Source organism: Patella vulgata, chromosome 4, assembly GCF_932274485.2.
Source record: "Patella vulgata chromosome 4, xgPatVulg1.2, whole genome shotgun sequence".
Taxonomy (NCBI): Eukaryota; Metazoa; Mollusca; class Gastropoda; family Patellidae; genus Patella; species Patella vulgata.
This window is the reverse complement of record NC_065882.2, coordinates 57554660-57698838: the sequence shown is the minus strand read 5'-3', so window position 1 is coordinate 57698838 and position 144179 is coordinate 57554660. Positions and strand designations below refer to the sequence as shown.

Here is a 144179-nt window from a genome sequence, read left to right as displayed (position 1 = left end):
AAACCGTCTACACTTCCTTCTGCTGCGATGGATAATCTAAGGAAGAATCCTGCTGTTGGAACTATACAAAATCTTGCTGTGAGAACTAAACTAAAAACAAATTCTGCTGTGATGACTATTGTGACGAAAAAATTCTGCTGTGGTTGCTATTCTGACAAACAATTCTGCTGTGATGGCTATTCCGACGAAATATTCTGCTGAGATGGATAATCTAACTAAATTCCTGCTGTGATGTATAATCCAAAGAAAAATCATGCTGTTAGGACCAATCTATAATACATTCTGCTGTGATGGCTATACAGACGAAAAATTCTGCTTTAAACGATAGTCTAACGAAAATTCCTGCTCTGATGAATAATCTAAATAAAAATCCTGCTCTGATGAATAATCTAAAGAAAAACCCTGCTGTTGAGACCAGTCTATAGAAAATCCTGCTGTGAAAACCAATCTGAAAACAAATTCTGCTGTGATGGCTATCTGACGAAATATTCTGCTGTGATGGATAATCGAACGAAATCCCTGATGTGCTGTTGGGACTAATCTATAGAAAATTCTACTGTGATGTCTATTCTGACGAAAAATTCGGCTGTAATGGCCATTCTGACGAAATATTCTCTTGTGATGGATAATCTAATGAAAATTCCTGCTGTTATGGATAATTTAAAGAAATATCCTGCTGTTGGGACTAAACTTTAGAAAATCCTGCTGTGAGAACCAATCTGAATTTCTTTTTGCTGTGATGGTTAATCTGATGAAAAATCCTGCTGTGATGGATGGATAATTTAAAGAAAATTGTGCTGTGATGAATAATCTAACGAAAAATCCTGCTGTTGGTACCAATCTTGCCGAACATGCATCCATCAGCTAAACTACTTTTAAAGGCCAAACCTGTTCAACTTGTCTCTACTGGTCGGGACTCTTTTAGATTTCAAGCGCTGGTTTTATGGAATAATCTTCCATTTAGTATATGATCGTGTACATCTCTATTTAAAAAACAAAAAAAAAAAAAAAAACAACTTCAGGCGTTCATTGAAACAGACTTTGACTGACTCTTGTATACTGTTAATATGTCCATAATTTGCTGGTTGTTTTTTTGTTATTTTTATTTTATATGATTACATTGTCACTCACTTTGCAAAGTGCCCATGAACACGTTATATGAAAGGACGCATTATAATTATGTTGTAATAATAATAATTACACTGTAATAATAATAAATATGCTGTAATAATAATAATTATGCTGTAATAATAATAAAATGTGTTGTAATAATAGTCTATAGAAAATCTTGCTGTTTGGACCAATCTAAAGACATTCCTGTTGTGAAGTTAAGATATTTTCTTGTCGCACTAGTTATAATTGTTTCAGTAGAAATATAGTCTACCTATTAAGCAAACGTGCCTTTTCAAAAAGAACAAGATGACTAGTCATCAACATCCCGCGCCCTTGCACTTGTTTGGAAGAAATAAGGAAAAATAACTTCTTTATGCTATTGGTAATGTATACATGTAGCTGTTTGAGCCAATCAATGAAAGAATAGTACATTTGCCAATACCCAAATAACCTAGAACAGGAATCATATATCCTATAATTTGTGCAATGTATCATTACGATTGTACTGCAGACATTTACGCTGGCATGTAAATGATTTAGTACAATCCTCACATTTATTCATCTTTCTTCCTCTCTGTAACAGTAATAAATGTACATGTATACAAGAAAGGTTTTTAAAATTAATGATGAATAGTTGAATGTGTATTTAAATGAGTTTTATGAGTAAATGATTTACTACAAACATCTCTTCTCCTTTAGGAATGTCCAGAAACTGATGAGAAAATGGTTTATGAAAGCATAACAATGAAGCGGCAAAATATAGATATTCAAGTAACAATTATACAAAAAAGTGAACTTAACAAAATACAATATGTTGATCATGTTAGACTTTCGTAAAGTAAATAATGAGTGAAGCATATACTATAACTGAAAAAAAATGGTATTACAGGTGCACATAATGTAAGTTCTACATCCTCTTATTTTGAATTTCTCAGATTTGATAATTTTATGTGTTTCGAGAAATTCCTAAATAGCAAAAGGCACAACTAATGTAATAGGTTGATGTGTGTACAAAGTTTCAGAAAAATATCTTGAATGGTTTATGAGATATGCTCCGGAAACAAAATTGTACACCAAAAACTAAGTCAAATTTGTTTCCATGGAAACACACAAAATATCAATCCCATAAATTCCTAAATAGCAAAAGGCACAACTACTGTAATCGGTAGATGTCTATACAAAGTTTCAAAAAGATATCTTGAATGGTTTATTAGATATGCTCCGGAAACAAAATTATACACCAAAAACTAAGTCAAATTTGTTTCCATGGAAACACAAAAAATATAAATCCCCAAAATTCCTAAATAGCAAAAGGCACAACTACTGTAATAGGTTGATGTGTGTGCAAAGTTTCAGAAAGATATCTTGAACAGTTTATAAGATATGCTCTGGAAAAAAAATTGTACACCAAAAACTAAGTCATTTTTGTTTCCATGGAAATGGAAACACAAAAAATATAAATCTCAGAAATTCCTAAATAGCAAAAGGCACAACTACTGTAATGGGTAGATGTCTGTACAAAGTTTCATAAAGATATCTTGAACGGTTTATGATATATGCTCCGGAAACAAAATTATACACCAAAAAAGAAGTCAAATTTGTTTCCATGGAAACACAAAAAAATATAAATCCCAGAAATTCCTAAATAGCAAAAGGCACAACTACTGTAATAGGTTGATATGTGTGCAAAGTTTCAGAAATATATCTTGAACGGTTTATGAGATATGCTCCGGAAACGAAATCAGACCGGACGGACGGACGGACGGACGGACGGACGGACGAACCCCGTTTCAATATCCCTCCCTAACTTCGTTCGGCGCGGGATAATAAAGGAACACTATGCAGACATTAGACACAACAAGCCATACATTTCAATTTAAAAGGACATAAAAGTGATCTCTTACTTTGAGCTTGTACAGTTTTGTTTCAGTTGACTGATCTCGTCGGTGATTAAAGTCAACCAACGATCTATGGGTAAGACACCACTTGGCCAGAGGGCACGTCATTGTATTCCTTTATTGTATTTTCTAAGTGTGATTCGTATAGTCTGGATTTCTATTATTAATACGGGATGTGAAGCTGCTGTTGAAGTTCTTGAACAGGTTAATATATTTTCACTCTCTTATAAATACCGTCCAAAAACTCAACATGCCTGTGGGTAAAATTTGGTCGTCTTCTGTTAATGTATTGACGATCTTGTTAGCCTTTTTGTCAGATTTGCTTTCCTTCCCAAAATTGGTTATTTTAAGCCATAACTGCGTGTATATTAAGGAAACCGAATGTTTGGCTAACCAAAACATATTTATCGAAGGCCTGTCAGCAGGAAACATGCAAGTTTTCGTTGCACTAATAGATCATTCAGGGAAGTCGAGGGTATGTAAGAATGGTGTAATTAAAATAATAAATGATTCAAAATTATTATGTACAGAGTAAATAGTAAGCGTTTTTGAAGGCAAAGAAATGACGTGAAACGAAATAGAGCGTAACGACTAGGGCCAAAACTAAATGTATGTTAAAAGTGTTATTATACATCATAGAAAATATCTAATACCTAAGATGCAAAATACAAATGCCGTTATAAAATACAGAATGCCGTTAATGTAAAATTCAAATGTCAAATTACAAATGTTTTTTTTAAAAAATCCACTAACGTTACAAACAACATAACCTATTCACATATATATACACTTCAACAAAACAACTTTGCCAATTGACATGTGTCTTTTGTCTTTTAACAGTGTGAGATCTTGGGGTCAACGGTCAAAGCTAGTTAAATTTTCAAAATTTTCTCCGGGAGAGCGAGGCCCACATTGAGGCCAGCCACCAAAGGTAGGCTATATTGGACCATTGACGTTTCTGTATTCCTTGAGTGAAATAGCAGGAAATGGCGTTTGCAGCAGTTAAATTTTCAAACTTTTCTCCCGACGGTCCTGTCTCCGTGGATTGTAATCGATTGATTTGTTGATTGAAATTCGAGTCAGCCATCTTAATTATAGGCTATATTAGACCGCCGCCGTCTGTTAACCCGACATTTTTTCAGGCACTTCGCATTCTGCCCCCCCCCCCCACTAACTGTTATCGATCCCGTGTACTTTGATTGACTATAATTGTGTACGAGGCCCCGCCTTTATGTGTTAAAGACGTCACATTTAAAACAACCTGATTAAAATACAGATCTATATTTCGTTTCCTTTTTTAAATTTTCGATGGCCTACATTACATGAAGATCTGCCCATTTGTTGGGGGGGGGGGGGGCGTGTCAGAGGTCATACGAGCGGCTTTTGACCTATGACGTCAGATATTTGATTATCCAATCAGCATTGATGTTTCTAGTGGATTACCCACAGTTCCGTGCAGCTCACGCCAAAAGCTCGCCGTAACAGGCCGTTTCCTTGGCTAATCCCTCACATCACCCAGAACACGTCAATGATAACAATTCTTCCAGATCCTATGTGACACTACGTTGTCGTTAAATAGGTGAATTATGAATTACTTCTACGTTGTATATACAGCCCGTGACACTAGGGTGACACTTATCTAGTCAGGACGTTTACGTTGTGCATATTATGATCAATTAACTTTGGAACACTTTTAAGTTAACTATGTTTTTATATTTTTATAATATCCATAATAAAACGGTTATATACCGGAAACTAAACACACAGTTATGACATTAAATATAAGCTAAACATAAGTTCTCTCTCCCCAGTTTGTGTTTACAAACAGATTACCACTAACATCATTCCCTCTACCTCTCGACCCCACCATTTCGTAGGACAAGTTTACTGACGGAACCCCATAACATCATATGGCTCTCCTACGACTTAACGGGGCGGTCTATTCCAAGTGTCTAAATGATAACCGACTGATGTCTATTTCCCAGCCTCTCAGCCGAGGAGGCTGTGGGTATAATATTCCCCTGGGAACTCTGAATGATATCTTCTCTAGGATCACTCAATGATGTTTGAAGGGAAAGTTAACCCCGCTCTTGAGTCATGTATTGAGCCCCGGGAAATTGACCAGGTACTTCTTTTATAGAATTGGTCAGCTGTACAGACGCTACCCTGGATTTAAGCCCATTGTACTAACATGGACACAAGGAGGACAGTTGCCCGCGTGTCTAAAGCATAGGATTACCATAGCTGGATTATCAGACTATGATGTCATTGCCCGATTTTAAACTACCAGACTTATCCTTGTTAACCTAGTTCTCGCTGTCATTGATACAAGCTAACGACTTCAATACATTAACCGGAGCATCTTTTACAGACCCTATAGTTTTATACCTAGTGTAGTAAAGACAAGTAAAACAAAATTTTGGACTGTAAAAAACGAAACGAAATAGGATCTGTGTTTTAATCAGATCGAATTTAAAATATCGGAGAAAGCAATCTATTATCGCTTCGATTTAAAAGGATGGGATTTTTACCCGTGGGGCAGGGTAAGCTTACTCTTCCGGACACCTGTTACCACTGTTTGTCGTGTATTTTGTACACGAGGAGCAGTCCATTTGCTGATTACACTATTTTGCTTGAATACACTATTTTGCCTATAACGTTTTTTTAGGACTTCGAATTCTGTCTTATGGTTTGGATTGTTCGTACTTGGTTTTATTTTATTTATGCTTAGTTGTAGTTGGATGTCGCAGAAATGTTATAAATAACAATAATCAATCGTTGTTTTGAAGAAAAATTGTCAATTTTGCTTACTTCAAGCCCGATGTGATTCGCGTTGGTTTTTTCAAGAAGAAACTATATAGCACCACCTCTTATCTAGAAACACGGAGGGTTGAGAGATGAGGTTTCTTATCTACCTATGCACATTGCACCCCATCATGTACTTACTGACAAGGATAAACCGAAAACAATACCTGACTCTATACACAACCTATTGGGAATACATATTGGAAAAACGTATTTTAATTGGTTCTCCCATCATTTTTTTTTTTAGAATGTATGCCACGTTTCAGTTGGCAACCCATCTTTTGTTTTGTTCATACAAATACCGCTCTCGGGACTTTTCAGTGTGGCTTCACCGATCCAGTGTACACGTTGGCGTGTACATAATGGGGGCCCCTTGACAATTGGAAGTTGAAATAAGAGTAGATTTGGGTAGATTTATGTGGATTTGGGGTAAATTGTGCTGTTCGTAGTCAAGACAGTTGTTGGCTTGTAGACCATTGAATCACATTTCACATGCTACTTATTATTTTGTTTTGTTTTGTTTAGTTTCTTGTTTTAATTACAATTGTCATATAGTGTGTTAATTAATACATTAAATTAAATATATCATACCTTAAGCCATGAGCTTGCTTTCAGATTAATATCCCACTGGTCTATATGGACTAAGATTGTGAGCATGTCCTTGCCTGGGTTATAATCAGTATGCACGCTCATTTAATCTATGGTAACGCTGAATTGGGACATAAAACCAGAAACCCAGAGGCACAATCATCATTACCTCTTGAGGAGATAGTAGACAGCGTGTGTTAAAAACGTATTTTTGTTATTTATGTAAGTCATTTTATGTTCAGTATATTTCATTTCTAAAATGTTGTTCGGCTAGATATAGTACGCTGATGTAATCTTCATGTAATTCATATGTAAGTTTTGTTCAGCTAAATATTACGCTGATTTAATATTTTACGAATTTCTATAAAAGATCGTTCACATTCGATACCATAACCTTTCGGTGTTCATATTTTAATTATTATTATTACCATATTTTTTGAGTCATTTTAAATATTATTAAAATATATTTTTACTCATTTAGTCAATTTATTAATTGTTAACATTTAGTTACATAAGAAAATTAGCCAATGTTTATGAACCAGGGTTACCGGAAACATATTTAACCATGGCTTCTACTAAAACCGCTTCGATTATTAAATAAACAGGATTTTCATGAAAATCACATCCCCACATTAGTTTTAATACAAAAATTGTAGCACTAATCTTAATACATGCCAAGTTTAGTTGTAATTCATTAAATAAATCGTACACATACCCATTTGATTGGAAATAAGCATACAGCAATCAGATTTCTGCACCATTATTGCATAATGAAAACAAAAAATACAATACCATTAACTAATGAAATCCCTTATTTCGTATGTAGGTAAGCGTATACATCTATTAAATAGCTTTTTCTTTTTACTTTCAGTTTTAAAAAGACAGGATGGCATTCTACTCCTTAGTAGATAAGATGTCATTACTAAGATCCATCGTCATTAATAAAGGTATCCTGACCCTTTACATTCATTAATAAATTAAAGGCACGTCATTAACATATATTTCCAAAATAAATAAACATGTGCTATTATAATGTTATTAATTAAGGATGTATTATGGGAGATTAGATAAAGAGCTAGCAGTTCTCACTACAATAGTTAAAAACTAGATAATGTAATGGGAATTTGCTGAAAATTTCAGTCAAATTGAGCCTCAATCATCATTGCTAAAAACGATAGTCTCGATTTTCCATTCATTATTAAATCATGAATGGAAGTCGAACTGCAAATAAGAACCTAATCCAATAAACATCGCAGACTAGCGATGGCATCGAGAGTTGATTATGGTCTGGATAAGTTAAGTAATGTCTAATTAATAAGTTAGATAACATTTCAGGCCTAAAGAAAAACATGCAATAGGCAGATTTAACTCTTGCATAATGTATGTTTAATAAAGCACAATTTCTGAGAAATTAGAATTATTAAATAATAAGACGCAATGAAAACACAGAGACACACATCAATTCTGAATTTAAAGAGATCAATAAGGTTCCCTTCCATTTCGACTACGTACCATTTCGACTACACCCCAACTCATCGGCAATGAACTATTCCGATTATTAAGAGATGTAATTAAGGTAATGATTATTGTTAGAATAGCCTATTCGTTATATTTTATAGCTTGTTTTCTTTAACATCAAAGCAAAAATATCATCTCGGAGTACATTTTTGTTAGTGACAAGTATTTGTAATATTTGGAGATTTCAAATTTTGTAATTGTCGGCGACGTCACCCTTGGTCGAAGTGGACGTAAAACTCCAGGAACGAACGAACCAAATTTTGTACATAATATCATTTATTGTATTGGACGTTAAATCTGTAATAAACAACAAGTTTTGTACAATTAATCTTTAAGTTCACTATCATTCAGTCAAAATTGTTGTTATCTGATTAGAATTCCTTTATTTATTTTCAAATTCGGGAATTTGTAAGTAGAAATATGTGTTTATTTATTAACAATAACACAGTTTTGTGTGTATATGGAGGGACTTCGTGAAGTGGAATTCGTAGTTTCTCAGGGGGATAAATCGCAAGTCTTGCTGGATGGATATGTGTATAGAAACTAATGAGCGCGGTGAATGTATTCATTGGAAGTGTGAAACGGCAACCTGTAGTGGAAAATTTACCACAATGGATATATATGTTCGAAATGTTTCAAACCACAACCACCACCTAGAAAATGAAGACCAGATCAAAATTAATAGTAGCCCCAGAAAACGTCCACTAGAAGAAACGAAACCTGTGCAATTAATTTACACCGAAGAACTTGCTCAAATACCTATGAATTGGGATGAACTACTATATTATATTTGGACTACTGGTGCTACACGTATGCTAATGGGATAGATGAGTGGAAGCATCTACTTACGAATGTCTACTAGCAGTATTTGGACTACCAGTGCTTTGTAAATATTTGGTCATCCGCTGTAGCCTAAATGGGATGCTTTATGGAAGAATCTATATTAGCTATAGAGAGGGTATATAATTAGGGATAATAAAACCACCAGACCATAATATGTTGTTATAAGTTGTAGTCGATATGGGACGTAGGCGAAAATAATAATGTCTACGGTCTAGTGGTTTTATTATTTCTACTTATATATCCTCTCTATAGCTAAATTAGATTCTTCCATAAAACACCCCATTTAGACTACAGTGTATAACAGATTATAAGGTCTAGATTCTTTCATACAAACAATATTAAAACAAACAAAAAAAGAATGAAAAAGTAAGTAATATAGAAATCGTATAAAATAAGTAAAAATACAAGATGGAAAACATTCTCTTTTTTTTAAAAGTAATATAGATCAGACAAAGTAATTTACATGAAGATAGAAACACACACACAGTAGTCCAAAATGTACATAACACCGATAGTCCAAATACAGTAGTTCATCCAAATTTTAACAAATGTCCTATAGCATTCAAATATTGAATTGGTATCTTTTCTTTATTTGTAAGTTCGGTCTGCAGTCTTTGTAGTCTATTGTCTATTTCCTTATACACCTGTTTTCGTTTGGTGGTGCCGATCCTAAGGTCAGTGGGGCATATTTAGATCGTTCGCACTTCTCAATATTTCGAATTATGTTAATAAATCTATAGAGTTAGGATGAATGTGTGGTATGGTTTTATTCAATCTTGAGTAGATAAGTTCTAGCTTGGGATTAGTTCTATGTCAGCCATGTAACCATAAAACAGTGTTAAGGAATAAATAAAGCAATATTTCTACTTCCGAGGTCCCGAATTTGAAAATAAACACAAAATTTATTATAAAGGAATTCTAATAAGATAAAAATTTCTTTTGACTGAATGATTTCGAAGAGTGAATGTACAAAATTTGGTTCGTCCGTTCCTGGGGTTTTACGTCCGCTTGCACATAGGGTGATATCGCACATTCCATTTATTTCCGAAGTGAAATTTTGTATACTACGTCAGGCGAAACGTGGAATCTATACATAGTGCTTCCATGTTAAGGAATAACCCATTAACCTTAGGATTCAGTAGAGTGGCAGTTGGGAAAGTGGCAAATATTTAATTTTCTTGTTGAAACCAAAACATTGAGGTTTTGAACGCTGGTAGAGACCCTGAAGAAAAGGAGGTAATTTTGTATCAGGTTATATCTGATTTAGCATGACGATCATACTCCGACAAAACATACTATTGACAATTTTCAATATGTTGTAAAGCCCATTAGCGTTTAAAAATAGCAAAAAATAATTTCCAGCTAATTTGGTAATAAATGTGTATTCTTTTGTAGGAAGGAGGACAAGGGTAGTTTTAATCTTAGCGATGTTTTTTACCACGATGACCATGTTCTTTTGGTATACCGGCGAATCCTACAAGAACAAAATTATGTATTTACCAAATAATTTCACATCATCACTGAGTGTTCAAGTATCCGATGAAAAGAAGTTGATGTATAATGAAGCGAAACCCAGTCACAGTATGACTTTAACAATAAGAACTACTAGCAAGCCGAGTTTTTTGAAGTTTCTATATTGTACCCTTTTGAGAACAGTTTCTATCTATTGGTCGAAACATCTAGGAAATGTTGCAATTATTCTGGACGAGGAATCGGTTTATAATAAACAACTAGAGAACAGTCTTAAAGCATATCAAGAAAAAATGGGAATTAATTTTGATTTTTACTATGAATCCCTTCCAAAGGATGCGAGGGTTTTGGGAGCGTTTCAAAAAGCTCCTGCTGGATATAATCGTCAGTTATATTCTAGTTTTTTAATGGATACTTTTATCAAAACATCGGTTATTGCATGGACAGACACCGATAGTAAATTTATCACCCCCGTCACAGTGGAAAATATTTTCAATGGCAACAAATTACGAGTGAAAGGCATGGATTCCAGCGTGTATCACGATTGGTTTCAGTCCTGGGACACAACAACCCGAAGAATGATTGGAAAACCCATGATGTCGGATTTCATGACGTATTTTCCAGTATATATTTGGAGGGACACGATAACTAATTGTAGGAATCATATTTTAAAATATATGAACGTTAAAGACATAGAACAGGCATATATTGTAGCTTCATCTGGACAGTTTTTGAGTTCAGTCAATGTTATTGTGAGTTATGCGTATTACTTTGAGCGAGAAAAATACGATTGGCATCTTGATATATTTAGGACCAGTTTACCCGAGTATAATAAATTACATTTAGCCGCTGGTCACGAACTTAATTCATCCCATTTGACCCCTGATCTCCACGTAACATTACATGATAAATATTACAAAGACCCTAAACAAAATATAAACATACGGGCATATTGTTCGGCAATTCACAACACCACCGTCAGCACTGACAGCAATATTAACTCAAAATGTCGGGAGTACAAAGATACAGTGATGTGGCCACTCTATGAATTCGAAAAAGGGAGAAATCATTTAAATTCTTGGTGTAAGGGAAATAACCCCGAATGTGTATCTTTAATTAATAAACATTATGATCGTGTGAGAAAACTAATTAAAGATGGTATTTACCTACTTGATCTGAGTAATGTCAAGGCTGTAGAGACATCGGCCATTACCCAAAACATAACATGTAAACCCTTCCTATAGGGATGGGTCAGAATTACATATGAAGACAATCAATGACCCCTATTTGAGGGCATTGTTGGTATATTTAAGCATTCTGATTTAAGTCTACTTTTTGAAAATACTATGCCCGCATGTCTTTTTAAAAATCACACGCAACAAATATGAGTCAAATTATACGAAGGAGAAGCCATTTTCCTAATCAGAAACGTGTTGTCGCCTACTTAAATTATTCAATTTACACAATTTGACGCTCAGGAAAAAAATGTTTTGTTTTTATACAGATATTATCTAAAGGTTTTTAAAATGTGTAACTGATTCATTTTATGGCTGAAAATATATTGGATTTTAAAATATGTATTAATATGGTGATATCTCCATATATTCTTGTTTTAAACTCAGGTGAAAATTAACGAATTTTAATATTGAAATAGTTATTGTTACAGTTGTTTTCATTATTGTTATTGTCATTGTTGGAATATATTTTCTGATTTTAACTCATTAATATACATTGATGAGTTCAACTGATTATAAAATCTATTTTATATAACAATGTTCTTGCATAAATAAAAGAAAAGATGTGCCTATGTAGTGATAGATTATAATGAATATAGATTCCCCTTGACCCCACTAAAAATGGATGCCGGTCGGGATAGTGAATGTGTTTACCAAAACAACACAAAACAAAAACAACAACCCTGCCCCCAAAACAAACCCACACAACTATTTACATTACAGTATAGGTAATCTGGCTAAATCAGACTTTATTCCAATTCATGTGAAGCACGTAAATTTATTCCCGATGTGACAGTTTGAGTTCCTGTTGTTTATAGTCCATTTGTTTCTTTTCCCTTTTAATTTTCTCGAATCGAAGAAACTGCTTTGAATTTGATGCCGGGGCCTGGTTTTAGTGATGTTATGGAGGATAGTTAAAGGGACTATCCCGATTTGAACAGAGTCGCAAAAATATAAGTCTTAGTACGTATGAAATTTAAGCGCCAAAATATAGAGGAATTGTGTATTTACCTCGTCTCAATATATCAGCTCAAAATATTGAGTTTGAACGTGAACGTCAAAATTCCTTATCTGGACACGTAACCTTTTTAAGATTTTGGGTCAATTTTTTCGTTGGGTGACCTGATAATCGACCCCCGTTCTTTTAGAGGTCTCTACAATGAATGACCCATGTGCCGTATAAAAAAAAGTATGGTTTTATCCAGACACCGCATAATACAAGCTTGGGACATCGGTCTCCATTTCCAGATAAAGACTGGCGGGTTTAAGTTGTTTGAAAACGTATTACATATATCGAGTTAGTTGATAGGCCCTAAGGTAGAGAATTTTAAAGGATTTTATCACAAAATTCAGCAGTTTAATTCTCCAAAATATTATCGGGATTGGCCCTTTAACGGTCATTATGGAATGAAAATTCAAGTTTATCTCCAAATTGCTATGGTGAATCTCAAAAACCTTTCGTGAAAACATTATCATATATTGTCTCCTCCGTGTAATAGAAAGCATCCAGTGGAACAAAAGAGATGTAATTGGAACTAACTTAAAGTCAATGGAAATTCACAGGCAGTTGGAAAATTAAATTAAACGTCTTACATTATCTAGACTAGTATACTACAGTAGGGACGAGGTATATCATGTCACAATGCTCACTAAAACTTTAGTTAATCTTTATGCAGCTTTCTATGCAACTAAAATGGTCATTTTACAGAATTATTAATTACACTTAAAGCGTTGTCGTTTTGAAAATACCAACTTCGTGGGTCCGAAAGTGACACCAACAGTGGTCAAAGGCAATCCCATGTGTTTGATTACACAGAATCTGACTAAATCACGAACAGCGGATAGGTAAAACAAGGAACTGTGTGACCTAGATTGCTACTAATGAAAACAAAATTACCAGAAATAAATGGTTGCCCATAACAAATGTCTTCCGGTGCATTCAAGTTAGTATTCATAAATTCATATCGCTTCAAGTTGGATTTATAAATGATAGCGCTATAGAATGTACAATTTAGTGATTTTAGGGTGGATATAAGCATCTAATAAAGCAAAATTATGTTCTATAATTTCACTAATGGTCCATTTCAACCCATATTGATGCTGTTATGTTGTCGTGAAAATGTGGGATCCTAATATCCAATATATAAGACATACAAATATGCAAAACCAATGAAGAAAGAAAAACATATCCTAAGTTACAATGCGGCAGTAAATAGTAATGGCTGATTCATAAAATAATAAAACATAAACGTGAAGAATGGGCTAATTAGGCGTAAACGATCGTCGTTCAGTTTGGGCTGTTCGCGTATTTCACCGAACATAATTGATTAGAAATTGAATATAATTCACTTTATATACACTTATTTCACATTAATATGTGCTTAAAGACCCGTTTATGGTCCCAAAAAATAGATGATAATATTAAAGATACAGACCCACCATTCCTAATATTCGTGCCACTCGATTGAGAACCAACTCAAAACTATTTATTCCCTCACCACAACCCTGGCTCTGATATCAGTCTAGGTGAAGCGATCGTTTACGCCCAGTAGTTGTAGTAGTAATACTATTCATTAATAATTTTCTAAAATCAATTGCAATGATTTCAAAAATATTTCGTGGAAACTCTTAATGATTTACTTTATAATAAACACAGATTTAGTATAAAAAATATTTTGTTCATTTCAAAAGTATGAAAAACAGTAAAACGCCTACATACGGTCTATCCTAAGGATACATAAGAACAAAAACACATATCAATAATAAATTTCTAAACATATCTATATCAGGAATAAAGAACTAGTAGAAAATACAATTTTTAATTAACCTTTAAGCTATATAGAACACATTTACAGTGTACGTGGGAATATTAAATACAAACAAAAATCAACATTGTAAATATTATGTTATTACTCTAGAATGAAAAAGTGGTAGAAAAATGAAAAAGTGGTAGAAAATTGAAACCACCTGGAATCTTTTGCATCTATTTGAACAGCATCGAATAAAAAGCTATTAGAAATATTAGAGAAATTTAAATTAAATATTTTAATTGAAATGGCCAGTAACTACTGTCAATCAATTTAGTAACCATATTCAGACATCTGATGGCTAAAATTGATAAATTTTAAAATAAAGGTAAATATATATCAGATTAAAATATATTTATTTCATTTAGAAAGGAATATGAATGGTGCTGACTATTCTATCTGATGATGAACATGATTGACGCATGATTACCACTTTCCAGTAATTACATAAAGTGATTGAACTTATAAAACACAGGAGTATAATATATACAAACTGACTATAACAATATAATATACATTTAAAATATGTTTAAGTAATTTATTATCAGAATAATCATGACTATCAATTTCAAATTGCATTTTAACATCCAACATATTTTATTTGAATAACCCCATTTAATTTTGTTGCAGTCATCATTACAAGTCTTGTCATTATTATTACAGTATGGGTCGTGTATTTAAAATTAGTGGCTAATTCATCAAAATATGACGGTAATGAAACTGAAAATCTGTTAATTTCTAAAGCCTGTCGACTTGAAATTATTTTTAAACGATAATTTAATTCATGATTATGAAAAAAGATCATCTATATACAAACATGTTAATGACGCAAGATTATTACCTTTTTGAGATAAATGTAAAAATAAGTTTGTTACTGAACAATTAAATCTATATCAAAGAAAATGACATGTGTATAACTATCCTCTTTAGCTAAATGTGGAACCATCATTTCTACCATCACTCTAACACGAGTTGGCGTACGTAGAAAAATGATCTAAATATTCTCCAACAGCATCAAAGCAAAATTTTAGCTGCTCCTGAAAAAATAATCAGATTTTATTCTAGAATATAGTTGAATTTGAACGTTGGAAACTAAAATAGGAATATTTACAAATATATGTTTAAAACTAAATTTATATTATATATTATAAATTATGACTTAGGAATCAGTACTAAGTAAACATGTGTTAAATATATCCAAATATTGTTATCAGTGTCAAGAAAGAGGGAAGCTACCCTGATTCGTATATCATGCCAGCATTAATTATAACAATATGAGACTCCATGTTAAATGAAAATAGCCACTAGGTATAAATAACATGACCATCATCCTAGGGGGGTTAAAAACGAAATGACAAACAGTGCAATTGGCACGAGTATTAATTATCCGGGAACTCAAGATGGTTTATTACGTGATGGTAGTTTGTATCCGTACACATTACAAATAAAAAATCATTAGTTCATTCCCTGTATCCAAATCAAAGTGTCATGGACACTTGACATGCTTTGAGAGTATGTTCACGGATGAAGAACTTATCGCCCCAACAGAACCACTGAGCTGCATGTGCGACACGCAATAGTGCCATACACGTGGGAGGGGTTCATTGTCAAATTTGACACTTCAAGGAAGGGTTGATGAAAACTGCCGCGTGCTGGTTTATCCTATCCATGTTTGCTTTTATATCCGTTCGTGCACAAGATTTACTGTGTATCTCTTTGCGAGTGAAATGGGGCCGTTAGATAAGCCGTCCTTATGAACTATTTATGTTCATGTGTAGGCAATCGGCCTGTTATTAACATACACTGGTTACCTCTAATAAAAACAGCAGTGTATTTCCGCAGTTTTGTATAGTTTCTGAATATCCCTACTTTTTTGAAGAGTATATATCTCGCCCAAAAATGCTTGTGTTTGATTGTTAACTGCATACCTTTTGGGGTAAAGGTAATAGTGGGCGTACAAAAATGTCAAAAATGACTAAAACTAAAGAATAACCATATCTATCCCTGTACTTACATAAGATGTAATAATCTGTGGTCTGGAAGCTCTAAGCTGTAGTATTGTCTGTAATACACTCACATCTTGTTCTATTGTTAATCTCTCTAATATAGCAGTCAATACACAAAATAAACCACTCTTATCTGCACCATTCCTACATGTAATATAATAAAAAAAAATACTCCTTGGTGTTTTATCCCGTCTATAACGTCAGATTGTCAAAATATGTTCTATATGAAAAAAATGGAAACGAAGACTGGTTAACAGCCTGCTACAAGCCAAGACGCCATTATAATAATGGACCTGGAAAGGTTTATGTCGTCATACTTGTCATTCTTAGAGGACACAACTGTAGAAAGTGACAGCGATTGTAAATTTTCGGGTAATTCTTTTGAATTTTTAAGAATACCCACAGGATGGGTGGAACAGGTTACAAGATGGGTCTAGACATAATGTACCCATCTTTATATTAACGAAAGCTACGTTCACTATTATGTCACCTGATGTGCATAAATTTGTTTTAATTTTATGTTGGTAATTTTTTTTTTACATCGTGGCTAGTACTTACATAACTGAAACAAGTCACCGGTCATATCTTCACGAAGAACCCACATACTCATTCTAACGAATGCAGGACGGAGGGACTGACAAGGACAGCTGTCTAGTCGTTCGGATGGCACGAAAAACCGAGGTCCAGTGTACACATTGGCGTGCACGTAAAAGATCCCTTGGCAGTTGGAATTCGATATAAGAGTAGGCCGTAGCGCCGCTGCCCGGGCAAAATTTCCCTCATAGCACACTGTATGGCGTATGCCCGTCTTCATTAGCCCAGGTTAGGAGCAGAACAGTAGGACGTTAAACCCCATTTCATTTCATTTCATTTCATTCTAACGAGGTAAGCAGTGTACAATTATATCTAACACATCTAAACTACTGTCAATATAAATACATTCTTACAGACAATGAACTGTGACTATAACCTCTCCGTCCGAAGATGACTTGATATTTTCTAGTAGATTGAAGATAAGACTTGCGGATTTTGGTGTTACACTGCCTGTGTTCCAGAATTTACAGCGGTAAATCTGAACGACTTTTCTTTGAAACTGAATAGTACAATAAATCGTTTTTAAAATACATTCAGAATTGGTTTTCTAAGCCTGTGTTTATATAAATATAAACTATATATAAAACATATAATTAAAGTGATATAGAAATCAATGTATGTTCTTGATTTAATCCAGGTTCCCATTTCTTGTCAATGTACATGTAGTTGTACATGAATATAGATCTAAAATAATGTATCTTAACAAACCGGAATTAGAACAATGCAAAAATAAAACAGGGACACTAGTGTCCCAAAAACCTGTTGCCTAAAATAAAAAAAACCAAATCCGGATAGAATGCACATGCAGTCTGCATTATCCCAAAAGATACGAACAGCAGGTATAAGTACAAATGGGATAACAAGCTAGTACTTATTCAAACCCAAACGACAATGTAGTACAAGAAACGCATGGGCGGATCCCAATTTCAAACAATCACCTAAGTGAAATTTAACGAATCAAAATATGGCTAGTCTTTGAATTAAATTTCTTACATTATTTTTATATCTGATGCTACATGTTACAGTAGTATACAACCCACTTTCGTTTCCTTTTTCTTCTTCACGAACAACAGTAAATGGCCCACAATCCAAAGGGGTTCCTTCTGGTAGATACTCACCTGTATCCTGACAATATGAAAGTACATTAGAATGAGTCAAAGCTAGCCTCTCAGCACAGCCTTGTACCTAAATAGCCTAATCTCTTCTAGAAACAAGCTAAAATGCTTGTATTAACAAGCCCGTATGTCATCACCTTACCCACCCCTGGTTCACAATTGGTGTACTGATTTTCTAATTTCCCAACATTTTTTTTATGTTGTTCAGCTTTTAAGAAATGAAATGAAATGGGGTTTAACATCCTACTGTTCTGCTCCCATGCTGGGCTAATGAAGACGGGCCAGACCATTGGCTTTCCGAGAATCTCTGATATTTTCGTGCCCAATGCCTACTTGTGAAGGACAGTGCCCGTTGACTTTTCAGGTAAAATGTGTGGATGGGACATAAACCAAGGTCAAATCGTTTACACGACTACATCACTTGTTTAAGAGCCATGCTCGTTTATTACAAAACATTGGTAACATTTAACAGTTTGATTACACCCTAGAGACAACATCATCCATTTTGTTCTTATGGAGAAACCTATTTGATTAACACTGCAATCATTCCACATTTCACATCAATGTGTGGGTTTCATTGCTCATATTTAAACAAAAGAAATGGAAGAACTGACATCAGCATCTGCTGTTTCTTTAGAATCTATATCAATTATAATACTTGACTCCCACTCTACGACCATTCTCCAGAAATCTATAACAGTATTTGGTAATGGTGTCTGTGTTAATATATACGCTTGTTTCTTTCTGTAACTCTGTAAAACAAAATAAATAATATGACTTACGCCTGATGTTATTTTAGAATCTAGATTAATAATTGTATTTGACCGTTATTCTATCACCATTTTCCAGAAAACTACACCACAGTATCTGATAATGATGTTTTTGTGTCTTCCTGTAAGTTTATAATTATCAGACGGGAAACAATCAAACGTAGTTTGGGGTGGGGGGAGCTTGTAATTACAACTTTTAATATTCCTTTAAGTAACTTTCAAATGGTTCACCTAGTTGCAGAATAGTTGGTTATACCATCTGCCTCACGTGAATCTTCTGTATTTGACATAAATTTAAAAAGTGTGTTCATCTGTAAACTTCACACGCCCGTCTCCATTTCTAAACAAAACGTTTTGCACTGGATATGGATATACTGAACGAACAAGATTAAATCCATTTGAAGGAGGAAAAAGGAAAGTGCTTTAATAATATATTTTTGTTCAATTTAATCTATATTCAGTTTGATAATCTTAATTTAATTAACTGGCCAAAGAAACAAATTATGCTAATACGACCCTAAAACATAAGCTGATAACAACGTTATGTAAATTAAAAAAACACTTGCAGTGTTATTCTTCTTACCGGCAATAATACAGCGTTTATGTAATCTGTAGAATCAGGACCATGGTTATTTAAATATATGCGAACACTGTCGACTGTAATGAAAACAAATCACAATTGTTGCTTATTCAAATTATTATCAAAAGATATCATATCGGTATTTTGAATTTACACAGTTGACTTCTGTGCCGACTGACGGAAACTGGCCAACGACATATCAGGGAACTCAAACATGGCAAACAACGATTTTATCATTTGATAATTTTCCAGAAAGAAGGCTTACTAATAGTGTCTTGCCTTTCGTTTTATGGGGTTGTTGACAACAAATGCCTCCTGGTTTTATTACATACCCATTCGTATATAAATAAAGGTTAAAGAAGATTTACTGACCGGCTAGAACTGTCATGTCCCGATTCTTATTCCCATTTTCCTTTTCAAGAGCTGCATAAAAGCTATCTTTCTTTGTCTTAGGAATTAATTTCCCAAGCAACTGCAAAACAAAACGATAGGGAAATGATCATAAAATTCTCGATTTGGGCCATTGCATTTTGAGCCTTTCAAAATTCAATTTTACTTGTGATAACACAAAATATACACGACATTTCATCGGACTTAGAACTATACTATTTATCAGTGTTGATGTGCATCCTGTAATAAGCTAGCACTGTAGGAACTTACCTCAAACCTTTCTTGTAGCTCTGTTTTACCAGACGAACTTACGACCTGTAATAGTTTTTGATAGTCTCGCTGGTAAGACGGAACAGGAAAAGGATCCCCCGCCACGTGCCATTCAGTTAGAGCTTCATGTATAAATGTATACTGATCCTGAAATAAATCAAAATAACTATATTAAACGATTGTGGATACAAGCAGTTATGCAAAAACGTATGTATCCATTTACTGCAACACGGAATACGGTAGAAAATATAACTTAAATTATTACCAAATTTTGAACCATATTGACCCGTTCAGATCTCATCCTTGATACACACTGAACGACATCTACTGAACCTTCAGCTTTACCTTCTTCAATAAGATAATCTAAAGCTAAAAATGTTCCCGTTCTTCCTATACCAGCACTGGAATATAACATGTTAATACATATATAATAACATTTCTTCTATCAGATAACCTAAACCTATACTAGCACAGCAGTGTAATAATATATTAAAACAGCTCCATAATACCATTTCTTCTATAAGATAATCCAATGCTAGATATGTCCCTGTTCTGTCTGTAACACTACTGTAGTATAATATGTTAATGCAGGTTATAATATATAATAACATTTTTTTCTATTAGATAATCTAATGCCAGATAGTCCCCGTTCTGTCTATTTAAATCCAGTGAAGTGAGTTCCTAAATATCAAACTGTTGAACCTGTCATACACGCTATACTAAACTTATGCAGTCTGCCTACAATTAGTACAATTAACTCCAGTTGCGAACAGACACTAAACTGTTATAATATATATATATATATATATATATATATATATATATATATATATATATATATATATCATTTATTCTTTTAGATAACTTAAACGTAAACCAGCACTGTAGTATAACATCATAACGTCATATCATTATCTCATTTTTGGGTAATATCGGTCTATTATTCGTTAGTATTGGGTCATCAAGGGAGGTAATTAGACATCAAGACATTGACCATCACTTTGCCGTACATGTTTTCAAGTTTTCCACGAAATAACTCAATTTTTTATATATAATTTAAGTATTCTGTTAGTTTTTCATAATATCGAGTTAGTAAATGGTGGTATTTGGTAATATTTAGTGCTATTGGGTAGTATTGGGTAAATCGTCTTAACGCCATAGCATAAGTAATATACGCGTAAAATAACCCATGAACGTAGAAACCTTCTTGTCCACCTATAACAACACGGTTATGTAAGACAGTCACAAAAAACTGTTCGTTTAAAAGATGACATACATTGAACGCTCTTCTGAAAGATACTCTGACGCTGCCCCCTCTCCACCCTTCCTCAGATCAAGCATACCGATAGTCAAAGTCTAGTAATAACATCCCAAAGTAAAGTGGACCTATTTAAAAATTATTTTGATTTTTATATCACTATTAACGAACAATCGCTATATATATAGCAAATCAAGAACGATAAATGAATACGGCTTAACTGAAGACAATAGACATAAATAAATATATGAACCTGCAGTGTACGATCATTGGTCCAGGATGTGATGTTGGAGATTTGTTCACCTTGTTTCTGAATTCTACCAATGATGATGCATTAGCAGGAACACCTTTATCAGGCCAGGATGTATAATGGTATTGTTTAATGGTTCTAGTTTCACAATCATCCTACAGAATAATTTGAATTAGCCTTCGTTTAGGATAAAAGAATTATCGGCCACACCCATGTAACAATTCGAACTCTTTCCCAAAGTTATGAAGTCATGCTCTACAAACAGAATGTTCACGTCTGTAGATTAACTTACGTGTTCACGTACGTATAACTGATAATTAATGTCATTTTTGGACCAGGAGCTGGGCTCCAAGTGCTACCCATCTTGTTGGCCCTGTGCCCTTGTTATTTTTAATCTTATTCTTCAACATTCTTCGAAAGAAAACCTCAAGACCCCGTGAAGTCAAGTACGATCAACATGGGACATCAATCTTTAATATGACGTGAAAATCTGTTCATGATTCACGTACCATATAGTTAACAATGATTGTTTCCCGGTTTTTCAAAGCTGCATAATCGATTCTTTATTCTAAATAACAATTAAATCAAAATCTAAAATATTATACTAATGCATATTTAATTAATTTGACACAGGACTTACCTTGGTAACCTTTAATGTTCTTATGGTAAAATTTGCATTACAAACTTCATGTGACATTGTGATTGAAATTTTTCCAAATTTCTTAATCTCACCGGAATCGGGCCAATATTGTACACACTTTTTCTAAAATATACAAATTGCCGTAACCATAACCCAAACCGTTATGAATTATTATGTCTACTATAAAATAGTTTATTTATTTCGTGGTTTGCCATTTATTTGAATTTACTTTAAAATCCGGAGATGTTGGGGATTGTGGAGAAAGGTTGAATAATTCATTCTATAAAAAGTATTATACTATCTATTAAAAGAGGATGCTGTCAGGCTTACCACTCCTGATTCTGATAGATTGGTCAACATAAGTATTTTTCCTGATTTAACATCCCATATCATTCTCCAGAAATCATTAACAAAAACAGCTACAGGGCCTGGATAAATAAGTAAATAAATATTATGTTTTAACTGTTTATTACAAAACATACTTTCTATGCAAGTTTCAATCGACTATTCGCTGTTCGACCAATCATTTTTGCATAATAATATGCTTATAAATAGAGATATAAATTATCATGTTTTGTCTGTTTATTACACAACATACTTGATATGCATGTTTGAATCCAGAATCCACTGTTCGACAAATCATTTTTACAGATATGCTTATGAATAGAGATATAGAAAAATCTAGAAATCGGTATTTCACTGTCGGACAATAAGGTCACAAAGACTATATGCTATGGGACACATTGTCTGTCGGATATCTGCCCTATATCAAGACCGGTGACTGACAAATTCCCGACAGTAAAATACAGGCTTTATTTGTTACCGACCTTGAGAAGCTATATATCTTTTCTCAACACCCCCATACCCCTGCAACATAAAAATAAAAAAAAATCATATGACATACATACTTAAGCTATGACCAATTAAAGTTTATATTAGTTTCTATTGATTTCTTACCACCATTTTTTATTTTTTTCTTGGAAGTTCTTATATGTGAGTGGCTAAGTGGGTAAAACGCTGGCTCGTTAGCCTGGAGGTCGGGTGTTCGATCCCTGCATTAGCCGAGAAAGTTCATCGAGATTTTCCGGCGTGGTTTCCCCTTGTCAGTGATGCAGGACAGGGGGCCTGACAAAGACAGCCGTCTAGTCCTTCGGATGAGACAAAAACCGAGGTCCCGTGTATACATTGGAATGCATGTAAAAAATCCCTTGGAAGTTGGAATTCGATATAGGAGTAGGCGATAGTGCCGTTGCCCGGGCAATATTTCCCTCATAGAACACTGTATGGCGTATGCCCGTCTTCATTAGCCCAGTATAGGAGCAGAACAGTAGGACGTTAAACCCCATTTCATTTCATTTCATTTTCTTATATGTGACCTGTGAGGCTAAATGAATCGGAATGCGCAAAATCTGATATTGAGCTACAGACAAAACAAGTGAAAATATTGATTTTGGTCGAGATTTTCACAAAAATGGATCTATTAATACATGTATACTGTCTATCAAGCTAAAATATCAAAATAGCAATAAAACATTTTGAAACACCTTTATTTGGACGTTTTATGAGAGTACCGTATTCATAAATCTTTTTATTTCCTCAAAATTTTCAGCTAATTAGTTATTTGTTTTTGATTGCTGTCGGACGATGATATAATCCCCTTGCGTAATACCTGGCACCGTTGTGAAGCGTTACATCTCGAGTTTATAGATATGACCGAAATATTACCGATGGTAAAATTTTCATCGAGCTCAAACGAGTTTAAAAACGTCAAGAATCTTAGCCTGTTTCAAGTCAGCGCAGCGCAGCTTGTTCGCTGATTAGTCCAGACATCCCACCTGGCATATCATACATAAATTAATCAACTAGATTAATCCCGAAACTTGTCATTGAAAAATACTAATCAATTTTTCAGATGTAATCAATTACATAGTAACTACAGAGTTTACATAAAATAGCACACATTTTCTACTTTTGAAATGTTGTATCTTTAATTCATGAATTATTTCAATGGCGCTTTATCTATTTTTTTTCAACAGATCATTTACACTAACTCCTCTGTGATCCAGACATTTAAAAAAGCCCAATCATAATAACAATTCATAACAACAACCACAAAATTATATTAGAATAACATACGGTTATATAACAAGCATTTATGTAGTCTGAATTCGGATCATCGTTTTCAATATCTAGTTTAACCCTTGAATGGTCAACTGCAAATAAAAAGTAAATAAATCAAAGTGCCTTTATTAATTAATTTGTGTAGTCCTACAATATCTAGTTTAACCCTTGAATGGTCAACTGCAAATAAAAAGTAAATAAAAAGTAATAAAAAGATAATCAATGTAACATTCTTAATCTTGCCAACCCCACCAAATACTAAATTGACTAGGTTACGTATATTAAAAGAATAAGAATAAAAATGTCAAGGACGCGATTAATAAATCATTAGTAAATCGTAATACATGTACATAAATCAAAGTGCCTTTATTAATTAATTTGTGTAGTCCTACAATATAAAGTTTCTCAAAACGATATCTAAAGTTCCATACATGCACAAATTTTCTTGTATCTGTTCTTCGTTTTGTTCATAGCATTCAATGCAACTTCACAAGACATAATTAGACCACCTGGTAGATCCTGAAACAAAACCTATGCCATTGTAAAATTCTGTAAAGATATTGCACGTAATAAACCATAAACAATAGTCAAAATCGACAAAAACAGTAATTGGACTTCCGAAACTGGGAATTACAAATTAATAATAGTGAAATACACGTAGTATAAGGCGTGACCTATGTAAAGAGTTAACTCTCCGTGGCTCAAGGGATAACATTCTATATTGTAAAATTCCCCTTGCAAGGTCTCCATCGGATGAACCAACGCATACATTCATCCCCAAGCACTCTCAAATAAAGAATATATCTTACCACCTCAAATTCGGTTTGAAATGTTTCATCTTTCTTTTTTCGCTTTGTGTAAATCAACAAATCCTTCAAATCAATACGTGTAGATATACTTTGATCGTCATCAGTATCTGGTACTGCTATATTGACATAAGCGTTTTCTCCATTCGTATCATTTAAAACTGAAACATAGAATCATATATATTTCTACATGTACTGTATATTGAATATAGTTATATAAAAGTGTGACGTCCATGGCCCCTGTGCAATAAGAACATAATAAGTATTAAGAACGGACTAAGCATTACGCACAGTTGGTTCACAGTTTCAAAGTTCGGTCTGTGTCGCTTATTTTTCAGTTGTTCATGTTTTAGGAGTGCGGGTGTGTGTGTGTGTGTGTGTGGGGGGGGGGGGGTCGCCACACCACAAGTAAGTTAGCAGACTTTTGTACAGAATGTTCCAGGTGGTAGTGTTATTGTAACGGATGCCCAGTCTATTCATATATGGGTGTTGTTACGAGAAGTGACATTTGATGTTTAAGAGAGAAATAGGATACCTGCATGTGCACAATATCCGTCATAACTTATAGTAAAGTAGAGAGGTGGTTTGCATCTGAATTTCTAAAGCCAAAGGCGGAACGGTTTAGAACAACTCAGGGGCCAGAGGCTATCAGCGGTGTTACCAGATGATTTTTTTACAATGGAATAGACCAACAAGAACTTATTAGTAATTTATAAATATAAATTACTTTATTCTGAGCCAAGTTATCACTATTTGAAGTTTTGACAAGACGTGACAAATATATTGTTTATTACCGTAGCACCGTTACTTGTTAATCGAGACCCACACTGTTAAAATTATATGTATATTTACAGTTTTAAGTATAGTAAAAATACAGTGCAGGATTTGTCAAATCACATGGTTTGTTAACTTACATTTAAAAAGATGTCGATGCATATGAATACAAGGCTTATGTAAAATGACATCAAATTTAATGCAGTAATACAACCATATGTTAGTTTACATTATATGAGCTGTATATTAACAGAAATGCCGTTTGAAGTATTATTTTTACAGAAAATTGTAAATTTACTGTCAAATATCGGTTATTCCCCCTTGGACCACATATCGAATTTTTTGAAAAATATTGACTGTTCTGTCAGTCACTTTAGTCCATTTTAGAGAAATATGTTATTCAAAATCTGAATGCACCGAACTGGCTAATAAATACATACATACGCCATACATTGAGTTGTGTGGGACATTTTGTTTGGACGGTGTCATGCCACCTACTCTTCCATTGTAAGGAGCAAAACAGTAGCACATTAAACCCCATTTCATTTAATTTCTTTATTGTCTGCAATATCATCTCACGCAATTTCTTTACATTATCGAACGTTGTGTTACGTGCTCGGCTGAAAGTTCCGCAAAACTTTCTGTGTTCGCCAGGATAGAACCTAGGACTAATTAGCCAAGCGGGGACAAACACATTCCTTTTGGTAATGTTACCTTGGCAAATTACATAATATATAATTCTACAATAGTTATGAGATATTAATACATAAACTCTGTCAAAATACACAATATTCTTTTGTATTAAATGTTATTGTACAAATTTATGTAAATTAACATCATGATAATTTTACATGTACTCCATTTACAGATATGTAATTTTACCTTGGATGTATAATAGCTAGAGGTAAAGATACATTACAGACTGAAATAACATGCAATCTCAAAATACAGTTATAACGATGGCAATATTTCTGCCAGTTAAAAAAGGGTAAAAATACATAATAATGTATAATAATTTTAACAGTGCAGCCTCGCTTCTCCATTTCTAAATTAAATCATTAAATGGCGGTATAAATCTCTGCCATCCGGTGGGCTAGAGAGTTGATTACGGGCTTGTCATGTGAACAAATGTCTAAATAAAAACTATTTGAAGCCAAAATAAAATTAGGAAGATTTAGCACTCTTGATATAATGCATCATTACAGTATTTGTAGTTTTAATATCGCATAAATTGAAATATGTTATTAACATTACGATATTTTAAGTACGATATGTGAAAATAAATGACACATCAATTGAATTCCTCTAAATAAAACAACAATTCGTTACCATGTTCATGTAATCTAATATTGTTATCATCTATACCATCTGGATTCTTCTGTTTCCTTCTGCAATTAGAAATAAACACAAAAAGTGTAAGGCAAACAGCGTATATTTTTTTTCTAAAATTGATTAGTACTGCTTTATTAACACTGTTTCATTGGAGTGCTACCTTTCTTGTGAACCCAACTATCAGCTGCAATATTCCCCCGAGTTGCAGCCAGCAGACGTTAAACCTCAGTAGCACTAGTTATAGTAGTAACTGATATAATGTACCACAATAAACGAGCCTGGTTTAAAGGAGGCAAGTCTTTAACTCAATGTCATCCACAGTCTTCGACATTGCACACACGGTTTGGTATTGTTATCTTACCGTGAAAGGATGGGCTTACGATTTCCAATATTTAAGACAAAATGAAACTTTTAAAATTGGCACATGAATGCTTTCGGGTGCCATTTTTAATGAAGCGACTCGATAAACGAGGCTAAACATATCTCACAGGCGAATACTACCGGTGTAAACTGGCATAACCAGACGCCAAAGACTGCCATTCAATTTGGACTTATCGCGTATTTCGCTGAACATAACTGATTAGAAATTACAGTAAAATCAGAAACGATTTATTGAATGTAGATCAGTTTATATACATTCATATTATATTATTATATGCTTTGCGACCCATTTGTGTACATTTCTAGGTGCCAAAGAATAGAGTTTTAGCTCCTTTGATGAAGCTTTTCGGCTGAACGATTTACCAGGACTTTTACATTCTGCACTCTCTTCTATTATTTTAATTGGAGAAATTTCATAGCCCTAATTTATTAAAATCTAATAACTCACCTTTTGTGTTTAAAAACTAAAAAGACGACCAAACAACAAATTAATATTAGAAGTAACACAGATACAACTGTTGCTATAATAGCTGTATTATCATTAGCTGTAGGTATATTATCTGATACCACTGTAATAGAAAAATAGTAAAATCAAAATAGTAAATCAGTTGTTAAAATAAACCAAATCTATTTGACTTCGATGTTACTCAAAGCAAAAGGAACAGTATGTAGTTGGAAGAAACAGGTCAAAATCAAAGATGACACCCCAGCAAGTGAAACCGCTGAACGCACAAGGAAGCTTCTTTTTAAGTGGCGCAGAAAATATGATCATTATGAAGACTAACCATAATGTATTGACAAATCTGCATTTCACGAAAATGGTTATTTATAAAAAAAAGTTTTCCATCTGCTAACATTGAGATTTCTTGTAGCACATAGAAAAGCCTACAAACTTAATACATGTTTCACATTTTGCATTTCCAAAAAAAAAAAAAAAAAGCATTGGCTATAGCTCTAGAATGAAAGATCTGATGTGTACCAAAGTCGAACTCATCCATGAACTTTTGATCCTTGACACATATTTTAAGTTTCGTCTTATGAATCGGACAAAAATCATCACCACAAACTTTATTCATAGACATTTTGCGTAAAAGTCAGGGGGTGATGCGCATCAAAATTGAACTCATCCAAGAACTAGTGACACTCTTTTTAAGTTTCATCCAAATCGAATGAAAACTGTTGGCTCTAGACGGTCCACAACCTTAGTATTACATGCTATTACACAATTTCCATAAAGGGGATCGGCCATTTGACGTGAAGTTCCGGTCCGAGTTTTAGGAAATTCGCACTCACCCATGTAACGGTGATATATTTGAACAGTTTTAAAAAAAAGTGACATCTACAGAGTACAATCAGGGGGCATAATCCAGAAAGGTATGGTCCAATACGCGCCAATATCGAAAGGAATCCAGATCTTTAGGATTTAAATATATTTTTAAAGTTTCATCAAAATCGGATGATATTTCTGACCTCTAGATGGGGGCCAGTGAGAGCAATTCATAAGGCAACTATTTTAGTGTTATGTTGTGCACAGACGACCTTGACATCAACGGAAAGCAAGAATACGTCTCGCCGAAAGTCCTTGACATTGATAACGTTCGTGATGTCACAGTACACCCCAAAATGAAATTCACAGACTTGGAGAACAATCGGAATAAAGTATTTAGTAACGGTTGTGACCTCCTCTAGCGTCTCGTACTGCCACACAACGTCTTCTCATGGATCTCAGAACATTAGTAAACACTACCCGAGTAAGACGTCGCCACTGCTCAGCAAGAGCATGTTGAAGGTCCTGCAACGTCAGTGGTGAATTCACTTGCTGACGAACAAGTGACTTTACAATTTTATGAAATTAAAGGCTTCTTACTACTTACTATCGTTAGAAACACTTTAAAATTTATTTGACTTACAAGAAAAAAAATTTGTTGAAATTCATCAGTGTCAAGTTTTTAATTGGCTGAGTAATATATAACCGTTGTATTATGGATATTATAAAGATATAAAAACATAGTTAACCAACAAATTGTTCTAGAGTTAACTGATCATATACACAACGTGAAGTCAAAGTGAGTTCCTAATTGACTGTAGTGTCACATCTTGTGTACTTATTTATGTGGGGTGCGTCCCCCGCATTTACTAATGCCATTTAAAAGTTATACTTACGAGGCTTCGAACAGCTATGACCCTTTTTACCACCTATACATCCATAGGAACAATTCAATGACTTATGGTTACAAATTTCATCTACACAGATTTCAGTACAGTTTTTACTACAATCTTGGTCTACATCACATTCGTTTAGCTCCTTTGCTCCGTTCATTATTGGTTGACATATAGCGCCACATTCGATACCACAAAACAAACCAACATATCCCTGCTTACATTCATTACAAATACCATTAGATTTATTGCATCCATCATTACAATTACCAGAACACACAGAGTCACAGTTTGTACCATACCACCCTGGTTTACAGACAGAACAAGATCCATCAGATTTAGAACAGGTGATATTTAGACATCCTTCACTACATCTCTCCTGACAGTTTGTAGCATACCATCCGGATTTACAGATAGAACAAGATCCATTAGACTTAGTACATGTAGTGTTCAGACATCCTTCATTGCATCTCTGTTGACAGTTTGTACCATACCATCCTGGTTTACATACAGAACATGAACTGTCATTACATCTAACACAGTTGGTTGGACATGCTGTGGTGCATCTAGAGTCTTTATAACCATCCTTACATCCATCATTACATATTCCACTCTCTGGATTACATTCATTGCCAACACATGTATTACATGCTTTACATCTGGAGTTAGACACATTGTAATAACCATCACTGCATATACCTTTATAATAAATATATTTGCAATATAATTAATTGAATATTAGTATCTGGTAGGCATTAAATGAGAATTACAGTCTACAGCACAACTCCATTTGGCAGTACACCCATTATAAACAACATTGGTGTTAGAATAGCCACCTGTAGATAAAACTACAAAGGTGTCTTTTATAACACACTTTATTTTAAAGAGGTCCAGATTAAACGTGGTAGGATGGTTGTGGCTGACCGGATTGCAGCCAAGGACCCCAATATTAAAGGAGTCCCAAATTTGTCCCGTAAAAAGATATGTCATTTATTATGTTGTATATATTAGTGCCAAATAAATCTCTCTATCTACCATAGTGATATACAGATTGCAGTTGTGTGAGTGTGACGGGTAATAACGAATACTATGGCGCCTTTTCACTGTTGTAAGGGCCCTATAGTGACATTTTCAGCCACTGGCTCCATTACTCCAGCACTTCAGTCTTCACTCTATCATAAAAATATTCATATACCTGTATATATTTGAACTTCACATAAGGTAAGCACATCAGTAACATTAATAAAAAATGTTTTAGCTGATAATGATGTTGAAGAAGGTTGGTTACATTCTGTTATGTTATACACTGGGAGGATTTCTTGTGAGGTATCTTTATAACATGGTGTAGCTGACATAAACCCTGCTCCATTACACTGATCACTAGAACTTATCTTCAGTTCAAATCCTTTAAGTCTATGCTGCTCTGTAAAATACAATTATCTATAACAGTAAAATAATTTATGGCCACACTGCAGCTATGACTCGATGAAAAGCAACTCATCCGAAAGGAAAACTTGGATGTTGGCCAATTTGGTAAAGATCCCTTATGCCTTCATGAAATCTGATCTCTATCGTTCTCACAATGTTCTCCGGACACGTAATATATCTTTGGACCAGACAGTCCTAGAAAATAAACAGAGTTCATCCTCTCCGGTCAGAATGCTCAACGCCAAATTGGAAAATCATACCACACAAACATGCATCAGATTACATATATGTGTTCTTAGGAAAGAATATTGTATAAAATTCAAATGATAGTGATTTTACTTACCTGTAGCTCTGTTATATATTGTTATGTTGATGATATTGTAGATTTGTTGAAGATTGATACACCACCAACCTGCACTGCTTTCACTTGTATGCGTACAAGAAAGGCCTTGGAAATAATTAGTTTTAGTTTTACCATCTACTGCTTTAGATGACATTCCATTATAAGCTGTAGAACTTTGATTAGTCTGTTTACCAACTGCCACATTTTCACCACCTGTATATGAATGTTAACAAATTAGATCGATATTAACCAAAATTATCCAAAATGTCATGTCGATATATAGGTTTATTATTTCCTTAGAATGTGTTCGATTTAGAAACTTATTTTCTGATTGTAGACAACATGTCCACATTGGAACGATATGGGTTGCTCGGAATAAAAGGGAAAGGTACCCATAGGACAAAACACAATCATCGTTACTCCAAATTTCATCATGGGCCTATAAATCCGTCTTCATTAGCCCAGTATATGAGCAGAACAGTAGGACGTTAAACCCCATTTCATTTCCATCCCGTCATAACATTTAGTCAGTCTCAGAGTGTTTGGTGTATAGCTCGGTTGATGCTCTGACGAGTCATCTAAATATTGTTTATTTCTTCATTTTCTGACACTTGTACCTTACAGCGCCTCGACTTTTCACGAATATATACATTATACCTGGATTTATATTTTTTTTTCTACACAACAAGTTGTAATTTAGGGTTACAAGGATTTGGTTTCATTATTTTCTAAACTTTTAACATCTTTGTGTCTTGGGACATGGTGCAGTGCATCATGTATCATTCAAGGCATTATATTTGATTTTTTGGGGGTTTTTTTGTTGGTGATGTTGGTGATTTTTGTCCTTATCGACATTGGTGTTATTGTCGCTACTTTCAATTTTTATAGACATCAATTAAAGTTAATGACAGATTTGAATGAAACCAGCACTGTTTGAATATTACGTCATAAGTATATGAATTCCGGTTATTATTCATGAAGTTATTACGCTTTTTTTAGAATATAAAATTAATTGCAAGTTATTGGTTGATTTGGATGAAGCATATAAACAGTATATATATAAACAGTATTTTTGAGGAGGATATTAAACACGTTACAGCTTATTGTCGCAATCACGAAACTTTATATTATCGACAAGCAAGTCATAAAACGAGTTAGGTGAAACTTGTAAGATTGTTATTACATATTATGCTCTAAATATTTCTTAATAATTTCAATGAGACTTGTCAGGTGTTATTATTAATGGCCTATTTTGGTATTTATATATGTGCAGTTTGTTAATTGTGTGCAAATACTAGATATCATCATTCCACTATCCTTTTCCACTCGCCAGAGACGATCGGGTAGCTGGCTGTATTGGTGTATATTTCCTTTCTATTCGGGCTAAATGGTCACGGTTACTACACTAGTGTGAACTGCACGGAAATAACAGATCTACTCGCCTTTCAAAAATTACAAGTATAAAGCATGCAGCAGAAATATAGATCGATGTCCGACTAGCTTAACAAAATGGGGGTAGGGTGGTGGAGGAGTCAAGTTACTTCCGTCTAATTTACTCTACACAAATAATTTATTTAGTATCCTGGTGTTTAAAGGAGCTAAATCGCTAACATTTGGGACCTAGAAATTGACAAAAGTGGGTCGCAACGCATATAATACTGTAATATGAATGTATATAAACTGATTCACATTCAATGGTTTCCGTTTTTACTCCAATTTCAAATCAGTTATGTTCGGCGAAATAAGCCAGCAATCTCAAGCGAGTGCAAATTTCTAGCGTCTGGTTATTCCAGTCTACATACGCCGTTTGATTTGGTGCAATGTGTCTAGCCTCGTCCCTCGAGTCTTTTGATACAACGGGGGCTGAAGCGCATTATGGTACACGATTCGTGTACCAATGGTAAAATGTTTATTTTGTCTTAAATATTGGATATCAAAAGCCCATCTTTTTCCGGTAAGATCACAACATGAATGTTGATTTAATTTGACAAATAAATCGTGTTTTCAATGTTGAAGATTTTGGATGATATTGAGTTAGAGACTTAGCTCCTTTAAACAAATTTTGGTGCTTAACAAAATGGGGGTGGGGGGTGGTGGAGGAGTCCAGTTACTTCCGTCTAATTTTCTCTACACAAATAATTTATTAAATAAATAAACTTTGTTAATAGTCTGACCAACTAATATTTTCCAGTCTGCTGACGATATACTTACCTTTACAGACACCACATGTCTTCATACAGTTGTCTATATATGGTGATTGAACAGGGTATGTATTAACACATGATTGACAGTCAGTAGAGTTTCCATCTTTACACACATCTAACGCTGTAAATATAATATAACTACATGTATTATACTTTAATGCATGGTTGACTTTTATTTACATCTTTACATACATCTATTGTTGTAAATATAATATACACAGTATATATTTAATCATGCTGTAAATATAATATCAATGTATGTTTAACATACATCTATACAGTTAGTAGATCATTATGAGTCGTACAAATTATGGTGGTTTTCAAGATGTTTAACAGGTGCCCGTTAAAAATATCTTGCTATGAGGGGGCTACGGTGGCTAAGTGGGTAAGACGCTGGCTCTAAAAATCAGGAATCTTCTTCCTCTCTAGACCGAATGGTTCACAACAAATGCGAAAATAGGGTTCATCCTCCGGCTGGAAACCGAAATGTCTTGTCAATTGCGACCTTTAACATTCGGTTAAAACTTGTAGCCTCTATTGGATTCTCAAGATTTCAGAAGTTTGGGGCGGGGGGGGGGGGCTAACTCCAAGCAGAAGGTCACAGAACGCTGAACAAATGATATAATGAGAGAGAGAGAGAGAGAGAGGGGGAGAGAGGGATGTGGTTTAACGTCCACTCGACACAAACTAGGTCATTTTGGGACTAACGCATGGTTGAATTTTATTTCAATAATTCGCTTGCGCGTAGAGCTCTTTAGTAGTGGGAGGAAACCGGAGGGCCCGGAGAAAACCCACGAGGTTGGACAGGCGACCCTACTCGTTGTCACGCACAACCGGGGAATAGAAACAACGCCAGTTGACTCAATGACAGACCTTATGATACAGGGCGCACGTGCTAACCATTCGACCCCCCCCCCCTCCGACAATGCTTAAACGCAAATTCATTCAAAACCGTGGCTTCTATCGAGTTCATAATATTTTTGGAAAAGGCTTGAGAAATTTGAAATATTAGTCTCACACAACAACTTTTGGTCTTCGGAGGAATTATTAGTGAGCAGAAATTCGCCCGTATATCCGTTATCACTCGTCACATCAGTCAGTTATATAGAGAGATGACTCGTGTTTTCCTTTGGCGTTCGTCATTTCCGATTCAGTTAACCTGTATTACCCAGCTATCGTAGCAATGACTCTGTGTTAAAATTATATTTGGAATGTGTTTAACCAGCTCTATCACATATGTGATAATGACTGGCACCAATATTGTCCTTTAATAGAACTATATATGCGGTCCCCATTGCGGTTGATGCTATATATTACATGTATAACAAACCTGTTTTTAAAAATGACAGTTTAAACACATGATTTCTAACTTTGAACATTAATTTTGTTTCAGAAAAATAGTTTAGAGATGTATTTTGATTAACTCCTGCTATTCTGTTCACAGGTGTGCAAATGCTTAGAAGTCACGAATCCTGTAATTGATATATTCCAATAGATGGGGCGGATAAATGTAGATTTTATTGGTCAATCAATAGTGATTGGAGATTAATTGTAAGTAAGTTTCGTTCAATCTATTATATTAATACATGAGTTCAATATATAATAATAAATACTTACCAGCTACAAGGTGTATCAAATGTGATAAAACAATAATGACGAAAATCTTAGACATTTTTAAGTTCCCACGTCTTTATTATACTTAAATATAATAAGGAAGTAAATTCGTTTTAGACTAGATCAAATCTAATGTGGTGACTCGTCCTTTGTATTATTATAGAATTATAATAGCGATAAAATTATACACCAATTTTTATTCAATTCAGTCCAAGTAAAACCCACCCAGATAACATCATGACGTTGAATTTAAATTTACGTAAAATTGGTCGATCAGTTTACCATCATTTTGCTCGACCTTTCCTGACGTTTATCTTATGTAAAGTTTACGCCAATTTTACGTTATATTTACGTAATTTTCTAACGTAAATCTAACGTAAAGTTTATGTCATTATATATCGCAAACCTAAAGTAAACTTTACGTAAAGTTTACGTATGTCACTTTAGATTAGCGTCAGATAATGATGTAAAATACGTAAAATTCACATTAGATTAAAGATACATTATGGGAGATTAGATAACGAGTTGGCAGTTCTCACTATAATATTTAAAAACTAGCTAATGTAAAGGCAATTTGCTGAGAATTTCATTCAAATTTATCCACTATGACCGAGAATTAAGTGATTGAAATTTCCGCCTAGACTCGATCATCATTACTAAAGTCAGTACGATAAACATCATAGTCTCGATTATCCACTTAATCATTAAATCGTGAAGGAAAGTTATGCAGTAAATGGCTTATAATCCACTTAAGATTGCAGGCTAGAGATGCCATCGAGGATTGATTATTGTCTGATAGGTTAATTAATGTCTAATTAATAATTTAGATAACATTTCAGGCCTAAGGAAAGACCTGCAATAGACAGATTTAGATCTTGTATGCTACAGGATTATATACTTTATTTAAAAGACAAATATAAAGCAGATATTTAAATTTAAACAATTTGTATCCACAGCACTAAGTTTCTTTTAGAAAAAGAGTCAACATTAGCGATATGAAAGTGTGGAAGTACGCCCACACATTCAGCAGCATATCAGAAAGGAAAACTGTGATGTTGACCAAAAACTTTAGCCTCTAAAACGTTTGCGCAAGGCATTGATGGAATTGGGAGATAAATACTTCCCGTTTCGTATTTAGGGGGGGGGGGGTTGCCCATTTAACCATGCTTGAAACATTAGTCTCGAGTTGCTGGTAAATGAATTATGAAATGTTATTTAGATGTTTTTAACGTTTGAAGATTTTTAAAAGAACGGGAAATTAGTCTTGTTGCGGTATTTAGAGACGAGTGTCATCGGTAATTGAAATAATTCCGGCCTGCTATCCGAGACTAAATGATGGGTAACTCTGTAGCCTAAGATTGTAGTGGTTGCTATGTATACTGTTCTGACGTGTTGTCAACAAATGTCAATTTTGGCATAATGATATTTTCGATTCCCTCATTGTATTTTCAAGCGATTTCTTGTGACGAATGACTTATTATTAGGTAGATCATGCTAGTAAGACTTTGATCAAGGCGTGATTTAAAAAAAAAACAATCCACCTGATTAAGTAAAAATTGGCGAGTGAAGCTAGCCTACGAAAAAGAAAAGAAAACAAATTTGTCCATACTGTCACTACCTAGTTACGAATATAATTGGATACCAGAAAACAATTTTAATTAATTTATGACTGATTTTCTACTGTTTTATGTTTTTCAGAAATGTATTTTCATAAAAGATGATGTTTGAAAATTGTGTGATAGTCATATTTGCCAATAAAGATTTGAGTTGAGGAAGATCATTGAGCACAAAAATGAAAAAAGTAGGCCTACACTGTAATATTTATACGCAGTAGGCCTAATTTGTCTTGATAATTTAGATGGGGTTTATTGTCCATTCGATCACACTTTTCGACCAATCAGAATTGAGGAAATTTCTAAATTGTGCCACAATATGGGTCCACTCTGGAATGGAAAATTGCGGAACGCTGAATATCGACAGAGTTCGTCCTTTCATGTCAGTTGACTGTCAGAATTGACTGTCACAATATCAGACAAAAATATCTCAGGCCTACAGCTTATTAAAGATACATTATGGGAGATAAGATAAAGAGATGGCAGTTCTCGCTATAATAGTTAAAAACTAGATAGTGTAAATGTAATTTGCTGAAAATTTCAGTCAAATTGATCCACTATGAGCCGAGAAAGAAGCGGGTGAAATTTTTGCATAGTCTCGGTCATCATTGCTAAAATCATTAATATAAACAGCATAGTCTCGATTATCCACTTTTTCTGATTTAATTATCAACGGCCGTAAGCGGCATATAGGAATCTAATCCAGCCAACATCGAAGGCTAGCCTTGACATCGAGAGTTTATTATGGTCTGGATAAGTTAATTAATGTCTAATTGATAATTTAGATAACATTTCAGGCCTAAAGAAAGACTTGTAATAAGCAGATTTTGCTCTTGCATAATGCATGTTTAAGTATTGCTTTGGCCTACGTAGTGATGAATTTTGATTTGAGCTGCGTTTATATATAATTCTACTTTTAAAACAAGAGACAAATATATTCATAGCAGTATTTTATGATAAAAGTCATTTGAATTACAGTTCTACAGATTACACCACATACATGTAGATTACTATCTGATTTGACTAAAACTATATGAAACAGTCTTTATTCCTTTGCCATTTCGAGGGTAGGGTAGACGAGTGCACTTTTGAACAAAAGGTCTATCATTGAGTCTAGTGGCATAGTTTCGACCCCAAGTTTGTACATGGATGCCAAGGAGTAGTGTCGCCTGGCTACCATGTCCGTAAACAAAGCTTTCATAAATCTTTTTGTAACTTCTTTCTCATTACTCTGTTATGCTCTGTGTTTCCCTATTCTAAAGAACTGCTTTAGTCGTTATTTCTTAAATACACTGAATATATTAATATGATTTTTCAATGCAGTATCTGTAATGCTAAATCTCCGCAAAATATACAACCGTATAATAGAGGCAGTTAATTAAAAGAGAAAGATATTTTGTCGTGTTTCTAAAGCGATATCATTTGATCTGCTTAGCATACAGGATTTATAATAGTCGCACAGTTCAATTGTATATTTGTGGTTTTATTTTTTCGAACCAATAAAATATGGTGAACTATAAAAGTCGTAGATTCCAATTCTATATGGTGAACTATTTATTTGTTAATATTATCACGCGAAATTGCTGTGTCATGTGTCGAAAATCACATGTTTAGAGAGAGAGAGAGAGAGAGAGAGAGAGAGATTTAACATCTCATAGACGGTTTATAAGCATGATAAAATCCTCGACTTGGTTATTATCTCGTGCATTATCCTACACATAAAAAGACAAATGAATATAAATATATAAATGGCAAGTACGAGGTCAGCAATGCCGTAAAATGGAATATTAATACTATATTGCTATACACAGAGGCATAATGTGGTAATTGTCTGGTGCAGTTGCCTTTGTGCATTTGGAGGAGGTGGTTGGGGTAGTCTGCACATAATTATAATTAACTCGATCAATAACTCCCAAATATGATCATAGCTACATGTAAGATATCCACCATTAATCACGAAATGTGTATTACAAAAGTAGATAAAGTAGATAATATTTCATTGTAGATTACCGGTAAGTAATATATTATTATGGTCAATGCATCCATTTCTGCTAACCGATAACGGATTCCAAAATGTCCAATTTGAAATAGATGAATTAATGATGTAGATAAAATTGGATGTTCTCTAATTGTAAATCACACCACAGTATGTTTTAATATTACATTTACTGGCGCAGTTTGTTTAATAATCTTCATAACCTACAGGTATTCTTGACATTCTTAGATATTATATCTTTGTAGAGAAAGGCGAAAAATCAAATGCCCTTTAAATGGATCATCAGACAGATTCCTTCAAAAATTGATAAGGACAGCTTTCTACTCGTTCGGACGAAAACCGAGGTCCCGTGTACATGTGTGTGTTAGTTGTATTTTACGTCCGCTTCCACCGAGGTGATATCGCAGACAATCCCGTGTACACACTGGCGTGGACGTAAAAGATCTCTTGACAGTTGGAATTTGATATGAGAGTAGGCCGCAGTGCCGCTGTCCGGGACAAATTTCCCGCAGCCCAGTTCGGAGAAGAATAATAATAGGAAAGTGAAGAGAGTGGGCTATGCTATGTTAATAAATCTTATTTAAGACAAAAGCAATTATATTAAAACATTATAATAGGAATATGAATAGATACTACAGATTGAAAGCAATATGATACGGCAGTATTAAAACTCTATTCACATAATTGTTTGGAGCCTTCATCGGTTGAAATCTGAGGAAGAATTGACAGAAACATATCAATAATTGTATAAAGATAGGAATTAAACGAAAAGATGCGTCCTCGTCTCTACACCCTGTTGTTTTTGGTGTATTAGGAGCTGTATTCGGTGTGGCTGTAACTTCGGCTGTTGGAATTATCATATATTGCATATATTTCAAGAAGTAAGACGGTTACTATGAAATAAATTGTTTATAAAACAGTGTACATTGGTTTTACGCAAATGAATTCCATTTAAAACCAACAACTGAGTTTTGCCCTCTATGCCTATCTCACCATCTCTGGTTTGCACTATAATTGGTATTTGTACAGGAAAACAGTTATTTGTCGGCGATCATAGTTTGTCGTATTTTAATAATAAGTGCAATTACTTTTGGGTCATTATTTGTTAGACAAAACTCTTATCACAAATATTTTTTTTGTGACCGAACTCATCCATTGCTCCATGAATAGCAAATCCGTATGGCTTGAGCTTGTCATATCCATCGTTATGCAAAAATGAAGACTTTTCTCCGTGCTATCCCATCTGGATCCAGATGTCTTTAAGATGTCCAGTACCGTTTGCCTCATCACCACGTATTCATAATTCCGAATATCCTTTTCCACATTGTTTTGTAACCCAAGTTAAGTTCCAGGTTAATGACATTAATAATCGAATCGAAAGGAGCTATTTCACCAACATTTAAGTCTTTTTCGCAAATTCTCTTCAAAAGTCGCTTCAGGTGCCTTACACTGATCTTTATTCCATGATATCAAGCTCATAACAATCTTTAATTATGAATAACCTAGGTAAAAGGAGATGGAAATCAAATAGTCTCTAGAAATGAACGTAAAAGGTGCGGACCGGATCTAAGCCCGATTGTGCTCATGGGCTGTCTTGACGTGTGTCCGTGTTCCTAATGGGAACGTATCACAGTTGGTCACGGATAAAACCCACCCCACGACAATGGTCACGCCTACAAATTGTGGGACACTGTAGGACGGTCATAGATAACGCTAGGTCAGGCATAAAAATGGAACAGAAGGTGGATCAGGGGCCAGGCTAGATCACGCATAAAATATTATGGGTAACTCTTTGTCGCGCATAAAACTGGCGGGGCATAAGACTTGTGGGGGTACTCTAAATTGTCGAACATTCCGGGGGTGGGTCAGGCTAGGCCTCGCATAAATATGTTGGGCACTGTAGGTGGGTCATGGGTTAAAAGTTGGTGGGTTATGGGAACAATCAAGTTGGCAGAGCCCATTCCTGTATCACAAAATCATGTTTGAAGGAGCCAAGTCGCTAATATTTGGGACCTAGAAATTGACACAAGTGGGGCGCAACGCATACAATAATGTAATATGAATGTATATAAATTGATTTACATTCATTCGTTTCTGTTTTTACTGTAATTTCTAATCATTTTGTGCTTGATAACGATAAGAGAATACTTGTCGAAACGTCGTGCTATACTTATAAACCAGTGATTGTATTTCCATATAAACTGTGTTGTGTTTTTAATGTGTTCAATCGCTAAATGCCACTCAAGGATTAATTTCTAATCAGTTAAGTTCGGCGAAATATGCCAGTATTCTCAATCGGATTTCAATCTCTAGCGCCTGGTTATTCCAGTCTACGCCGTTAGTATTTATTGGGCATGCTCTCAAGATAAGAATATAGCGTCACAGTTTGACATGACATGTGGAATATGCCTAGCCTCGTTTTTCGAGTCCTTTATTACTAATAGCGATGAAACGCATTATGGTACACGATTAATGTACCAATTGTAAAATGTTTATTTTGTCTTAAATGTTGGATATCAGAAGGCCATCTTTTCCCGGTAAGACCACAACATCAGTGTTGATTTAAACCGACAAATAAATCGTGTTTTCAATGTCGAAGACTTTGGATGATATTGAGTTAGAGACTTAGCTACTTTAAATTGTGACCTAGCGCAATCCATGACCAACCTCGAGTGGCCCACTATATTTAAGCGTGGCCTAGCTTGATACATATTACACCAGTATTATGCACTCTTAAGACCAACTAGAAATCAGCCTGATTTCTTCATGTTTAGGAATTTGACCTCAAAGATAATGGAAGTTTGTTGAAGAGAATCTTGTCATCAACTTCTCAAAGATAATAAATTGTCACCCAATTATTATCTATTTAGATGGTGCAGTGTATAAGTGTCATATTACACTGCTCTATATTTAGAATATAAAAGCTAGATGATTTGGAAATCAGGTTCTGTGGGATTTTCAATTGAAATTAAAATTAAAAATGAATAAGAGAATAAAAGAAAATAATCAAATTGAATGTAGAAATAAACAAATTTAATAACAATTTAATATAATAATTATATCATGAAAATAAAATTGATTCAAATATTACATAAAGTAATAATTAGCTTATTTAATTAGATGTAGCATCTTGTTTTAGCCAGGGTATACAAACATAAATTTCAAATTTAAACCAAATCGGCTAAAAATTGTGACCTCTACACTGTTCACGAGCTCAAAACGTAATATTTCGTACAATCGGGGGCCATAATCCATGAAGTTACAGTCCGGTACATGCCAATATCGAAAGGAACCGAGATCTTAGGGGGATTAACCTATATTTCAAGTTGGTTCCCCCTTGTCAGTGATGCAGGACGGAGGGCCTGACAAGGACGGCTGTCTAGTCATTCGGATGAGACGAAAAACCGAGGTCCCGTGTACACATTGGCGTGCACGTAAAAGATCCCTTGACAGTTGGAATTCGATATAAGAGTAGGCCGTAGTGCCGCTGTCCGGGCAAAATTACCCTCATAGCACACTGTATGGCGTATGCCCGTCTTCATTAGCCCAGTTCGGAGCAAAACAGTAGGACGTTAAACCCTATTTCATTCATTCATTATATTTCAAGTTTCATTGAAATTGGATAAAAATTGTGACCTGAAGAGTGTTCACAAACAATTGTGGACGTCCGGACGGATGGACAGAGCCGACGACAATATACGTCCACATGAAAATGTCAGCGTATAAAAATGGATTCAAATATTACATAAAGTACCGGTAATAATATGCTTATTTAATGAGATGTAATATCTACAGCAACTTCTCTAAGCCAGGCTATAAAATATCTTACACTATTTTACTCATATACTTTGACATTGACCAATTTGATGTTATCCAATTAAATGATTTTGGACCTTTTTCCTGGGGAGATTAATATTCATAAGTAAAATAAGCGTTGTTGAGCACATTATCTTTGTATAACTCTTGCCAGTGGCATTTTACATTCATCTATGCATATTTATTTCCATAGAAAAGGGCCTATTGAGCCATCGTACATGTATTATATGTGACTACAAGGTACAATACTATTTACAAACTTATCAATTATTATTAAAGAAAATTTGATCCCAAAATATCTTATGTTCGTTCAAAAATATGAACATTTACAGATTTTTTAAATACAGGGAGAGGTTACCCCAAAACAATCTATTTGTTATTTAATATACAGCTTGAATATGAAATATATTTGGAAACAGGCGTTGTCATGCAAGAGACGCCAACATTTTGCAAGAGATGGACAGAGAACAAGCTTTAAAAACAAGTTTTTCGTACAATCAGGTATCATAATCCAGGCTGAAACGGTCCGAAGTATCGACTGGAACCCAGAACTTTGGGATATAAACATATAATCGGACAAGATAAAAACGTGATTTCTCGTAAAATTGGGGGTCATAAGACGGGAAATTAGGTCTGATTTGCGTGAATATCAAAAGGAACAGAGATATTTGTCGGTAATGAAATATTTAAAATACACTAAAATCTGATTAAGAGTAATAACTCGTTATGTAATTATCAGAAAATCATTGGAATTTGTTTGGCCCATGCTAACGTATATACAAAACACTTAATGTCATGTATTTAGCTGTTCAAGTTATCAAAATCATTGAAAATCAATATACTTGTTCGTCTCAAGACCTTAAACTCTGTGTATCAATCTAAAGTCAATCGAAACTATTATATATAGGCGTAAACACGGTGTATGAATATAAAATCAATCAGTTGATAACTATCTGGCAGCCATTATCAGAAATCGTTGAAAATCAACAGGCTTCTTCGTCTGATGACCTTAAAGACTGTGTATATATTTAAAGTCAATCGGATATTAACTTTAGCCCCTAGAGCGTCCACCAGATTTTTCAAAGTGATAAAGGGCGATATATGTAACTCTGGCAGTAATTATCGGAATTTGGTGAAAATCAATAGGATTCTTTGTAAACACGGATATTAATTTAAAGTCAATCAGATATTAAATTTACCTCTAAAGAGACCACAACCTTGTATTACATACTTTTAGGCTATTCTTCAAGTGTTATATTGAGTAATTTGTATATAATAGTGTTAAGCTGTTATCTATCAACCTCATCATCGATAATAAATATGATTTATATAAAAAAGAGCTTTTTATTTTAGAAATTAAAATGTTGTCATTTGATACTCACAATGGCAGGTTTATAGCTATCAACACTTATCTAACTGGACTATTTATATCAGCAATAATGCCACTCAAGTTGGACATATTGTTTAGATTAGCATTCCAGGCAATTAAAAATCAGTGAACCGGGCCAAACCCAAACATCCAAAATTTAGCTCTTTTTTCTAGATGGTCTCAGGACTGTATGCCTTGTGTTGCCCTGTTCTAAAGAACTGATTTAGTTGTTATTTCTTAAACACACTGAATATATTAATATGATTCTTCAATGCAGTATTGTTCAATTCCCACAAATATGCAATGGTAAAATAGACGCGATCCTTAAAAAGCGAAGAAAATTGGACACCTTTTATTATATCATAATAAGAAATTCTGTTTTGTTGCGAATAATACTTATTCGTAAAAATATAAAAAAATATCACAATCTAAACATTAATGCCTAAATTTGGCGAAATATCTCTCTACATAATGTTCACTAAAATAGCATGGTATTGTTAATCTTCGTTTCTATACATTGCGGAACAGCCCTAAATTCCCATTTCATAACTTTTCATTCACATCATATATTTTCGCATCACGTTTCCACAAGTAACTAGTACGTTGTGTGTAGTTAAAACGTGCATAAGGGAGCAAACTCTTGAAATACGCCAAACTAAAATCGCCGGAGAAAAACTTTATGAATTTTTCTAACCAAAATAAGTAGATCAGCATTATAAACTTTAATTTATATAGAAAACTTATTTTAAAGGAACCCTTGTTACTCTCAGCAGCTCGTTTCATTATAGATATGCTTGATAAAGTATTGAATCTTTTTCATCCCATTAGTTTTTTCGATAAAGGTTATCTATCGAAAAATTAAGCGTCGAAACAGAACATATATCTAAACATTGACATTGGATTGAACCTAGACCAGAAAAATGTGCTAATTCGTTGCTAAATACAATTTGTGAGTAATAAACATTGCATAATTGTTGTCAAAAGGTTCATCTAACAATCGTTATTTGCTGCTCTCACTAGGTCGGTTTGTTGTGGTAGGGTGACCCGTAGATGGAGAATTATCTCTACAGAAAGTTGGACTCAACACGGCGAATGTGCACGATTCAGTGGCTTGTCTCAATGTGATTTCTGTTTAACCACGCAGTATATGAGACTATTAATAGCCATCGCACGTGTAATTCTCTACACATATATCAACTATATATTACAGCCGTAAAAAATATAATGTTGACGATTCCGAATAGCAGTAAAATTTAGCTTTTTGGTCATTACAGCAGCTTTAGAAATTACATTCGTTTTATTTTTTAAATTGTTTATCATTAAATGTACCGTTAGGAGTGGCATCTTTTGGTTTAGTACAAATAATATCTATGAAACACTTTCGTTAGGCAAGAACATGATACTAGCAGTAGTTTCATTTTACTTTTACAAGGTTCTTAAAACAGTTGTTGAGTTGCTTAACATGGGTGTTTCTAAATTCAATTTCTTGTTCTGGCCTTCTGTTATGTTTCGTAAAAAAATAGTCTTTATTATCCCTACCTGTCAATCATACGTAGAATGGTCGGTAAACTGGTTAAGCGAGACTAATTTCAAAATAAGGGCACGTAACCTATTTTTTACTCACAAGTGCCCGGATGATATGGCCGACAGTCGTAACTATCTTTCGATGTATTATTTATAGATGGTTAAATGGCCATAGCTTATTAAGTATAACATGATCGTTTATTTAGTGACTATAAATCTGCGAAACTGAATTAAGCCTTGGTATATATTGTAGGGTTTGTATATTATAATAATATCAAAAATCTGACAAACAGATTACCAGTTATCAACAGTTCATGACACACATGATATCTACGATAAAGGCCGACAAACGGCGACAGACGACGAACGCTGTCGTCCCTAGTTTTCCGCCATAGCTGTCCCACACTGCAACGTCACACGTACATCTTAAGATATTACCGTAAAGTTATTAAAGAGATGAACAATGCATTACTGTATAAAGCAATACCCACATTTCCTCCCTCTTTCAGAAGGTAGTGGTTATAATAATAAATGGAAAATATAACATAAAATGCAAATATACGAATTGTATACTGAGTTACAAAATTCAAAATTATTGTATAAACATTAATTTTTATGAAAATATAAAGCAAATATCTAAACAGAAATTACCAGGTCCTTACTAACAATAATAGTTTTTCTATGAACACGATTCGTATTAGCAGAGGCGTAGCCGTGAAATATATATTGGGGGGGGGGGGCGCAACCCTAACCCCTAACCCTAACTCATTTTTAAAACCCCTAAAAAATATAAACAAACACCATGTGGTCATGCTGTCTACCAAGACACCGCGTGCAAAAGCATTATGGTTACGTTGCTGGCTGGTTTAGGCGATAATGTTTTTGGGTACCTACATGCGATTCACTCTGATAAATGGCAGAAAAAAATTAACAAAATATTACTGACAGGCTAACTAGACACAATTTATGGAACACAGTTACCTTTCACTTCACACATGTTTTCAGGATGATTATCTCTTTGTTTTATTTTAGCAGTATAAACCATATTGGGATATGTACAGGTTTTATATAGATATAATCTTAAATAATCCTAATAATTGTTGTAAATAAATAGGAGTTTGGGCCTACTATGTAAATTTTTGGTAGGTCCAAGTATATTCAGACCCCCACCCCACCCCCATCGAAAAACATTGGGGGTGGGGATATGTCTCATAAGAGACCATCCAACAACATCGCAATACCAAACACCGTCTCAGCAACCTACGTGAAGATAAACTCTCTGATCTGAAGGACCTCATGTCCCCAGCTGACTTCCATCAGTTCCGCACCAAGCAGCTAAAGTCCCTAGACAATCTAAGAGAAACGACTCGCTCCAACCATCTGAAGAAATTTAATAACCTCAAGACCACCCCGTCGTCCCCCACAACAACCAAGACAACCAAAGCAGATTTTCTTACTAAAACAGTCATCAACCTGAGCAGTCGCAACCTAACCGATGACCAGATCACACTACTGTCCCGAGGTCTGAAGTTCACCCCGACGAACCGTCCAGTCAACCATGATCAATTCATCACCAATATAGAGAGAGGCTTAAGACAGTTAGCACCTGGCGGGAAGATCGATTTTCTTAGACACCAAGTCACCAACCTCATAACTAAGTCTAAGACTCAACGACCATCCCACAACTTAACCCAGGCCCAAAATACAGCCCTCAAAGAGTTGAAGAAAGACCAGACTATCACTATAGTAGCTGCAGATAAAGGAAAATCAACTGTCATTATGGACAAAAGTGACTACCATGAAACCGTCTCCCTTATACTGTACGACCGCACCACCTACAGAAAGTTAAGAAAAGACCCAACTAAGGCCCACAATGACAACCACACAGCTCAACTCACTAACCTGAAGACCCAGAACCGACTAACACCTTCGCTTTTCTACAAGCTCAAACCCTCCCATCCAAGACCACCTTATGCCAGGGCAACCATCAAGACACACAAAAACCCCATCAAGCCAGATTATTAGTTTGTTCCCGTGACTCAGCTTATTATAACACCTCACAACACTTATCAAGACTGCTGTCCCCATTAGGCAAAGAAGCAGACTCCTTCATTAAAGATTCAAAAGACTTTTGCAACAAATTACAAAACCAACCCCATGATGTACAGATCTTATCTTATGATGTTATTGACTTATTCACCAATATCCCCCGTGAAGATGCCATAACAGCACTCCGACAGAGACTAAACAACTTAGAAACTCCATTAGAAACCAGTTTAACAGTCGAAGACATCATAGAACTAACCAAAGCATGCATCGAATCCACATACTTCGCATGGGGAGATGATTTTTATGAACAGACACATGGTTTACCAATGGGAAGTCCCCTTTCCCCAGTGCTTACCGAGATTTATTTGACAAACTTTGAAGAGGTGGCCCTGTCAAGATCACCTGTCCAGCCGATAGCTTGGTTTCGAAAAGTTGATGATACTTTCGTAATCCTTGACCAAAATGATGATCCAGACACCCTTCTCCAGCATTTAAACAACCAGAATAATAGAATTAAGTTCACTATTGAAAAAGAAAATAACCAGTGCCTACCCTTCTTAGACGTCCTTGTTACGAAAACAGACACAGGACTCACCACTAGTGTATACAGAAAACCTACCCATACCGACCAGTATATCCATTATGATTCGAACCACCCACATAGTGTCAAAAAGTCAACCATAACTACCCTAGCCCGTCGAGCCATCAATATATGTGACGACAACTCCCTCCCCAGTGAACTCACCCATATAGAAAGCATACTCTCCAATTTGAACGGATATCCGCCCCAGTTAGTCAAGAATACCATAAAAGAAACAAAAAAGAAAACCGTTGCTGAACAGCCCAAGCCAGATAAACCACCCATACGGATAACCATCCCGTTTCAAGGACGGTTATCGTACCACATCCGAAGGCTACTCGCAACGACAGGCATCCAAGTCATTTTTTCCAAAGGACGCACGCTTAAAGACCACCTGAAAGCGAATGGTAAACTGCAATCCACCATTCCACTGCCACCTAAAGGATGTGTCTATGAAGTTGTGTGCTCGTGTGATATGACATACATTGGTGAAACCCGACAACCCCTACCTAAAAGACTCGCCCAGCATAACTCAAGGTCCCCCACAGCAGAATCAGCAGTTGCCCAGCACCTCCAGTCCAATCTAGGCCACAAAATCCAGTCCTCTAAGACCCTAGCCCTCAACCAACACAACGAAAAGACGCGGAAAATCATGGAAGCAATACACATCAGGAGATCCAAACCAGACCTCAATCGCGACACAGGAATATTCCTCCCAAGAGCCTATGATGAACTAATTCTTAACTAATGTGTACATGCCTAGACTTCCATACGTGCTTAAGTTACTTAGTTCGCGTATCTTGTGTATTACTTGTTTATTCTCGTTATCCATTTGTAGAACTAATTTTAATAAGTGTGTGTGTCTAATGGGGAGGAGTGTGCAGGACATAATTACTTAGAAGCCTGTGGATAGGACTGTGGTGTGGCTTTCCATTATTTACATTTACCACTTATTTATGGTCATTTATGTAATTATCCTTTGTAAACAGTTAAGTGTCTCTTGTACTTATCCTAGGAATAAATGTATGTGTGAGTCTGTCGGAAGGAAGAATGTTGGACTATCATTAGGTGTGCTATGTTGTGTGCATTTTAATACTAATATTTTGTAATTCACTTAAATATGGCTTAACCATTTAATCCCTATGTAGCTCACTACTCCTCTGATGTTTTCGTAACATGTATGGCTTCCCTTTTGTTTGGTTTAATGGTATGTTTACCCCTATTATCAGTCCTTTATTATTCCCTTGATGTACCCTCACCTAGCCAATCACATCATGTATGGTTTCTCATTTGTCATGATTGGTTGTCCAATTAAAATTATTTACCCCTACAATCCGTCATATGTATATTGCCTTTGATCATGTTGTTTTTTAATCCTTTGATCTTGTTGTTGTCATGCATGGTTTCTGAATTGTTGTTATTGCTTGTCTATATATAATTGCTCTACACATTTGTTACTGTACTTGCTTGAAAACGTTGAGAGAATACTCTTCGAAACGTCGCCCAAATAAATCAGTAATTGTTCTTCCATAAGTATGTGTTATAGTTTATTGCTCTATCCAGTTACTAAATGCCTCTAAAAGATCTTCATCAGTTCTGTCAATTTCTTTAATCAATTTATTCTACAAAACAGAATAAGACCGCTTATCTGATGCAGGTAAATCACGAAAAACTTTAGAACACCAACCTGTTGGCAAAATCAAAGCCAAATTTCTCATTTTCTAATCAGCGGTCAAATCAAAAACCCATGATTTCACTTCATAAATGTCTTCTTTATACTGATAAAAAAGACATCAGCTTTGGGTCAAACATTGGCATCTTCATAGTACTACCGCACGCCATGATAATAGAGATCACAAATAGGTCACAAAAAATACATGAATGACATAGAACAGTTTACACTGGGATATACGGTAATCACATCACTATCAACCGCATCTTTTTACCTATGCCAAAAATTGTAGGGTTTTGGCCGAACAAACAACATCAACAACATGGTCAACAAAATGAGAAAGTATATTATAATAATATTAAACAGCTGACAAACAGATTACCAGTTATCAACAGTTCATGACACACATGATATCTACGATAAAGGCCGACGAACGCTATCTTCCCTAGTATTCCGCCATAGCGCTCCCACACTGCAACGTCAAACGTGCAGCTTGAGCTATTACCGTAAAGTTATTAAAGAGATGTACAATGCATTACCGTATAAAGCAATACCCACAATATATAGTGAAGAAATAACCTTGTTTGTGTCGAGTGGACGCACTCTCTCTCTCTCTCTCTCTCTCTCTCTCTCTCTCAGTAGACCAGGATTTTAGATAATAAAGGGTCTATCTGCTCAATATCTCGAATAAAAGATTTTTAGAGAAATAGATGATACACAAGCAAATGCATTTATAAGACACGTGCATTTATATAGACCTGAACCAATAAAGAAGCAAATTAAAGAAACGAACAGTTGTATACATGTATATAGTTCATTTAGCACAGGTATTTTAAAGCATTTGGTTTTTTATTTGTGTTGTCAGAATAAGTAAAGGAATGCAAGAGGAAAATAAGTACAAAATAGAGATAAATTAACAGCATTTAGCAAATCATGTCAAAATTTAACAAAACAACACATACAGACCCAATGTTAACAAGCAAAACATAATTTTCAATGAATTTTAATATATGAATATTGTACATGCCTTTAACTGACATAAAATAGACGTCTTCTCATATTAACAATATCGTCCCCAAGTATTTCTATGCAATGTTGCGTACATCCATTTAGTTTGATGGGAAATGTCCGGTATTTCTATTTATTCGGGTAGAATACAACAAACAAAAATTTAAAAGAGGATATTTCTGATGGTATATAAAATAGACGCCTTCTCATATTATCATCATATTGTTTACTTAATAACCTACTGGACACCGAGATTATAAAGATAACGAGGGTTGCTTTAATGTATTTTTTTTCTTTGGGTAGGTGGATGGGGAAGGGGGGGGGGGGGGCTAATTTTCTACTGAAACAAAACCTAATATCTAAATATGGCATGATATAGCGGATGAAGAATTAATCTCTTCTAATATTTTTCTAATGTACCCTTTCGACTAATGTAGCTTTTTCTAACTTGCCTTCATGTTTTACCGATCTAATGATATTTTATATTCAAATAAAATAACCTATTCTCTATAAATCCGAGAGAAGGTTTAAACATACATTATGCAAGAGCTAAATCTGTCTATTGCAGGTCTTTCTTTGGGCCTGAAATGTTATTTAAATTATTAATTAGACATTAATTAACCTATCCAGACCATAATCAACTCTAGATAGCATCGTTAGCCCGCGATCTTTAGTGGATTATGAGCCGATTTACTGCATAACTTTCCTTCACGATTTAACGATTAAATGGATAATCGATACTATGCTGTTTATTGTACTGACTTTAGTAATGATGATCGGGGCTAGGCAGAAATTTCAATCGCTCAGTTCTCGGTTCATAGTAGATCAATTTGAATGAAATTTTCAGCAAATTGCCTTTACATTATCTAGTTTTTAACTATTATAGTGAGAACTGCCACCTCGTTATCGAATCTCCCATAATGTATCTTTAAGCGGCTTCGCGTAGACAAAAAAGATTGTTTATCAACATGTGAGACCTAAGTTAATCACTTTCACCTGAACTGGCTTAAAATATTGACACAGTTACCGTATTCTTTTAAAAATGTGGAGATAATACAGATAGCTGTGTAAGGTTAAAATAATAAAAACAATTAGAACAGTTGATGATATTAACAACTTTTTTTTACACTAATATTGATCGGAACAGATGTTTTACATTTCGTTTCCTAAAATAAGACAACAATTACATCTTACATCTGAACCCCGCACAAAAAATATAAGCCCATGATAATCTTTCCAGAATTACCCCAGAGATGAACATAATTCAAACACCATTATTAATGAAATTGAAAAAAAAAAAAAAAAAAAAAAATACATAAATGCACGATAATCCTTCCCAGTTTCGGTTCATGAAATTATTGATAAAGTAATGTTTTTGTTTAACCATTTGACATGTTTCTTAATGGAACGACTCTGAAATCCGATAGAGTCAACTAAAATCCGCAATTTTGAAAAGACATAGGGTTTATCCTTATTACAAATCAATAATCCCACTTAGGTTGAAGTAGATTGTAAACATTTCGTGAATTTACTGATAAATTACATAAATTACTTATTGTGGACGTAATAAGTATAAGGTATTACAATTAGCGTATTTTTAACAGATCCACAGATACATCTAAAAAATATTTAACGATCACAAAGAAATGAAATGAAATGGGGTGAACGTCTTACTGTTCTGCTAATAAACTGCGCAAATGAAAACGGGCATACGCCATACAGTGTGCTATGAGGAAAATTTTGCCCGGGCAGCGGCAGTATAGCCTACTTTTATATCGAATTCCAACTGCCAAGGGATCTTTTTTTACGTGTACGCCAATGTATACACGGGACCTCAGTTTTTCGTACCATCTAAACAACTATAGACAGCTGTCCGTGTCAGTCCTTCCTTCCTGCACAACTGACAAGGGCAAACCACGTCGGAAAATCCTGATGAACTTTCTAGGCCAATGCAGGGATCGAACACGCGACCTCCAGGCTAGCGAGCCAGCGTCTTACCCACTTAGCAACCGTGGCTCCCGATCACAAAGAGCATCATATTCAACGAACGCAAAGAGCATCAGGTGGCACACAAATTAATTATAATTACGGTAAAAGCCAAACAATATTAAAATAATGGAAGGAAAACATAGGTGGGGTTGTGGACAATTATGTGATTATATGAAAATTTAAAGTGGCATTATTATTGCTGGTGAGGTCGACTTTAGTGACATTTATGAAAATGTTATTAATGTCTGTCCGAATACAGATGTTGCTATTTGGGTTTATTTATAGCCCAGATAGTGGGATTTCCTCCGCTTACTCATCTTTGAATTACGTCAAGCCAATGTGCATACCTTTGGGCCTAATATTATTGTTCTATCCGAATGACTGGAAACATTTTCTTTGTCAATTACTCGTCTGACAAGTAAACGCCGAAGTTTTTGTTCGGTCCACGTCGGGATTTGGATATAAACTTCAAGGTATACGAAGAATTATCAATGGCGCAATTTAGAAAATCTGGTGTTGATTCTACACCTGCTTTCTTCGGAAAAGATAAACGAACAGCATGTGCTATTAATAGTCAATAATGAATTGTATTTGGACGCTTTTTGTAAATTAGGTATTACTTCAAATGATATTGATGGCATACCACAAGATTTAGAACAAATTAATTTTTTTCAAATCATGTAGCAAAAACTATTTTTCAGATCGTAATCTCTTCGAATTATAGCATATTTTTGACAGCCGACATTTTTGTCAAGCTTACGAGTATCTACGATATTATGATTGTTTTTAAACCCAAACTTTTGATTTCCTGGAGTGCTCTAAAGAACAGTATTGGTGCCAGTCATTATCACATATGTGATAGAGCTGGTGAAACACATTCCAAATATAATTTTAACACAGAGATCTTTGCTACGATAGCTGAGTAATACAGGTTTCCTGAATCGGAAGTGACGAACGCCAAAGGAAAACACGATGTTATATGGGACTGTAAGAGGATACCTGACAATTCAATAAAATAATTGAATGTCATTAGATAAGAGAACACGGGAAAAATAGAAATAGTCCGTACATTTCCTTGTTTATATTCATTCTATACCTTATAAAAACATGGTAATGCACGGACTTTTTCTGTTTTTCGTTCGTGTTGACTTATCTAGTGGCAGTCAATTCTTTTTATGAATTGTCAGATATCGTCTCACAATCTCACACAACAACTTTTGGTCTTCGAAGGAATTATAAGTGAGCAGAAATTCGCCCGTTAACCCGTTATCACTCGTCACATCAGTCAGTTATATAGAGAGATGACTCGTGTTTTCCTTTGGCGTTCGTCACTTCCGATTCAGGAAACCTGTATTACTCAGCTATCGTAGCAATGATCTCTGTGTTAAAATTATATTTGGAATGTGTTTAACCAGCTCTATCACATATGTGATCATGACTGGCACCAATATTGTCCTTTAAGCATGCGATAACACCCACCTTGCAACGCTAAGCCCCCTTGATAATGTCAAACTATCATCGTAATATTGAGAGCTGGTTCGCCGGAGTGCTTAAAGCATGCGATCACGCAAACCATGCGAACATGGGCTCCCTTGATGACGTCAAATGTGTCCTAGATGGTTACGTAATATAGAGAGGTCGCTCACTGGAGAGAATGAATACTGAATAGAGTTTTTTTTTGTTGTTGTTTGTTTTGTTTTTTTTGAATGACGTCAAGTTTGTTAACGCAATGTGTGATGGGATTGATTGCAGATCGGATAAACAAACACACATGAGGTTATTGTAGGCTTACTTTTAATGATAAACGTGATTACGAAAATTTTGAAGTATTGAATTTTCTCGGAATATATTTAATATGAAATATAATTCAGGGGAATGTTTCCTGGCGTATGCTTTTCTATAGACCCAGTCTAAAAATTACGATCTATATATCGGAAAATTGGTGGCGACAATTGGGATGAAATTTATGGGTCGGACTTGGATGGTGAAGGAGCTCAAATTTCTAAAATACCAGATCTCTCTCCCGAAATTAACCACGGACACCCTATGGTATATATACGCCGAAGCAATTATACTGGCTGCTACGGTCAAACTAAATTACCAATCTCGTTTTAGGGACACACTCTAATCTTGGAATTCGGAATGTAACAACATCATATCACAACCTGTGAATGGTGTTTTCCTAATCATCAGGGGCGGATTGGGCCATCGGGCGATCGGGCGATCGCCCGAAGGGCCGTTCGGAGAAAACATGAAAAAAATAATTTTGTCCAATTCGTCTAATAAAACTTTTTCTGCTGAACATTATAGGGTGGTGGGGGGGGGGATCGGACCGGCCATGGAGCGATGATGATCATGTGTTGTATGTGGCCGGTGGCTTTAACGGGCCGCCACGCCATCACTGGAGCCTGGAATGGGCTGGTATAATAGACTTTCTGGACAAGGTGTGCTGGGTGAAGGCCGGAATTCGCAATCCTGCAATGGGGATTCGGAATTTCATCCGAAAATTTCATCGGATTCACCCGACACTGTCGCCCGCAAATTTACTAATTATTAAGTCACCTACACCCATCCCAAACTTAGGCTGCCTATCTAAAGCTCACATTCTGGGAAGTATGACGTAGATGGGTCGCTGCGTGCAGTATGACCTGCACCCTGTTTGTGGGATACACCAGAAACGTCTGCCGATGGTTCGTAACTCCAATATTTGGCAGAGATTATAATCAGATATGCCACCAAATCGCATATTTGGGGTTAATTTTTCAAAATTTTCCAGGGGGAGAGCCACCGGACCCCCCGTCCGGGCTCCGCGGTCAGTAAAAGGGGCAGCTCCGACACGGGAGCCCGGGCCGGTTCCCGGCCCCAATCCGCCTCTGCTAATTATGTAAGAGCAGCACAGATCTGTTCTCCCAAACACAAAAAATTGAATTCATCAGACCGGAATGATGAAAAACGTTATTTTATGATGCTAAAATGAGGCTGTGGAAGAGGCACCGAAATACGTGTATCAGAGCCACTGAAAGCTATGGAAGTACGGAAGCGTATAGGGGTCAATAGCGCGAAAGATACCAGAATATTAATACGGTAGAATGTCTAGATATTGTTATTGTTACGATGATTTTATCACCCAAAAGACAGTTTTTGCCGAGTTAAATAACTTTGTAAATGCGCACGTTTGCGTTATGATATTGCTCTTCGGGAATTTTGACAACATATTCCATTATCACCGTATGCTGTGTCGACATATGATGACAACATTTAGAACGAAATAACGGCACACAACATGATGAACTGATTCAATTAACTCAGCAAAAATTGTCTTTTCAGGGATAAAATCACCTCAACAATCACAATATCTTGAATTACCATATTGATATCGCGGTATCTTTCGTGATATTGTCCCATATACGCTTCCATAGTTATGGGCCCTATTGGTTTTTGTTGATTTTCTTGTGTCGTTAATTGTCCAGACCTACTATCATGCTATAAAAAGCTGCATGTATCGCCAGCATTTCCAGTTAAAGGGGTGGTAAGTTTCACGACCTTTCAATATCCCCAATATAATCATTTATTTACGGTTGGAATTAGGTCTACAAGACAGTGTTTCAAGATTTGCCGAATTAAATAAATATTATTACATCACTGGCAAAATTTAAAGTTCTTTACATGTAAATGGAATTGACTTGTCGATACTAGATAATCTCTATAACAGTAATTCTTAGCAACTCACTCGTCTTAATTGGTCCAGTCGGTGCAAAAAGGTAGGAGTTAAACCCTGTTTCATTTCATTTCTTAGCAACGCAGTTTAGCGAATTCATGAAGTTTCTAACTATTTCAGAGGTAACATGGAATTCCTGATCTTATTCGACTTTTCGGTAATCTGATACCCGATAGCAACAATTAAGATTCTTCTCATGTCAGTGACTATCTTTTATTGGTTTAAGCGGTGTTCATTCGTCTTGAACCAATTCTTGTAATGAATTATTCACCCCACCAAAGAAAACATTTTTACTGTCAGTTCCAGACATCTGAGTGTGTTTTATTTACACCATTTACCTAATAAATTAACCATTCCTCTTTAACAGCGTTAGAAAGCAATTAACGGAACTATCTTTCTTAGTGTGATAAGCTAAAACATCTTGTTTTTTAATAGTTACACAAATCTTTGAGGATTCTACAAGTAATCCCCTCATTATGTATTTTAGTTACCCGTGATGCCGAATTACTAACCTAAACACGTGTGAAAATAATTGAATGACTTAAAATGAAGTAAAATGAAATGGGGTTTTACGTAACGTCATACCGTTCTGCTATGACCGGGCTAAAGAAGACGGGGAATGACTCAAAGGTCACGTGATCCATTTTAGTTTCTGTGGACCGCCATATACCTGTGGGCCCTAGTCCAATGGTGACATCAGGGTTGGGCCTGTTTCGCATAGCTGATCAGGGAGATGATTAGGGTTACACTGCAGTGGTTTCCAACCTTTTATGTACCATGCCCCACCTCAACAACGCAAATTATTTTGTGCCCGCCTTTGATAAATTGAATATTTATACGTCCTATTGTCGTCGCCCCTGTCCACAATGTGTTTGTGGGCCCTGTACAGGTCCCAATTTTTTATGCGCTTGATTTTGCCATTTGCACATATCAGACCATAACTTCCTGGATTATGGCACCTGATTATACGAAAAATCACTCTTTTTTTTTAGCTTGTTCTCTGTTCATCTCTTGCAAAATATTGGCGTATCTTGCATGAAAACCGCTGGTTTAAAAGTATATAAGAGAGAGAGGCGAAAATTCCATATTAAAGGAGTTATGGGACTCGAAAGGTGCATTTGGCGGCCATTTTGAATTTATGTAAATTAGGACCGTTCTTCGCCCGAAAATCAGAGAACATTGAAAATGTTGTAGAGGATGATACCACGAACATATCGGGACCAACTCTTATTTTGACTGGATATACTTTGAACCACCAAAACAGTGCTTCGAACTTCTCTCTGCAGTACTTGGACAAGATCGAGAGTATAAAAACGCAGCCATAAGACTAAAAGTACATAATGATTTTGTTTGGGGGGGGGGGGGGGTGTTTAGCCAAAATGCGACCGACTGATGCACATACCCCCAGTACGAGAGCCACGCACTACAGGTGCGAGTTTTCTAGGGGCCATGCACAGTAGCGAATCTAGAAGGTGGGAATAGGGGGTGGGGTGGGGTGGTTCCAAATCTAGCGCGCCATCCACAAACCCACCCCACAATGAATGTCAACAAAATACTGGCTATAACATTAAACGTCCCAGTAGAACATTGACAGTATTGTATAATAATATAGTTATTCGCCGATCGTTGTCTCGCCGGAAAGCACTTTTATCTAAAGTAGCTAAGTCTCTAACTCAATATCATCCAAAGTCTTCGACATTGAAAACACGAATTAATTGTTAATTTAAATCAGCATTGTTGTCGTTATCGTATCGTGAAAAGATGGGCTTCTGATATCTAACATTTAAGACAAAATAAACATTTTACCATTGGTACACGAATCGTGTACCATAATGCATTTCAGCACCATTTGTAATAAGGGACTCGAAGAACGAGGCTAAACATATTCAAAAAGTTATGTCAAACGGTGAGGCCATGTTCTTATCCGGAGAGCATGCGCATAAATACTATTGGTATACATGTAGACTGGAATAACCAGACGCTAGAGATTACCATTCGATTGACACTTCTGGCGTATTTGGCCGAACATAACTGATTTGAAATTAGAGTAAAAACGGAAACGATTGAATGTAAGTTAGTTTATATACATTCATATTACATTAAATATGCGTTGCGGCCCATTTGTGTCAATTTCCAGATACCAAATATTAGCGATTTAGCTCCTTTAAGTTGACATAAAGTTTATGTGATATATGATGATTGTGCCTATAACACTGAGCAACCTGAGAAAATTTTGAAAAATTTAGTCAATATCCTAGCATTTGAGGTCATTTTTGGGAGAAAGTCTTGTGGACGAGAGGACCAGAAATGTGAGCCAATGGGACAGAATCTCGAGATCTGTCCCTGTCAATTCCGCCTGTTTTGCAAGAGTTGATATCTCGGCTATTATTCTAGATATATTTAATTGACACGTATACTATTACTATCTCCCTGATAATATCTACAACATCGTTAACACAGTTCATCGCGTGCATTTTGCATACCGATAGTTCATTGGCCAATCACGCTATTTTACCGACATTTCGCCTAATAGTTTGGATGCAGCTATGGCGGGTGTGGCGCCAGGCAGGGTAAGCTTACTCTTCCGGACACCTGTTACCACTGTTTGTCGTGTATTTTGTACACGAGGAGCAGTCCATTTGCTGATTACACTATTTTGCTTGAATACACTATTTTGCCTATAACGTTTTTTAGGACTTCGAATTCTGTCTTATGGTTTGGATTGTTCGTACTTGGTTTTATTTTATTTGTATAGTCTGACGCCCCAAGACCCACACACCAGTATAACCGGGCAGTTCACTATAACCATGAAATTTCAGATATGTAACCGAGCTTTTAATTTTTCGGGACTGGGCCTGAAAATTTTAGTCAATGTCATGGCAAATGGAACCAAATTCTCGCTAACGAGAGGATAAGAAATGAGACAGAATCTTGTGGCCTATCTGTCAATTGCGCCTGTTTTGTGATTGTTTGTTTACCTCATTAATTCATTTAGTCTGAGACCGACTGCTGTGAGTACTTTTTTTGAGACCGACTATTTGTTTGCCATGGGGGAAAAACATTTCATAGAACAACATACTCACAACAGAATAAGAGTGACAAACATTTCTTCAAACATGACAAGCAGACATGGTTATTTTATATTATAATTTTGTGTGACGTATGCAATTTAGGCTCACGGATTCACGCAAATACATAGTATTTGGGGTCTATTCTGGCATTGTTTTTTACCTCATTAATTCATTAAGTCGCCGATGCATAATTTTGAGACCGACTGCAGTGACTGCACTTATTTTGAGACCGACTATTTTTCTCCCTGGGGGAAATTTTGTTCATAGACCAACATACTCACAACAGAATAAGAGTGAAACCCAACATTTTTTCAAACATGATAAGTTGACAAGGTTATTATATACTAAAGTTTTGCGTGAGTAGCGTGACGTATGCAGTGAGCACTTATTTTGATACCGACTGCACTGATTTCGCGACCGACTATTTTTCTTCCTAGGGGGTGTACCCCCCCCCCCCACCCCACATTTACGACCCTGTCATAAACTGATATATATCATTACTTGTTCTGATCAATGCTGCCTCTATGTTTATTAGATTGTTCAATTTTCGGTGTTCAGTGAACTTCTGTTTACACCAACCCATCTTTTTCATAAAACTTGTACGTGCGACCTAGGCCTCGGGTTGGTTTTAATATATATCTTTTTCAAATTTGGTTTGAAGCATGAGGGGTCAAGAGAAGACAAACTCTGTAGATTTTCAGCATCCCACGACATTGCTTTCCATATGTATGCTTCCATTCCCGCTTACAGCTTTTGTGTGGGTGTATTTTCTTGGGTTTTTTTTATGGCTATCTTTTACACCAGCGACTAATGAGGCGAATTGTTACAATTCCAAACATGATTAACAAATTACAAAAATAGTCGACAATTTAGCACTTTGTCATCCCATCATTAAATCTGAGATTAGTCTTACATTCTCGCGACTAGCTCAGATTTATTGGCGGCTTAAAAGTGATCCTTATCAAATTTTGTCAACATCCAAGGTTTCCTTTCGGATAAACTGCCGCCGGTGGCGATCATTTTTTTCGAGACATAATTGAATATAAACGTAATACATAGAATTTCTAAGTAAAGACGAGGATAATATTTCAGGCATCAATCATCTTTAGCTAACATCTAGATTGAGAATAATTTAATATACTGTCAAACCAGCATTTCAGTACTTTTTTGACGTGAATCGGTGTGAGCACTTCATGCAGCCCTTATGCAAATAAATATAAGATGCAGGCTTTACGTAATGATCGAGGAAAAGTGGAAAGTGAAAATGAAAGTGACCAGTAGTGTAATGCATATTCAACCAGGCCATGTTCGTGAAGCGTGATAGTGAAATGAATAAGTAACCCAGTAAATTTTAAAAGCTCGTCAAATCTTTTTGTGGTCGATTGGTTGCTCTGAATGTAGGCAGCTGCCTACACTGCCGAAAAGATAATCCGCCTCGGACTTTAAGCAATATATAGTATAAAAATATTAGAATTTCGTAATCACTATATGTATTCATGGAGCAATCTAATCTGTAACTAGATAGTTCTAATTGTAATACATCTAACTTTTATACGGTTGCTTTGGACTACGCAGCTGCCTACACTGCCGCATCTAACTTTTATATCCCCCCCCCCCTTAAAAAAACCCAACAACAACAAAAAAAAAAAAAAAGCAAAAAAAGCAAGACGATCGCACTTAAAATCACAACTGAGTTATTATCTAATGACGGGTTACACATCTGCAATCATTAATGTTTTTGTTTATTAGAAATTATTTAGCGTCCAAAACAATATGCAGGCTATTATGGACAGGTCGATGGAATTATGGTTCTTATATTAATGAAGGAGTATTAAAATAAAAGGGTAAACATGTGCAATCATTAAAAGCGGTGTTATAAATAACGCGTCTTCACTCTCCAAGAGTCACATGGGCAGTCAATACAAATGGTAAAAGTAACGTACGTTGAAAGAGTTTAAAACTTTATTTTGTTTTACAAATTCAAACTGTATCAATAATTCACTTAATTAAAATCTTTATATAGTTTTTCCAAATTCAAACTTAATTTCATCTGTATATAGTTTTACAAATCGAAACTGTATTAATAATTCACTTAATTAAATCTGTATATAGTTTTACAAATTGAAACTGTATTTATAATTCACTTTATTAAATCTCTAAAGATGATTAATTAAGTCTCAGACAAATTATGAAATTTTTATGGCGTTAAGCATAATGTATGTGTCAAGAGTTATTACTATGTAATGCTTTATATAGAAGGTTCAATACTCAATGTTATTCTGGTTCAGTATTATACAAGTATCTACAAGTGATTAAAATCTGTTAATGTATCAATAACTAATTCAAAGAAGTGTTGCCAAACATAATTATACAATTATAATAAACAAAGATGCAACTGTTGGTAAGTATTTGTACACGCGGTGTTTCAGTCGGTTAGTCGAACACTAAAGTGAGATGGTAGCGGTAATATACGAAGCCAATCTATTAAACATGTATATATATATATATATATATATATATATATATATATATATAACGGCCCGATAACCTGTTATTGGTTCATGGAGCAAGTCCTGATTCCAGACAGCTTCCTTTAATACTTCTATCACATCACGACAAACACAGTCAGATCTCTCCATTTAGCTTGCTCCTCGTGAATATTTAATACACAGCTGACGAAAACAAGATCATAAAGAGAAGTTGGTTCTCGTGTTTAAGTATTAAATACTTGACAACGATTCCATTCTGTTTAGTGATGGAATCTCATCATTTTTAAACGGACGAGGAACTGTTTTGGATCCATACTGGAAAAAGGTAAATTAATTTCATTTTTAAAAAAAAAAATATTTAAAACTGATATTGGCGTATATATCAGTATCCTTATACATTTATTGAACATATACCAGTATTTATTTTCGGAAATTGATTAATGATTGCAAATAAGTACATGGATGAATTGATTTACTTATCTCTGGACAGTTTTGTGTACCATAATTAATGTAACTTTTTCAGAAAGTAATAACTTCACAAAAGCCGGAAAATCTTACGATTTGTAAGTTTGTTCGTGAGATTTAACGTCCGCTTCCACCGAGGGTGATATCACAGACAAGAATTTAAGATTCTTTTAATGTGTACTTTTATAGTTAGATCTATAAATTGTATGGAAATCTTGGATGTAAAAGTCAGATTGTTGTGATAAAAGTGCACAATTTCTCAGAGAAAAAAAACAAAACAACATTTATTGATATTTCCAATGCATCGCGCACGAAATTGCGTCGATATAGAAACCCCCAGGGAATTCCTATTTCTATTTAAAGTAGCAATTTACTAATTCAGAAAAAACCACGTTCAGCCTTTGCACGTTGTTTAAAACATGCTATATTATTGTCATCTACAAACTTATTGAATTATACAAAATTCCACATTTGTCAAGTACAACGTTCGAAATTGGTAGGCTACCAATAGCGTTGGTTTCCAGTAAGTGATGTCATAGAGAGATAAACAATGGGCATTATTCATGTACCAAACCTGAACATACATATTCAACAATAGTTAAGCTTAAAAGCTGGTTTATGACCACAAATTATTCTGGCTTGACTATACTTAAATTACCACTTTAACAGTTTCGTATTTTATTATGTCCGTTTATGTTTTTCAGATCAGATTTTTTAATAGAACACAGTTATACCTCGGTTGATCATCCTCATCTAAACTGTCCTCTGATATATATGCCACGTAGTACAATCCCAGGGAAAATCTGGTGTAATGGTAACAGCGACCATGGAATGAGACCATGCTTGATTTGGCTGATTAGACCCATCAATTCCTGGGAAAAGACATGGGTGACAAATCGTGGTCTGCGATGCTAATTTTCACTGAACAAACAAAATCTTTACGAAGCCGAATTCTCTGATCTAGATGAAATTTTTTATATAGATTTATATAATAAATATGAATTTTAATACTGTTATACGTGATTAACGTTACAACAACAATTATTATTATAACGGTAATTACGTGATCTCTTGGAATCTTCTTAAATGTTATCCTATCTACTGTCTAGGTATAGTTTCAATATCGATCAATCTTATTGTGGAATGACATAGTTTAACACAAAATTAAGATCCTATTCAGAATGAATCTTTTTTAAATGCAAAAATGACGTTGATCCGGGAAATTGAAATGGCCTATTGTGTTCTTAAGCATAGCATCAATAGTGTTCTGAAATTGAAACTACCCTAGTTGACTTTACGTATATGCGATGGAGAGCACATACCAAGGAGTGCCAGAAAATTTTTCATCGTTCTACGATTTCCCGATCGGTGGGAACCTTTCTATTATTGGATTTAATGCAGATGATAGTTTTCAAAATATTTTGGAACAATACAGAGCTAGTTTGTTCACGTTTCATGACACTACGACAATAGTTTTACTGGCTCTGTATATCCCAATATTGCTTGTGTCTGTGATTGGGAATATCCTTGTGTTGGTTGTGATTGCTCCTAACAAACAGTTACAAAGCGTCACTAATAATTTTCTTCTAAACTTGGCAATAGCAGACCTATTAGGTGAGTACAATGCTATTGATTTTGTTACCATGCGATTAACAATATCTAACCCAGTGTGTTTACGTTTCATGTTATTAGAATAGTCCTTCGGGTGGTACGAAAAAACCGAGGTCCACCTGTATTTACAATGATTTGCAGGTAAAAGAACCACATTGTTGGGTTGCGTTGTACTATTAATATGCTAAAATGTATTGCTTGACGTTCAGGCTTCTATTTACATAACCAACCCAGAGGATATTTCTTGGTGTCGGAGCGTTATTTATATAACCTTCGTTTAGGTACTATATACAAACTATTTTGATGCTAGAACATATCTGACAAGCCATAAAACGGGTATCCTATTTTATTTCCCATCTAAAAACATTCCATTTGCGGCGAGCAAATGCGGCCTAATTACCTTCGAGGAATATATCTTTAGCGGGTTAATGAGTTCGCTGTATATATGTGAAAACTAATTGAGGAACTTAATTTCACAAATACCTACAGATAATATGGCATTAACATTGCCCCCCCCCCCCCCACGCACCAACCAGAAAGAAAAGGTCCGTATAAGTATAAGGTTCGTTTAATAGAGTATGTCGAAAAGGTCTAACTTGGCTCCTCCAAGATGCCAATGGTGTTAAGAGTACGGGGAATCTAAGCGCATTAAGTTAATGGAATTAAACAAGCAACACCTATGGATCACAACTAATACCCTGATTAAAATCATCTTATGGCTTAAGGTGGCACTAACGGGGTCATGAAAGATGGAGGTTAACGTCCACTCAACAAAAGCTAGGTCATTTGGGAACAAACATAGTACTTATCATATAATACTAGTTGCATTTGGAATACAAGTTACAACAAAGCCATGTAAAATAATCGAAAAATCAGTGTACGTCGAAAATGGAAACAGCAAGAATCAATATATATACACAAAGGTGGGTATCTATTTAGGACATACTTTTGATAGATTAACTGAATTCTGAGAATAATTAGAAATCTAGGTTTCTTCATGTTTTCAATCTGTACGGTAATTGGCGTTTGAAACCATAAAAAGATCCATTGCAGTTGACTATAATTTTCAAGAAATTCAATAGCAATTCACTGACTGGTATACTAGCTAGCGTTAATTAAATTAAATATCAAATAGTCTAGAAAAAGAAACTCCCGGATCGTCTTTGTCAATTTATATAAACTAGAAAAAAAACCTTTGATGTAAACCGCAGGGGATAATATACTTAACAGTGCCAGTTAGGAGATGGAAGAATAATATGTTATACACCCACAATATTTCCTTGAAATGAAATGGGGTTTAACGTCCTTCTGTTCTGCTCCGAACTGGGATAATGAAGACGGGCATACGCCATACAGTGTGCTATGTGGGAAATTTTGCCCGGACAGCGGCACTACGACCCACTCTTATATTGAATTCCAACTGTCAAAGGATCTTTTACGTGCACATCCATGTGTACACGGGATACAATACTTCATTGCATTGAATATCGGTCGACGTATAATTAGTTTATCAACGACACACTACAAAAATAGTTCGGTTGAAGCCACAACATTGCTTAATTATGAATAGGAAAAAAAATAAATGTCAAAAGACATACTCTTCAAAAAAAGTAGGGGATATATCGAATTTCAACTGCCAAGGGATCTTTTACGTGCATTCCAATGTATACACGGGACCTCGGTGTTTTGTCTCATCCGAAGGACTAGACAGCTGTCCTTGTCAGGACCTGCGTTCTGCTCCACTGACAAGGGGAAACCACGTCGGAAAATCCTGGCGAACTTTCTCGGCCAATGCAGGGATCGAACATCCGACCTCCAGGCTAGCGAGCCAGCGTTTTTTTTTTGTTTTTTGTTTTTTTTTCTTAACCACCTAGCCACCATGGCTCCCCCGGAATGAAGGACATTAAACCCTATTGCAGATCATTTAATTATTTCAAAATGAAATATTTTAAATAGTTGTTAAATTTTTGAAAGTTGCGTTGTCGGATCTACTGACAGAGATGCTTTCACGACTTTTATGTCATTGTCATTGTGCCAGCTGATAAATAGAAAGCACAATATTTGAATTGATTATTAAAGTATCTTTGTATTGGGCTATTCAATAATATTTACAAGCCTACTATTTAGAAGAAACAAGAAGCCTTTTAGACAACACCCTATTCTGAGATCTTTCTTTCATTCAGATCAATGTTATAGCCTACTGCTGAATTTTTCCAGATGTCTCAAAATACCCCCGTTTGTAAGCAGCGAATTATTACAATTATTAAAAATTTGTTGCGAGTGTTCAATTTTGCGTGAGGAAAAACCACAATGGCTCACTATGCTCCCTCCTCATCACGGATAGAGACCACCCTCTACTCTCCCTATGGCTTCATATAGACACACCTAACGTCTATACAGCTAACAAAGTTTTCTCGTGTCTGTACAAATTCTTATGGGGTTTTTGGCAGTATTTTAATACTGTTTAATCATATCTCCCAAGACATCAATCAATAAAAATTAAAATTGATTGATGTCTTGGGAGAGATGATTAAACGTTTATTGAAATTTTTTGCTGCAAAACGGCAAACGACATGTGATGAAAAAGACTTGGATGATAGAGTTGATGGCCTACTTATTCTTATGGACTGCACAACAGTAAACATTAGACTTTACACTGTTATGATACAAACAAGTACTTGTATATGGGTTGCACAGTTGAGATATTAGATGGATTAGACAATGTCTAGTTCTCATATCCTTAAAATGGATAATCAATTATTTCTTTTATTTTCGTAGCAAGGGTACTTGGCAGTCGAGACTATTTCGTAACAAAACATTCACAACTTCCGCTCAGCATAAAGTAATTTGATTGAAATTTAGATATATGTATCCATTTTTAAACTATTATAGCAAGACAGGACAGCTCTTACATATCTAAATCTTACATATTGTATCTTTTACTTTAGGGTTTACTTTTATGGTGCCTACATGTACCAGTGTGTATTTACATATTGTACAGAGAAAAATCTGTTCTGAGAATTAAACGATAACCCTGCAACAATAGCGTGATGAGATTCAGCTATAAGATAATTAATGGACAGACATGGATGTTATTGAACTCTGGTTGAATATTTGGAGGACGCAGTCTTAGAACTTGGATTAATACAATTAGTTGTTTCCGTTCCCTGACTTAAAGTAATTAGCTTTTAGCGGAGGTGACTACATTTTCTAAGCTGTCACCTGCCTTTGGTATATTTCTTAATGTACTTTACAGTATTTCTAACCTGAATTCCACAATTTCTACAAATATAGAGCTGTGCGAAATGCTTTCACACATTCAAAAAGTCTAATTAGCTTGTGTGTGGGGTAGCTATTTGCTTGTGTAGTTCTTATTCAGATTTGCTCAGATACGGTTCATCACTTCCATAGGGGATGTGTAGGTTGATTGTAAACGTGTCAAAATTAGATTATGGTTGATTTGAATAGCATTTGGTAGGTATATATGGCTTAAAGGGTATAGGAGTCTATTCTTTCGAACCTTAAAATATAAGAAAATGAAAATGGGGTTTAAGGTCCTGCTGATCTGATCCGACTGGGCTAATGAAGACGAGCATACGCCGTACAGTGTGCTATAAGCGAAATTTTGCCTGGACAGTGGCACTATGGCTGTCTCTTGCCAGACCCTCTGTCCTGCACAGCTGACAATGGAGAACGATGCCGGAAAATCCAAATGAACTTTCTCGGCCAACGTATGGATCGAACACGTGACCTCCAGGTTAGCGAGCCAACGTATTACTCATCCAGCGTTTCTTTATTGAATTTAAGAGTTTAGACTACTTTTTTTTATACATTTCACCGATGTGGTTACTTGTGTAGTTGAATTTTACTACATATGCTTACATTCGTATTTCGTGTAGCATATAGCAGATCATGACTCATGCTTGCATTACACAATGGGCTCTTTGGGTTGTATTCCTAATTGTTTTCAAATTTGAGTGAAGTCTGTGTCACTACAGACCCGGGACTGTACAGCGCAGTGGACGCTTACGGCTAGCCCCCGTATCCATTCACTTTTTTTAATTGTCTGTATGTTTGTGTTTTCCTGAGTATGATGTCCTGTCCGTGTATTTGTTTTTGTGTAAATTTTGTGTGGTGCAGTCCCCCTGCACTTACTATTAAAATATAAATTGATTTATATTTAATTTTAAATTTATTGAAATAAATTGAACGTCAGTCATTTACGCCTAGCCTGCTTAGTTCATTCTACACGTTGTTAATGATTATTTTGTTGTTTTGATTCAGCCATTACTAATTACTTCTGTATTGTTTATCTTTGTTCATTACAAATGGCACCCGAAACCATAAAATAGAAGACTCGTGTACTGATTTTATAATGTTCATAATGTCTTAAATATTGGATATTTGGATCCCATATTTTTGCGACAACCAAGATACCAAAATGAATATCGATTTATGTGGACCAATTTTGAAATTTAGTTCGTGGTTTTAATTCGGATTTTATGGAAATTATTTAGTTAGAGGTTAAGCTCCTTTAAATAATGCCTGGGTGGGCTCCATAGTAGTTGGACAGTGGTACCTAAAAGAGATAAGTTTTTTCATCTGACTTCAACCAAGCAGCTATGTTGGTTTGATGATTTTTTTTTAAAAAGGGTTAACTTCTAACACACTGAATTTATTTGAACGGGGGGTTGGATGGCCTGCCATTGAGTCAACTGGCGTGGTTTCGAATCCTCCGGTTTCATCCCACTGCTAAAGACCCCTACGCTCGAGCCAAATTATTGAAATAAAATTTTAAAAAACATTTGTTAGTCCTGAAATGACCTAGTTTGTGTCGAGTGGACGTTAAACACCTCTCTCTCTCTCTCTCTGAACGAAATTCTAGCTGTAGGTATGTTTCACATGTTTTTAGATTTAGTCAAATATGTTTGCCCGGTCCACGTTTCAATGGATTTCCCCAAAATTTGGTAGAATTGGGATGGGGTTTAACGTCTGTACAAACTGGGTTAATAAAGATTGATTATTCTTATTGCAATTCTGTCAAGGTAGCAATACTGGTATGGTATGCCAGGCGACAAAGGGGGGAAGGGGTAGTCTGGACAATTACGAGGAACATCACAAGGATCAAACCCATGACGCCCCGATTAGTGAGTAAGCGCCATGCTCGCCAATCCTCATCAATATTCAGTATATGGTTAGTATGGGTGGAGTTTATTGAGTTTAGTTCAAAGTAAGTTGGTTTGGGCATAATTTGTCACACTTTTTTCTACTTCTTCACTAACACAGCTTAATTGATTTCAACCGCATTCAGTAAGTTAATGTTGCTTAAATTGCCTTACTCAGAGGTACATTAAAGGGTGGGGGGCAACTTTTTGGGGTGTTGTTTTGAAACCTTAAAAAGCTAAATCTCTATTCTTTGGAACCTAAAATAGACAAAACATGGACCAAAAGCACATATTAATGCAATATGAGTATATATTAACCGATTTACATTTATTTCTAAAATCTTTTATTGTAATTTTTGTTTGTCGAAATACGCGAGCAGTCCAATTTGAATGTCATTCGCTCCCTCCTGGTTAGTCCAGCCTATATAGGAAGTACGGTTTGACATTTCACCCACCCACGCACCGATGACTATATAGCCACGTTCATCAAGGCGCGTCCTTTACAAATCGAGCATAAAGTACAGACTGGTTTTAAAATTGTTCACTGTGTCCTAAATATTTGATATCAGAATCGGTAAGATAACAACATCACTGTTGACTGGAATTATGTAATAATTCGTGTTGGTTATGTCGAAGACTCTGGATAATACTGATTTAGACATTTTCTTGTTGGTACTTGAAACTTTTATAAATGAATTTGACTTTCCTTGGTCCCAGAAATTGGCCCCAGAAACATATTTATATTTCTTTTTCATGGACATTATCTTGAGATTACCGTATAATGATTTGAATACTGGAGTTATTTAGAATGCCACATAATATATTTATTTTGATACTGATAGAACTTTTGAAAACAAAAGTAACCCAAAATCCGACCACCCTCTCTGCCAAATTTCGTAATCCAATATCATAGTATTTCAATAAATTGAATAAGTAGGACACGGTAAGACCCATGGCTAGTGACCAGGTCTACACATTATAAGAGAATCACAGACAACCCATCGGCTAAATATTGGAAAGATAATAGCTTTAAAGAGCTGATTGAATGGCTTGCAATAAGAATCTAAAGATATCGGGGTCGACAAATTATTTCGTGATGTGAAGACGAGTTTATATCGGTACACTTGATAAGTAAAAGTCAATCTAACCAACGTACAAATACGACTTTGATACATCTGGTCACCTACAGCCTTTGGATATTGCTAATCAGACTGAACAGAACTAAATTTCAACCCGAATCAACAGTTGATGGAACTCGTGACAAATGTTCTATAGCTTCATTGCATTAGTTTATAGAAGAATAAGCTAGAATCTAACACCCAACGGCAATTTTCATGACAAAAAAAATCTATTAAATTATTGCTGGCTTAGAATTTAATTTAAGAGACACATGTTGATAAAAAATTTCGGAACGGCGCGTTTAGCAAACTTGGTTGTTTTAGGACAAAAATAGAATCGACGAAAACAAACACAGACTTTGACTCATTTCAATTTATCTATGTACATATACATTATTCAGGCAATGTTGTCTAGGTTTTGGCGTTCTCAAAGTATTTTAACGATATTGTTGTAATGACATCCTTTCAGATTTATTACACCTTTTCCTTGTGGTTGTGCATACACGGTCATTAGCATTTGCACTTTTGGGCAAGACCTGGAAAGTAGATTGATTGTAGCTTATAAAGAAAACATTTTGGAAGCTTAATCTTTGGTTTATGGTCACCTGAGCTTATGGTCATCTGAGCCACTTTGAAAGGAAAATGTCTTACGCAGATTTTAGAAGCTCATTGATAAATGGATACCCAATACATGATACACACATAAGCCTCTTTATAGAGATTATCGTTGCACTATAGTTAAGGTGGAATCCAGGGACATATATGACAGCTTTCCTTTAATACAATCATGATCTCAAGAAGAAAATCGCCTTGCTAAGTAAACACTGATACCATCATGGACTGTACCAGATACCACGAAGCTAATAAGTTTATAAAACCATATATGATGCTTAAATCATAATAATCCTTATTAACGTTACCCAAACAAGATTAATAATTCTTACACATTATACATCTTCTAAGAGAATAAATTTTCCAGAAAGTGGACGTGACACTTGATATTTATGGAATGACAAGATGTCCGTTGGGGTCTACATAATCTAATTTTAAAATATAGTTGATGGATAATGTGTTTATAGCTGATAGCCTAATAAGTGTGATCCTCAAGGCAATCACGACGCCTTGCAAAATCCTGTTCTCAAGATGTCATCCATCCGCTATTATACGTAGTTTACAAAGAGAAACCCTATGGCTACACAAAAAACTAAACTTTTCATCTCAGATTTTTGTCTTTTTTAAATTTAATAAGTACCAATTTGTTGAAACCTTATTCGTGGAAACACGATTTCACAAACATCTTAATGACTGCGTGTGATTGGTTTTTGAACACATTTCAAATTGATTTGTTATGTTTCCTTAGGAAACTCTACATCAGTGACCTGCTGGAAAGATAAACGTGGCTGTTATTTAGATAATAATCATCAGACACAGTCGACCCTAACCAGTGCCAAATACAACATACAGCAAGTAAATCAAATCTCATAATGGGAAGTGATACCAGGTATTCATGAAATTGTATGCATACACTGCCTATGTTAAATGAAAAGTCGAGTACAGAGTCTGGATACAGTTTGACTGAGTCATAAGAACACAGAAACAAATGACTTGCTGGAAACATTTCTATCCAAATTCAACAAATATATTGTCACTTCCGCGTCCTTGACCTCTTAAGTCTTGTTTAAATATACTACTAATGTCAGGGTATTTTGGGGGGTATTTTTTTGCCTTTTTTTGTTTTATGAACTGTGTGCACGTTCATTAGCTTGCGGTCAAACCTTTATATTAGGACATTTGAAATCACAATGTTTTATATCATAGCATAAGCATATCAGTCAATATAGATATGGCATTGCTGCCATGTAATCTATTATTTTTCCATACGTTTCATACCTTTCATCCTTAACAACTGTCAATCTGCTATAGTCTTAATATTTTAATGCCACTCATGTTACTTCTACAGCTAGCAACCCTCATCTCTACAGTCTATTTAGTTCTCTTGTTGATCTTTATGCGACATCTCAATGTCCACTTCAATACATTGCTGCTAAACATAAAATAGGAACTGATATAAAAGAGCATTGCTCTTCACAGAATATTGATTAGCTCTCTTCAATATATTTGACCGAAAAAACGACATCCTCTTGTAAATTGTATCACCTCAGTAGGATCCCACGTGTTAATGGGTCTGATCACAGAAAGTGAAAGGAACTCTAGTGGGCCCAAGAGATCCACTAGATTAGTAAAATTTTCCACCCATCTCACTTGTACCTTGGATACTATTCCCTGTTCTTTCGGGTAGATATTGGTATCAGCATATTTCGCTGTGGAATTATAATAATAACGAAATGCAAATTCATATTTAAGAAAGCAAACCAACTGTGATGGGTTAACATACATGATTATTTAAACGTCTGAATAAATTTTACTTGCGTGCAGGTTTCCATTTGGATTCTGATATCGGTCCTCCGAGTCGTGTACCCTTAGATCAAATGTATATATTAAATAGTGATCTTTACAGGGGTTAGTGGTCTCGTACGATGACCATGGTATGGTGGTGTTCCTTCGTTTGTACATCTGATCCTGTTAGTCGTGTGTAGCAAAATGTAAATATACAAGATTGTACATGTATTTAGCTGAGACTGGATTCTTGGCATTATCTTGTTTTTATTCATTTTATCAGCAACGATGTAGACAAAAGTGGTAAAATAATTCAGGTAGTGGTATTCAAACATAGATTTTCAAATCATACGCAAAATAAGTATTTTAACAAACACATACTGGTACAATAATTGTTAAAAAAACGGTCAATATCAAAGCAAGTTATAGGTATCTATAAGGTTACGCTTCTTGGTGGACGGCTAATGAATAAACTTATTTCTAAGAACCAACACAGAGGCCAATTTTTCAACTCTTAGTTTTGTTAGATTGAAATAAGGCAAATATTTATTGACTTTTATTTATGCCGTCTGGCGGTTTTAACATCCTAGTTTGAAATCATACTCTACCCTTTGATGACATGTTAAATCGGCGGAATCTATATCAGGCTCAAAAGCTATAATTTGCGGGCGATTTAAGTTAATGCGTACTTTTAATTTCCGGTTATGGCTGACGATGTATCCGAAGACACCCATTTTAGTTATGGTTAGTTGACTCTGAGCAGCGTCTTAGAAGATAATAATTGCAAAAGAATCAACTACTCATACGTTAGTTGACCTTCTGTACCTCCTCTGTCAATGATTTCCAATGGATAGCTTATGTCCATTCAATAACAAATTAACAGCGTAAAACATCAAAAAGATAGATTGGAATATGATGTATGTATTGTTTTGACTAAGTGATATTTAATATAAATATGATTGTAAAGTGAAACTCTATAATTGTCGATCTGTATAAATAATCTATAAAATAAAAGACCACGGTTAAGCTTTGTTAGTTTGGTCAGAAATCGATGCAATCGTGAACATATATTTTGCCAGGAATAGTAGAGAGCAAAACCATTGCCGATACCAATTTCACACATGACAGATCGCATGAATTGATAATCTATTACCAAATGATTATTATTATACTTACCACGATCAATTTATTGATTTATACGGTTTTGATGATCGTACATCAATGGAATAGAATCGGATATTTAATCTGTCTGTATGTCGATCCTAATTTTCCAATACTGAGGTTTCGCATATTGGCATTTTGCAATTTTTCCCTTTAAAACTCAGATCAAAGTTTTTTTTTTATTATGAAACTACAATCTCGCTAAAGCAGCCTCTTAAATGATATGTAATGGCGTTTAATGTCCCACTTTCCTGGACAAGTCGAGTTAAGGAAAACGGGCATATATATGCCCGGACGGAGGCGTTTTCTTGGTCGATTTTCAACAGGCAAGTGCCATCTTACATGTACAGGGGACCTCTGTTATTCGTCCCGTATGAACGACTATAGACGTAGTTCAGTGTTAGGTATTCCGTCCTGCAATAACGTCAAGGCGAAACCACACTGGGAAATACCCGGGACTCATGGTTAGTGAGCCAGCGCCTGTAAAGTATCCTAACATTCATGATAACCACGTCACGTCATTTCGAACACAATTGGTTGAAAGTTGTGTTAGGGTACTTGAGTTTACCATAGTGAACAACCTCACAAACTTTTAAATTTCAGAATTTCGATAGCTTTTCAATGAACAACCTAGGTTCTGTATATTAACATTTATCTGCAACGCGTTGGCTATAAAGTACAAGTACTTCTTTGTTTACTGTAGATAAATGCATAAATACATACGTCCAGGATATATTATACCTGTTTATTAATTTCTAGGGTAAACTATGCCATAAATTATATTGTTTATCATTTGGTTATTAGATGTTTATGATCTCTGTTCAAATAAAGTAGGTCAGATTGTTACTAATATTCTGAAAATCATCTTTAAGCACGGCCAGTACATAAAGCTAATTGGTAGTCAGATTAAAGAACATTAGTAGACAATCCACTAACTATCATACTAATAGAAATAGCGATAACAGCCCTCGAGTTAGACTAATTATCCGTCAAGTAGGTTTAATAATGGGACTAAAGAATATAAGGTTAGGGTTTAATGGTTGGCAGTTACCGTAAAAATATAATAACAAGATAGAAGAAATCTGTCTTAACAAACCCGTTATTAGGCACTTACACATTGGTTCTATATATACTATTCAAAAAAAGTAGGGGATATTTGATTTTGGGGGCATAATACTAAAATATGCAAATGACTACGAAAAAAGTCACTATAGAACCTAACAGAAGAAACATTTCCAGTTACATGTGACGCCCAAACGCACCAATAGCTACCGCATGGAATGCAGGTGATGCTTGGGATCATCATGGGGGTCCAACCCAAGATTTGCACGACTCTGACTTTGAATGTTACAGTCATTGTGGCATTGAATTCCAGGGTGGAAACATCAGTTTAATTGTTTTAGTGACCAGAAAACAAATTTTGATATGCGTCCGCTTACCCAAAATGAAAGGTTACGTGCCCTTGGCATGCTACAGATCGGCACAACACAGGCGGTTGTGGCGCGGACGATGAATGTTTCTCAGTCTGTCATAAGCAGGCTATGGTCCAGATACCGTGATACACAATCTGTACAGGACAGACCACGCTCAGGTCGACCAAGGGCGACAACTCAAGCCCAGGATCGATTTATCCGTACCTTGGCCTTGCGAAATCGTGTCATCACAGCAAATCAGATCAGCGCTCGTCTTCAAACAGACACTGGTGTGAGAGTGAGTGGCCAGACGATTCGGAATCGACTGCATAGGGGTCACCTTCACGCCCGACGTCCTCGCGTGATCCCTTGTTTGAGAGATCATCACATTCAGGCAAGACGTCGTTGGTGTAGGGATCGTCAACACTGGGATAATCGACGCTGGAGCAATGTGATGTTTTCAGATGAGTCAAGGTTCACTGTTGATTTTTTGGACAGACGTAGGAGGGTGTGGCGTCGTCGAAACGAGCGCTTCCAAGACGTTAACCTCATCAGACATGATCGATTTGGGGGTGGTTCTGTTATGGTGTGGGGAGGCATCACTGTTGCTGGAAGAACGGCTTTACATGTTGTTGCAGGGCGTGTTACAGGCCAGTACTACCGGGACAACATCTTGGCAGTCCATGTTGTGCCGTTCGCACGACGTCATGGCCGCCGTTTCATCTTCCAGGATGACAACGCAAGATGTCACAGGGCCAGGATCGTTACAGGTTACCTCCAACAACAGAACATCACCACATTACCTTGGCCAGCACTGAGTTCCGACCTCTCCCCCATCGAGCATGTCTGGGACATGCTTGGACAGAGGTTACGTCAACGTCAACAACGTCCTGCCAATGTCCAAGAACTTGCTGCTGCGTTGCAACAGGAATGGGACAATCTGGACCAAAATGACCTTAGACGTCTCATTAGGAGTATGCCACGTCGGATCAATGCTTGTTTGGCAAACAGAGGAGGATTTACCCGTTACTGACTTGGTTGTGATGCTGTGGTAACTTTGCTGTTTGACCCCGGGTATCATTTTACCCTTATAATGGTCAGTCTGTGCCTTACTTAGTCTAACGATCATTTGGAATAAATCGATGAATGTGAACTTCATTTCATTTTGTCATTTGTTTCTTCGTCAGTTTCATTAGGTGACTTTAATAACACTTAAAAATCAAATATCCCCTACTTTTTTTGAATAGTATATGACTAACATAACTAACGAGTATCATTGCTTATTATTATGAATCATCAGCAAATTTACATGCGGGATATAGGTCATAATACTGGTGGTTGTGTCAGATACATGTATCTCATTTACACTAGAATCGAACTGTTAACACAATTCCTCCATAATTCGTGTGACTCTTTGGTAAGTCAACCCTAACACATGTGACATAATGAAATACTTAAATCACCAAATGAACCTCTTCATTATTGTTTTTACTTCGTAAGCCTACCAAATGGTTAGGAGACCAATGTGTTGGCATCCGAAACCACAATATCAAGATATTCGAATAAAGACAAAGGAGACGATTTACTGTACCTTTAGATCTAGCATGGCCTTAAACTGATTCGTATGGTGATAACTTGGAACATTTTTTATAACCTGTAATTGAAAGATATGTATGGATATATTTAAATTGTAATGGGTGTCCAATGTCGAAACATTACAAGACACAGTTGACTTGCAACCTGGACCCCAGGTCGTATCCTAAGTAGTAGTGCTAGGACATCCCAATTCTTCACCTGATCTCACTGATCATTTCTCTATGAATTTGAAATTAAGTTCTGAATTTAAGGTACCGGTATTGTTATTAATTCATAATTTACCATCGTGTTATTAACTAATAGGTGGGCAGGCAAGGAAACATGTCAACTATAAGCATACCTGTCACTAGTTATATGGTTTGTAAATGTTTTATCCATAATCTCAGCACTATATTGATGGTCGATTTTTGATTGGGGTTCATCATGGACGCCCTCGGGATTTGTCCATAGCTGTGAAACTCTGGACGGTAGAGGGATTACATGGAATCTATGCCAGGGGTAATAACTCTTCGAATAATTGCGAATAATTGACAGGCGATGCTGAATTGCGATACTGGTACTGTGGGTATTTAAATAAGCACATCAAGTTTGCGTGACCACATTGAATTGGGCGAAAGAACAGTAACGGCGTCAATGTACAACCATAATTCTGTGTAAAAAAAAAAACCAAAACAATATTTCGATTTAACATGGTTTGATGAAATCGTTGTTCATGTGAGATACTGTTGCAAATTTTGAGACAAACTATATGTCAAGAGGCTGAACTGTCAATTATAACGTGCTTCAAGGAGTTTAAATTGCGAACGAATTTGGGTGAACGATATTTATTCCAAATCAATTACATTTATGTGGGAATTCTAATGACATTTTATAGCTATTAGGACCTTTGAAATGGCTGTACGCCAAATATGGTATGGAAAAGCCTTTGTTCTCTTTTTATCAGAAATTACTTGACTTTTCTGTCAGAGATTGATAGAACTAAGGCATTCAATTAATTTTTGCATGCAACTTTACACAACTATATATGTATATCTCTAACAGATCACCTTGGTTCTCTCTCTCTCTTGCTTGGTTCAAGCAACACAGCTATTTTCTGTTCTTATCAGTTAGAGGCAGATTTTCAATACTTCAAAGATCATCTTTTAATTTGGGTTTTAGTGAATAACAATGTTATTGTCTTGGTTATCGTCATTTTAATTTTGGCGACCTCAGCATCTAATGTAGTGAACTATCTAAATGTGGGCTCTGAAAGTCGTGAACGTGTTGCCGATATGCATTATTTTATTCCCCTCATGGTCGTGAATATGTTTTCCAATTCTGCTGGGGTTTTTTCATTCGGAACCTCTTTGTTACATTAAAGCGCCAACTTTCAGATTCTGTTTATACTGCCTGGTACTGAAATTTCAATTTCATTCAATCTATCAGAAGTATCATTAACGTAAATTGGCGTCATTAGAACACTTAATGGACTGTCATTATGTAATCATTCACAGAAAATGTCAACACGATAGTTTAATATCTCTCCTAGTGATGATGAATGAATTCCCTTCATTACAAACGGTTGTTGTTTACCCTTTATCTTAAAAGCAATAATTTAGGCACACAAGTAATTTTGTGAAGAAAGTCGCGGTATTGACTCTGGTATTGGCCGACAACGTTCCTCAGGATTTTTCAGTGTGGCTCTAGTCGTGTAGGACGTAGAACCTGGTCGTTCAGGTGGGATTAAAAACGGACGTTCCGTGTACAAGTTAGCGTGCACGTAAAACACCACTGCCTGTTGGAATTTGATGCAGAGTAAGTAGGCGGAAACGCTGGTGTCTCGGCAAAATTTCCCTCATAGTACACTGCACGGAGTATGTCTGTTTTTGTTATCCCGGTTTGTGCAGAAAAGTAGGACGCTAAACCTTTTATTTATTTTGTGAAATGTAACAACAAATCACAAGCCTTGATAGTGGAGAATAGGTGTTATTTTGTGGATTTCTGCAATAATTGTCTTCAATTCATTAGTCTGGGTTTTTCGGTGGGGTGTTCCCACTTAGCCGGCAGGCTTTGATGTCAAATTTTGCCGCTAATCCAGAGTTAATCCTAGAACAATGGTGTTATAAACTATAGTCCATATCTTTTTTAAGACTAAAACTGTATTGATTTTAACAAATTTAACTTTTATTAAATAACATTAACTAGCTTACATATATAAAAATATATTGATTTTAACAAATTTAATATTTATTAAATAACATTAAATGACTTACACATATAAAAATGCATTACAATTTACACATTTAACTTTTATTAAATAGCATTATATAATTTATAAATAAATGCCTTACAACATAACAATCATTTTACAACCCCACTAAATAGGAAATATTTGTTCCATACCGATTTACACTTAAAGAGCCATTTAATAACTGTGTTTTCAAATGTTCAATTCTTGTATCAAGTTGTCGATATTTCTTAACTCGAGGCCTTTTTGTAACACCAAATAATATCTGTGAAATGGTGATTTCGACATAGGATTGTTCTTGTTTTATTAAGTTAATGAAATTGTAAATATAAGGATGGCATGCTGTCATGTTATTCAACTTAGAATGCCAACCTTCTACGTGGTTGGTAGTACGGGGCCCTGTTGTAACGCTGAACACTAGTGAACAGTTCTTGAGTGACTACTTTTAAACAGACTATAGTTTTAAGATCAATCAAAGGATTAACAGTCTGCCGGTTAAGTGGGAACACACCTTTTCGGTTGTGCTATGCCCATTTGAAGTAATCTAGGTTTTAATGCTTGATTGAAAATGAATGTTGAATAAATCGAATGTTTTAGATCAATATGTGTTTTGATTGTGTTTAGTCAGGTGTTAAATCGTTGTGGAAATATTTTAAAAATATAGAAGACATCACTTTACTCTTATGCTCATACAATAATAGCCACGATGACAAATAGTGCGATTTAAACGTTAACGTAAAGGATTGGAATAACGCAATTTAAATCCAATATGACACAACTAAATGCCCCAATAAACATAGAATATTAAATATAAAAGCATTGTGTTTGCAGACAAAACCAACTAACCACTAATAATTTGATAAAGGGAAAGCTGTAGATATTTGCACGATGATTATTTTTCTACATGAGATTACATGCTATTGCCTTTCTGAAAGGAGCTAAACCTCTAGTATATGGAATCCGAATATTCTGTTTCTGAGATACAATTAAAATTTTAATTAATTAAAAATTACAATATATATATTTTTTTTAAACATTGAATGCAAAACACGTTATATACAGTATAAACCTTGATATGGGCTTTTAGACTCGCATACTTTAGGGTTTCAAAGAATAGAATCTGTGCCCTTCAAATTCAACATTCATGTACTGCATGAAGAGCTGTTCAGTAGATTACAGGACAGTCGAATTTTAGCCATGGTTTTTCCAATATGACTATCATTAAAGGACAATATTGGTGCCAGTCATTATCACATATGTGATAGAGCTGGTTAAACACATCCCAAATATAATTTTAACACAAAGATCATGGCTACGATAGCTGCTGAGTAATTCAGTTTTCCAGAATCGGAAGTGACGAACGCCAAAGGAAAACACAGGTTATCTCTCTATATAACTGACTGATGTGACGAGTGATAACGGATATACGGGCGAATTTCTGCTCACTAATAATTCATTCAAAGACCAAAAGTTGTTGTATGAGATTGTGAGAGGATATCTGACAATTCATAAAAAGAATTGATTGCAACAGATCCTTATCCCTAAATTCTTATGAGAAATATATTAAGGCTACAAATTTTAATGGATGAGCACCTGTAGAGTATTAGAAGTAAGAACACGGGTATCCCGTGATTTGTATTTAACTGTCACTACTGTAAATAAATCTTCAACTGAACACATTAAGATAAGATGCTGGTAGTCTGTAGCTCTTCGATAATAGCTTGTATTGTGGCCATAATGTCAAGTGTCTTAAAATAAACTTTGTATGCAGCTAGAGATGCCAAATAAACTGTCATTATGATAAAAATCCCTAGCGACCACTAAACAAAGAATGTTTTTTTACAATGATTAATTTACGCTCTAGAGGCCTGGTTTTCTGTAAAGGGACATGGCAAAGATTATTCTGCTAGTCCTAAAGCGGAATATGTCGAAATGTTGAGTAAAGCTACGATTTATTATTAGGTACATTACAGCATCTTTGATTATCTGGCTGGTCATGGCAAAAGATTATTGACATACCGGAAGTGAATATATAAATATAGAATTCTAACCATCCTGCAGAGGTCAAATCAGGAAATCTCGGATTCGGCCCTCAGTGTTGGTCGAGACGGTTAATCGGGAATTTTTGGCGTGGTTTCCCCTGACAGGCAACAGTGACTAGTCTTTCGGATGGGATAATAAAGAACAGTGGTCCTGTGTACACATTGACAGTTGAAAATAGAAATAATAGTAGGCCATAGTGCCGCTGTTCGCGCAAAATTTCCCTCGTAGCACATTGTATGGTGTACGCCCGTCTTCCTTACCCCAGTCGGTGCAGAAAAGTAGGACTTTAAACTCCATTTATTTAATTTTCTATTACCAGCAAATCCGCATTTTCTGTATTTCGTGATGCTAGAGGTTACGGTTATAGCTCGGATTGATTTAAAACATGGATAATTGTAAAAGTGTCTTCTTATACATCAATATTGAATACTTTAACTCTATCGTGAAAATACATAACACGCCACAAATTGTTTTTTTTTTTTAAAGCACGAATGCAAACAGTAACGACGGATAAAGGTTTAATTACTGATTTCATTACGGAATAGAGTACATTTCCTGGCTGAGATATATTTAAACTTGCACGGCTTCTTGACTATCGCGTGTTTCATAAACGAATTCCATTAACGTCCTTTTTATTTCAGAGAGAGAGAGAGAGAGAGAGAGAAGAGAGAGAGAGAGAGATGGGATTTAACGTCCACTCGACATAAACTAGGTCATTTCGGAACTACATGTAACATATGGTATTAATTTTATTTCAATAATTTGTTTGTGCGTAGGGGTCTTTAGCAGTGGGAGGAAACCGGAGAACCCGGAGAAAACCCATGAGGTTGGATAGGCGACCCTACTCATTTTTATTTCAGTAAAACATAATTAACTTATTTAAATGTATAGACGAAAATTTTGTAAAAATGTAATAGTTTCAAGTAATTGAAACAGGGCTCGTATCACTTGATGGTTCATTTCTTGTCTGGGTGGCAGGAATTTGGCTTTTTTATCTGGGCACTTCCAGTTTGCCAATCAGAACACCAATAACAATTATTCTGTATATTTCTAAAACAAACGGTATATGCTTATTTCGTGAGACCATTACTGTATCGGGGGGTTGGATGGCCGAATGGTTAGCACGTGCGTGCTATATCATAAGGCCTGTCATTGAGTCAGCTGGCGTGGTTTCGAATCCCCGGTTGTACGTGACAAGGAGTAAGGTTGCCTGTCCAACCTCGTGGGTTTTCTCCGGGTCCTCCGGTTTCCTCCCACTGCTAAAGACCCCTACGCGCAAGCGAATTATTGAAATAAAATTAAACCATATGTTAGTCCCGAAATGACATAGTTTGTGTCGAGTGGACGTTAAACCCCATTTTTTTTTCTCTCTCTCATAACTGTATCGGTGTTCTGATTGGCTTATATTACACCAAGCTATCTGTTTCTTGTGGACACCAGGGTTCGCACGTTTGTGCGTGCGAGAGATTCATAGGGTGCCAATTGGCAGCATAAGATGGAAACGTATTCTTCTCGCCGATTTTCATATAACCATAACAGTAAAAACGAATAATGCAGTAGTCTATCGAAATTTTAAATTTTATGAATTGTTGCCCTTGTCAGCGAAATCGCGTATGCGTTTTATAACGTGCTGTGCTGTTTTAGCGATTCACAGCGGAACGGGAATTGTATCTGGGTGGCGGTGGGACACACCTCTGGTGCATTCAACATCCACATCTATCATTAGAAACGTAAATACCTACAAGTTGGTAATTAAAGCAACCTAACCACATTAAAGTTACAACATAGTAATCAATAATCCATCCTCTCCTACCATACTTCATCCAGTTCATTAACCCTCTTTAACTATGTATGTATATATATCGAACAGCAAAAGAAACGTGAGAATTAAAACTCCTTGACGATAACATAGAATCAAATACGGATAGCAAAACACCAATTACTTTATTATGTAGATACATGCAACAATGAAACAGTTGCACCCCCGTGTGTATCGTTGATCTGTATACAGTTTATACTTTGCCTCTAATCGCCTTTAGAAGCCCCCGGCGACTTCGGGAAAAGGCGTTTCTTTTGCTATACGGCCATATACATGTTCAATATATGTTGTCCATTAGCTCAGCTGTCGTGGGTTTAGAAAGTCTAAGTTAATGGAAAGAAACGAAGACATTAGAATGACAAATTAAGAGTAAGCGTGACTGATTTGATAATGTACCTGATGAGAATATGAGCTGATGAAGTGACCTCAAGATTATGAAACAATTCTCCAAGATAATTAAATAGTTCGATGCATTTAATTTTTGACTCGGTTTGATTTGGTTTTAGTTTTTTTGTTTTAGAAAAAAACAACCCAACATAACCTAACCTAACCGTTGACAATTAGTTTGCAAGTAAAGAGGTAGGCCTGCATGCATAATACTGAATCTATGTTTTCCTTTTGCTTTCGGAGCTATGATCTCTGTGTTAAAATTATATTTGGAAGGTGTTTAACCAATATTATCCTTCAAAGTGATATAGCCTCGGTATTGACACCTAACGTATCTATTCGCTTCCCTGTTTTTTTTTGGTTTTTTTCTTATACTAGATATTTTATAATGGCCAAAAATTATTTGGAACGTGTTTAAGAGTGTTTAAGAGCGTGTCCACGAGAGCACTATGCAGAGGGTAATGATCCTTCTGTGAGATGGGTTAGTACCCAGATAGATCCCCACAAAATATTAGTTTGATTCAGTTGATACCATAACCTAGCAAATTGGAAAACTATTTGTTTAATAGAAAAATTCTAAAATGGGCTATTATGGTACTAAATTTGGATAATCTGTTATTCGGACAATAATTGATTTAGACAGATGAAATTTTGGGTATTAGTACGACCACCCAGGCTCCTTCTACACACATAGTTTAAGTTTAAGTTTTACTGCCAATGATATCTTGGTACTGGGCAGATACCCAACTCTCTCTGAAAATTGAATTTAATGAAAACTAAAGTTTGAGAGGCAATAGCTCGTTCTTGACAGGGTAAAGTTGATTGTTACCCATAACTAGCAACCTCCCTACTAACAAAATAAAGAATGAAAATGACCGATATAGGCATAATACAAAAAGGAGAAATAAATTAAAACTACCAATAAATTAGGATGAAATGTTCCGTTTATCAATACCCCAGATGAAGAATATGTATGGACATCTTTACAAGTTTAATATATTCAATTTAATCATTAGCAAGGTTGATTAAGAATCGAGAGGGAGACAAAATTTGGGTTTAACGTCCACTGGACACAAACAAGGTCATTTTGGGACGAACATATAGTGATGCGTATGTTTGGACACCTTTACAAACTTCATATATTCCATTCAGTCGTCATCAAGGATGATTTTGACTAGAGAGTGAGAAATGAGGTTTAAGGTCCACTCGACACAAACTAATCTGTGAGGTTGGACAGACAACACTAGACCATTTTACCTACAAGCTTGTAATGGAAACCACGCTTAGACCACTTTTGACTTAACCAAGTGACCAGTTTCACGAATGTCCAATGAAGTTTACACAGAATACATCTTATATGAATATGATATAATAATGAAATGAAACATATTTCAGCTCTCGGTTAAAAGATCACTACGTTGTCAATAGCTGTGGGAAGTTCGCAGCAGCATTTCCTGTGCGTTCTCGTGGCTGGAAATGTTCCGTGGAGAACCGGACATCCGATCCGCGATAGAAGCATATGAGCTAACTCTACGATCACAAACTGTTACGTCGCCCGTGGCTTGCAGAAATTGAAGTGTTTCTGAGGGGTGTACATGTTGGCTCGTGTAACAGGTTGTAAGGACGGGATGATTGTAGATGATCCAGTGGCATTGAGCATATGTACACATATATAAAGATGTTTAAAAGTATGACATTGTTCGACGGGTGCGTCTTTTCACTGTCGACTATCTTTAAATGACCGCTGATTATCAGATTTTCTTCCATGATTGGTTACTTGAACGTGCCAAATAGGTTATTTTGGTCGAACATATTTTAGGAATTAGACCGCACTTATTCCCATCTGTATTTAGAAGCCGATCAGTGTATAGAAACATTTGGAAGTTTTAATGGAGAGTTATTGAAAATCGGGAGACAACATACATTACATATTGAAATCTCCTGAAGGAGAAGATGACATATATAAGCCAAAAATATCATTACAAAAATGAGATCCCAACACTAAGAACATATGAAGGCGGGTTAGAACCTAAGTAAGTGAATACTTCTCTTCGAACATAGCTATATGCCGGCGGTTGGCATGTGCAGTAAGAATTATCCTGGATTGTCTAGAGTGCCATACATCCTGTTGTGAGGTATGTCATCTTCCCCTTCAGAGATTTCAATATGGAAATCATGATGGTCTGCTAAAGACTTATAGATATTTTTTCTTGTAATTCTTCTTAAACGAGAATGTTGATTATAGATACAGATCTTAACAACCGCGGTTTGATCACTGCAAAATTATTCACAACTTATTACCTTCCCTTCGACTATCCAGCGACCGTGAAAGTCCGATTTTGTCACGAAAACGTTATGATTTATGTCCAAAATACCCTATTTGACAGGCATGTTCAAATTAAAAACGAAACATAATAGTAATGGTGATGATCTCTGGTCATTTGAAAATAATCGTTTGTCATTGGAGAAAAGGCGGTGGATTGGTTAGAATGTGCTGATATAAAAGCTTGCCATGCCATCCCATACTTCTATACATTTCCCTGCTACTAACTACAGAATACAAATGAGAATAATCGTTGTCTCATTCTGAAAAATTATACACCAGTTACGCCCCTTCCCTACGATGACATCTGTAAAATTACCACTTTAAGATAACTCACAGAAGATTCCACACGATTCATTCATTCCCAAACGACAGCAAGATTTTAAGTCGACACTTGGCCCATCATACCTGACCAATATCAAAATTTTAGGGTCACAACATTTCGAGTAGGAGCGTTTTGAATTTTGGGTAAAAATTTGGTTAAAATATGGAAAATTTGACCAAAAACAACAATTTCCAGTATTACCCAAAGTTGTCATTTAAATTAATTTTTTTTCACGACATCGCGTAACTTCTGTCGCCTAGACCAAGTATGGGTTATCGTTTTGGTTATTTTTTCGTTTTTCTTTTCAATTTGTGCATGTCCTCTCGCGGACTTGTTCTTAACCAGTTCCATCAAATATGTGATATTTGGCTGACACCAATATTGTCCTTTAAAACATAGCTTTGGAAAGAGAACCATGATCTGAATACTGTGTATGAACATTAATCTATGGACTGAGTATTGCAAGATGCTCTGTCATCATAGAATTTCGTTACGGCAAACGCGTGGAGTTTGGGTTTTTAATAATTTTTTTGTTTTGTTTTATAATCTTATACGACTACGATTGTATTTCAGTATCATTGGTCTGTATTCCGATGACAGCTGCTCAAAGAGTTTATAAGTTGTGGATTTATGGGGACGTTTTGTGTCGAGCAACGCCTTACCTTCAAGGTTAGTAAAAAAAACTTGTCAAAACGTTAATCCCCTGAAATTAGATTGCTTATGGATATTTACAATCAACGCGATATCAGGCTTACCAACCTCCCACCCAGCTCGACCCACACCACCAAACACCAGCAAATGAAGTTTAAAACAGGTTTTGACGTTTTGAATTAAACATACATCAGTCTGTAAAAATAAAACCCCAAATCTAATTACAGAGAACACCAAAGTTCGATTTGTTTCCAATTATAAACAGTCATAATGGTATCATTTTTAGAGCAGGGCATATTTTGCTGTGTGAGGTCATGTCATTTAAAACTTATTTCATACTTCAAATGTTCTATTTTGCAGGCATCGCCGTATCTGCAAGTACTTTTACAATAACAGCTATGAGCCTCGACCGTTGTTTAGCTATAAGACATCCTGTGTCATTCCGGAGATTGAGAACTACGAAAACTGTTCGGATACTTATTTTGTTTGTGTGGCTTATTTCTCTTATCATCATGGTGCCTATTTTATTAGTGAGAAGAACTGTCACGGACGAAATATTACCTGGGGCCAAATTTACCTACTGTATAGAGGTTTGGACATCGCAATTACATAGACAGGCTTACGACATCTTTATTTTATTTATTGTGTATGTGTGTCCGGGCGTCTTGATTGCTACATGCTACACCCTCATGGGTCAAAGGTTATGGGTACCAGATAAGCAACTAAATAGAGACTGGCATAACAAAGCAACGTTAAAAGATGGCGGCAATAAACACATCACTTCCGGTAGACGGAGATTGGCCAAGATGTGTATCGCTGTTGCTGTTATGTTTGCGGTGTGCTGGTTACCTTACTACATCGTAAATACATACCTGAATTTTAAAAATGATATTGTTGCGGCCAATATAGTTCATTTCATGCTGTTGGTGGGACATTTTCACAGTGCCACCAATCCTGTACTGTACTGTTTTCTACATAAAACTTTCAGGCGTTACCTTAAAAGGTTTTTAGCTTCCTGTTTTAAAATCAAGCTAGGAGAACATTCCCGACTACTTAGTAAGGTAGGTTATTTAATGTCATAGTTTTATTGGAAATATCCAGAAGATAAATACTTTTTTGTGGGAAGTGTTTGATTTAGGCACTACATTTCTACCCTTTAACGTTTTGAAAACCCGGTGAAAGATAGGTGGTTTCCCTAGGCATCAACGTACAGGAAATGAAATGAAATGGAGTTTAACGTCCTACTGTTTTGCTCCTAACCTGGGCTAATGAAGACGGGCATACGCCATACAGTGTGCTATGAGGGAAATTTTGCCCGGACAGCGGCACTACGGCCTACTCTTATATCGAATTCCAACTGCCAAGGGATCTTTTACGTTCACGCCAATGTGTACACGGGACCTCGGTTTTTCGTCCCATCCGAACGACTAGACAGCTTTCCTTGTCTGCCCCTCCGTTCGCATCACTGACAAGGGAGAACCACGCCGGAAAATCTGGATGAACTTTCTCGGCCAATGCATCAACGTACAGGAGGGCCACACTACATCCAAAACAAAACCAACAAGACTAACCTGCGGACAAAACAAACTACTTAGACATTGCAAGAAATATATGCAACAAATATCAAATCAGGTGATGGATCCGGGGGCCAGCCGTAAGCGTCCACTGCGCTGTACAGTCCAGCGTCTTTAATGATAAAGACTTCACTCAAAATTAAAAAAAGGAAAATGATTTACAAGAAAGACGTCTCTTGAATGGTTATAGTCTGCCAAATGACGCCATGAGTTTGAACGTCAAACAATTTTAACAATAAGTTAAGTGGCGATAATCCGGATAGAATCTCGGAAAGCGCTACAAATATAATAAAGTGTAATGAACAAACAGGCGGAAAATTAAAAAAATAAATTAGTAATAATAAATAAAACGTTGAAAACCTCCCAATGTTCGAACATTCTACACGGTTTAACAAAATGACCGGGCAAATAAACGTTGCCAAGCAACACATTTGCTAATAAGGGTCCAATAGCTTACTTGTCTTGGGTGCTGACAATCAAGGCCACACCACTGTCCAAATCTATTATTATTTATTCTAGTTCAAACATCTAAGTGCCAATACTGTTATTTATTCAAACCACGCCACGCCACGCCAGATCTATTAAATGTTATAATTTCTTCTAGTTTAAACATCTATTATTTTTTATGCCAATGTGCACATGTTAAATGCAATTATTAATTACTAGCAGGATACCCGGCTTCGCTCGGGGGGTCATAAATCCGAAACCGGAAGTGGTAGACTAACGCCACCTGGCCTATGTCGCTCCACGGTCCGAGCTACCCCTATACCCCAAATTTCAGACTCGGGGCAGACCTAGTGTAGCCGCCAACCCCGAACAGACCGACTTCGCTCGGGGGTCATAACTCCGAAACCGGAAGTGGTAGACTAACGCCACCTGGCCTATGTTACTCTCAGGTCCGAGCTACCCCTATACCCCAAATTTCAGACTCGGGGCAGACCTAGTGTAGCTGCCAACCCCGAACAGACCGGCTTCGCTTGGGGGTCATAACTCAGAAACCGGAAGTGGTAGACTAACGCCACCTGGTCTATGTTACTTTCCAGTCCGAGCTAACCCTATACCCCAAATTTCAGACTCGGGGCAGATGTAGCCGCCAACCCCGAACAGACAGACTTCGCTCGGGGGTCATAACTCCGAAACCGGAAGTGGTAGACTAACGCCACCTGGTCTATGTTACTTCCCGGTTCGAGCTACCCCTATACCCCAAATTTCAGACTCGGGGCAGACCTAGTGTAGCCGCCAACCCCGAACAGACCGGCTTCGCTCGGGGGTCATAACTCCGAAACCGGAAGTGGTAGACTAACGCCACCTGGCCTATGTTACTCCCCGGTCCAAGCTACCCCTATACCCCAAATTTCAGACTTGGGGCAGACCTAGTGTAGCCGCCAACCCCGAACAGACAGACAAACAGACAGACAGACAGACAGACAGACAAACGACAGTCACAAATATATATATAGATTGTTTAAACAACTACGTGAGGTCCCGTGTATACATTGGAATGCACGTAAAAGATCCCTTGGCAGTTGGAATTCGATATAAGAGTAGGCGATGGTGCCGCTGCCCGGGCAAAATTTCCCTCATAGCACACTGTATGGCGTATGCCCGTCTTCATTAGCCCAGTTTAGGAGCAGAACAGTAGGACGTTAAACACCATTTCATTTCATTTCATTAAAACAACTACGTATTATATACTCTTCAAAAAAAGTAGAGGATATTCAGAAACAATACAAAACTGCGGAAATGCACTGCTGTTTTTTATTAGAGGTAACCAACAATCCAATTGCCTACACATGAAGATAAACAGTTCATATGGGCGGCTTATCTGACGGCCCCATTTCACTCGCAAAGAGATACACCGTCAAAAGTGAAAATGGACGTTTTTGATTTTTGTCTTAATAATGAGTAATTGCTCCAGCAATCCTCAGACATTCAGCAATTCGTCGTGGCATGCCCCTAATCAATCGTCGAATCACGATTTGGGGCATTCTGACCCACTCCTCTTGCAGTGCTACGGCCAATTCTTCCAGTGTTGTCGGTTGACGTTGACGTCGATAACACGTCTCCCCGATCAAATTAAACGTAACACACTAAAGGAAAGATACGCTAAACAGTAAATCTTATGCAAGAACCGATAGGAAAGCAAACATGGATAGATAAACCAGCACGCGGCAGTTTTCATGAACTCTTCCTTGAAGTGTCAAATTTGAAAATGAACCCCTCCCACGTGTATGGCGCTATTTCGTGTCGCATGTGCAGCTCAGTTATTCTGTTGGGGCGATAAATTTTTCATCTGTGAACATAGCATTTCAAATATCCATGACTATTTATCATATCGCAACCTGCATAGGTATTTGTATTTCAATATCCCCTACTTTTTTTTGAAGAGTATATAATACAATGTCATTACAGGAAAGAAATACAGTGACAACTGTTACATTATTAGGGTGAGAGAGGTCACGTTAGACAATAGGCTGACCGACTCCTGACCGATGTGTAGCCAACATCAATATGATATTGGTGAAATAATCTATCAATGACAGCTGATTCATTGTGTAGTTCTTTATTTTAATATATTAATATCAATAATATATGTATACGCATACTTTAATTAACTTATACCAAATCTAAGTTTAGTATAAATTGGCTGAGGTTGTTCAGACAAATCAGTGGAACTTAGAAACTCAACCGAGAAGGGTCTCTCGGTTTCGAGAAGACGGAGAACGCACAGACAGGCGTATGGACTCACCCGAGTTCAACCGCTGCCTTGGCAGAGAGGCGGAATGGTAGAGTTAACATATTTATGTACTTTAATTAACTTATACCAAATCTAAGTTTAGTATAAATTGGCTGAGGTTGTTCAGACAAATCAGTGGAACTTAGAAACTCAACCGAGAAGGGTCTCTCGGTTTCGAGAAGAAGGAGAACGCACAGACAGGCGTATGGACTCACCCGAGTTCAACCGCTGCCTTGGCAGAGAGGCGGAATGGTAGAGTTAACATATTTATGTACCGTCTTGATGAGTTCCTGTATATATTCTAAGTACCTGTATTGCTGTTGTAGTTATGTAGATGTGTTGTATTCTGTTCAGATGTAAATAAACCATATATTTATTAAACTAACCTCTGTTATCACTAAGAAAGTGTTACACAACTTCAATTCTTCTAACAATTTAGATTGGACTAAAATAGACACCTGCACCGACTGTCCTTACACAATCATCATCCCAATAAATAAATCAGTGTTAAACTTAGTAATGTGACGTAAATAATTATATCGCATGGCGTAAATGTATATGTAACCAAGGTTATACCAATAATAATTCACTTATTAAGAAATATATTGAAATTTAAAGCGGGTATCACCAAGATTACAGGGGCATATTTATACCAAATTCCAAAATTCCAAAATACAACCCAAATGATTTATTCAAAATGTTTTGGGTTTTTTTCGAGCCAATTTTGCGTGACAAAAAGCAGAGTCGCCTGTCCAATCTCGTAGGTTTTCTCCCACTGCTAAAGACCCCTACACGCAACCGAATTATTGAAATAAAATTGAACCGTATGTTGGTCCCGAAATGACCTAGCTTGTGTCGGTGAACGTTAACTCCCCCCCCCTCTCTCTCTCTCTCTCTCTCTCTCTCTCTCTCCCTCTCTCTCTCTGGGCAAAAGATATAACACGTAACTACATAGTCTGACAATATTCCTGAGTCACCCGAATTTCCATTTAACAAGAGAATGTTATTAATTTGTGACAGGTATCTATATATATATATATAGTGGCATGTTTACATAATCTATTTAATGTAACAATGGCCGTGTTCCAGGTAATTATAATGATAAAACAACTAGACTCCATGTAAATAATTCTTATCAATGCTTGTCAAATACTTGGTGCCGTTATGGAATTTTAGTGTAATTGAAATAGAATTAGTCTGTACTTGAAATGTTGCCAGACTATTTAGTCACGTGTATATCTTTTGCCCGGGGGAATTCGTAATTGCGCATGTGGATCTTTAGCAGTAGGAGGAAACCGGGCGGCCCATGTGATAGGGGTCTCTAGCGGCAGGGGGAAACCATATGACAGGCGATCCCACACCTTGGAATAACCAACGGTTGCCAGGCAAGATAAGCCCTCGTTTTGCAAGAGATGGATAGAGAATAAACTAAAAACAAAAGGCGATTTTTCGTACAATCAGGGGTCATAATCCAGGAAGTTATGGTCTGAAATGCGCAAATATCGAAATAGACTGAGATATTTAGGATATAAAGATATATTTTAAGTTTCACCAAAATCGGACAGAAATTGTGACTTCTAGTTCTAGAGAGTCCACAACCTGTATTACATACATTTACACCATTTGCGTACAAGGAGACTCCATTTTGTCAGGCAGTTTCGGTCCGATTTTCACAAAATTCGAACGCAACCGTCATTAGGGTGTAACGGTGATATTTAAACGCTTTTTAAAATCGGATAAAAATATCAAGGGCCATAATATAGGAAGTTACGATCCGATATGCGCGAATATCGACAGGAACCAAGATCGTTGGGTTATAAACATGTATTTCAGGTTTCATCAAAATTGGATCAAAATTGTGACCTCAAGAGGGTCCAAAACCTTGTTATACCATATTTTTTTTACATTATTTGCGTACGAGGGGCGGCCATTTTGTCCAGCAGTGTTGGTCCGATTTTCACGAAATTCGAACTCAAGCGTCATTACCGTGTAACGGTGATATATTCGAACGTTTTGTTTAAATCGCATAATAATTGTGACCTCTAGAGGGACCACACGCTAAAAACGGGATTTGTCGTACAGCTGGGGTCATAATTCAGGAAGTTACGATCCAATATGCGCAAATATCGAAAGGAACCATGACCTTTGGGTTATAAACATTCATTTCAAGTTTCATCAAAATCAGATGAAAATTGTGACCTCTAGAGTATCCACAAGCTAATCCATAAAGTTTCGATCCAATACATGCCAATATCGAAAGGAACCGAGATCTTTTGGGGATAAACCTATATTTCAAATTTCGTCAAAATTGGATAAGAATTATGACCCATAGATTGTCCACAAACAAATTGTGGACGGACGGACGTCCGGACAGATAGGGGCGACGACATTATACGCCCACATCTTCAAACCGGGCCACTTGAATCAATGACAGACCTTAAAATCTAAAGCGCACACCTAAGACGGTTAGTCTACTCGACCACGCAAAAACCATTTTCAGAACAATGTACGTACACTGAACGATTTCAATTTGTGATGTCATAATGCTACATGAATATCTGATTGACAAGGAAACACGACATGTGTTTTGAATTTCTCATCTGTATAATTTGGTCTAGACAAAATGCTATTTACATTGTTGCTTTTGACAGTGGATCTCTCCATGGGCTTCAAAATCGTTAATGAATTGACCGTGTTGAATAACTTTTTCCTGTAAAAAGATAAATTGGAGAATTTTGTATGTGACAAGAAAAATTATAGGGTTCTCTTTTATGATTTTCTTTCTACATTCCATGTCTATGGATTCATAGTTTTGAAAATATTATAGTTATGGTGGAGGTGACCCGACAACCATTATATTATGCCATATGTCTGAGTTTGCAACCCGATCATGTATCAGCATTGGGGGATCACGGTGGCTAAGTGGGTAAGACGCTGGCTCGCTAGCCTGGAGGTCGGGTGTTCGATCCCTGCATTGGCCGAGAATGTCCATCCCGATTTTCCGGCGTGGTTCCCCTTATCAGTGATGCAGAACGGAGGGCCTGACAAGGACAGCTGTCTAGTCGTTCGGATGGGACGAAAATCCGAGGTCCCGTGTACACATTGGCATGCACGTAAAATATCCCTTGACAGTTGGAATTCGATATAAGAGTAGGCCATAGTGCCGCTGTTCGGGCAAAATTTCCCTCATAGCACACTGTATGGCGTATGTCCGTCTTCATTAGCCCAGTTAGGAGCAGAACAGTAGGACGTTAAACCCCATTTCATTTCATTTCATTTCATTTCTGTATCAGCATTGTGTGGATGTTTACATACAGCCCCGAATTCGAAATACATTTCAGTCACTACAACTTATCGATTTGAACTTAATTATTGCATTCGTGTAAAATGACTTGATAGTTGAGATTAGTCCTAAGCAGGAGTTCGATATCTGAAAGTTTTTGACATTCTGACTTCCGATTTCAAATGACACAATTCATTTGGAATCTCAGGAACTAATACAGTTTGCAGGATTTAAAACAACCGAAGACTTTCCTGCTGTTAACAAATTATACGCATGGTTGAAAACGTTAGGGCCTTTTTCCCTAAGATTTGTATGTGGAATCAACAGCTTCTGAATTGTGATGTCTTGTCACAAGCTATAGTATTGGTTACCCTTATACATTCCAAACCATTAAACTAGATGGGTTATATATATTTTAACTGAAAAATTAAAAATGAAATGAAATGACTGGGCCAATGAAGACGGGCATAAGCCATACAGTGTGCTATTAGGGAAATTTTGCCCGGACAGCGGCACTACGGCCTTTTGATTCTAACTATCAATGGTTCTTTTACACACACGCCAATGTGTACTCGGGACAGAACGAATAGACACTGTTCCTTGCCAGACCTACCGTCCTGCACCACAGACAAAGTAAAACTACACCGGAAACCCGAGGAACTTTCACGGCCAACACCGGGAGCGAACCCGAGATCTCCTGGTTAATGTGAAATAAATGAAATGGGGTTTAACGTCCTACTGTTCTGCTCCTAATCTGGGCTAATGAAGACGGGCATACACCACGCAGTGTGCTATGAGGGAAATTTTGCCCGGGCAGCGGCGCTACGGCCTACTCTTATATCGAATTCCAACTGCCAAGGGATCTTTTACGTGCACGCCAATGTGTACACGGGACCTCGGTTTTTCGTACCATCCGAACGACTAGACAGCTGTCCTTGTCAGGCCCTCCGTCCTGCATCACTGACAAGGGGAAACCACGCCGGAAAATCGGGATGAACTTTCTCGGCCAATGCAGGGATCGAACACCCGACCTCCAGGCTAGCGAGCCAGCGTCTTACCCACTTAGCCACGTGAGGAATTATAAAGAAATTAATATCAAAATGTAATGCATATAATTTTCATATTATTATATTTTCAGGGTATTTTCTCTCAACCGAATGCAACAACTAAAAGCTTCAAATGTTCTTACAAGAGTTCTGTTAGGACTTCGCGTACACCCACTAGTCCTAAATATCCACAATCAGCAACCCTGTCTCCACCTACCGGAAATATAAACAGCGACAACTCCTCGGATGTTCGATTTCAACATTCTTTCATCTCTGGAACCAATGATCCAAGCGACACAGATAACTCATCATCGGTTATGGCAGAAGTCATGACATTGTCCACGGTGCCCAACAAAAAAGAAGTTCGTCACGTGTCATTATCTATAAATGGAAAGTTATACGACACTAGTGACAGATTATCAGACGATAGTTCTTGATCACTCCATACGAGGGTGTCAGTTATTAAACCGGTCAAATATAATATTTATATTTTGAGTTTTTGTTTCGTTGTCTCCAGTTAAACGATTTTATCTCCGTAAGCTACTAGAAAGAATTCTGGGACTAAGAAAAATTCACATGGATTCAATAGGGATTATTACATAAATATAACATAAAAACATATGACATTTTCAACCTTTTCATTATATCACCACATGCCTGACAAAATACTTGCGATACTCCTTCACGCTCCCACCCCCACTACACCATCCCACACACCCAATATATATATATATATATCTGTGTTGGGTTTTTGTGTCTCGACAGGATGTAGTAAAATCAGCAGTCACCACGTCACTGACAGGGGCGAAGTGATGTGGAGAAAATGACGCAATGGGCTTTCTCGAAATGGGCTTCGTACCTTAAACTTTCTCGATGTCACGGAAACAGAATCCCCGGACCTTATCAACAATATTGGGTTCTTGTGCTACACACTCCACCATCTCACCCCAACGGCATTTTGTTCCACATGCTAATTCAGTGGTCACCACGCCACAGTATCATGGAAAGGCTGGCGTTAATGACAGTTCCCGGAAAAAAGAAGCGTGCACTCATTATAGTTAATTACAATCTGACAATGTGGATTATGACATATTGACGATCTGTACTGCAAAGTATTCTGCGATACCGTGGTGCTTTTAGTAAATTAATGGAATGAAATGAAATGGGGTTAACTTCCCACTGTTCTGCTCCGACTGGGCTAATGGAGACAGACATACGCGATACAGTATGCTACGGGGGACGTTTTGCCCGGACAGCGGCGCTGTGGCCTACTCTTTCGGCAAACACCAGGATCGAAAACCGGACATCAAGGTTATTATTATTATTATTATTATTCGATTTATATAGCGCTTCATTACACATGAGTGTTTCTCAGCGCATTAACAACAAAACAGTTCAAAAACATTTTTGAAATTAATGTTTTTAAGTTAATCTTACAGCTCAGGGGCCTGTTTCATGAAATTTTAACTAAGATAAAATCCAAATTTTAGTAATTTGATTGGATAGTATTAGATTGATTTTAGTGCTTAGCCAATCAAAATTGAAGTATCCACTAAAATTGGATTTTATCTTTCGTTAAAATTTCGAGAAACAGGGCCCAAGATGGAAGAGGACTATATCAGAATCCTATACTTCAAACACACAGATAAGATCCAAATCTGAAGAGCACAATTACACACAGCTGCCTGTTAGGCGCTATTATTCAGTCCAATATACTCAACAGAATTAAACCATTTTTAGACTGGTTTTTCAGAGATTCAATTTTCACAATATTGTGGGAGGTTGGACGAATAACACGACTTCATGGATTTATTATTTCTTGGTTTTATTCCATGCAATGCTCAATATTGATATTTATAAGAGTATTGCTTGATAAAGATACCTGTAAGAGTATTAAAACATTGCATGTAATCAACCAATAAGTAGTAAATCTATCAAGTCGTGATATTATGAATAATATCTCTACTTCTAAATGTCATTGAGGGATATTAACTTTAATATTAGCAAGTTCTCATAAATTGTTTAAATTGAGAAACTCAAAATCACTTAAATAGGAATTTAGTTATGATTATGAAAACCTAGTTAAAATGCTAATTGAAAAGAAGTTTCTTGGTATATATATTTTATAAATAATTGCTGAATGTCAAATATTGTAATTCTAAAATGTTAAAGATGGGTTCCAGAAAAGTATTTATTGGGTGGTTATTTCCAATAAAAGTATGGTAATTTTGGTATATATGGAAAGTAGAGATATCCAATCGTAGCGAGCCATCGTCTTACTCACTGAGTCACTGCGGCTCCCGGTACTTTTAGTAAATGTCAAACTATTTAGTTATGTATTGTTTAATGGTCTAGAGCGAGACATTAAGTAATATATTGTAACAAGAGGGCCGTAGGCCCGAGTGTTTTTTACAATATATTACGCAATGTCGTAAGCTCGAGCCCATTAAACGACTTAAAATACAAACACTCCGCACGGGCTTTTACAGTGAAATACGTCTCGCGAGTCCAATATTTCACTAGTATAAATAATGTACGATTGACAAGTTGCCCGTACGATTATTTGAAATAATGGTACGCCAACATCAAAGGGTGACGTCACATCTGTATTTTAAAGTTTATTATAGTTACAGTACGATATCGGACACCGAAAACCGAAATACAAACCAGAATGACACACTCAAGAATGTTTTTTATTTAATTATTTCCTGTGAGACTGTGGTTAAATAAATAGAACCTTTCTGATTCTCCAGCTGCAGCATTCGATCGAGCAGAAATGGTGAGTGTTGACAAGACACATACAAATATTTAATGCTTGGTGAGCTATGGTCAGTACCGGATCTAGGGGGGGGGGCAAAGTGGGACAAATGTCCCGGCCCCCCCCCCCCCCATCACAATTCTGGGTCATACTAATATTTTATCCCGGACGGAGCCAACCAGTACCTGGGCTGAGGTGGCAGGGATTGGGGCCGTGGGCAGTAAGGGATATTGGGGGCCCCGGGATTGGTAGGTACCAACAGATTTTCGGGGGCCCAGGAAATCGCTGCCTAAATTGTCTCAGAAGCACATGAAATTAATCCTAATTTTAAAAAAAAATTCCTGTTCAAACAATTTGAACAAACAACAATGGGTCCCCCGCACAGTTGGTATGTCCCGCACCCCCCCCCCCCCCCCACAAGGTTAATCCGGTACTGACTGTGGTGCATTTAAAAAGATCTGGGTTATTGGGTCTTCATAGTAATTTATACGTTATATCATTCCGGAAGAAAATAATTATGTGTAGAAAAAATGTAAGCGGAAAGATAAACTCGAGAGAAGAAAAATGAACTAAATGAATACTTTTCCGGGCTTATCTTTCCACAGCATAAATAAATCGTGAGGACGAAGGCCCTCAGAGAGGGGGCTGGGATGGCCAAGTGGTCTAGAATGTCACGCTTCAAGATCTAGCTGGCCGGTCACATCTTGCTACGGTCGTGATTTCGATCGCTGGTGTTAGCATATGTGGCTTGGAGATAGGAGCGCCTTCTGAAACTCGTGGTACTCCGGTTTCCTCCCATAGGAAAGATCCCGGCGCGTGTGCTAAGATAATGAAAATGAAAACAAGACAACTTGTCTGCGATATCATCCTCGGTGGAAACGGACGTTAAACACTAAGAACAACAAAAACGCCCTCAGCTGAATTGTAAGGTATTGAACGCCGTGCTACCCATGCGTTATAAAGTTTAGCGTCCCTTACTATTCATGCTTTACTGAGTTTAGCAAAACCCTCCAGAAAATCCATTTGAACTTTCAACCACTGTTACTCCACAAACAGAATTAATCTCAAGAACTTTTATCAATAACACACAAACTGAATATATTCTTTCGGGTTACATCACTGGATTGCGGATTGAAAAAACACGTTAGAGACGCCGCCAGAATAGTGACGAACGTTAAAGTAGCTAAGTCTCTAACTCAATATCATTCAAAGTCTTACACGTTGAAAATACGAATTATTTGTCAATTCAAATAAAATTGATGTTGTAATCTTACCAGGAAAAGGCAGGCTTCTGATATCCAATATTTAAGACAAAATAAACATTTTACCATTGGTACACGAATCGTGTACCATATTGTGTTTTAGTGTCATTTGCAACAAGTGACCAGAAAGAAGAGGCTAGACATATTCAACTGGAGAGCCTGCTTAATAGACTGGAATAACCAGACGCTAGAAATTGCTATAGGGTTGAGACACATGCCGTATTTCGCTGGATATAACTGATTTGAAATTAGAGTCAAAACGGAAACTATTGAATGTAAATCAGTTTATATACAATCAGATTACATTATTATATGCGTTTCGACCCATTTGGGTCAATTTCTAGGTCCCAAATATTAGCGATTTAGCTCCTTTAACAAACTCATTAGACTGTTTTCAGTGCTCACATTTATTAATACGTTTCGCTTCGTGTTCATTCCTATTTTAAGTTTTCACTTATCATACCATGGTAAGGACTGTACATTTTGTTCAGTTGTCGGTCTTACCGTCAAGATCTGGTCGAAAATATTTTGTTAGATACATGTAACAAAGTATTTCGATGGAGTCGAAACCAGTCTAAAACCATACAAATGTTGATATGCATATAAACATGTAGTCAAAATGAAATTCAGTATCAATGAATCTTTTAGTGCCTGCAGGAGCCATTTCTGTCTTGGTGGATATTGGTTAAAATGTCTGATAAAGAGAGGGTGCGGCAATAATAGTAAAGGATGTTGTGGACCATTTCATGGTTATATCATTTTAACAACATTTGAGTCATTATTCACTGCGAGTGATTAATTTATAAATAGAGCCAGATCTATTTGGTTAATGAGAATATTTATTAAAGTTTAAAGATAAAATGTAATATATCAAAAAGCTTTGATAAAGTTAAATGACCAAAACCATAACAAAATACATTAATCGACCATAATAAATAATATAATAAATAATGTAAATGGTAATATTATAATGTGGACCTACAAAAAGTTGTACAAATTAAAAAAAAAATAAAATGGCAACAATATATGGAACAGTAATCTGCTGTTTTAGTATTATGTGGTTGGATTTACAAAATATAATTGTATTTTAAAGGAAATTTCAGCTATAGCTCTAACAACAGTTATCTCCCATTACCTTTCCAATACAGATAGATACAGGTATTATATTGATCTGATAGAACATGGGACTCTTTGAAAGATTTAAGCAGAAACATTTTCATTTCTAATTTAGATACTAAGATAGGTGATTGTGGTGACTGTTTTAATTTCAATTTAAATTGATGGAACTCTTTGAAAGAATTAAACAGAGATTTGAAATATACCATTATTTATGATGACCAATTCAATAGTCAGATTAAAACATGGCAATTTCTCAAACCAGGCTATATACATGTATTGAACATACTTTTAATTACAAATTTTTGAACTTTTAAAACTGAGCTTCTGTGAAGATGAGATCAAACTACATGTAGCTGATAACCCTAGTAATTTAAATATTATAATAAAATGAGATCATAATTCAAAATAAATAATATAATTTTATGCATTAAATATTACTAACACAATTTCTTACGTTTTAAAAGTCTAATATATTACAAATATGTCTAATATTATATCATAAATTTTTACAATAATAAAAGCACTTACTATAACTATTCAGGGTCCAAATTCACTTAAATTGAAAAAAAATCCAAAAAACTTTTATGTTTCAGCCAAAAGAAAACTTAGCAGACATTTGTTTTGACCATTTCTCAGCTGGTCTAGACTATCAACAAGTTCAATAACATAATAAATAATCTTTTTAATGTCTAGTTTACATTTTTGTCAGAATGATTCCTTTCATTTTGATTTGACAACAAATGGATGGATTTTGTGATGAATATTTTAAAACTTGTCACAAAATAACAAAAATTATTCTTCGTGAAAATGAGATTGCACACAAAACGGACACAACTAAATTTCTATGAAATATGTATAAATAGATAATATAATGAAACACAACATAGTGATGAACACTAAACAACATTTGTTCAGATTAAATACAACTGGACACCATTTACCGTAAATTTTAAGTATAGACATGACTTTCATACAGGCGACGAAACTCCTTATCTTAGCCTTTTGAATTTTCTACACAACAATTATAACTTTCATCCACAGCTTAAATCTATTTGATATTTTACACATGTATTATACTTGCTTCACATATTTATGAACAACTATTCAATCCACATCGACAAGTAATTTTATATAAAAATAAATAAATCCTTCTTACAAAACAGTTTTAAAATATAAATCTTATTCAGTATATTTTAATATATTTAGTAGTAGATTTACATACAGTAACATTTAAAAAAAAAAAAAAAAATTTTGATCATCTGATTTGTCTTATAAAAATATATTCATTACTTTCAAAAATCAGCTTGTGTCAAGAAATTGAGATACAGTCTTGGTGTATAGATTGAATAGAAAGGTGTACGTGTAGCTTATCTAGGCATGTACTTTCACTTAACAAACTTGATTGATCTTAGATGTTAATTTCTGTCAATTCTAGTTAGCAGATTCTAAACTAGTTTGTTTTTATCTGGTCATAACCTCTTCTAAGGCTATTTTTTCATTGCTTGATACTAATTGTGTTTTAAGGTTAAAACCTTTTTTTTTTCTATCAGTACATATATTAATAATTTTTCTCACATGATTTACTTTGATTTATTATAAAAAAGTTATTATAAGGATAATTTAGGGATTACAAAATATATATAAAAATAGTTGTAATATTGCTGACTATGAGTAATTAAAATCTTAATTTTTTATAAATTGTTAAATGGCAAGCATTACATTCTAAAAACATTTAATTTTTCATATGCATACATACCTAACTATTAAATGGCAAGCATTTCATCTTAAAAACACTTCATTTTGTCATTGAATTTAACTACGCCAGAAATGGATATTTAAAAAGAAATACAGGTATATTTGTTGATAAATAACAGATTTTCTGTGAAAAAATAAAATAAAAATGGGATAATCCCCTTTTATACTTGTAAATAATAAGTACTATAGGTTTAAAATTGGAAATATTGGGGTGAGTAGCTGTTCCCACTTTCTTTGTTTACAATAGGTTTAATTTATGGACTTATAGGTTTAATATTAATAAAATAAATACATTAATGAATATTCACCCAAAAAATACAGATTTTATTTACTATTTAAATCTTAAAATACATGTACATAAAATTAAATAATTTAAGAAAGATAGCAATTATTTCAATATACTTTTTTTTCAACTCTTTCACAAAAACATCTTTGCAGTGTTAAGATTTTACTATACGTTTGTAACCTTTAGTATATGTATATTAATATACTTTAATCAAAGGTAAAAAATCATGACACTGTGAAGATGCAATGAAGGTGAAGAAACGCTTTCATCATTGAGACACTTATCTTGGTTACCTCCCTTGTGGTTCTCTCCTTCACAATCCAGAGATTTCGTCCATGCACATGTAGATAACAACAGGTATATAATGTGTGTTAATATATATATAGTAAGTATTTAGGTCAACCAGTTAATGAATAGTACATATATACAAATATAACAGTTAAGTACCGGTATATCAAACTGTCTACATTTTCCATTCTTAAAATAGGGCGTCTGTCTGTTCCTTCTCACCGGTATTTTCATTCCGAACCATACATGTGTTGAAATCTTGTATCTCAATATCGTTTTGCTTCACTGAAATCTTCTCACTCACAGAATTTCACCCGTTTACTTAAAGAATTATGTACATTATGTCACTATAATAAATCACATTTAGAGGACATAAGTAGTTTCTTGCCACGTTTTTTATGTGGTTTAAGACTAATTGTTTCATTTTTGTTCTTTGAACTTTTGTCCTTTGAATTACTCTTCACATCATTTTGAATTACACCTGAAACAAAAGAAGATTTAGCTAAAATATATAATATGAAATGAAATGGGGTTTAATGTCCTACTATTCTGCTCCAATTGGGCTAATGAAGATGGACTTATGATATACAGTGTGCTATGAGGAAAATTTTACCTGGACAGCAGCACCACAGCCTACTCTTACATCGAATTCCAACTGCTATGGGATATTTTATATGTACCCTAATGTATACACATGACCTTGATGTTTCATCCCATCCGAATGACTACACATTTTCGTTTACCAGGCCGTCTGTCCTGCATCAACACAGGGATCAAACACGGGACCTCCAGCTTAGTGAGCCAATGTCTTACCTAATGAGTCACCGTGGCTCCCAATTAAAATATACTTCTTGGGCAAATAATAATATTAATAATACTAGTGTCTTTCAAGTTTTCAGAGTCAAGGGCAACAACTATGGATAAAATGGATGGTCATTTCTTTTTTGCTTGTCTGCGATATCACTTCGGTGGACGGGGACATTAAATAAAGCTATTTCACACACACTTTTTTGCTGTGATATAGTTGACACAGCTTCATATAAACTTAAGAAATTATTTGAAGTTGAAGTTGAATACCGCTTAAAATTGAAGTTATTATCTGAAATCAGTGAAACTCAAACAAGTGTTGTCCTTCTAATGATATATATCACACCAATATTCAACCACATTGAAATGTGGATGTATAGAAATTTTAGTTCAGCAAATATCTTTTATGTGAATCTATATGCATTGGTATGGTTCTACATTCCTAAACATATACCTTGTTTAATATACTACATTAGTACATATACTTTACAACTTTTATATACCTGTAGTGTTTTACATATACCAATAAGAGTTATCTTACCTTGACCAATAGTTAATGTTTGTGTATCATCTTCTACAACCATACTCAACTCTTCTAAATATTTTTCAGACAAATATCGGAATACTGAAAAGTACAATTAACATTAATTCACGTTGAAGACACATCAATCACTAGAAAAATATTTGGGACACAATTCTAAAAGTGATATAATGATGAAAAACTATGCAAACTTCATACTGTGCTTCATCTAAAACTGTCTAAATAATAACAGTATTTATATAGTGCAATCTTCATGTTTTTAAAAAAAAACAAAACAAAAAACAAACCCAAATAAAACTGCTTGAAGCACATTTATATTGCTCTAAATTTTGAGTCAGTTGTAGCATTTAAACAGCCATGTTTTAAGCGTCATGTATGTATGAAAACAGATAGGATGGAGAAAGTCTACCATGCTTGGGAAGATAATTCCATAAAATTTATGCAGTGAAATGAAAGGTTTTTGATCCAAATGTTCTTAAATTTAAGTTCAATAAGTGTTAATACGGTAGCTGACCGAAGGGTTCTAGTTGGTTGATATGAAATGACGATGTCTTGTACACTTGTACATGTACACACATATAGAACAACTGTACATAATGTATCACCTGATGTGCATTTCAATAATTTCATAAAAAATTTTCCTACCTTCATCTACATTTAAATTTTCTTTTACTGAAGTTCGATAAAATCTAAGGCGTAATTTCTTTGCTAAGGCTTCGGCTTCATCACTTTAAACATAATGTGAAAAATATTATATATTTTTTAGTCACCAGAAGATTATTTCAATCTGACATTTTCTAATAAATTGAATATGAAATAAATAGAATATGAATTTTCTAATAAATCAAATATGAAATTTTCTAATAAATCGAATATGGAATTTTCCAAAAAATTGAATTTTTCTAATAAATTGAATATGAATTTTTCTATGGAATTTTCCAATAAATTGAATTTTTCTTATAAAATGAATATGAATTTTTCTAATAAATTGATTATAAAATTTTGTAATAAATTGAATATGAAATTTTCTAATAAACTGAATACAAAATTTTCTAATAAACTGAATGAATATGAAATTTTTTAATAAATTGAATACGAATATGAAATTTTCTAATAAATTGAATATGAAATTTTCTAATAAATTGAATTTGAAATTTTCTAATAAATTGAATAATCAAAACACATTAATCTTACCTATGAACAACAGCTTCATCAATAAGATCAATTTTATTTTGAACTATCACCATGTTTATTTGGCCAACTTCATCTTCTACCTAAAATATAAATAGACCGTATGACTTCATCTACCTACAGGTACGGTAAAAGTATATGTTACTATCACTTTATTTCAGTTAGCTGTAAGTAGTGATACATGTTGCTATCATTTTCTTGTTGGACTTCACACTTGTTACTTAACTTTAACTACCCTGTTCTAGGATCTACATGTATATATCTAAACTTAACTACTTTGTGCTAGCATTTATATAACTAAACTTTAACTACGTTGTTCTAACCTGCATTTATTATGTACATGTAACTATACTTTAACAACCATGTTCTAACATTAATTTATTAAACTTTAACTTTTTTATTCTAACCTTCACTTATTATAATTATAAAAATAAAATAAAACCAAGTACGAACAATCCAAACCATTAGACAAAATTCGAAGTCCTAAAAAAACGGTATATAACTTATTACATTGTGCTACTGCTAGCATTGAAAGAACTAATCTTTAACATCCTTGTTCTAACCTTCATTTATTATAACTAAACTTTAACTACTTTGTACTAATCTTCAGTTATTATAACAATTTTGTTCTAGCATTTACATATCCAAAATTTAACTAACCTTCCTTTAGCATAACTAAACTTTAACTACTTTGTTCTAATCTTCAGTTATTATAACAACTTTGTTCTAGTCTTCAATTATTATAACAACTTTGTTCTAGCATTTATATATCCGAACTTTAACTAACTAAACTTTAACTACTTTGTTCTAGTACTAAGTAGTTATACAACTTCACTTTATATAAGTACCTTGTTCTAACCAGTATATATTACATAATAACTGACCATTATGTATTATATAATGTATTTCAATATATAACTTAACTTTAAATACCTTGTTCTAACCTTTATACATGTATATTACAATTAACTCTAACTACCTTTTGTAGCATTTATATAACTAAACTTTAAATTCTCTTTTCTAGCATTAATATAACTAAACTATATCTACCTTGTTTTATAATTTATTTTACTATTATAACTATTTTGTTGTAACGTTTATATAATAAACTTTAACTACCTTGCTCTAACCCTTATATAACTAAACTTTAACTACAGCTGCACCTTGTTCTAACTTCATAAATTATAACTAATCTTTATCTATTATAAGAAAACTTGAACTTTCTTGTTCTAACCTTTACAAATGTATATATTTTAATTAAACTTGAACTTCTGTGCTCTAGCCATAATATATATCATAGCTAAACTTTAACTGCCATGTTCTAACCTTTATAATTATTACTATAACTAAACTTCAACTTCTTTGCTCTAGCCTTTGCTCTATATTATAACTAAACTTTAACTACCTTGTTCTAATTTTTATAAGTATATATTATAACAAAACTTTAACTTTCTTATTTTAACCTTTATATATACTCTTCTAAAAAACTAGGGGATATTAAAATGCAAATACCTATGCAGGTTGTGATATGATAAATAGTCATGGGCACTTGACATGCTTTGAGAGTATGTTCACAGATGAAGAACTTATCGCCCAAACAAAACCAAAGAGCTGCATCTGCGACACGCAATAGCGCCATACACGTGGGAGGGGTTCATTGTCAAATTTGACACTTCAAGGAAGGGTTGATGAAAACTGCCGCGTGCTGGTTTATCCTATCCATGTTTCCTTTCCTATCGGTTCTTGCAAACGATTTACTGTTTGGCGTATCTTTGCTTTAGTGTGTTACATTTAATTTGCAATGAGACGTCTTCAACATGATATTGAGGTAATCGTCGATGGGCGCGTATAATGTTCTCAGATAAGTCCAGATTTACTCTCGATTTCACCGAGCGTCATGCTAACGTTAACGTCAGACAGTATGGCAGATTCAGGCGTGGGTCTGTTATGGTGTGGGGAGGAATCACCATGACTGGCAGAACGGACTTGCATATTGTTCAAGGAAAGGTCACTGGTGTGTACTACCGTAACCACATCCTGGCACCGATAGTTCTGCCCTTTGCTCAACGTGCAGGTCGTCGCTCGTGTCATGAATGAATACCTCCAGCATCAGCATATTGTCCATATGCCTTGGCCAGCCATGAATCCTGATCTTTCCCTATAGAGCATGTCTGGGACATGATCGGGAGACGTGTTCATCGACGTCAACGTCAACCGACAACACTGCAACAATTGGCCGTGGCACTGCAAGAGGAGTGGGTCAGACTGTCCCAAATCGTGATTGGACGGTTGATTAGGAGCATGCCACGACGAATTGCTGAATGTCTGAGGATTGGTGGTCCACCAATGGTCGAGCAATTACTCATTATTAAGACAAAAATCAAAAACTTCCATTTTCACTTTTGACAGTGCATTTCTTTGTGAGTGAAATGGGGCCGTCAAACAAGACGCCCTTTGAACTGTTTATGTTCATGTGTAGGCAATTGCCCTGTTATTAACATACCCTGGTTACCTCTAATAAAAACAGCAGTGCATTTCCGCAGTTATGTATTGTTTCTGAATATCCCCTACTTTTTTTTGAAGAGTATATTATAATAACTAAACTTTAACTTCCTTGTTCTAGCCTTTATATAGTACAAAGTCTTATTATACCAACTAACTGTAACTATTAGTTTTTCTAGATTGCTAAACACTGTATTAACATATAATGTAGTCTATTAGTTACATTCTCACAATACTTTCTTTGATGACTGATCTAATAAATAATGTACTCTAATAAGTACTTTAATGTGAGTTTCACAGAGATAAGGTTTAGTTTATTGTTTATAGGCTATTTGTAGACTAAATCTGACTAATTACAGATGAAAAGTAAACAAAGCCTTGTTCTTTTCAAGATAAGATCTAAAATGACATGGTGATCTATCACATTAATCCTGATAGGTTACAGTAATAATAGAATAAAACAAGTCAACCGGTCATTCCACTTGAATTTAATCACTTAAGTGGGATTTCTTTTTTTTTTAAAAAAAAACAAAACATGCAGCTATTTGATTAAACATTCATTATGTAAGAGCTAAATCTGCCTATTGCATGTCTTTCTTTAGGTCTGAAGGGTTATCTAAATTATTAATCAGACATTAATTGACTTGTCCAGACCGTAATCAACTCTTGATGCCATCGTTAAGACTGCGATATTTAGTGGATTTGAAAACATTTTGTGATGGATAATTTAACGTTAAAATGGATAACTAAGATTGGTTATTATCTCACCAAAGTTAGTAATGACAATCGAGGCTAGCCTTCAACTGAATCTCTAGTATCTCAGTTCAGAGTGAAGCAATTTGACTGAAATTTTTAGCATATTCTTTTTTCATTATCTATTTTGAACTATTATAGCGAGAACTGTCAGCTCTTTATCTAATCTTATCTAATTCCCATTTAAAAATAGTCTAATTTGCAACAACATCAGACATTTCAAAAAATAGACAGATAACTTTTTGTTTTGATTAGCTGAGTGAAAAACCTGCTATGCGATAGATCTATTTCAAATCCAAATGTCTGAATATTCTTCCTCATGGATGTGTGGTTTTGCTCAGAAAATTTTGTCACCTCCATGTACATGTATATTGAAAAGGAAATAACATAGGGCAGGCTTTACCTTCTTTTTCCAGGTTTCAATTGCTTCAAAAGAATCTCTATCAACTGTAGAAAAAGCTAAAACACAACCTTGTGCTCCTGAAATATACAAATTTTATAAGTTTACTTGTATACAAGAACAACCTTCACAGAAATCCTAAAAATAATTTTGAGATCAAAGGGAGAGACTTTATGGTATAATAATATAAGAAAACAGATAAGAAAAGTATTATCTTTGACTTATTACCAGAGATGGAAGAGTTGGCTAGGTCATAATGTTCACTAATCATTTACATGGTCATAAATATACCAATAAAGTATGATCAAAAGAATGTTTATATCTGATTAATTATTGTACATATCTTGCTTCAAAAGACAATTGCATAATACATTAATGTTAGCAAGGGTGTAATAAAGAGTTCATTAAGTACGTCTTTGAAGAAAATTAATAGCCCAAGGGCAGCCAAGCCAGTAAATCTGTTTCAAAAACAGTATAAGTTAATTAGGTATCAAACTTCATCAATTTACATAAGAATCTTACTGCGTGGGCCCAAAGTCAACTGGAGACAGTGTTTTTAAGGACTTGTTCATACAGCCAATATAATTCAGCTTTTAACAAAAGCCTCCTCAAAGACAGGTAGTACATGTATATAGAGAGCTAGTGTTTTAAAACTGGTTTATTTGTCCCATCTTGTTTGCGTACAACTGAAAAAGTTAAACTGGTTTAACGATCGCCAGCAATTTTAAACCAGTTTAATTTTACATGTCTCTTGTCACTGGTAGTTTACATAATTTTGAATTCAGACAGACATAAAACCTTGGAAGACCAATCTAATATATCTATAGTGACCTGTACATTTAATATAGATTATCTTATATTAATAATATATACTCCTAACATGATAATAGATTTTATAGTTGTCTCTTTATAGACTTGTTGCAGGTGATAGGTTGGTGTTATTAAACAATAAAATCTATCAAGTATCTGTTATCAACTAGTCAATGGGTTATTAAATAGTTACATACATGTCGTCAAGGATATGACTCGTAGAACAAATAAAATGATAAGATACATGTACATATTTACTGATTTTAAAAGCAGCTCAATCAACATGGTCCACTGAGGCTAATTCAATTAGAAGTCTTTCAGTAATTGGAAATTGCACAGAATTTAATGACCAAATAAAATTAAAACTCTCTTTTTCAATATTTGATGTTTCAGAGAGTTGAACTGAGTACATTTCAAATCAACACATTTAATTAGATATGCCTAAAAATACCTTTTGTTACATGTTTTTATGTACTTTTGTTTTCTTTTACAAAAGAATTTTATTGTTTTCTACAAAGAACAAGTATGACTATGTCTAAGACATCTGCATGGTTTCCAGTAGTCTGGAACGGTTTAGTACGGTCACAAATAATAGAACAAAAAGAAGAGAGTGCGAACAGTGATAGGATCCCATATGGTGAGGCACCCAGACTAAAAAAATAATAAAAAATTAAGGATTAAATTGTTTGAAATGCCGTATCTCCCCTGTCCTAGTCTACTGACAAAATCCACAACAAAACTTGAATTGAACTGTAAATAACATGATAATTACATTTAAAAGCTAGGTAAAATTGTGGTTTTCATTTAAACTTCCTTTAATTATTATATCACTTTGTGACTGTACAATGTACATGTCAATGATAATTCTAAGGTACACATTGTAAATGCTTTTCTGAATTTGCCTGACAAGGCAGTGTTATCAGATTATCTCACTAAAGTAAGTAAAACACAGAATCTGCAGGCTATTATTGACAAATGACTTCTAGTTCTAGAGAAATCCAAATCATCCACAAACAATATGCAGACGGTCACAATAATCCAATAACATCTTCTTCCTCTTGTATAATCTATTTAAATATTTCAACAGCCTTTAAAACGCAGTCTTTTTGAAATGTCGGGTAAAAATGAGACCAAACACTTAACGTGTTGAATCTAAGGTGAGAAGAAAAATAGAAAAAAGCTATAAGCCTATAACATTGTATTGTATCAGTACTTAAGCCAGAATTCACAAGATTATAATTAGTATCACAAAACAGTTCCACTACATGTAAGTGTATGTGCATATTGATACTTTAGGTACATGTAAGTTGCTGTTGTCAAAAAGTAGGATCTTGACCCGAATGAGTAAAATTACGGGAATGCAATGGCATTCCTTAATAAATATCTACAAGTGGTTGCTATGCAAGACCCGCCCACATTTTGCTAGCTAAAAACGCGATTTTTTTCAAACAATCAGGGACCATAATCCAGGAAGTTATACATTTGGATATCCGCGATTATTGAAAGGAACCAAGATCTTTGTGATATAAACGTAATTTTAATGATTCATCAAAACCAGATCAAAATTGTAGCCTCTAAAGGGTCCACAACCTTGATATACCATATTTTTTACACTATTTGCACACGAGGGGCGGCCGTTTTGTCCAACAGTTTTGGTCCGATTTTCACGGAATTGGAACTCAACCATCATTATTGTGTATCGGTGATCCTTTTATATTCAAATGTTTTTTTTAAACCGAATAAAAATTGTGACCTCTAGAGAGACCACAAACTAAAAACGGGATTTTTCATACAATCAAGGGCAATAATTCAGGAAGTTACAAACCGATATGCATGAATATCTACAGGAACCAAGATCTTTGGGTCAATAACATGTATTTCAAGTTTGTACAATCAGGGGCCATAATCCATGAAGTTATGGTCCGATACATGCCAATATCGAAAGAACTGAGATCTTTGGGAGATAGACCTATATTTCAAGTCTCTTTAAAATCAGATAAAAATTGTGACCTGTAGAGTGTCCACAAGCAAATACAGAATATTGAAACATAATCAGATATTCTCTTCTCCAAATTTAGCATCATTTAAGCATAAGAAAACATATACAGACTAAACAGACAAACATGAATTGAAGAAACAAACTATATATAATTTCATTTTTTATGAGTATATGACTCCTACTTGTCATCTGTACATGTATTATACAATGTACATCTACTTCAATTACAATGAATGTGTTTTATTGTGAAAGTTTAGTTAAGTGCTGTCAGTAAAGAAATTTATTTTTCTTTCAACTTCTTCCTGAACTGATTTAATTTTTTTTTTTTTTTTTTTTTTTAATTTTTTTTTAAAAGGTCAACCACAGATATCGACAATGCAATATTCATGGTCAGTATTAATAAAGAGTTCACATGTCTGTAGACATACAACAAACATTTTCTATTTTATTGAATTTCAGTGCAATTTATACAGACCATGAAAGTCTTAAACAAGGCCTACTTATAAACTTAAGGAATTAAAATTAAAAAAGATAATTTGATCACAAGTCCATGTGCTGACTGGGGATGATAATGCATTTCAATGAAGAATTATTAAGAAAACAGTTTTAAAAATCATAAATGTATTATATAACTCAATTAAAGTAATAAGTAATAAACGAACAAGCAAACAATGAGGCTGATGTCCACTGCCCAAATCCCCAAATAAACACAGATGACACATATTAATGAATTGCACATTCATCTTTTGCAAAATATTGAGCAATCAAACTGTCTATCTATGCTTAGTCTAAGCACAAAGTGTTCACGATCAAACTCAGTCAGGTTTTGAAGTACCTGGTAGACAGTGAAACTATATATTAAGTTTCATCACTCCAAAGTTACATGTATCTTGTTTCAAAGCATCGACAAATGCAATTGCTTAGCTCTGCTTAGCTTTAATGGGAAATATTAATCATTGAACTCAGTCAAGACATTCGCCTAATCAACATCTATACGTCAATTAAAAGCAGAGTAGTTATGTTCCAAAGTTTGACCAATTAAATTGCTTATCGTTAGTTAGCCTAATATATAAACGAAAATTCTCATCATTCAACTTAGTCAATGTATTGATATAATGAATCTATACTCAGGGTTACATCACGCTCACACAATCGGAACCAAAGTTATCATGTTCCAAAGTCCTAACTAATCAAATTGCTTATCTCTGCTTATTCTTAGTGGAAAATGAGCATGATCGAACTCTGTCAAGGCATTCACCTAATAGACACCTTTGTTAAGGTATTGATGTAATGAAACTGTACACAAAGTTTCACCACTATCACTCAATTAAAATTAAAGTTGTCGAGCTTGACCAATCCAATTGCTTATCGCTTTGCTTACCTTGAGCCGAAAATGTTCATTATCAAACTCAGTCAAGGTATACAGCAAGTTTCATCACTCTCACTTAATTACATGTAGAACCAAAGTTATCCTTTCCCAAAGCATCAACCAATCAAATTGCTTATCTCTGCTTACCCTAAGCAGAAAATGCTCATCTTCGAAGCATTCACCAAATGAACGCTTACACCAAGTTTGAGCAATCTACCGCTATTCGAAGGAGAGTTATTGTGTTCCAAAGTCTCGACCAATCAAATTGCTTATCGCTCTGCTTACCCTGAGCGACGAGGAAACAGACAGATTTTAATAGTCCCCTGCTTCCTTCGAAAGGTGGGGGGACAATAATACAAATGACTTTTGAATAGACTTCCATACTAGTATAAGGAATAAAGTATATATATGTACATGTAAAAATGATATCCAATGTCATGGTCTTATAAATATAGGAATCTAGGTTAATGTTTTTATTGCCAATATTGGGTATATTGTGAATGGCAGGTATAATTACATATCTATCAATTACCAGATTTGCTCCACTTAATATACTATTGAATTATGTATGATTTATTACTAGCATATAATATACTTTTTATATAAAAATCCAATATGAATAGTGTTCTGTTTCAGTAGATAAGCCTACTTTATTCAGTTTCAACTGAGCTTGAATATCTATTGTACAATATATCTTATATTACCGTTGATAATTAGGTTCTATATCTTAATGTCTAAGGTAAGAGGTGTGTGATTGCCACACAAGACAAACTTTAAAGTGAGAGTACACTGTATGTGTAGAAAATATTTTTGAACACTAAAAAAAGATCCCCAAGACAGAATTCAATTGAATTTAATTGTTTCTTCCGGTTTATAGGGCTATTATTTAGACTGCTGACATCATGAATAATCGGGCCTACCGGTACTTAGATTCAACTGGGATTGGTCAATGAAGAAGGATCTGGATTAGTTTATGAATTAGTAAATAAAATGTAATGTTTTTCTTATTAGCAATTGTCAATAAGAATATTTTTTTCTATATTCTGAACCCAAATTGAAAGGTGTCTGATCAAACTCTCACTTTAAAGTTGTGATTTGTCTATTGTAAGTTAAAACTGTTCAATTACTCAAAGTTATCAAAGTATTTACTGGACCATTTATTTATACAAATCAGATAGTCCAAGTTGATGTAAACAAGGAGTGACTATACTTCTCATCTTTGATGTTTTTTCCGTAATTCAATGAAGTGAACAAACTTTAGCGATCTTTCATTCACAGATGGTTGGTCACAATGATTAAAGAGGTTCATATATTTTTCTCTGCTTGACTGATAATAAATATATATTTCCAGTTGTTTAATTTATATACAAATTCAATCTGTCTAACTCTGTGATGGACAAGCATATTCCAATGTGTTAAGTGAAATTTATATTTTAAAATTCATATCAAATGAATAATGTATAGTATTATTAAGATATAACATGATTCCAGATTATAAACTTTAAAATAATCTAAAGGTGGGGTACTTTTGGACAAAATGGGCTTGCTTGATTTGTCCACCGATAGGCGAGCCGGTTTGTACAAGGCGTACGCCGGTCAGGTTACCGTATCAGAGCAAATCAAGTGACCCGGCTGATAATAAATTTGGAGTCGGATAATATTATAATATTAAATCGGTAACATGACATGTTTAAACTGGTAACATGACATGTTTTAATAACGATAGGTTGCCAGGCAACAAAACATACGCCCACAGCAGCTAAAGCGTCCGTGCAGTCAACAAGAGTTGTCGCATATTTTTACTTTTTTCGGTAATGAAACATTTATAATAAAATAAAATCTGATTAAAAGTAACAACTCATTAAGTAATTATCAAGTTCTGTCACATGCTAACGTTTAGAATACGAAACATTTAATATCATGGATTTAGCTGTTCAGTTATCAAAATTCATTGAAAAATATACTTGTTCGTCTCAAGACCTTAAACTCTGTGTATCAATCTGAAGTCAATCGGATGATAAATTTGGCCATAAAGCTGGCGGTAATTATCGCTGAAAATCAATATGCTTCTTCGTCTCATGGCCTTTAACACTGTGTATAAATTTAAAGTCAATCGGATGTTAGCTTTGGCCTCTAGAGCGTCCACAAGCAATTGTGGACGTTGGACCAATGGATGGACGGACGGACAGGGGCGACAACAATATACGACCACATTTCAATGTGGGCGTGTAAAAACAGTATTCATGAAAGCATTACTATAAGTAAGTGACCACAAAATAATACAGAAAATTATTTGTAGTATTACGAAAAAAAAAATATAAATAAATGACATATGAACATCTGGTTTTACGAAGCCTTAATTCAACTTTAAAGCATTTGGTTTAATTTTAACGCTTTAATATTCGTGTTTAATGGCATTCCTAACTAACGTGAATTTTATCTCGTTGACATGTTCACCATCTTGCACCGGTGATCGCCGCTGCCGACAAAGCGGCGCATTCGGCGTACGCTGCGGCTGAGTTTTTGTCGACTTCTGGTTAAATCAAGTGACCTCGTCGGGGAAATGCCGAACTGTGGTCAGCCGGTATGCGCCGGTATTGATAAATCAAACAGGGCCATTTATAATTTGTTTTCAGTGAATTCTCAACGGATAAGCTTATATTCAAAATTTTACAATTCATTAGAAATTGATAACCCTATTTTATTGAAACAGGTGTTGGGAAAAAGAAATTCTGAATAAATTCTGTTTTGATTATAAAGAAATTATTTCTACTAGTCTTTATCCTAAGGGAGGTGCTCAGACTTTGTATTAAGTCTATGATCAGGACTAAGGATATTAGTTTTCTTAATGTTTCTTTTAACCTAGTTTGAATCAATGTTTGCCTCATAGATGGTTCTAGATAGGCTACCTGTTTAGATGTTACAGTTTAAGTAATCTTGTCAGTAAGTCAGTCACGACACAAAAAACCAACTTTAAACAAAACCAGTCAGTCAAACTACATTGAACAAACATGGTGGCCTTAACTTCAACAAGTCAACATTACTTGCTGTGAATATCTTAAAATTCTGGCCAAACAAGATGGACATCATGTTCTCAGTCAACTTGTACTGTCCACATATGGACTAATAATAAACATTATCCAGTAAACTTTAGTCACATTTACATGTTAAAAACAATTACAATCTCCAGTAGACTGGGTTATTCAGTGTAGAGTAAACAAACATTTTTCAATGTCTTCTACAGATGTAAAATGAATTCTTTTTAACATTTGAGAACTGTTAACTTCTTTATTTTTCTACACGTTCAGTGAGGGCGTCAACTACTAATAGTAGGGGCATACGTACACATATTTCAAATGAATACTGCTCTAAACGGGTAGATAGATAAACAAATTAAGCGGTGGCTTCCATTTCACAAGAACTGGCTACTTCTTTCCTTTTATAAAATACAATGAGGAGAATCCTATGTACATACTTGTATGTGTTACGACACCTTGGGGATTTCATTGATAGAAGTATATTACCTCGATAATAGGCCTTTGTGATGGCATCAAATTCTTCTTGGCCTGCTGTATCCCAGAGCATTAACCTTACATCTTCATTATTAACCCTAAAAATACAGAAATTAAACATATATATTATGAAAAAAACAATAAGCAGTGTCGTGCAGAGGTTTGGTGATTTCCAGGGCTAGATGTAACTTCTTGCGTGTATGCCAAGACTCAAGTATAAGGCTTAGAAAGGAAGACTTTCTAAACATGCATTGTAAAAACAGATGAAATGAACCTTTTATTCAAATTAAGTTCGGCAGCTTGTATACTAAAGTTAACAGCGATTACTTAAAGTTCCAAGAAAATTAAATTTAATTTTACTCTTTGACTGAGTGCAGTTAATGTAAACAAACTGCAGGACCACATCTATGTTTTAGGACAACAGGATACATACCTGGTTGGATTATTGCTCAAGCATAAATGTTAAGAGAGAGAGAGAAATGGGGTTTAATGTCCACTTGACACAGACTAGGTCATTTTGGGACTATCGGGAGTAACATATGGTTTAATTTTATTTCAATAATTTGCTTGCACGTAGGGATCTTTAGCAGTGGGAGGAAACCGGAGAAAACCCACGAGGTTGGACAGGCAACCCTACTCCTTGTCACGTACAACCGGGGATTAGAAACCATGCCAGTTGACTCAATGACAGGCCTCGTGATACAGCGCGCGCATGCTAACCATTCGGCCATCCATCCCCCCAGCATAAACGTTAAATCCCCTGCATATACATGGATCATGTACATTAATTGCAATTAACATCTAACAATGACAATGTTTCCTCATGTTAAAAAGGTAATAAATTGTTTCAATGGCATATAGTTCTTGAACTGGAAATACAAATGACACAAGATGCAATGTTATGCTTGATAAAGACAAAAATATCCTTATCAAAATGTCACTCAGGCAATAAACTGTAATTATATTCATAGAATTGTGTCCTGTGTATGCTAATAATCACTTACTCAATTTGCCTCTCTAAGAAATCCACACCAATTGTCTTTTTATAATCCTTCGTGAATATTCCTTTACAGTATCTTTGTATCATACTTGATTTCCCAACAGCACCATTCCCCACCACAACCACCTTGATGGCAATTTCCATGTCTTCTTCACGCATTTTATACAATAATTAAAACCAGATCTTACAGTGGTATATCCATACAGCTTTAGACAACTTTAAATATCTTAATTACATGATGGATGGCTATATATGTTGGTTTGTAGTTAATGTCTCAAATTCACAGCTTTAGGTATATATCTGAAATATATATAACAAAACTGGTATGTGAGTGTAACTAAGCAAATATTGTACATTAAGTTTCAAGTCTATCAAAATTTGAATACATATGATCTTTTAGAAATGATACTTTCAAATCTGTGGGAAGTTTTAAAAAATGTTCACAATTATGTATAGACATAGTTGGTACAATGTATATATAGCATTGTGTAGTATGTAAGTAATGTCAAACTTTACACAACACAATAGCAGGTAATTTGGAGGTAATTGATACAAATATTGACATTATACCTCACAAGTATATCACTTTAATCCTGTAGACTAATAAGATCTATAGAAATATAATACATCATGTATATTCTGATTGACAGATTAATAACATCAATGAATATATTACAATATAGAGTCAGTAGTATTAATATCATAAAATTTTTATATTGAAATTCAAAGAAAACCAGCTTACACAGAAAACTTAAATAATATCATCTTAAAACCTAAAAACTTATCATTTTACAAAATATATTTCCATTTACTTATAAAGTACTTATACTGGGGGTGTATCTATAACTAATTAACACTTTCAATAAAACATTTAATTAATTATAAGAATACATATGTAGTACATTGTACTTGACTCTATCTGAATCATGTTTAAATCAAAAATAGCTTCATTTGACATTCAAAAGTTAGTACATGTAGGTGTAGCGTAGAGTATAACATTAAAACACTAAAATACTTTGATGTACATATAGATATATATAGTGAAATAAAACTTAGAAAGTAATGTAACAGAATCACTCAAAAGTTCACACTAGAAACAGATTTGGTGACTTTGACCAATGCTATCCAAATAATTAATCTTAAATTTTCTTCAGAAGAATTGTCGATAATTGATATATTCTAATAATCTGATTATTCAATAAATTTCTTCACAATGATATAAATATTCAGATAATTTAAATTGCATTTACCTGACTAACTACTGAATTCAATCATACAACAAATCTTTATAACAAATCTTTACTTCCAGTTCAATTACTCCACTACCACTAACTGAAGATTTTCAACTAACAACACAACAAGACGGTAGTTCAACTACACCCTACTTGTCTCTCAAATGACTACTTCATCAAGATCTAAGTGTTAATACTGTTTGACATCATGTACCATGTCACATTAACATTTATAAACTACTTACAACAATGCACTGGCTGCTGGCTATAATGGCTATAACATAATACAAAGGGGACAAACCATACATCATTTACATTTAGATGTAATTAAAAGATATAAGCCTGTCTAATAAATCTATTCTCTTATTATTATGATAATTAGTGTTAACCTATACTAATTATCTCACACAATGATATATATTTAATTATCTGTCTTCAAGAATTAGTCTAATTTTCTCAGATTACCTCTGAAGTTAAATAAATTTTAATTACAGACTTGGCCAAATAATTACTTAAACAGATTAGGATTAAGCTACTTAAAATACATACAGTTTATGAATTAAAAGTAGTAATTAATAAAATATTAAGAAATGAAACAATCACAAATTTATTGGCATAAAAGGGGTTTAGAAAATTACATTCAAAAAAATTATTACTCTCTGGACCAAAGGATTAAAATGTTCCTAGTAAGTCAGACAATTTTTATGCAATTCTGTACACATACATGTTCATGTACAGGTTACATGTATTACTCAATTAGTGATTTAGTCAATCTACCCTACCCTAAGATGAACGAAAAATCCATTCCATGTAGCAGACTTGAGAAAATATACCCTAATGGAAAAGGAAGTCTAGTTAAATCTTCTGTTTTTATAGCCATTGCAGGCTATTGAAACTAGATGTTCTAACTTCTATTATAAATTACAAGTGCTTCACATTTATATAAGGATTAACACTCATGATGTTTTCCTAAAGAAATTTTACTTAAATGTTGTATTGTTACATAAGGTCAGTTCAATTGTGTTGTGGGTTTTTTTTGTTTTTTTGTTGTTTTTTTAAGTTTCGGACAGGCTACAGTAGGCAGTCCAAGATAGACCAGGTTACTAAAATGGACCAAGTTCTTAAATAACATTTATATATTAGCTAAGCAATAAACAAGACATATGTTTTCTTTGTCAGGTCCTCTGTATGGCACCAATGAAAAGAGGAAAACAGGCTGAAAAATCATGAGGAACATTCTCTGAGTCAACACCAGATATAACCTGGGACCTCTTGTCTTGAGACTGAACTGACACTGACATACGCTACTCATCATTGATATACTGCATGGCACTATCATCATAAAACCTTGGCTCCCAAATAATTGGGATGAGATTAATAACAGACACAATGACTTAATCAATATTTGAATTAAAATTTTTCATTAATAATCATCGGTGCACATTAATATTGTCAACTTAAAATCTTGTCACTTTTAATTTCATACCACAATTTTTTTTTCTTTGATCTCACCGACAAACAAACCCTACCGCCGGCGATACGTAAAACAAGGGTCTTAGTCTGCAGAATAAATAGAATACTTCCAAAAGCATACTTACATCTAGCATAATTATTCTGACTTTGAAATACGGCTGAGCTTATAAAGAATTGTCCATTATTATTCAGTGTCTTTGCTGTGGGTGCATTCCTCTACACGTTCACGTTTGACAAAGCGACGATGAGGCATTTGGGGTTACGAGGTCAAACAAATAAAAGTTGTACTCGATTATCAAAATAAACTATATATTCGCTCGGTCTAAACTTTTACTGTTGGCTTCTTGCAGGAGTTTGCAATAATGGGGAATTAACACAATTTTGCGAACACGAGAAAAATGATAATATTTATTATTACATTTGTAAATGCATCAGAAAGAATACATCGCATAGCCAAAAAAAAATCTATGCGGATTGAACATGTCCTGCTAATCCAGTACAACTTTTGCCCATGCGTATTGTGTCTACGAGTAGTAATCAACTTCCGGTGACGGTGCACGTTATGAATGTTTTGTCTTGTTGACAATTTATTTGTTTAAATAATACATTCAAAATGCCAACTTTCAAAGGTAACTTCTCCTAATATACTAGATAAACGTCAGTCTATTTATTAAATTTGTCAGGAATTGTCATAGGTTGTTTTCATTTTCGCAATGGCACAGAAAAACCAAAAAATATTACTGCCGGCTAAATCTAGACTGATGAAGTTGAAAGAACTTAAGAAGTTAATCTCACCGGTCTCTATTAATATTATATTATTAATAATAATATTTATGTCATGTTCTCTAATGCCCAAATGGCTCCACAGTGTAAATAAATTATACATGATGCATGATGAAAAATCCATAAAAAGTGAAGATGAAAAATACATAAAAAAAAGTGGATGAAATATGTATAACTTTATAGACCTACATTATTATATTGTACCGTACAACATATAAACCAAACTTTTGAATATGTCATAATTGCTTGAACTAAACATGAAAAAGATCTTTGAATTGTTATTTTTTTTTTTTGGATGGGGGGGGGGGGTTGTTGGGGAAGTGGGTGCCACAGGGCTATACTATATACTGGAAAACTACCGGAAAACACCATGTTATACTGAATACCGGAAAACACCGGAAAACACACTAAATACCGGAAAACACCCTAAATAGGTAACCAGTGTTTTCTGGTTGTTTTCCGATGTTTTCCGGTATATAGTATTGCCGGTGCCACATTCCTTACTTTGAAAGCATGCTGTACAAAGCTGTAGACTGTTTTTGCCAGAGCAAATGGCAGGTTAAACTTGTTTTCAAAACAAAATGAATAATTTTGGATCTCAAATGTCCCATACATGTGCATGTATGAAACATACACATGTACATGTACTAAACAATCATTACAATGGACCTTATAATACCCTTTAAGGACAATTACTAAACTTATGCTATCTGTCTACAATAAGCTCCGCATGAGAACAGACACTAAACTAATTGTCAGACGTTTTATTTCCTAAATTGACGATTTTAGTTGAAAAATTAAGTACTGTATTGTATAGATCTACGGTACATGTACTTTGAGAATTTTGAGAGTATTTATTCTACTTCCATTTAATAAAAATGAAAAGGTTTATTTAGTATTATGTGAAACGGAGAAGAACCCCATTACGAAATAGTATACTAGTTTTTGGATATGGTGGCTATTAATTATAAATAAACATGATTCTATTGATTTTTTTGCCAGTAAAATATAAAGATGCAAGAGCTAGGTACAGAATGCTACACATTCTCAGAAGGGAGGTTGGGTGGCTGAATGGGTTAACACGCACATGTTAGATCACAAGGTCTGTCATTGAGTCATTTGTCGTGGTTTTGACTCCCCACTTGTACATGATAAGAAGTAGGGTTGGCTGTCCTACCTCGGTGGATTGCTCTGGGTTCTCTGGTTTCCTCCCACTAATAATAACATATAGGCAAATGAAGGAACTTTCATGTAGTGATGAATATTAAATTTCCAGAATAAAAAAAACCTTTGTAAAAACAATCCAACCTTGTGTGTTTTCTCTGGGTCCTCTGGTTTCCTCCCACACCTAAAGTCCCCTATGAGCAAGCAAATTATTGAAATATGTTAGTCCCGAAATGACAGTTTGTGTCGAGTGGATGTTAAACCTCTCTCTCTCTCTCTCTCTCTCTCTCTCTCTCTCTCTCTATCTCTCTTTTGTAAAACAAAATGACAGGTGATACACATGTACCTTCTGTGTCTTTTTTTGCTAATGTGTGATACATGTATGGTAGGTTTTATTCACAGAAATACTATGTACAAATTTCTCCTTTAAATATATACCTGGCTTAAAAATCAAGATACATGTACCAAGCTTATTTATAAGACATTCTTTTCTTTCTTAGTCAAGGTTCTTATGTTGGTTTTGCAGATTTTTTTAGGTCATTGTTCTAAGCTAATTTTGTTTGTACTGCACTACATTTGAGATTTTTTTGATAACATTAATTAGAAATTAAATATACATGGTATAAAACAGTGATTATGATTGTGCTACATGTACATGTAGGCTATAAATGGGGTGAAATTGTTCATTGAATCAATTTTTCTTTTAATTTTATTAAGTGAATGTAAAATGGGGTAAAGAAAAATTTCCAGCTGTGGAATGTAACACAGATGAACCACCAGAGGTTTTCAAAGCCCAGCTTTTTGCATTATCTGGTGTTCAACCTGACCGCCAAAAAGTTATGATGAAAGGAACAGTTCTAAAGGTAACTTTCTTATCGCTATCTGATACTTTTACAGAATAATATACAATGTACCTTTACTTAACAATTTTTTGTCTAAGATATTGGCCTCTTTTCATAAACACAAGCATTTGCAAACATTGTTCTTGTGAAGACTTTGTTTATCCATAAAAAAAAAATGTTGAAGGGAAGACAACTGACAGCCAATGTGTAACAGCGGCCAGTGTAAAAGTGTGATTCATTCCTACATACAATGTCTTGTAGAGGCATCCACAGTGGCTCAGTGAGTAAGAGTACATTGGCTTGCTAACCTGGAGGCCCTGTTTTCGATCGGTGTGTTGAGCAAGGATTTTCCGGCATGGTTCCCCTTGACATATAAGAGTAGACTGTAGAACCGTTGTCCTGGCAAAATCTCCCTCAAAGCACACTATATTGTGTATGTCTGTCTTCATACATCCAGTTGGTTCAGAACAGTAGGATGTTAAACCCCATTTCATTTTATTTTCTTATTGTAGAATTTCAATGTGGTGTGATTAAATGGGTAACTCTTGCATTTGTTGTTTTTAGGATGATGACTGGGGTAACATGAAATTAAAAGACGTAAGTACATGTACATATATCAGATTATTATATAGAAATCAGTTATGTAAGAGCTAAATTTGCCTATTGCAGAATTTTTTTGGGGGTTCATAGGTATATAAGTTATTATTTAGACATTTATTTATTCACATGACAAGCCTATAATCAACTCTTTAGACATCAGATGGCAGAGATGTAAACAAATTGAAATACGATTGCCATTTCATGATTTGATTTAAAAAATGTAGAAGCAAGGTTGAGTCTCGATTAACAAGTAACTTTGCTCTGATAATAAACAATCTATGCCACATCTTGTGAAAACTTCAAACAGTGATAACCTCGCTCAGAATAAAGTAATTTGAATGAAATTTTCAATATATTAACTTTCAATTATAATCTGTTTTGGAACTGTTATAACAAGAATGGCCAGCTCTTTCAATATCGCGAACTGATTAAGTATTTATGCATTAAAAACTGTTATAACATTTATCTTTGCTGGTTAACAGTACTGTTAAACCAGTTGGCTATGAATGTTCATTGTATCTTGTTATAAAATCATTGCATGTATGGAAAAATAACAAAAATATATAGCAGAAAATATGAACTGTACAGATTAAGTAATTTAATGAAATGGATTATTTCAGGGAGCTACTTTATTAATGATGGGTACAGCAGACGAACTACCTAAAGAACCAGTTGAAAAAACAGTATTTATGGAGGACATGTCAGAACAACAGTTAGCGACAGCTGTACGTCAGAGTAGAAATTCTTACTAACAGTGCAGTTAATTGTTACTGTTTTGTTTCCTAAAGATACATTCCCGCGTACAAACTGGGTGATTTGATGATATATTTGGCCTAAAAACATATTCAAACTAATTAATTTATCATAAATTTGCTTCAAATCCTTCTCAAAACATTGTAATTGTCAAGGAATACCCTTGCTATAAAAAATCGATCAAAAGAGGTCATGTTTGTGTCACGTGACTTACGGGTCCGAAGTCGGAGGAGAATTCATTCCATACACAAGTTGATGTTGTCTTTAATCGCTGACTATTTATTACAAATATCGAATCCTAATTATATTCTCAGATTATCCACTGCCCGCGTCTTTTTCCGTGATTTTTATCTCAATAAGTGTTGTACGTCTAACTCTTCATAAAGTTTATCAACATGTACATCAAGCGCTCAATCTCCGCGTGCAACCTTTGACGTCACGCGTGTAGATATTCCTAATCGTCGGGCTGTCGATTAGGGGAACCCTGACATTTTTGTCCTGTATACGCTCCATGGGTGTTTTTCAGGGAATCCAATATTTTTCTAGTAAGATTGGATATCTCTACTTTCCATATATACCAAAATTGCCATACTTTTATTGGAAATAACCACCCGATAAATATTTTTCTGGGAACCTATCTTTAAATAAACAAGATATAAAATTATTGATATACTACTGATTAATAATAAATATATATTCCAATTGATACATATAGTTATAAAAACAAACTAACTTATTTAAATGTATTAAAGTCCATTCAAGTATAAGTTATAATATTTATTTACAGCTGGACATGCCAAGTGGTTTAACTAATTTAGGAAATACCTGTTACATGAATGCTACAGTTCAATGTCTTCGATCTATACCTGAACTAAATCAGGCATTAAATAGGTAAACAAATTTATTATGGACTGTATAGTGTTGTAAGTGAAAGATGTGTGAAATAATCAAGCTTTTCTTTATATACTGAATTAGAAAACCTGTAAAAATGTTAAAATTAGACATAGAATGGTGCATTCTATTGACATTAAAGTACCGGGTATTATAAGTATCATTTAAATGGATAGGACATTGTTATGTTAATGTGTTCTGAATTATATAACGTATACATATGTATGTTTATTGAAAGCCTGAAGATCTCCTTCTTAAAGTGAAAGTACAAATTTTAACAATGTAGTGTTTTTATTCGTTTCATGGGATTAATTGAAAAATATATAACACTTGGGATTAGTTTAGCTTACTTGAAACTTTGATTCTAGATTAAAGTAGATAAAGTACAAGTATTTCTATAATATTATAGAAGTCCTTGTAGTCGTGTACTTTATCTACTTTTTATTTTTTTTATGTATTTATCTTCCATAATTTTACAGAAGAAATATATATATAAAAAAAAAAAAAAATACGTCCAGTTAATAAATCAACCACATTTACTTAAACAGGCATTATGCAAGAGCTAAATCTTCCTATTGACGGTCTTTCTTTGTGCCTTAAATGTTATATAGATTATTTATTAGACATTAATTAACTTACCAAGACCATAATCAAATCTCGATGCCATGTACAGTATAGTCTAAATTTTCAACAGATTTAAATCCGAGCTGCGGTTGTTGATTTAACGTAAAAATGGATAATCAAGACTTTATTATCTTAACAACAGTAGCAATGACAATCTAGGCAACACTATAACTCCACTCAGAGCGAAGTAATATGGCTGAAATTTTCAACATATTCCCTTTTCATTATCTGTTTTTTAACTATTATAGCGCTAACTGTCAGCTCTTTATCTTAAATTTTCCCCTTTCATTATCAATTTTTTAACTACTATAGCAACAACTGTCAGCCCTTTATCTGATCTTACATAATCCTCCTTTAAATTCATTCTGATATACATCAAATTTTAAGCTAATGTATGTTTATATTTTGTTAGGTATACTGGTGGATTAACTGTGGGTGGAGCCATAGCACCTTCAGATTCAATAACAGCAGGTATAGTATATATTGTAGTGCTATTCAATCTTTAAGCTTCACGTTGCCTTCAATTCCATGACTAAAACTATAACTATAGTTCAGGTTCTTTTTTTTTTTATTGTATAAAAACTTAGTGTTTGTCACAAATCTTCCTCGTTCTCATATAAGTATATGGCTAATATGATAGGCGGTGTGAGTTCTGCCGAATGCTATCCCCCACTCTCTTTTATAGTGCCCACACTCCAATTTAGATTACGTCATAGACTGACCACAGTCCTAAATTACAAATATCCTGCACTCTCTCAGTTTGCTTCTTTGTATTCAGTTTTGTTTTTTCCTCTATTTTTGTGGTAAATACAACTTGTGCCCTAACTTTGTAGTCAATATGCATCAATTCTTTTGAACACTTAATATGTTTCTCACCATAGCATAGACCATTTAGTTTAGGCTACCTGACTTTTTTGTCATTTCACGTATAAGTAATTTTTTACATCAATATGCTTACATTCATATTTCACGTGGTATATAGCAGATCATGACTCGTACTAGTGTTACACAATTTTTTTTAAAATTTTTTGGGGTGGGGGGGGTGGGGGGGGTATATTCCTTATTGTTAGTTTTCATTTTTGAGTGAAGTCTGTATCACTACAGGCCTGGGACTGTACAGTGCAGTGGACACTTATGCCTAGTTCTGTATCCATTCACTTAATCAGATATGTACATTTGTTTGTGATTTCTGCGTATTGTTTCTTGTCCATAGATTTGTTTTGTGTAATTTTGTGCAGTGCAGTCCCCCTGCACTTACTATTATATGGCAATTCGCGGTAACTATGTACGCTGTCCTTGTATTAGTGCAGCACCATACAACACAAATTACTTTTTGAAAGCAAAAGAAATCCTCGTTAAAAAGCGCTAAAAAAATATAAGAAACCATATTATAATAGGTAGGCACTATCGTACTGTGCCCCCTAGTAATCAATTTTTTTTTCATTGTCTGAAACATGTCTTATTTGTCACTCCAATCATATCTTGTGTAATAAATTACAAAATGGCTGGCGATGTCGGTACCACTTCTTACTTCAATACTCGTAGCTTCAGCAACTAACCTGACACACTTGATCCATATGAATATTGTGATATAAGAAACAGTAAGAAATGATTTTACTTGAACTCTAAATTTGAAGACATCAACAGGTTGACACATGGGTTGTTTGTTCTAGGTATTCGAAGGTCTATTGCAATTATACCTCCGGTATTTCTGGTACAATAATACTTCCTGTATTGAGACAATTGAGAATTCTGTCATGCTGTATAATCCGGCATATTGTATCAATCCTGTACGATGTTGGAAGTGACATACATGAAGTCCACTGTACTTTGTAATCTGGCCGATATTTTTCACTTGTAATATATATTCCAGTACTTTGTATGTTTCAATTAATGGGTATTTTTAACTAATAGGAATTTAAACACTGTACATTTTTTACAGCCTTACGAGATCTATATCAAACAATGGATCGATCAGGAACTGCAATTCCACCAATAATATTCCTTCAAATACTTCACATGGCTTTCCCTAGATTTGCTGAGAAAAGTGATGAAGGTGGATATCAGCAACAGGTAAGATATTGGTTTATTATTCCTATAAATATATCCAGATATCTGGATAACATTACAGGCTTCCGAGTAAAGTAGATACCAGCAAAATTTCTCCTATTTAATTATGTGACAGGACAAAATATTGTTTTTTTTTATCACTATTATAAATTGTTTATAATTCTGTTTGCCTTTCAGGATGCTAACGAATGCTGGACAGAAATAGTACGAAGTTTACAACAGAAACTTCCCGGTGAGAATGAGGGTCAAAGTTCAAGTGCAGGATCAATTCAAGGGTTTATAGATCAATATTTAGGTGGAGAATATGAAACTACGTATCCTTTAAATTACCAAATAACTATATGGCTGGTTATTTTAACATTTGAGATTCTGGAACAGAAAGTTAACATGTAATCAGCTAATTACACCTAGCTACATCTATGCACATGCACAATTTATGAAATTAACATTGATTTGACATCTCCAACACCAGATAACCAGATATTGGAACTGTAAAATGAATGCATTATGACCAAATTGATCAATATTAACCCGACAAAACATGATGTGCAAATACCAGATAACCCCAGTATTTGCACATCATGTTTTGTCGGGTTAATATTGATCAATTTGGTCATAATGCATTCATTTTACAGTTCCAATATAAAATTAGATGCGGTCACTAATGAATAATTAGTGCATTCACTTCATTAACCCAACAAGGTTAGTTCAATAGTCCCCATTTGTTTATATACAGGTACATTTAAACAGCATAGTAGGCATATTTCTAATTGCAATTCCCTAGCCAAATGTCTGTTCACACTTTTTGGAAAAATCAACTCGAGTGATGATATAGACTTGACACTGGTCCATCTGTGATCTCACACTTACTCTGTTCCCCATCGATTATATATATAGGGGGCCAGCCGCACATTCTCAATTACGTCTGAAGAGTTTGAATTAGAATGAAACTATTCGCTTACAGAGAGAAATCTAGGAAGGCTGTTCACCACTCTACAGATTTTTTAATAGATTAAATTTGAATTGCGTTTAATGTAATATCCTGTCTAACAATCTTTAACCTCCATCAGTATGAAATGTGTAGAAGCAGAAGATGAAATAGAAACAAAGGGAACAGAAAAATTTTATCAGCTTTCCTGTTTTATAGAAAAAGGTAATAAAACTAGACAGATTAAGGAGCATATACAGTGGACTTTGTCACATTCAATGTCTGATCACTCCGATTTGCTGTGACATCCGACATGATTTTCATGTCCCGATTTATTTCCTTATTACTTCAGCCAAAAAATCGCTGGTAAATCCGGATTCTGTATGTTCCGGATTACGACATCAATCAGTCGTCCCAATTAGTCGTCCCGTCACATAATTTCCTTTTAAACGACACCGTATAATCCGTACTTCAAACGGTGGGTGTGAAGCATCCAATTATCGGTGAGATTAAAACTCAATGGGTGTGAAGCCAGAAAAGATTAACAAGCAATCACCAATCAATTATCGGTGAGATTAAAACTCGCAAGTGCCGGTATATGTTGATTACTTTGATAATGTTATAAATTCTTTGTTGATTATTCAACAATTATTATCTCTTGTAAGAGTGCGCTTGGTATTTGATTTTAGTTACTCATGTCAAATACCGCGACATTATATAAAAATTGCCATGATTGAAGAATCATTATGCATTGAAAGTACAGAAAGGTTTATCATTTTTAAAGGGAATAGCATTCTGGTGATTCGAAGCTACAATATAAAAATACTTCCGGTTTTCGAAGTTACAGTATTTCCGGTTTCGGAGAAAGCTCGGTATTCTGACAGGCTGTGTGATCCGAAATATTGTAACGATCCCGTACGATGTCAGATGTGACAGAGTCCGCTGTATATAGACTTAAAATAAGTGCATACAATTTAATTTTGTTAATGTATTTTGTTTAATTTTATCTGGTCATGAAATACTATATGTGCCTATATATTTTTTTGATGATTGCAGAAGTAAAGTATATGAATACTGGTTTAAGATCTGTAAGTATTTTTTATCAAATTTAATATAGAATTTAATTTGACAGTTTATCTGCTTTGTATTAATTACTAAGTTTTGAGTCGTGAGATAATTTACTATACTGTTTTTTTAAACATAGTCGTGCACATTTTTGTACATTGAGATTGTCAATTATTGTTTTTATCCAAACACTATTTTCTATATAAAATCTTATTATATGTGATTTCAGAGGTTACAGGAATCAATTACAAAGAATTCTCCCACATTAGGTCGAGATGCAGTTTATACTAAAACTGTAAGTCATTTGTTGTTTCAACTAGTACTTATTACCAAACAAAGCTCTTGAAATATATTAAGATTTGTGAACACAAAAACTTAACAATAATAGATTCCTATGACAATAGTTTGTGAGCAAAATATTTTTATAAATGTAAACATTAAATTCTTTAAAGACAATTTGGCTCATTCTATCTCTCATGCCTAAATAATAATGGGCTGTGGTATCTGATAACCAGAATATATTTCCTTTGTGTGTCTGTGCACAGCTCAGAGGGAATGGTCTTTATGTCCATGCCAGTTAGTAAATCGCTTTAATATTGTTATTGAGTTATTTGTAGAACACAAGAATTCCATCCACTATGGTGCTATTACAGCTTTTGTGAATTATTTGATTTAATGTCAAGATTTATTGCTATCCGTTAGACATTAATTATATAACAATGATATATTTTATTACTATAAGATAGATATATTATATTTTACAGAGTAAAATAAGTAGGTTACCAGGATATCTTACAATACAGTTTGTCAGATTTTATTATAAGGAAAAAGAATCTATAAATGCTAAAATCTTGAAGGTAAGCATGATGAGGAGATATCTATTTACAGACTGCTTCAAAAAGGAAGTGATTCTTCCAATTTATTAGAGAAGATGTTATTTAATTAGAAAGCTATTTTCTTGAATAGAGCATGAAAGGCCTTCTGGAAATAGTAATGAATAGTAATAGACAAGGTCTGTCTAGCACATTTATCCATCATCGCAAGGATTTTTTTATAGTGCTTATTCCAAGTCATATACATTTTTAAAGAATTGACAGGTCAACAGGAAAAATAAAAATAGTTGTGACCACCACCAGCATCAATTTCATAATATGATGTGTCAGTTGACATATTCTATTGTATATAACTTTATTTTTATAAGGTTAAGTAGGGAGACAAATGATACAGTAGATTTTTGCTATATATCTCTGACAATGATTGTATTGTATTATGGTTATTTATATACATTATTATAGGATGTGAAATTTACGATGAGTTTAGATGTATTTGATTTATGTACACCAGAATTACAAGCTAAATTGGTACCAATGAGAACTAGGTTTAAAGAACAGGAAGATAAATTTCTAGAACAATCTCAAAAGGTAAAGGATTTACTTTAGTAGCATGATAAAGAAAAATTCCTGAATATTGATAAGCATGCCTCGTATTCATATTTTATGGCATGCCTTACCTTAGTTTCCCCAGTTTATCATCACTAATTAAACAGTCATGTTGTATTTTATAAGTCCCCACACAGCTATTACTCATTGCTACATCGGTTACAGGCTCTTGATTTCAAATTGTGCTAATCTGTGATTGACATGAGCAGTGCTAATCTGTGATTGACCTCAGCAGTGCTAGTCCGTGATTGTCTTGAACAATGCTAATTAGACATATATATGTTAGTCCCGAAATGACCTAGTTTGTGCAGAGTGGATGTTAAACCCCATCTCCCTCTCTCTCTTTCTCTCTCTCTCTCTCTCTCTCTCTCCTAATGTTACTGCTTAACAACAACTCCTATTACAGCTTGTGTCTGGATGTGTGGGGTACCCTGATTCACGTGGGTTTTTTTTTTTAAAGGCACTGCTGTGTGGCCATATTTTTATAATGCTTTAATATAAACAGACATGTTCTATGTAATGAAAATATTTTTTAACAGAATTGTTCATGTTTAACTATTTAATTTGGCATACCGGGTACAATATTGTTTTTTCCATTTTACATAGCATCTTTTTATGTATTTCTAAAAGACAATTAAATAAAAAGATAATGTATGTTGGCTTGTTCTTGTAATACTTTTGATTTCAAACAACTATTTAGATTAAACAAAACCCAGGTGAAGAAAAAAAAGTAGAGAAGAAAACAAGAAAAGAACCATATAGCTTTGATGATGGTATGGACAATTTTTACAGAGATATGTTTAATGAAAACTAGATTATTTTTTGAAAAATGAGTATCAAAACCACACCACTTGACTTAATGACAGACCTTATGATCTAAAGTGCATGCGTTAGATAATTACACCCCTATTTAGTCAATGCGTATTTGGTTTATTAATTTGATCCTATAATTCTAGTACCTCTGTGGTGCAGAAAAGTAGTAAGCTAAACCACATTTCATTTCTACTACCACAAGGAACAATGGGGTTCATGGTGGCTAAGACACTGTCTCGCTAGCCTGGAGGTCGGGTGTTCGATCCCTGCATTGGCCGAGAAAGTTCATCCAGATTTTCCGGCATGGTTCCACACTTGTTAGTGATACAGGACGGAGGGCCTGAGAAGGACAGCTGTCTAGTAATTTGGATGAGATGAAAAACCGAGGTCCTGTGTCCACATTGGCGTGCACGTAAAAGATCCCTTGGCAGTTGGAATTTGGTATAAGAGCAGGCCGTAGTGCCGCTGTCCGGGCAAAATTTCTTTCATAGCACACTGTATGGCGTATGCCCATCTTCATTAGCCCAGGTCGGTGCAGAACAGTAGAACGTTAAACCCCATTTCATTATTTTATTATTTTAGGAACAAACAAGTATATCATCTCCATCTGTACTTGCACTCACCCACCAGAAAAAAATAGTAGCAGGGACTCACAACAAGGCTCTTTTTTGTCCAAAACAAATTTTTGTGTGTCATCCAGTTACCCATTATCTCCTTTTTTTCAGATATAGGATCTAATAATAGTGGTTATTATGAATTAAAAGCTGTACTGACGCATAAAGGTCGATCTAGCTCCAGTGGCCATTATGTAGGCTGGGTCAGAAGGAAGGGAGGTAATTCTAATTAAAGATTTTACTCAATTGCATGATTGATATATCTTCAATTCAAAATAATTAATTGAAAGCCATAGTCATGATACTTCTTCTATATATGTTCAAGTTATTATTGTATTTCTTGATGAACTTGTAAAGTTTTATCTGTATAACTGTGTAACCTGACTAACTTGTAATGATAATACGTTACAATATTCCACACCCGTTGCCATGGTAAATATTGTTTACTGTCACATGTAAGCTGATACATTGACTAATGAAGTAATGCCAATTTTTGTCATTAAATCATATGAGTAGTCAGTATTCTAAACTAATGTTTAGTATGTATAGAAAGTGGTTAGAAATTATACATTAATTAATTAGTAAGTGTGTAACTAGCTGTTGGTTGGTTGGTTTCTGAGGTTTTACGTCCACTTCCACCTAAGGTGATATCGTAGACAACTCTGTAAAACATGTGACTATTTATAACACCCATCACTATTGAATACACAAACCTAACCAATAGTGGTGTATATCATTCAACAGTCACAGTTTTAACACCTTAGTGACAAAACACCTACTTAAAAACTACTGCCTATTACTAACAATTTTAACTAATACACATTATGTATAAACTGATGACTTTGATCTATTAGTGTCGTATATTTTCATTTATAAAGTTATTTGTTGCTTAATCAACAATATCAACTTTACAGTGGTATTAGTGCAGGGCGAGAGGTGGAAATTTCTAACTTAATGTGGGCCCAAAAATTTGTGTTATACTGAACAGAACCAGGCTATCAATATTAATGTCATAGTGCATCCCCAGGTTACAGGATTAGAAATATTATGCCTGTTGTTTTTTTTTTTAGATGAATGGCTTATGTTTGATGATGATAGAGTGTCACCAGTCATGTCAGAAGATATTCTTAAATTATCTGGAGGAGGTAGGTATTGATTCATCTGAGATTGACCAGTTCTTGTAACTAATACTCTGTTTTTCAGTTTCAATAAAAACAAAATTGGATTTTTAAAATTACTCCAAGGACATATTGAGACAGAGAAGCTATTTAATTCACAATGACTGATGTGAGGCCATTCTCTTGAGGTTAATTATGTTGTGAGTCATTCACAAATAGCTTCCACCGATAAGACAATTTGAGGCCTCAATCTGGTCATTCAACATGTATCTATGTTCTCCGACATGTTTATTGTTGTATCTATTGTTAAACTCTTATTATGATTGTAGCAGAGGTGGTAAAAGGTTTATCCTCCCTCAGAAACTAGTTGTATGCTCAAAACTATAAAGAAATGTGTTCATTAAGATCATAATTTCATGCTTTTCACTAGGTATAACTATTTAGGAGACTACTTGAAACTTAGCATTAACAACAGTCCAGAAACCCTTACCACTAAACTTTGTGTTATCTCTGGTTACTTAAAATCAATTTCATAATAGAGTATCATTTATAATCCTCTTCATAATTTGTGTGAACAAACCAGTGATCACATCATGGCTGAGACCAGTTTGATTTTCAGCAGGGGTGTGAAAAATTGTCTGCAATCTAGAATTCACCCCGATCACGATCACACACACACACACACACACTCGTGTCAATCTCTATAGATATAATAATTTAATATGTGCATGTAATAATTATTACAGGTGATTGGCATTGTGCTTATGTTTTACTTTACGCACCAAGACGTTTAGAAGTTGAAGTTGAGGATGAACCAATGACAAGCTGAGATTATCTACATGGGATTTAACATTAACAAATAGTCCAAGGGAAAATGGGGGGGAACAAAGAAAAAAGACTTATTAAATATTTGATTTAAACAGTGTTGGGTAAAATCTGTGATTGATGATGAAGACAGATGGACTGGAAGTAAAATAATTGATTTAATTGAACAAAGACCTGAATAATTTTGATCATTTTGTTTCATTTCATAATAATCGTTAATTAAATATTTACATTGTGATTATCATGGTTGTTTCTTGAAGTGAAGTAATGCAGACAATTCTAATTGGCTGGTCACCCAGAGCTCAACTGAGTCCCTTATTCCCAAAAGAAACTTACAATATGGCATACATTTGAAATCTGAATTGTTTTGTTATTCAATAATGATATTCATATATGTCAGCAATAATTTTGAATGATCTTTTAGCTCATGCACTCTGGTGCAATCTAGACAGGATCTAGGAGTGGGGGTAGGCCCTAGGAAAAGGAAACTTTTTAAAAAACAAAAAAAACAAACACAAGTTAGAGTAGGTTGTTTGCTGATGGTATTAATCATTATTTGAGTTTAAACATGTTTCTTGGCCTCAGGCTTATACTGTTCTGAAAAAAAAGCTTACAGACAGACCCATGAACTGATCACAAAATTCTCGAATTAAAAGCTACTCCAACAAACAATTGATTAGAACACAGGTCATCCAGAAAGGCAACATCCAAGTTGTCAATTCACACTATGTTTTATACAACCATTAGAATAGATTGGATTTACAACTGTTTACTTTGCCGAGCAGTGTTGAGTAATTAATTAGTCTGTTAATTACTCAACACCTTTTGGGGAAAGTAAACAGTTGTAAACCTGACACTCATTATCTAATCTAGACAGATCATTTTAATCTAAGTGACAAAAGGAACCCCATAGTTCGTGATTATTCTCAACAAATTTTAACAATTTGCCAACAATGATTTGAAGCTAAACATTAAATACAGAACCACCTGCTAAAACAGCACAACTACAGTGTCCCACTGTACCATTAATATCGATCTACTAATATAAACTGACACCGTGACAGTATTTATATTACTCGCCACATGGATCATGGCCGTGCTTGAGCTAATCCCGTACTCCCTACCAAAAACACAACACAATATACACACCAAACTGTTAAAAAGTGTTGTCATAGTGGAAAATTAAAATTTTATCCAGTGTCTTCTACTTTTCAGGCACACAAACCACTGCAAAAGTGTCGCCCGGAGTGCCCCCTCCCCTTAGGTACGCTACAACATGCCGCTAAGGTCAGTATAGCGCAGAGGACAATTAGGGTGCCCCCTAGATCCATTCACCATGTTTGATATTCGTTGTTTATTGCTCACAATATTAGTGTAGTTTGCCTTGTCTGCTTCATAATACCTTGAGACTAAAAATGGTAATGTTTATACTATTTATGGTGGGGTTTGGATGGCCGAATGGTTTCGATTCCCCGGTTGTATGTTACAACCTCGTGTGTTTTCTCTGGGTCCTCCAGCTTCCCCCACCGCTAAAGACCCCTATGCGCAAGTGAATTATTGAAATAAAATTGAACCATGTGTTAGTCCCAAAATGACCTAGTTTGTGTCAAGTGGACGTTAAATCCCACTGTTTATATTGATTGATCAATGTTAAAACGTAATAACTAATAAATATAGCAGTATGTACCTGAAATGTCATTAAATGAAATGAAATGGGGTTTAACCTCCTTCTCCATACAGTGTGCTATGAAGGAAATTTTGCCAGAACAGCGGCGCTACGGCCCACTCTTATATCGAATTACAACTGCCAAGGAATAGTGGGAAGCTAGCATAAGACAAATGGTCTTTTAACTCAGTCCCTCGTGGTTTCGCATCGATATGAGGTTCGTCGGGGTTTTCCAGTGTGGTGTCCCCTTGACGGTGGTGCAGGAAGGGGGCCAGGCAAGAACAGTGTATATTATAGTCGTTCATCGGATGGAACGAAAACCCAGGTACCCTGGACAGTTGAAATTTGATATAAGAGTTGGCGCGGAAAAATAGGACGTTAAACCCCATTTCATTTCATTTGCTGGCCATGGGATGTTCCCAAAACAAAAACGGTATGACCACGGACAATAATTTAAACATTACATGCAAAAACGTTTTATAGCTGAGGCGCTCCAGCCTTCTCTCGAAAAAAATAAAGGAAGTTGAACAAATAAAACGGGATAAAAATGCTAAAACCGATGAGAAAAATGAAAATATACCCTAGTTAGGGAGGGCCCTAAAGGCAGACAAAAAGGGCCCTAAAGGCAGACAAAAAGGGCCCTAAAGGCAGACAATATACCCTAGAAAATATACCCTAGTTAGGGAGGGCCCTAAAGGCAGACAAAAAGGGCCCTAAAGGCAGACAAAAAGGGCCCTAAAGGCAGACAAAAGGGCCCCTCTGGCCAAGGGAAAGGGCCCCCGAGTCCGAGTCAATCGTTTTCTATACACTGTCACTGGAGGATTTGTCAGAATGCACCAAAATGTGTTCTATTTTGCAAAATTTCTCGACCTCCGGTGGCCGGGGGGCAGTGACCCCCCCCCCCCCCCCCCCGCGAAAGAGGGGTCTCAAAATAGTATAGCCTCCACCATGATACACCTTAAAACGCCCCTGATTACATGCAAATGATTATACTAAAGCAGTTTAAAGACACAAATATTTGGAATCTGTTTATTCTATAACATAAATAAAATTTGTAGACGGCGATGGTGTTAAAAATTGGTAGAAGCTTTACCAGTATTTAAAAATAGTATTAATAAGTATTTGACTGAAATAGTATTATTGGGTAAATAAAATGCTTGTTTTCAGATTTTGACCGGTTAGACATCACTTTGGACATAATTAATATGTCCATTTATATAGCGCCAAATCCACAAAACGTGCTCATAGCGCATATAAAAACTATATACAAAAGTTCATTGGCTCTAAGTTTTTTTTGTCAATTTTTGAAGTGAATTTTGAAAAGGTGAGTATTTAATCGAGATTTGAATATTGTTTTGTGGCTGGAAGTGAATTCCATCTTTCAACAACGGCAACAGCAAACGCACTTTGTCCAAAGTTTGCAAGTTTCCACTCTATATTTTATACGCCCACATTCTCACGTGGACGTATATTGTCGCCCCTGTTGGACACCCGATTTTGACGAAACTTGGAATATCTGTTTATCTCCAAAAGATCTCAGTTCCTTTTGATATTGGCATGTATCGGATCGAAACTTTATGGATAATAGTCCCTGATTATACGAAAAATCACGCAGGTCTTTAGCTCGTGGACACTCTAGAGGCCACTAGTTTGATCCAGTTTTCGATAATCGCGCATATCCGAACGTAACTTCCTGGATTATGGCCCCTGATTGTTCGAAAAATCGCATTTTTAGCTTGAGGACCCGCTGGAAGTCACACTTTGTATTCAATTTTAGAAAACGTTTAACTATATCACCGTTAAACATCCTTGAAGGTTGAGTTCGCATTTCGTAAAAATCTAACCTAAACTGCCTGACAAAATGGCCACTCCTTGTACACAAATAGTGTAAAAGTATGTAATACCAAGGTTTTTATCCGATTTTGATGAAACTTAAAATATCCCAGATTTCTTTTCGATATTCGCGCATTTCTCACCATAACTTCCTGGACTATGGCCCTTGATAGTACGAAAAATCGCTTTCTTTTTTATACGCCCACATTTTCATGTGGACGTATTATGCCGTCGCCCCTGTCCGTCCGTCCGTCCACAATTGTTTGTGGACTCTCTACAGGTCACAATTCTTATCCGATTTTGAAGAAACCTGAAATATAGGTTTATCCCCAAAAGATCTCGGCTGCTTTCGATATTGGCATGTATCGGATCCAAACTTCATGGATTATGGCCCCTGATTGTACGAAAAATCACGTTTTTAGCTTGTGGACCCTATAGAGGTCACAATTTTTATCCGATTTTTTTGAAACTTGAAATGTTAGTTTATAACCCAAAGACCTCGGTTCCTTTCGATATTCGCGCATATCGGACCGTAACTTCCTGAATTATGGGCCCTGATTGTACGAAAAATCGCGTTTTTAGCTTGCGGACCCTATAGAGGTCATAATTTTTATCCGATTTAAAAAAAAAACGTATTATTATATCACCATTACACCCTAAGCACGACTGAGTTCGAATTTCGTGAAAATCTGACAGATAAAATGACCGCCCTTCTTTCTCAAATAGCGTAAAAATAGGGTATATCAAAGTTGTGAACCCTATAGAAGTCACAATTTTTATCCGATTTTGTTGAAACTTGCAATGTAAGTTTATAACACCAAGAACTCGGTTCCTTTCGATATTTGCGCATATCGAATAGTAATTTCCTGAATTATGGCCCTTGATTGTAGGAAAAATCACTTTCTTCTTAGCTTGTTCTTTATCCATCTCTCGAAAATGTGGGCGTATCCTGCCTGGCAGCCGCTGGTTTAGCTTGTTCTCTATCCATCTCTTGCAAATTCCATATCTCCCATAACCATTTTTAAGTGTGAGAGGTCCGATAATCGAGGTTTGGAGGCAAAAAGGATAACTTCGGTTAGATCTGCATTTAGTTTCAAGCGATGAAGACCGTCGCATCTTCTCGTGTGTGTCAGTAAGATAATCAATGAAATGAAATGGAGTTTAACGCCCTATTGTTCTGCTCCAACTGGGATAATGAAGACAGCGGCGCTACGACCTACTCTTATATCGAATTCCGACTGCCAAGGATCTGTTAGGTTCACGCCAACGTGAAAACGGGACCTTGGTTTTCGTGGTGTACTCAAGAATTTAGCAACGCCCCACCCCAACAACCAGCCCCACCCACCTAACCGGTTAATTTTACAAAAATAATATGAGTTAAAATTGCACATAAAATAAGAGTTTAAATTGGTCTGAAACGGCGCCGTGTGAGCAGAATGTCTCTTATTGCACACTGCAGGTCCTATACCCGTCTTCATTATCCTGGTTGGTGCAGACAGATAGGATGTTAAATCCCATTTTTATGCATGCAGTATGTTTGACATATTCTGGTGTACAAACTAAAACTCTTGCGCACCGTAGTTACATTACATTACATTTAAATGATGATCACTGTCTGTCTCTTTGGAGGGGGTTGCATGGCTGAATGGTTAGCGTGCGCGCGCTGTATCATAAAGTCTGTCATTGAGTCGACTGGCGTGGTTTCGAATCCCCGGTTGTACGTGGCAAGGAGTAGGGTCGCCTGTCCAACCTCGTGGGTTTTCTCCGGGTCCTCCGGTTTCCTCCCACTGCTAAAGACCCCTAAGCGCAACCGAAATATTGAAATAAAATTAAACCATATGTTAGTCCCGAAATGACCTAGTTTGTGTCGAGTGGACGTTAAACCCCATTTCTCTCTCTCTCTCTCTGTCTCTTTGGTATTTTATTTTGGAAATATGAATTGTCCTTTGTTGTTTCGAATTTCGCTTCAAGAGAGAGCGGCGTTTTATTGATATGGTGGGCCGATTTGATTTTCTAACACTGAGTGTGACGATTTTTTGAAAATATGTTTGTGCGCCCAAGATGTTGCCCTTCTGTAGAATTCATCGTATCTAATAGCCTATTGGTATACAATTTACATGCAATCTACTATATCTAGTATCCTTATACAAACTATAAAATATTGAGGATTGTTTCGTCGAGTGGCTAGAAGACTTAGTGGATTAAGTGGAATGCTATTTAAGGCTTCGTTGTACAAGATGTCATGCTTCTGTAATTAGACTTTTTTTTAGGTCTAATTACATTTTAATCGCCAGACTAGATGAGAAAAAAGACAGGGTTTATGATAATGTTTTAGTGTTAGTGTTGTTGTAGGGTTTTACTTCCATGAGATATTCTAGAGATATCTATCCTTTGACCTTTCAGTCGTTATTGGGTACGCATTATGCGTGTCATTTATTTCCCCGGTCCTGATATTCACAACATATTATGTCTCTAGTTGTCTTTAAAAAGGATCACTTGTTTGTTACTCAGATATTTATTTCATACAAGATATGGTGTATAACAGGAGACGAGGGTCGTGATATTGTTATTTTGTGTAAGATTATTGTTTTGTTTGTAGGATTGTTGTTTATTTTACTTATGAGAGTTTAACTAGTGATTTCTCTTGTATAACATACTAGTTGGTTCCAGATGTGCGCACATTGTTTCTGTTTATTGTCTATATAATTTGGTTACTGGTGTGTTAAGCATCGTAGATTTATTACTTTCGCTTTGGCACCTGGTCACCTGGTCAGTTGGCAACCTATTGCCGAACAATAGTTGTATAGTTTAGATATTCCATTGTCACTAGTTTATGTCAAAGAAGGGAAGCTTTTAGAAATTGATTTGTGGTTGTGGTCTTGTATTACATATTATAAACCTGTAACGGTAAATCTCTTTGATCTTTGGGGTATATTCTATGCCCGAAATATATACTTGCGGTCTGAAAGTCGGGGCGGCTTTGTATATATACAGAGAAATTTGGGGTTATTCTTCAGAAAGTTTTTTCTTTAAACCTGTACCGGGTTATTCTTCCAGGGTAGGTTTTTTTCCATAAGAAAACATGATATAAGGTTTTTTTTACGGGAATTCTGGGATATTCTCATCTTGTAAACATAGACGGTTTATAAGCAAGATAAAATCATCGACTTCGGTTATGCTGGGGAAGAAAGACTTCAGAAAAAACCTCGGCAGAAAAACCTCGGTTCTCGGGTTATTTTCTTCAGTCTTTCTTTCCCCAGCATAACCTCAGTCTCGTGCTTTATCCTGCACTTAACATTTGTCCTAACCTAATTAACCAAGCTACAGAATGCGATGACCGGAGATAAGGCATGATGTATATTAGAGTTAAAACCCCGATAACGTTCATCCTGAAAGTTGATTTTATATATAAGAACGTTTTTATGTTTTACCCTTTTTTTTATTACTCCACCATGTGTAAATAATCTTAAATCAATGTGTCCACAATATCGTGCATAATATATTGAACATTAAATTTGTAATAAACAGCAACAACATGTGGTATTCATAAATAACTTGTATTCCATATAATTGTGTCGTGTGTTATGTTTGAATGTCATAAGTTGAAATTATCATCGTTAATTTCACAGAACACATAGCTCACGGCTGGCATAAATATTAACCAGTGTTTAATTAACAGTAGTGACGTTATCTGTTACTATTTGCTTTCTCCTCGGGAGCTTCTGAATTCTCTCCCCGAGTTCATATATTAAATCGTGACGAGGTGATGTGTGAGCCAGAGCAACCGGGTAAACATTTTGACGCTTTCGATACAGCTGAAGTTCGCCGCCATATATTTTTCTCATGTTTTCTGCTTCATGTACTGGTAGTGCTATTGCCATTTTCACCCGAATTATGCAAAAAAGACATTTTTTTTCTTTCTTTGGGGTCATCGTACGTGTAAGTGATAACTAACCCGTATGTCAGATACTAATAATGTCAAGCACATAGTTTGGAATTTCCAAACACCAATACAAAACATCTGCCATGAAGAAAGGTTTGTCACCAAGGAACATAAAACTAATGTCTTCTTAACTTTATGTTTCTTTTGTTTAGGATTGAACTTATTTTTTGAACCCCAGATGAGAAAAAACTTTAAATAAATTTAAATTTGGGCAATTTATTATTTTAGTAAAATCTGTACTAAGCAGCTGCAAAAAAAAAAGAATGTCATCAAATTTAAATAAGGTTGTTTTGACGTAGACGTTGCCATTTTGAATGTGCTTATAAAGTGTATAAATCTCATTAAATGTTTCTAGTATAGTGTTGATAAAGAATAGAACAAGAAGTGAAAACTGCCGCCTAATTTATTTTATGTCTGAAATGATGATGTGCTTTTAGCAAAATATACTATTCAAAAAAAGTAGGGGATATTTGATTTTTAAGTGTTATTAAAGTCACCTAATGAAACTGACGAAGAAACAAATGACAAAATGAAATGAAGTTCACATTCATCGATTTATTCCAAATGATCGTTAGACTAAGTAAGGCACAGACTGACCATTATAAGGGTAAAATGATACCGGGGTCAAACAGCAAAGTTACCACAGCATCACAACCAAGTCAGTAACGGGTAAATCCTCCTCTGTTTGCCAAACAAGCATTGATCCGACGTGGCATACTCCTAATGAGACGTCTAAGGTCATTTTGGTCCAGATTGTCCCATTCCTGTTGCAACGCAGCAGCAAGTTCTTGGACATTGGCAGGACGTTGTTGACGTTGACGTAACCTCTGTCCAAGCATGTCCCAGACATGCTCGATGGGGGAGAGGTCGGGACTCAGTGCTGGCCAAGGTAATGTGGTGATGTTCTGTTGTTGGAGGTAAACTGTAACGATCCTGGCCCTGTGACATCTTGCGTTGTCATCCTGGAAGATGAAACGGCGGTCATGACGTCGTGCGAACGGCACAACATGGACTGCCAAGATGTTGTCCCGGTAGTACTGGCCTGTAACACGCCCTGCAACAACATGTAAAGCCGTTCTTCCAGCAACAGTGATGCCTCCCCACACCATAACAGAACCACCCCCAAATCGATCATGTCTGATGACGTTAACGTCTTGGAAGCGCTCGTTTCGACGACGCCACACCCTCCTACGTCTGTCCAAAAAATCAACAGTGAACCTTGACTCATCTGAAAACATCACATTGCTCCATCGTCGATTATCCCAGTGTTGACGATCCCTACACCAACGACGTCTTTCCTGAATGTGATGATCTCTCAAACAAGGGATCACGCGAGGACGTCGGGCGCGAAGGTGACCCCTATGCAGTCGATTCCGAATCGTCTGGCCACTCACTCTCACACCAGTGTCTGTTTGAAGACGAGCGCTGATCTGATTTGCTGTGATGACACGATTTCTCAAGGCCAAGGTACGGATAAATCGATCCTGGGCTTGAGTTGTCGCCCTTGGTCGACCTAAGCGTGGTCTGTCCTGTACAGATTGTGTATCACGGTATCTGGACCATAGCCTGCTTATGACAGACTGAGAAACATTCATCGTCCGCGC

General features: G+C 35.2%; 4 protein-coding genes across 5 annotated transcripts; 2 read left to right on the top strand and 2 right to left on the bottom strand.

Annotated features, from left to right (window-relative positions):
• Window positions 1-28008: 28008 nt before the first annotated feature.
• On the bottom strand, window positions 28009-31673 carry LOC126818965 (multiple epidermal growth factor-like domains protein 10). Its single transcript, XM_050546687.1, has 4 exons — window positions 31496-31673; window positions 30920-31147; window positions 29728-30423; window positions 28009-28133 (listed from the first exon to the last, which is right to left on the bottom strand). The coding sequence occupies exons 1-4, from the start codon at window positions 31647-31649 to the stop codon at window positions 28009-28011; spliced, it is 1203 nt and encodes a 400-aa protein (XP_050402644.1). The 5' UTR covers window positions 31650-31673.
• A 31715-nt stretch (window positions 31674-63388) lies between these two features.
• On the top strand, window positions 63389-96013 carry LOC126818972 (QRFP-like peptide receptor). The gene is made up of 4 exons (XM_050546697.2): window positions 63389-64286; window positions 86830-86925; window positions 87268-87968; window positions 95640-96013. The coding sequence occupies exons 1-4, from the start codon at window positions 63980-63982 to the stop codon at window positions 95982-95984; spliced, it is 1449 nt and encodes a 482-aa protein (XP_050402654.1). The 5' UTR covers window positions 63389-63979; the 3' UTR covers window positions 95985-96013.
• A 3823-nt stretch (window positions 96014-99836) lies between these two features.
• On the bottom strand, window positions 99837-120891 carry LOC126818973 (ras-related protein Rab-23). Of its 2 annotated transcripts, none has more exons than XM_050546698.2 (8): window positions 120730-120891; window positions 117904-118199; window positions 116912-116997; window positions 109213-109289; window positions 105558-105637; window positions 105009-105091; window positions 104364-104447; window positions 99837-103496 (listed from the first exon to the last, which is right to left on the bottom strand). In XM_050546698.2, exons 2-8 carry the CDS (start codon window positions 118056-118058, stop codon window positions 103363-103365), a joined length of 699 nt encoding a protein of 232 aa, XP_050402655.1. In that variant the 5' UTR covers window positions 118059-118199; window positions 120730-120891; the 3' UTR covers window positions 99837-103362. The 2 variants fall into 2 exon arrangements, with proteins under 2 accessions (XP_050402655.1, XP_050402656.1); XM_050546699.2 differs by lacking the exon at window positions 120730-120891 and adding an exon at window positions 119150-119319.
• A 227-nt stretch (window positions 120892-121118) lies between these two features.
• On the top strand, window positions 121119-135371 carry LOC126817958 (ubiquitin carboxyl-terminal hydrolase 14). Its single transcript, XM_050545130.2, has 17 exons — window positions 121119-121233; window positions 123269-123414; window positions 123958-123990; window positions 124614-124718; window positions 125534-125637; window positions 126674-126732; window positions 128204-128334; window positions 128509-128645; window positions 129402-129484; window positions 130316-130347; window positions 130554-130619; window positions 131089-131181; window positions 131620-131745; window positions 132464-132536; window positions 133302-133409; window positions 134261-134335; window positions 135055-135371. Exons 1-17 carry the CDS (start codon window positions 121218-121220, stop codon window positions 135135-135137), a joined length of 1470 nt encoding a protein of 489 aa, XP_050401087.2. The 5' UTR covers window positions 121119-121217; the 3' UTR covers window positions 135138-135371.
• The last annotated feature ends 8808 nt before the right edge of the window (window positions 135372-144179 follow it).

What these genes read in the sequence shown, in the direction of transcription:
- LOC126818965 (XM_050546687.1), bottom strand. Translation starts at nt 31,649, where the DNA reads ATGTCATCTAAAGCAGTAGATGGTAAAACTAAAACTAATTATTTCCAA. An exon ending in AATATATAACAGAGCTACAG is followed by an intron (nt 31,148 to 31,495) that starts GTAAGTAAAATC and finishes TGTATTTTACAG; the next exon opens with AGCAGCATAGACTTAAAGGA. An exon ending in TCATAGCTGTTCGAAGCCTC is followed by an intron (nt 28,134 to 29,727) that starts GTAAGTATAACT and finishes TTTCTATTACAG; the next exon opens with TGGTATCAGATAATATACCT.
- LOC126818972 (XM_050546697.2), top strand. Translation starts at nt 63,980, where the DNA reads ATGGAGAGCACATACCAAGGAGTGCCAGAAAATTTTTCATCGTTCTAC. An exon ending in GGCAATAGCAGACCTATTAG is followed by an intron (nt 64,287 to 86,829) that starts GTGAGTACAATG and finishes ATTGTATTTCAG; the next exon opens with TATCATTGGTCTGTATTCCG. An exon ending in ATTCCCGACTACTTAGTAAG is followed by an intron (nt 87,969 to 95,639) that starts GTAGGTTATTTA and finishes TTATATTTTCAG; the next exon opens with GGTATTTTCTCTCAACCGAA.
- LOC126818973 (XM_050546698.2), bottom strand. Translation starts at nt 118,058, where the DNA reads ATGCGTGAAGAAGACATGGAAATTGCCATCAAGGTGGTTGTGGTGGGG. An exon ending in CACAAAGGCCTATTATCGAG is followed by an intron (nt 109,290 to 116,911) that starts GTAATATACTTC and finishes TGTATATTTCAG; the next exon opens with GAGCACAAGGTTGTGTTTTA. An exon ending in TTGAAACCTGGAAAAAGAAG is followed by an intron (nt 105,638 to 109,212) that starts GTAAAGCCTGCC and finishes TTTATATTTTAG; the next exon opens with GTAGAAGATGAAGTTGGCCA.
- LOC126817958 (XM_050545130.2), top strand. An exon ending in TGAAAGGAACAGTTCTAAAG is followed by an intron (nt 123,415 to 123,957) that starts GTAACTTTCTTA and finishes TGTTGTTTTTAG; the next exon opens with GATGATGACTGGGGTAACAT. An exon ending in GGTGGAGAATATGAAACTAC is followed by an intron (nt 128,646 to 129,401) that starts GTATCCTTTAAA and finishes AACCTCCATCAG; the next exon opens with TATGAAATGTGTAGAAGCAG.